The 141963-nt window shown below is 50.5% G+C and overlaps 5 protein-coding genes across 5 annotated transcripts; 3 read left to right on the plus strand and 2 right to left on the minus strand.

Annotated features, from left to right (window-relative positions):
* Positions 1-1968: 1968 nt before the first annotated feature.
* Positions 1969-29545, minus strand: PSMA5 (proteasome 20S subunit alpha 5). Its single transcript, XM_038749679.1, has 9 exons — positions 29431-29545; positions 21638-21704; positions 13935-14061; positions 11032-11099; positions 8657-8764; positions 8504-8562; positions 6134-6236; positions 4879-4965; positions 1969-2212 (listed from the first exon to the last, which is right to left on the minus strand). Exons 1-9 carry the CDS (start codon positions 29457-29459, stop codon positions 2135-2137), a joined length of 726 nt encoding a protein of 241 aa, XP_038605607.1. The 5' UTR covers positions 29460-29545; the 3' UTR covers positions 1969-2134.
* Positions 29458-81617, plus strand: SYPL2 (synaptophysin like 2). Its single transcript, XM_038748748.1, has 7 exons — positions 29458-29639; positions 54465-54582; positions 55943-56017; positions 71391-71515; positions 75232-75433; positions 76662-76853; positions 81218-81617. The coding sequence occupies exons 1-7, from the start codon at positions 29458-29460 to the stop codon at positions 81368-81370; spliced, it is 1047 nt and encodes a 348-aa protein (XP_038604676.1). The 3' UTR covers positions 81371-81617.
* Positions 81618-89052: 7435 nt separating this feature from the next.
* On the plus strand, positions 89053-106935 carry ATXN7L2 (ataxin 7 like 2). Its single transcript, XM_038749362.1, has 11 exons — positions 89053-89185; positions 96766-96834; positions 97390-97494; positions 99147-99351; positions 99850-100121; positions 100756-100838; positions 101259-101503; positions 102502-102703; positions 102981-103102; positions 103957-104764; positions 106811-106935. The coding sequence occupies exons 1-11, from the start codon at positions 89053-89055 to the stop codon at positions 106823-106825; spliced, it is 2259 nt and encodes a 752-aa protein (XP_038605290.1). The 3' UTR covers positions 106826-106935.
* A 2686-nt stretch (positions 106936-109621) lies between these two features.
* Positions 109622-113475, plus strand: LOC119930421 (cytochrome b561 domain-containing protein 1). Its single transcript, XM_038748749.1, has 3 exons — positions 109622-109844; positions 111840-111877; positions 112544-113475. The coding sequence occupies exons 1-3, from the start codon at positions 109622-109624 to the stop codon at positions 113045-113047; spliced, it is 765 nt and encodes a 254-aa protein (XP_038604677.1). The 3' UTR covers positions 113048-113475.
* Positions 113476-133209: 19734 nt separating this feature from the next.
* AMIGO1 (adhesion molecule with Ig like domain 1) lies at positions 133210-135411 on the minus strand. Its single transcript, XM_038749434.1, is given in 2 exon segments — positions 133210-134521; positions 134523-135411. Coding segments are annotated over 2 exon segments (1485 nt in total). The 5' UTR covers position 135411; the 3' UTR covers positions 133210-133924.
* Between the last annotated feature and the right edge of the window lie 6552 nt (positions 135412-141963).

Genomic DNA, 141963 nt, shown 5'->3' on the forward strand with positions numbered 1-141963 from the left:
GTCAGCTGTGTGACTTTGAGCAAGTCTCACTTCACTTCTCTGGGCCTCAGTTACCTCATCAGTAAAACATGGACTAAGACAGTGAATCCCATATAGGACATGGACTGTGTCCAACCTAATTATTTTCTATCTACCCCAGAGTTTAGTAATAATAATAATGATGGCATTTGTTAAGCGCCTGCTATGCACAAAGCACTGTTCTAAGCACTGGGGAGGATACAAGGTGATCAGGTAGTCCCATGGGGGGCTCATAATCTTAATACCCATTTTACAGATGAGGTAACTGAGGCCCAGAGAAGTCAAGTGACTTGCCCAAAGTCACACAGCTGACAAGTGGCGGAACCGGGACCTCTGACTCCCAAGCCCATGCTCTTTCCACTGAGCCATGCTGCTTCTCTTAGTACAGTGCCTGGCACATAGTTAAGTGCTTAACAAATACCACAAAAAAGGTTTTTACTGTGTGCTAGGGAAAGGACAACTCAACCTTACAAACGCTGATGTATATAGGCAGCAAGCCCAAATAAATACTGCACCTCAGAAGGAATTTCAAGGAGGGGAGGAGATGGCGAAAATGCCATCTAGAGCAGCAGCATGGCTCAGTGGAAAGAGCATGGGCTTTGGAGTCAGAGGTCATGGGTTCAAATCCCAGTTCCCCCACTTGTCAGCTGTGTGACTTTGGGCAGGTCACTTAACTTCTCTGGGCCTCAGTTACCTCATCTGTAAAATGGGGATGAAGACTGTGAGCCCCCTGTGGGACAACCTGATTACCTTGTATCTACCCCAGCGCTTAGAATGGTGCTTTGCACATAGTAAGTGATTAACAAATACCAACATTATTATTATCATTTGGAGTCAGCGGTCATGGGCTCAAATCCCAGCTCCGCCAACTGTCAGTTGTGTGACTTTGGGCAGCTCACTTAACTTCTCTGGGCCTCAGTTCCCTCATCTGTAAAATGGGGATGAGAACTGTGAGCCCCTCGTGGGACAACCTGCTTACCTTGTATCTATGCTTACCGCTTGTATCTACGCTTGTATCCAGCGCTTAGAACAGTGCTTTGCACATAGTAAGTGCTTAACAAATACCAACATTATTATTATTATTTGGAGTCAGCGGTCACGGGTTCAAATCCCGGCTCCACTAACTGTCAGCTGTGTGACTTTGGGCAAGCCACTTCACTTCTCTGGGCCTCAGTTCCCTCATCTGTAAAATGGGGATTAAGACTGTGAGCTCCCCGTGGGACCTGATCTCCTTGTAACCTCCCCAGCACTTAGAACAGTGCTTTGCACATAGTAAGCGCTTAATAAATGCCCTCATTATTATTATTATTGAATGCAGAGTTAGATCCCGCTCCAGAGAAATTCGAGGGGGGGTTGCTATGGTGCTACCACCTGTCAGCCGCATGGGGGCGCTGGGCTAGTGTGCGTTTGCTTGTGGCCAATCAATCAATCAATCGTATTTATTGAGCGCTTACTGTGTGCAGAGCACTGTACTAAGCGCTTGGGAAGTACAAGTTGGCAACATATAGAGACAGTCCCTACCCAACAGTGGGCTTACAGTCTAAAAGGGGGAGACAGAGAACAAAACCACACATACTAACAAAATAGAATAGATATGTACAAGTAAAATAGAGTAATAAATATGTAGACATATATACATATATACAGGTGCTGTGGGGAAGGGAAGGAGGTCAGATGGGGGGATGGAGAGGGGGACGAGGGGGAGAGGAAGGACGGGGCTCAGTCTGGGAAGGCCTCCTGGAGGAGGTCACCATGTGGTTGCCCTAAATTGCGAGCAGGCCCATCACAGGCCACATGGGAAGAGGGGCCGGCGGAACCTGAGAGCAGTACTAAATCTCCACTTCAGTGACAATGCAACAGCCATGCAAGTTAGCATCAGATCAGCTCCTAGTAAATGCTCCAAAACCCAGGCTGCGTTACAAGAGAACAGACCAAGCGTAACAAAACACATTTATTTTATCATCTTCTTTATTTCAGAACTGTCTTTATTTACACAGATTTGTAAAAAAAACACACGCACGGCCAGAAGCGTGTCTCCAAAGAATGGGGACTCGAAATAAAAACTGTGGGCAAATGGTCAACTCCTCTGGGAAACTCCAAGGAATCCTCTCTCCCTTCATATGTCCTTGATAACTTCTTCAAGCTCTTCCTTTGTGAACATGTGGAATTTCAAGCCAGGCTCCACGGTGGCCAGCTGGAAGGGAATCAATCAATCACTCAATGGTATTTACTGAGCACTTACTATGTGTAGAGCACTGTACTAACCTCTTGGAAGAGTACAACAGAATTAGCAGACACTTTCCCAGCCCATGTGTTTTACAATCTAACGCGGGGAGACAGACATTAATATGAATCATTTACACTGTATAATATAAAGATATGTTCATAAGTGCTCTGAGGTTGGGATGGGGCGAATATCAACTGTCCAAAGGCCACAGATCCAAGTACATATACAACACAGAAGGGAGAGTGGGCTGGGGAAAAGAGGGCTAAACTGGGGAATGGTCTCTTGGAGCATTAATAATGCTTTGAAGGTGGAAAGAGTGACAGTCTGGTGAATTTGGAGAGGGAGGGAGTTCCAGGTTACGGTGAGGACATGTGAAAGGGGTCAGCAGGGAGATTGTTGAGATTGGGGCACAGTGAGTAAACTAATGCTACAGAAGAGGATGGGAGTGTGTGGGCTGGGCTAGAGTAGCTCGGTGAGGTAGGATGGGTCGAGCCGATTGAGTGCTTTAAAGCCAGTGGTAAGAAGGGTCTGTTTGATGTGGAAGAGGGAAAGGGTTAAAAAGAGAGCTGAAGGGGAGGGGGAGGAGAGGGGCGGTCCGCTGGTCAGGGCATTGAATAGCAAGGAGGAGGACAGTGCAGCTGTTCTTTACTGTTCTTTACTGCCGGCAGGATCTATGTCCCAGGGAGGGATGCCTTTTCCAGGCTGTCATTCTTCTGCCCCGGGCTTCCCTAAAATAGCCCTCTGCCTCCAAAATAAACGTATTCATCAAATCTCCTTTGAAATGAATCCAATGCTCACTCGTCGACTGGCCTGTGGAACCCGTGGAGCCTGTCAAGCTTAAGAGTGGCCATTTTCTGGAGCAGAGGAGCCCCCCTCAATCCTTCCCCAGTGTCTCCTTTTTGGTGGGGTGAGAACAGAGGGGCTCCTGCATTTCCCTGCCCAGGCTCCAGCTACACATCACCAGAATCAGCGAACTGTACCTGCTCCTGACTCTCCTGCTTCTACCACCTTGTTCACCTCATTCCCCAGACCAAGTCAAAGGCCTCTCCACCTTCAAAGTCCTTCTACAACCCCACTCTTCCAAAAAGTCTTTCAAAACATGTCAGCCCACTTTTGGCCCTTCTGAATTCTACTTATCCTCAGCATGTTTGCATATTCCATTTGCCGTTCACCTATCTCAGCCTGTCGTTTGGGATATCCTGGTTCTCCCTCCCGTTCCCACTTCTTGTCAGTACTTTCATGCCTGCCTGTTGCCCCCAATAAACTGAAGCCCTGAGGGCAGGAAAGGGGTCTCTGGCTTCTAAGCATTTCTCTCAAATGCTTAGTACAATGCTCTGAACATACTAAGTGCTTTAATAACATTAATGATGAAATGTGACTCCACGATTCTTCTGCACAAAAACCATGATTATTATTACCAAATGTCATTGAGTCATTTCCAATTCATACCAACTCTTTGGATATATTTTCTCCAGAACATCCTATCTTTTCATAAAAAACCATACAGTTCACCAAAGCAGAAGTTACTGACCAGACCTAGAAGTAAACCCTGGGTGTAGGGCCATTATAGCTGTGGCAAGAACAGCATGGAGGAATGGAAGTGTATGTGAAGGAAGGAGGTTGGGTGGGGGGAGGAGGGAAAGGTGATAGGCAGCAGCATGGGCTAGAGAAAATAGTTTGGGTTTGGGAATCGGAGAACCTGGGTTCTAACCTCAGCCCTGCCACTTGCCTGCTGCATGACCTTGGCAAGTCACTTAACTTCTCTGTGCCTCATCTGTCTACCCCAGCGCTTAATATAGTGCCCGGCACACAGTAAGAGCTTAAAATCCGTAAATAATAGAAGCGGCAGAGCTGGGATTAGAATCCAGGTCCTCTGTCTCCCAGGCTATGCTCTTTCCCCTAGGGCATGCTGCTTCTCTAACTTTACAATCTTACGATTGTAGATGAGAGATGTACAGGCTTTATCGGGACTTTTTCCAAAGCCCAAGAGGTGACTGGGTCAGGTCTAGTACTTCCAAGGGTGTTGTGTGCATGTATATGTGTCTGGCGGGGGGAGAAGAGATCGATGGAGGGGTCTGGATTTTATCAAATGGCTGAACCAGTGGACCAAGAGACATCCTGACTCTGACCATTTACCGCAGTGAGACTCGTGTGTGTGTGTGTGCTGCTTTAAGCATGGACCACCGTCCCACACTGAAAATAGCTGCCCCAGGGAGTCATTTACGGTGGTCTCCTTATAGGCCTGAAAGGCTCTTTAGCTCTTGAATCAGGAACCCCACCCAGTAAGGCAGCCAAAGATCCCCTCTTCGGTGCTAGCCACCGGCTTTGCCGGCTGCCCAAAAGCAGCCATCCAGCTGCTTGAAGTCATCACCTGCCCCGGAACCGCCGCGTCCTAAACCAAACAGGATACCCACCCCCGCCACCAAGCCCGAGGAGGGATGTCACCCCTACGGCTGCACTAATGCAATGTACTGTTCCTCAAAAGCTCCACGAGGTTCCAGAACGGACAGAACGGTTGCCAGGTAATCGACATTTCACATTTGAAAACCAGATGGTGCAGACAGAAAAACCCCAGCCATTCAGACTGAGGAGTTCTCCTCCTGGGGTAAATAAGAGGAATCAAATCACAATACCTCAATGTTAGTTGCATTCAACTTCTCCTCCATTACTTGCTTGAGAATGATGAGAGAGGACTTGATGGCTTCTTTCAGTGTCATAGACTTAAAGAAACAGGGGGAGGAGGTTAATGCCTGTTTACTTGACAATAGCCCATCTCTCTTGCTCCACTCACAGTGCCAACGAACATTCTCATCTAAGCTCAATGGCCTGAAGGAAGAGTCCAAGGTGGCTGATTTTTTTTCTTCTGTAAGAGCATCTTAATCAATCGTATTTATTGAGTGCTTACTGTGTGCAGAGCACTGTACTAAGCGCTTGGGAAGTACAAGTTGGCAACATATAGAGACAGTCCCTACCCAACAGTGGGCTCACAGTCTAAAACCATCTTAACCATCAGTGACTTCTTGGTTTTATATTAATTTTTTTTTTTTTTTAAAACCAACTCAGCCATAGGCCTTTTCCTTCTCCTCCAGCATTCACAGTCAAATGTGTTGACACTCTGTAGGCCATAAATTCCTTGCGGGCAAGGATTGCATTTACCAACTCCATTCTGTACTTCCCAAGCACTTCATATAGTGCCCTCAAAGTAATAAGTGCTCAATAAATGCAACTGATTGATTTATACACCCTACCACCTCATCTTAAAAAACCCAACAAACTCTTCATCTCCTCTTCAAGGAGAAATGAGAAGAATGTAATGTAAATTAAGTGCCCAGAGGACTCTACATGTACCACCAGAAGGTCTGAGCAGACAGGGGGCTTACATGCACTAAGAACAAGCCAGATGAAGTCAATGTCCAAATCACATATGTCCCTGAAGAACAGAGGAAGACCAGCGAGGGATCACCCCTAGAATGTCTGCCTTCTTCTGGTGGGGAGTCTGATATGGTCAAGGTGCTACTTCCTGGCCCACAACCCCCTGAAACTTGGCAAGGGACGTCCATGACAGCAGATGCAAGCTCGTCACCTAGGACTATCTTTTGGCTACCATTTGGAGTAATAAGGCTAGTCAGCTACTTTCCCCTACTTCTCTCTTCCTTGCTCCTCCGGCTCAGACCGCCTTGTGACACACATAGCATCCTTTGGGCATTAAAGTTACGTTACATTCTCATCATTTCTTCTCGAAGATAACGTAAAGATTCTTTTAATATGAGGAGGGAGGGTGTGTACATTCTCCCACCTCAATTGTTTGTACCCATTCATGGCCAGATTTACAGCTGCTGCAGAGACAGGTGCTGTCAGCCAGAAGACACCCTGGGCAGGAGGCCGTACCTTATGATAAACCTCCTGCAAGGAGCTCTGGGCACCCTCCGAGGCAGAACCGATCGCTCGAGCATCACACTGTACAAAGGTTCCTGAAGGATCCATATGGAACCTGCCACACACAAAGGGAAGGAAATTAAAATGCACTTGACCGGGGTGGGAGGATTGTTGTGGAAATGGGGAGTGAGTCGTCCTGGAGAAGATTGAGAGCCATGAAGTGGAGGGAGAAGAGGCTTGGGAAGCAATGTGGCCTAACGGAAAGCGCAGAGGCCTAGGAAACAGAAGACCTGCGTTCTGATCCCAGCTCCACCAACTAGTTTATTCTGTGACTTTAGGCAAGTCCCTTAATTTTGCTGGGCCTCAGTTTCCTCATCTGTAAAACAGGGATTAAATACCTGTCCTCCCTTCCCTTTAGATGTGAGCCCCATGTGAAGGGGCTGTATCCTTTGATTGTACTGTTATCTACCATAGTGCTTACTAATGATGGTATTTGAGTAATGGCTTGGGGTCACAGGCTGGTAAGAGATGCTCAATGAGTGGAAGGTGTTAAAAACTCAGGGGAAAAATAACCTCAGTGGGAGGCAGCAGTGACGACACTTACTACACACACACTGGATGCAGGCACCATGCTAAGCGCTCAGGAAGTGCAAAACAAAGACATGCCATATTCCTTGCTCATATGGAGCTGATGCTCTAATGGTAGTCATTTGGTGGGGAGAAGACTAGAACTTCTCCAAAGACATATGGACACAATCAATCATATTTACTGAACATTCACTACGTGCAGTCCACTGTACTAAGCACTTCGGGGAGCACACTATAACATGATGATGATAATTTTGGTATTTGTTAAGCACCTATTAACAGCCACTGTACTGAACGCTTGGGTGGATACACGCAAATCGGGTTGGACAAAAATCCCTGATCCACATACGGCTCACAGTCTTAATCCCCATTTTACACATGAGGTAACAGGCAGAGAGAAGTGAAGTGACTTGCCCAAGGTCACACAGCAGACAAGGTGTAATTGGGATTAGAACCCAGGTACTTCTGACTCCCAAGCCTGTGCTCTATCCACTAGGCCATGCCGCTTCACATTCCTTGCCCGCAACAAGCCCACAACCTAGAGGGCTATTAAAGGGAAGCTATGCCGTGACATGACACTGAAGGTACGAACAACTTTCCAGAAGGGAAGCTTCCCGAGCACGTTTTGAAGATGATAATCAAGTTAACCCCATCAGCAGCATTACAATCACATCAGTGGCGCACTTATCAAATGCTTACTACGTGCCAAGTACTGGGGCAGACACAAGAGATGCAGATCTGACACTGTCCCTGTCCCACACGGGGCTTACAGTCTAAGAAAGATGGAGGACAGGTATTTTACATTTTGCTTTTATTTTTTTATTTTTACATTTACTTTTATTTTTCCTTTTACAGATGAGGACACTGAACCCCAAAGAAGTTAACAGACTTGCCTATGGTCACAGAGCAAGCAAGTGGTGGAATCAGGATTAGAACGCAGGTCCTCTGACTTCTGGGCCTGTGCTCTTTCCGGGGGGGGGCTCTGCTGCTTCTTAAGCATTCTAGCCTGAGGCCTCTCAAGTTCCCTCCTTCCCAAAAATACATCAAAATAGTCCCAGAGATCCTGCCAACTGCAAGAGGAGAGACCACCTCTCCTCAACCCACCCCCCTACCACGACTCCATCTGCACAGGTGTATACACGCTCCAGGGTCATTCCCTTAGCAGACCCATGGAACCTGGGAGGCCTAAAATCATTCCCAACAACCTTCTCCACTCCACATGGCCATCCCAACCAAACTCATTCTTAAATTCCGGATTCTGCCTTCAATCGATTAGGATAGTCTTCAACGGGCTCTCCTTATACCCGGCTATGGAAGTTGGAGGGTGGGGGCGGGCACGCAAGGGCAGAAAGCAAGGCAAGACAGCAAGAGAGACCAGAGCAGCAGTAGCAGTGGGAGAGCATTTGGAGGTTACCGTGCTTTCCCCAGTTCACGAAAGTTACAACTTACTACCTTATATCTACCCCGGTAGACAAATATCATTATTATTATTATATGTTAAGCATTTACTATGTTCTAGGCACTGTAATAATAATAATAATGATATTTGTTAAGCGCTTACTACATGCAAAGCACTGTTCTAAGCACTGGGGAGGTTACAAGGTGATCAGGTTGTCCCACGGGGGCTCACAGTTTTTTGGTTTTTTTTTTTTTACTAAGAGATGCAGTGGATACAAGCCCATTTGCAGGTTGGATACAGTCCCTGTCCCACAAGGGATTTGCAGTTACTTTCAGTGGCTGCCCCTTCCCACATGCAAAGGCCCCGGGAGAAGCGATCAAACACATGAGACTTACAGTTGGGGTCCTTTCTCATCGACTCCTCCAAACAGCAGTGCCACCCCAAACGGACGAGACTGAAACGAGAGGGGGGGAGGTTTAATGGGGAGGGGCCCGGGGGGGGGGGGGGGGCGGGGAGAGGCAGGGAGGTGAGCCGGACGACCCACTCACCATCGCACCCGGATCCGCATCCTCTTCGCCAAACTGCAGGGCTAAGTTGGACACGGCCTGGGTCACGCTCTCCACCGTCATCGTCTCGTTGTAGGTGAACCAGTGGTTCTACGGAAAGGACCGAGAGGGTTGCGTGAGGAAAGGTCGCAGGAACTGGGACTGTTAGTTGGGAGAAGACAAGATGGACCAAGAACGGGAGAGAGGGGAAAAAAAAGCACTTTCTAACCCTTTTCACTCAGTCAACCGATGGTATTTATTGAATGCTTACTGTGTGCAAAGTACTGAACTAAACACTTGGGAGAGTACAGTACAAGAGTTGGTAGACACGATCCTTGACCACAAGGCGCACTTAACTTCTCTAAGCCTCATCCGTAAAATGGGGATTAAGACTGTGAGCAACACGTGGAACTGGGACAGTGACAGTGTCCAACCTGATTAGCTTGTATCTACCCCAGTGCTCAGAACAGTGCTTGGCACATAGAAAGCACTTAAGTACTGTTATTAGTAGTAGTAATAATAATGACAATTATGAGCTTACAGTCTACAGGGGGGGTGCAGACATTAAAGAAGATTAGAGATGGGGGGGGGGAAAGGAGAGCAAAGAGAGGATCTGAGCCCTCCCTCTCCAGTGACATTCAGCACACAGTTGTCTGCACTGGTGCACAGGGCTGCAGTCTGATCGACAGGCCTGGAGGGTCTAATTGGGCTTGGCCGGACTGATAGACTACCGGGGGTTGTGGTCTCCTCTCCCAATGTCCAGCCCTAGGTACCTTCTGAGGCTGGCAGGGCTGGAGGCTGAAAGACCGGTGTGCTCAGCCCAGGCTCTAGGAGTTGGGTGCGAAAGCGAGCCGTACCTCTGGGGATGGATCCCACGGGGTCTCCGGGCCAATTTCTGGAGAGGAAGCGGTGGAGGGATGGGTCCGAAAAGTCTCTCCCCAGCCTGAATGCGGGTGACCCGCTCCGAGAGACCAAATCGCTAGTCGCTTGGGGTTCGAGTTGGACTTTCCAGATTAGACCAGGAAGCTCCCTGCGAGTCTGTACAAAGCCTTTCTCTGCCCAGGTTTGGGTTTTGTAGCTCAGCCACCGTGTGGGAGGGACGTATGGGCATCCGTGACTCCTCCGCAGCACATTTCACTGCCCGTCACCTAGCAGTCTGTCACCCCCAGAGCTCCGCTGATTGGCAGCGGCTCCCCATTTTGGGCTCAGCTTCTTTACTCGTGCCCTCCCGCCCCTCCGCTTAGGCGGAAACAAGAGCACAAAAGCCCTGGCTAAAGATGAAATTGGGCCACTTGCCTGAAGTCATTACTCGCCGTAAAGGAGAGCTTACTGGGAAGGCCAGCGGGGAGGAGGAAGACAATCCTCCTTTCGCCAAATTGTAATTCATTTCATTTTTAAGAATGGAATTTCTTCAGCGCTTACTAAGGGCTGACCACTGTCCTGAGAGCTGGGATGGAATCAGATGATAAAGTAAAATGGGGATTGAGACTGGGAGCCCTATGTGGGACATGGACTGTGCCCAACCCAATTATCTTATCATCTACTCTGGTACTTAGTACAGTGCCGGGCACATAGTAAGCTCTTAAATACCACAATTATTACTATTAAGTCATAGATGATGTCCAGGTCCCTTGTGGGGCTCTCAGCCTAAGGAGGACTCTGGCTGCATTCATTCACTGAATCGTATTTATTGAGCGCTTTCTGTGTGCAGAGCACTGTACTAAGCTGCAGAAACCCGGGAGGTTGGGAGTCGGGGATGACCAGACCCATTTTGTCCCGGAATGACGAGTGCCATTCCCGCTGCGTGTCCCAAGGAACCATGTCAGAGCCAGGCAAATGTCAGTCAGACCTACCAAGCTCCATTTACTGAGAGTACACCTCCTCCATGAGGCCTTCCCAGACTGAGTCCCTTTTTTCCTCTCTTCTTCCCCACCTCCTTCCCCTCCCCACAGCACTTGTATATATTTGTACATATTTATTACTCTATTTTACTTGTATATATTTACTACTCTATTTTATTAATGATGTGCATACAGCTATAATTCTATTTATTCTGATGGTTTTGACACTTGTCTTCATGTTTTTTTGTCTGTCTCCCCCTTCTAGACTGTGAGCCCGTTGTTGGGTAGGGGCCATCTCTAGATGCTGCTGACTTGTACTTCCCAAGCGCTTAGTACAGTCTTCTGCACACAGTAAGCGCTCAATAAATATGACTGAATGAATGAATGAATTAGGCCAGGCTGGGCTGCGAGTCCGGGATGTTTTTAATTGGGGTGGGGATGATGGGGAGTTCTGCTCCAACGGAGTTTCAAGATGTGCATCTCGCGCTACAGAAAGGGCCGCAGGCAGCATACTAAAGAGGAGGGCTGTCGCTTTACCTGGGTCTCCACTCTGGCTTTATCGATCAGAGTCTTGGCGTCAGCTATTAACCCACTCATGGCACAACCTGTAAGGGAGAGACACAACTGTGACCCGAAGCGGGGACGGGGTGGCGACGGGACAGGGAAGGGGTGAAATCCTCCACTGTGCCAGTCACCCTGCGGCATGCCAAGCCCCAGATCTTCCCCCATCTGGGAGAGAATGGCGGCCACTGTTTCAACAGTCCCATGCACCTCCGGGCAGATTGGAAGTGACAGGTAGTACCTTCTCGTGAAACCGTGTAGCAAATAACTGAAAAACCAAATCGGGAATTCAGTGATGATACTGCTCAGCTTTCAAGAACTTAGTTCCTGACCGGACGTGACATCGGAACACAGCTGGCAAGGCATATGGCAGCAGACGATTCTCCTCCCCACCTCCCTCCTTCCCTGGCACTCCTGAAGCCGTTTCTCATCAACAATAATACCAAGGCAAGCCATCTGCCCCACCTTTTCCCTCTTCCAACTGGCAAAACCAAACAGGAAAGGAGGGCCTGTCCCCAACTGTTCAGGAAACCCAGGAGGGGAAGCCCCGAAGCTCTCCCTGGGCCCCAGGTCCCTGTTCAAGCCAGCTTGCTCCTGTTTTTTTTTTTTTTAAATGGCATTTGTTAAGCTCTTACTATGTGTCAAACACTGTTGTACGCACTGGGGTACATACAGGGCAATCGGGTTGGACAAAGTCCCCGCCCACATGGGGTTCACAATCTAAGTATTGAATCCCCATTTCCAGTTGAGGAAACTGAAGCGCAGAGAAGTGAAGCGGAGAATGTAACATTGTCCTTGGGGCAGGATTTTTGATCAAGCTGACATAAATACACTTCTTTTTGCCTTGTAACTCAGATATTTCCCCTAGACTGTAAACTCGTGGGCAGGGGATGTGTCTGCCAACTGTGTTGTATTTTCCTAATTGCTTCGTACAGAGCTTTGCACACAGTGCTCAAATCTATTCAATCGTATTTATTGAGCGCTGTGTGCAGAGCACTGTAGTAAGCGCTTAATGTCACTGAATGACTAAGGATTACAGTGATGCGTCAGATTGAAGCATTCTTGTACATTACTTGAGGCACTTCTGTGCCTCAGTTTCCTCATCTGGGAAATGGGGATTGTCCCACTCCCTCTATGTAGACTCTGAGCCCTGTGGGATCTGATTATCTTGTATCTACCCCAGCCGCTTGGTACAGTGCTTACCACGTAGTAAGCGCTTCACAATGCTGAATCGGACTTTCCAAGCACTTAATATAGTGCTCTGCACACAGTAAGAGCTAACTGACTGAATAAATTTGCCCAAAATCACAGAGCAGACAAGTGGTGAGCCCCATATGGGACATGGACTGGTCCAACCTGATTACCTTGTACCTACCCCAGTGCTTAGTGCAGTGCCTGACACCCAGTAAGAGCTTAAATACCATTAAAAAAAAAAGTGGCAGAGAAACCAGGTCCTGACTCCTAGGCCATTGCTCTAACCACAAGGCCACACTAATCCTTGAGAAGTTGCTCCTTTCCAAACAAGAAGTCTGGGACCCCGGTCAAGAACTCCAAGCCAAAAGGGGCTGCAATCCATTGTAGATGGTGTCCTCTAGTCAACCAATCAATCAATGGTATTTATTGAGGGCTTACTGTGTATCTGTAATTTATTTACATTAATGTCTGTCTCCCCCTCTAGACGAAGCTCACTGCCGACAGCGAATGAGTCTACCAGCTCTGTTGTACTGTACTTTTCCAAGCACTTAGTATCATGCTCTGCACACATTAAGGTCAATTTAATATGACTGCAGAGCCCTATACTAAGCGCCTGGGAGACTGATGTTGGTGGTCCTGTTCTCCACCTACAAGAAGCTTACAGTCTAGCCTTCCAAAGAGAGGGAATGAGCTACTTTCCCCAGAGAGCATGGATAAGATACCCTTAGCAAGGAGTAACTGGGCAGATGGGGGAAGAGGCGAGGAGTTAAGAACTGGTCACAATCATCAGCGTGACCTTGAGGCACATGGGGCCTTTGTGGGTCCTGGTTTCCCCAACTGGAAAATGGAGGGAGTATCGAGGGTGTCATCTTTGGGGGGGGCAAATATGTTTCCGGGGTCTGAAAACCCACAGGGCACCACAGGCAAATTAGCACTCTGCTGGTGACGGTCCTTACTCAGAGACATAGCTAGAGCACCAGAAAATTGCCTCTAGGTAGCTAACTGAAATGCCAGGCTAAATATAAGTGGCACTATTCACCCCGTAATACCACCAGCTCTAGCAGCTTAGGGGAAGGGATCATGCCACCAGGGACCAAAAAAGGGCTGGGGTTTGTGGTGGGGAGGGAAACGACTCCTCTAGAAACCGCTTCTCCTCTGCTCGGCTCACGTTCTCGTGCCGTTTCTCAGTTCTAGGGGCCGAGAGAGCACCCGGGTGGCAGAGCGGGTCTCCCTGCGCTCCCGTTCCGGGCCGCCCACCTGGGAGCAGGTGGCCGCTGTCCAGGGCCAACATTATGTGCCGACGAAGACCTGGCCGCCACGGGGAGCTGGCCCCTGGCCAAGTCTTTACGCATTTCAACAGCCTTCCAGCCTGCCAGAGCTAAATTTGAGGGAGAAGGGCACTTTGGGGAGTAGGTTAAACACCCAACGAGTGTTTGCAGCTGCTGCTTCCTCCTCCTCCTGCTGCAGTTCTGCTCCGTTGGCCTGCCGCCTGGAAAACTGGTCATCGGAACCCAGGGCTTTCTGGGAGGAGAATTTCTGTCCTACTCCCGCAAGAAAGCCGGGGCTTCCCACGTGGAGCTTCCCGAGGTGGGAGGGAGCGAGGGTTTTCGGATCACGACACCTCCCCTTCCGGCCGTCTCGGAAGACTAACCCCATCTGTGAGCCGGTTTTCCTCGGTCCCTTACCTATGTGGGCGTCGATCTCGACGATCTTCTCAATGCTGCTGGGTTCCATGAGCGGGGAGGTGATCCTCTTCTCCACTGCCAAGCACACCCCCTCTGACGTCTGGATCCCGATGGCTGTGGAGCCAAGCTAAAGACGGAAACGCCCCTATTACTGCCGGCAACCCCCCCTACCCATTCACTCTGACACGGGGGGAGTTTCGCATGAATAGTTTAGGACAACAGGTGGAGGGAAAGGGAAAGGTGAGCCTCCACGAGTGCTCTGCTCCCACCTTCCTTCCGGCTGTGGCAGAAACAGGGTAACCAGCTCCCCTGAGCTAAAAGACCAACTCAGAGACCTGTAGCGAAGGAAACCACAAAGTTGCACAGGCAAAGGGATTGGGTGAGCCCCACCAAAGCCTCACCTCCCCTACCTGACATTACCTAGACCCGCTGGGTACAGGAGGAAGGTATTTTTCTCTAAAAAGACTCGCTGGCAAAAGACAGGAAAAAAACGAGACCAATGTCCAGTTTGGGGGGAAAAAGGCACGGTGGATTCTGGTTTCTGTCCAAGTGGGATTTGCAGGGCAACTTGCAAATTTATGTTCCTTTTCTGTGCTGCCACTTCAACTACGAACTGGGTAGTCTCCACCTGGGAGGCTTTTGAGAGGCACCAAGTTAGCATCCCAACAAGAGGGAAGTTCACGGAAATTTCAATCTTTGGCCGTGCATACCGGCATTTCGCTGGGGATTGATTACAATTCAGCTTGTCTGCATTTTTTAATGACAGATGAAAAATTGCTAGTTATACCCGGATCTCTGCAGTCTATTTAGAATGCTACTTCTTGAAGGTCAGCAACTCCCTTTTTTTTAATTAACACTCTACGTGCAATCAATCAGTGGTATTTACTGAGCATTTATGGTGTGAAGAGCACTGTATTAAGCGCTCGGAAGAGTCCAATACAATAGATCTGGTAAACACAAGTCCTGCCTGCAGGGAGTTTACAGTCTAGAGGAACTACAGGTTCCTAGCCAAGTTTCCAACGCCCAGGGTTCCGTTAATACCGCTATGACCCGAATGCCTGAAGCCGAATGCCTACCATCTACTCTAAAGTCATTCTCCCCTTTGGATTCAATCAATCAATCAATCAATCGTATTTATTGAGCGCTTACTATGTGCAGAGCACTGTACTAAGCGCTTGGGAAGTACAAATTGGCAACACAGAGACAGTCCCTACCCAACAGTGGGCTCACAGTCTAAAAGGGGGAGACAGAGAACAGAACCAAACATACCAACAAAATAAAATAAATAGGATAGAAATGTACAAGTAAGATAAATAAATAAATAAATAAGTAAATAGAGTAATAAATATGTACAACCATATATACATATATACAGGTGCTGTGGGGAAGGGAAGGAGGTAAGATGGGGGGATGGAGAGGGGGACGAGGGGGAGAGGAAGGAAGGGGCTCAGTCTGGGAAGGCCTCCTGGAGGAGGTGAGCTCTCAGCAGGGCCTTGAAGGGAGGAAGAGAGCTAGCTTGGCGGAAGGGCAGAGGGAGGGCATTCCAGGCCTGGGGGATGACGTGGGCCGGGGGTCGACGGCGGGAGAGGCGAGAACGAGGTACAGTGAGGAGATCAGCGGTGGAGGAGCGGAGGTTGCGGGCTGGGCAGTAGAAGGACAGAAGGGAGGTGAGGTAGGAGGGGGCGAGGTGATGGACAGCCTTGAAGCCCAGGGTGAGGAGTTTCTGCCTGATGCGCAGATTGATTGGTAGCCACTGGAGATTTTTGAGGAGGGGAGTAATATGCCCAGAGCGTTTCTGGACAAAGATAATCCGGGCAGCAGCATGAAGTATGGATTGAAGTATGGATTCCATACTTCCATGAAGTATGGATTCCAGTCTCCCTGCCACCATCACCTATGCCCTCCAGTGGCACTGCCCTTTCACCCAATTCCAGATCCCTGTCTTGCGTCACACTATTCCAGTGAGTCATCTCTACCAGGCCGCCTACTCTCTGGTCGCCTACTGGTAATTGGGTGATATCCTGGCTAATAGCTTCATGGACCCACGAGGCCAGCTGAGGTGAGTCCACCTGCCCTCCTCACGGTCCCACCCGGAGGTAAGAAGACTCCAAATTATCTGTTTCCAAGTGGCTAGGGATTTTCTCATTAGCCAGGACTGGAATCTTCTGCCTGCTGTTTCCCGCTGACTCCGGATTCCAAGCAATTGTGAAATCCCAAACTGAGGTGACTCTGGAAGCCGGGGGCCCAAGAGGTGACTTGGTGAATTGAGGACATCAGGGTGGACATGGCCTGGGGCCTCTACTGCCTGACTTTTATGGGGAAAGCACACCACCAAATCCAGTGGCGGCAACGAAGTGCCCCCAACCCTGGTGGTTCCATGGAAAGAAGTTCACCAAGGCCCGGAGCACAGGCAGCTGCCCCAACAGGCTACGGAATTAGGAGCAACAATGATAACGAATACCACAATTATATTATTCTTATGAAGTGCTTATTTTACGCCAAGCACTGTACAAAATGCTGGGCTAGATGTGAGAGTCAGGTCAGAGGAGAGAAAAGCAGTTCAGAAACCGTGGCGGTTAGAAATAAGCTCACTTGAACAGGGAGAAGGGGGATTATCCTAGGCACACAAAGGGTCTGGGAGCATAGCAAAACCCACAGTTTCACCGCAGCCTTGAGAACCAGAGCCTGGCAGTGTACAACAGTAAAAAACCCAAGTTGGGCTCAGTGAGGCAGTCAATCATATTTATTGAGCACTTACTGTGTGCGCAGCACTGTACTAAGCGCTTGGGAGAGTACAATATAACAGTAAGACAGACCCATTCCCTGCCTACAATGAGCTTACAGTCTAGAGGATGACTAAAGCGTGCAAGTCAGGGTGACGCAGAAGGGGGTGGGAGAAGAGGAAAGGAGGGCTTAGTCAGGGAAGGCCTCTTGGAGGAGGTGGGCCTTCAATAAGGCTTGGAAAGGCGGGGGCGGGGGGGGGGGCGAGTGATCATCTGTCGGATAAGAGGGAGGGTGTTTCCGGCCAGAGGTAGGATGTGGGCCAGAGACTGGCAGAAAGCTAGATGAGACCGAGATTCAGTGAGTAGGTTGGTATTAGAGGAGCAGATTGGGTGGGCTGGGCAACCGGTGGATGACAGGAGACTGACATGTCCAGCCCAGAGGCCCTATGGGAGGCAGTGAGGGAACTGTCCCCTCCCCTCTCCCCTAACTTTCTTATGTCAGACTCCTCCCCATGGCCCAGGGCCCAGTCCGGTCTTTGAAAGAGAGGTGTGGACAAACCGCCTTGCAGTGAGCTTCAGCCCTTTGACTCAGTGTCCTGTTAGTCAGGGAACCAATAGTATTTTCTTGAGCACTGACTCAGTTTTGAACACTGGAATCAGTACTCACAGAAGCAGAATCCCTTCCATGACTAAGTCTCCATTTCCCCGGACTGGCCCTCCTTTCTGCACCACCTCTGTACTTGGGTCTGAATCCCTTAAGTGCTTTGATATTCACCCCACAGCACTTATGACCTCGTTTATTCACTCAATTATATTTATTGAGCACTTACTGTGCACAGGTCACTGTATTAGGCACTTGGGAGAGTACAATATAACAATAAACAGACACATTCCCTGCCCATAACTAGAGAAGCAAGCGTGGCTCATTGGAAAGAGCATGGGCTTGGGAGTCAGGGGTCATGGGTTCTGATCCCGGCTCCGCCACTTGTCAGCTGTGTGACTTTAGGCAAGTCACTTAACTTCTCTGGGCCTCAGTTACCTCATCTGTAAAATGGAGATTAAGACTGTGAGCCCCACGTGGGACAACCTGTTCACCTTGTATCCTCCCCAGCGCTTAGAATGGTGCTTTGCACACAGTAAGCAGTTAAATGCCATCATTATTATTATTATTATTGTTAGATGGAGGGAGACAGATGTTGATACAAATAAATAAATAACAGATATCTACATAAGTGCAGTGGGGCTGGGATGGGGGAAGAACAAAGGAAGCAAGTCACGGTGATGCAGAAGGGAGTGGGACAAGAGGAAAAGGTGGGGGGGCTTGGGCAGGGACGGCCTCCTGGAGATGTGCCTTCAGTAAGGCTTTGAAGAGGGGAAGAATAACTGACTTTTGGATTAGCGGAAGGAGGGCATTTTAGGCCGGAGGTAGGATATGGTCTAGGGGTCGGCAGCACGACAGACAGTGAGAAGGTCAGCATTAGAGGAACGAAGCATACGGGCTGGGTTGTAGAAAGACAGTAGCAAGGTGAGGTACGAGGAGCAAGGTGGTGGAATGCTTTAAAGCCAACGGTGAGGAGTTTGTGTTTAATGCGGAGTTGAATGGGCAACCACTGCAGTATTTTGGGGAGCAGGGTGACATGTCCTGATCGTTTTGGTAGAAAAATGAAACAGCAGAGACAGGAGGCTGGGAGGTCACGTACATGAGCCCGTTGTTGGGTAGGAACCATCTCTATATGTTACCGACTTGTACTTCCCAAGCGCTTAGTACAGTGCTCTGCACACAGTAAGTGCTCAATAAATACGACAATGAATGAATGAATGAGTGCTACGGGCAGATGTGAGGGGTAGTAGTAGTAGTAGCAATAGTATCTATTAAGCACCTGAGTGCCTCTCTCTCTCTTCCTACGGTGTTTGTTAAGCGATTACTATGTGCCAAGCACTGTTCTAAGCGCTGGGGTAGATACAAGATTATCAGGTTGTCCCACGTGGGGCTCACAGTCTTAAATCCCCATTTTACAGATGAGGTAACAGGTACAGAGACGTGAAGTGACTTGCCCAAAGTCACACAGCTGACAAGTGGCGGAGCCGGGATTAAAACCACGACCTCTGACTCCCAAGCCCGGGCTCTTTCCACTGAGACACGCTGCTTCTCTATGAAAATCAATGGTCCCAAGTTTCTACTTGTTGAGGACATGGATGGGCAACCACTGGAGGATTTTTGAGAAGTGGGGAGACGTATGAAGAAGGCATTTTAGAAAAACAATCAGGGCAGCAGTGATGTGTGACGTGGGGAGAGAAGCAGCAGGGCGGTCAAGGGAGGCAACGGGGAGGACATGACAAGCAGAAAGAGCCCCTGTCTTTTCACTAGCTGCTGTCAGATCGATCTGCTCCTGTCGGCGACAGGATGGGGAGAAGAGAGGAGCCTGAGACACTCCAGCTGGCAATCTTCATGAACAACAATGATCATCATCATCGTCACAGTGGTATTTAAGTGCCAAGCACTACATTAAGTACTGGGATAGACACGAGATAATCCGGTAGGACACAATTCATGTCCCATGAAAACTCACAAACTAAGGGTGGGTTTGGAGGACTCACAATCTGAAGGACGGGTACTGAACCCCATTTCACAGATGATTTCACAGATGGGAAAACTGAGGCCTATAGGTTAGGTAACTTGCCCAAGGGGACAGTCTATTGATTCCCAGTCCTGTGCACCTTCTACTAGACCACGCTACTTCTCAATCAGCTCCAAGAGGTCACCTGTTTCAACCCCCTGCCTCCTCTCCTCCTTCCCTAACTTCCCTCTCAGCTCTCCTGGCTCTGATTCAATGCACAGAACTCCCCCTTCCACTGGAAGAGGCCAAAGCATGCCCCCTGCCCTGCTTCAAAACACCTAGAAACCTTTCTCCTTCAATCACTCATTTACTGAGCGCTTATTGTGTGCAGAGCCCTGTAGCAAGCACTTGGGAGAATACGGTATAACAATAACACAGACACATTCCCTGCCCACAGAGATCTTACAGTCTAGAGGCCAGGGGGGTGGGGGGACGGCGACCAGACATTATAATAGAAATCAAGTCAGGATAAGTGGCTGGTGGCAGGCAATGAATGAGAGGAAGTCAGGGAGATGCAGAAGGGGGTGGAAGAAAAGGAAAAGCGAGCATTCCCTGATCAATCCCCATCAGCCTGGTCACGCCATCACCATAGTCAGTTAGCCAATTGTATTTAACGAGCGCTCACTGCATGCAGAGCACAGCGTACCCTCCTTTAACACTCCCGTGCACACCCGTGAGCTTTTTGCTTACCCCCATCCTCTGTTCCCTCAGATATTCATTTCTGCTTAGGGCTACAACTGGAAGCAGAGCCATTTTCTCTCCAGTTCCCAGTGGGTACTCTCTTTCGGCTCGTCTCCATCAGGGCAGTCGGCTGGAACCGTGTCTCCTCCTTTCACTGTCTGGCCCTGAGGGTCCAGTTCAATGGTCTGAACCCAGTAAGGCACCCAATAAAACGTGAAGATGAGGAAGATGAGCCATGTACAGCTGAGGAGGAAGGGGATGGAAAGGAAAGCGGGCAGTTCCCTGATGGCATCAAGGGAGGAGGAGGAGGTTTGGTTTGAAAACTTCACTGCCACACATACTTAGCATCAGTGTCTTCAATTATCCCCTGTTTCAAGGATCATCAGCTTTGAAGTATGGAGTAACCAGAGGGCCAACTTTTTATTTGGAAAGTAGGAGCAAACTGGGGGTGCAACTCTGAGGGAGCATGGGGTCTACAGGTCAGGGATTCAAGAGATGGGGCTCCCAGGAGCAAACCTTCGCCCCTCGGGCCTCCATGGTCCCTGGTGGCAGCATAACCTAGTGGAAAGAGCTAACAGGCCTGGGAGCCAAAGGACCTGGGTTTGGCCACTTGCCTGCTGTCGGACCTTGGGCTTGTCACTTTGCTTTTCTGGGCCTCAGTTTCCTCATCCGCAAAATGAGGATGAAATACCTGTTCCCCCTCCTACTTGGACTATGAGCTCCATGTGGGACAGGGACTGTGTCTGACCTGATTACTTTCAAATCTGCCTCAGGGCTTAGTTCAGAATAAGCACTTAAATACCTCAGATATTATTACCACCAGCTGGCCCCAGAGTCCAGCATGCTGCAAAAGGTCCCCAGATGCTTCTGGAGCCTGGAGAGGGTGCAAAGGTGTCACATCCAGGTCCAGGGGCTCACCAGGCACCAGAGGAGCCTGGCAGAGTTGAAGGGAGCCCTTTGCTCACCCCAAATGGTGGGCGTGTAGTGTGCGCAAGAGAGAGAGAGAGCAAGAGAGAGGAGAGAGAGAGAGCATGCATCACTTCTAGTCCCAGAGTTGGGCAGGGGCTACTAAAAAGTAGAGCTGCCACCTTGGTTTCACTTCCTGACCTAAAGGGCCAGGCTGGCTAGCAACAGTGGCCATCCAGCCTACAGTGGCAACCACTGCCCAGGAGTGACAGACATCTCATCGGCAGGGCCTCAAGGAGCAACATACAACAGAGCTAAAGATTAACAAGTGAAATGTCACACCTATTAATTATACCCAACAAGAACGCCGAGGCTGAAGAGTTAAACGATGAGCTTAAGGGTCATTTGCCCCGGACTCCCAAATGAGAAGATACCCTTCTTCAAGGGCCAAGGAAGTTCCACAGGAAATCCCCAAGTTGTCCCTATCTGATGCTCACAAACTTTTGAAATGAAGGGAGAAGTGGTCATGTTTGGTGTCAAAATGGTTATGACATTTATATTTTGCTGCTCAGCCACTCTACCAAGAAATAGAATCCAAGGACGATTGTATCTCTCAAATCCATGGATACATTTACTTCTCAGAAAATGCAAAGTCCACTGATCATGCTGATTAAATCTCTCCTCTCTGCACTTCCCTCCCACACACATACACACACAAAAGTCAACAGTTTACATTACAACTGCATCTCATCAATAACGTTAACTGCTACTGTACCTTGATGGCTTCAATGGCATATTCCACTTGAAATAATCTTCCTTCAGGAGAAAAGGTGTTCACCCCCCTGCAACCAAACAACAAATGAGAACAGGGGAATGGTCAGACACCAAGAAACAAAGATCCCGCAATCAGATACCAACAAGGGTGAAATGGACCCCCTACATTAGCTAGTAAAATGGGTAGCGGGTCAGTGGGCATCATGACCATGTTCATTGTTTAGAGAAGCCGAGTGGCCCAATGGATAGAGAGCAGTCTTGGGAGTCAGAAGGACCTGAGTTCTAATCCCTGCTCTGCCTCTTGTCTGCTGTGTGACCTTTGGCAAGTCACTTCCCTTCTCTGGGCCTCAGTTACCTCATCTGTAAAATGGGGATTAAGACTGGTGACCTATGTGGGACACGGAATGTGTACAGCCCAATTACCTTGTAACTAACCTCTGCATTTAGTACAGTGCCTGGCATATACCAAGTGCTTAAAAAATACTGCAATTATTATTATTCTCTCCATCCTTCTGTAAAAGCAAAAAAAGCACTTCTGCCAAAGACAACTCCTCCAAGAGGACTTCCCCATTTAAACCCCCTCTCTCCCACCTCCCTCTCCCTTCTGCGGCACTTATGTCCTTAGACCTATACTCTTTAAGCACTTTATAATCACCCCACCCTCACTCAGCCCAATACCACTTACCTATATATCCGTAACTTTTCATATATTCACTCCTGTCTCCCTCTTTACACTATTAGCTTCTTGTGGGCATGGAATATGCTTGCCAACTCTGCTGTACTGTACACTCCCAAGCACTAAATATAGTGTTCCACACCCAGTAAGTGCTCAATAAATACCATGAAGTGGAAACTATAGTCAGCGGATAAAACGAGTCACTCTCTCAGAGGCATGGCACTATCATATTAAATCAGGTTAACAGTTTGCAATGTCCTTTTTCCTTAAAACAAAAAGAACACTTGAAACTAGTTTCACTCACTATGAGTGAATGGGAGGCAAAGGTGGGTCAAGATTTCTCAATAACTCTGGACCTGAGATCGGTTCTTAATAAACTTCCTCCTCCACTTGTCTCCTTCTGTATTTCTTCTCCTGCCTCTTACCTAGGTTGATAGAGCATCTGTGCTCATCACCTATTAACAAAGTTCTCACATCCATTCCTAAAGAAATCCCAATATGCTGCCCTAACTTAGCTCTATGTCGTTCTCCTCAGTGCTTTATAAGAGGCTTATTCCCAACATCCTGGAAAGTACTGAACTCCTTAAAGTACAAAGTGCTAAAAAAAAAAAAAATCAAAGAGGAGAGCAAGCTTTGCCAAGGCAGTGAACACAATGAACATGTAATACAATTCAAAACCTTAAGTATATTGTATAGACAAACATCCTAAGGAAACATAAGCTTCTCCTTGGCTGTGTGCCAAAGTGAAAGGGTCTCTGGAAGTCTAAAAGGTCCTAAGGCAAACCTTGCTTTCCTGAGTCAAGTATTCTTAAGAAGAAAAATAAGAATAAAAACAGTTTTATTCTTTCATTCATATTTATTGAGCGCTTACTGTATGCAGAGCACTGTACTAAGCTCTTGGAAAGTACAATTCAGCATTGTGAAGCACTTACTACATGCCAAGTACTGTACTAAGCGGTTGGGATAGGTACAAGATAATCAGGTCCCACACAGGGATCAGAGTCTACAAAGAGGGAGTGGGACAATCTTCATTTCCCAGATGAGAAAATTGAGGCACAGAAATGCCTCCAGTAATGTACAACATTACTACAATCTGACATCACTGTAATCCTTAATCAGTCAATGATACTTGAGCGCTGTGGGCAGAGCACTGCACTAAGCAATTAGGAAAATACAGCACAGTTGGTAGACACAGCCCCTGCCCACGTGCTTAAAGTGCTTAGATACAGAAACATCTAAGTTACAAGGAAAAAAGAAGTGTATTTATGTCAGCTCGGTTAAAAGGACAATATTACGTTCTTTAGTTTCCATCATAACTCAGGATGGGTTGGGGCAAAGCATCTCCTAGAATCTCATCTTTTTTGGGGACTGGGGTCCCAATGTTCACCATCTCTTCTCCATCAGATGAGGACCCACACTTCAGTGACACTCTTCACATTTCTCAGACTTCAGAGGAGTACTGGGGAAAGGGGCAGTTTAAAGTAACCTATTTCGCAAGTGGGATTTACAGGCTTCCTCCTCAATTAGGTCAGATGGCCTTGGAACTGCTAGATTGTAGACTCCACGAGGGCAGGGATCGTGCTAATTCCAGCTCCACCATTTGTCTGCTGTGTGACCTTGGGCAATCACTTAACTTCTCTGAGCCTCAGTTCCCTCATCTGTAAAATGGGGATTAAAACTGTGAGCTCCACGTGGGAAAACCTGATCACCTTGTATACCTCCCAGTGCTCAGAACAGTGCTTCACACATAGTAAGCGCTTAACAACTACCATCATTATTATTATTAATATGAGTTAAATAAACACCATTGATGGATTGGGAGGAGTCTGGGGTCTGCACAGCCTTGTGGTAAGAGCATGGGTTTGGGAGTCAGAGGACGTGGGTTCTAATCCTGGCTCCTCCGCTTGGGCTGCTTTGTGACCCTGGGGAAGTCACTTCACTTTTCTGGGCCTCAGTTACCTCATCTGTAAAATGGGGATTAAGAATGTGAAACCCAACCTGATTACCTTGTATCTACCCCAGAGCTTAGAAAAGTGCCTGGTACATAATAAGCACTTCAATACCATCACTGTTAAAAGGGAAGCAAAGAGAAATCATTATTTTGTTAATGATGTGCACATGGCTCTAATTCTATTTATTCTGATGGTTTTGACACCTGTCTGCTTTGTTTTGTAGTCCGTCTCCCCCTTCTAGACTGGAGCCTGTTGTTGGGTAGAGACCACCTCTATATGTTGCCCACTTGTACTTCCCAAGCGCCTAGTCCAGTGCTCTGAACACAGTAAGTGCTCAATAAGAGCTAAGAAGCAGCATGGCTCAGTGAAAAGAGCACAGGCTTTGGAGTCAGGTCATGGGTTCTAATCCCGGCTCTGCAACTTGTCAGCTGTGTGACTTTGGGCAAGTCACTTAATTTATCTGTGCCTCAGTTCCCTTATCTGCAAAACGGGGATTAAGACTGAGCCCCCGTGGGACAACCTGATCACCTTGAAATAATAATAATAATGGCATTTATTAAGTGCTTGCTATGTGCTTTGCACTGTTCTAAGCACTGGGAAGGTTACAAGGTGATTGGGTTGTCCCACGGGGGGGCTCACAGTCTTAAGGGAGTAAGACTGCGAGCCCCACATGGGACAAGGGACTGTATCCAACCTGATTATCTTATAACTAGACTGTGAGCCTGTTGTTGGGTAGGGACTGTCTCTATATGTTGCCAACTTGTACTTCCCAAGTGCTTAGTACAGTGCTCTGCACACAGTAAGCGCTCAATAAATACAATTAAATGAATGAAATGAGGTTACAAGGTGATCAAGTTGTCCCACATGGGGCTCACAGTCTTAATCCCCAATTTACAGATGAGGGAACTGAGGACCAGAGAAGTGAAATGACTTGCCCAAAGTCACACAGCTGACAATTGGGGGAGCCGGGGTTTGAACCCATTACCTCTGACTCCCAAGCCCGGGCTCTTTCCACTGAGCCACACTGCTTCTTTATCTCCCCCACCCTTTAACAATAATAATAATAATGATGACATTTGTTAAGCTCAATTCTAAGCGCTGGGGGAGGATACAAGGTGATCAGGCTGTCCCACGTGGGACTCACGGGTTTCATCCCCATTTTACAGATGAGGGAACTGAGGCCCAGAGAAGTGACTTGCCCAAAGTCACACAGCTGACAAGTGGCGGGGCTGGGATTAGAACCCTCGACCTCTTGACTCCCAAGCCCAGGCTCCTTCCACTGAGCCACGCTGCTGCTCCCCAGCGCTTAGGACAGTGCTTTGCACATAGTAAGCGCTTACCAAATGCCATCATTATAATTATTAGAAGGGAGAGACAGTGGGATCTCTTCCTCCCTTCAATGCCCTACTGAGAGCTCACCTCCTCCAGGAGGCCTTCCCAGACTGAGCCCCCTCCTTCCTCTCCCCCTCCTCATCCCCCTGCCTTACCTCCTTCCCCTCCCCACAGCACCTGTATATATGTATATGATAGCATTTATTAAGCGCTTAGTATGTGCAATGAACTGTTCTAAGCACTGGGAGGTTACAAGGTGATCAGGTTGTCCCACGGAGGGCTCACAGTCTTAATCCCCATTTTACAGATGAGGTAACTGAGGCCCAGAGAAGTTAAGTGACTTGCCCAAAGTCACACAGCTGGCAATTGGTGGAGCTGGGATTTGAACCTATGACCTCTGACTCCAAAGCCCGGGCTCTTTCCACTGAGCCACACTGCTACTCTTATGCTACTCATATGTATATATGTTCGTACATATTTATTACTCTACTTATTTTACTTGCACATATTTATTCTATTTATTTTGTTAATATGTTTCATTTTGTTGTCTGTCTGCCCCTTCTAGACTGTGAGCCCGCTGTTGGGTAGGGACCGTTTCTAGATGTTTATTCATTCAATCGTATTTATTGAGCGCTTACTGTGTGCAGAGCACTGTACTAAGCGCTTGGGAAGTACAAGTTGGCAACATATAGAGACGGTCCCTACCCAACAATGGGCTCACAGTCTGGAAGGGGGAGACAGACAACAAAACAAAACAAAACATACTAACCAAATAAAATAAATAGAATAAATATGTACAAGTAAACAGAGAAATAAATACATACAAACATATATACAGGTGGTGTGGGGAGGGGAAAGAGGTAAGGCGGGGAGGAGGGTGAGAGGAAGGAAAGAGCTCAGTCTGGGAAGGCTGTTGCCAACTTGTACTTCCCAAGCACCTAGTCCATTCATTCATTCAATCGCATTTATTGAGCTCTTACTGTGTGCAGAGCACTGAACTAAGCGCTTGGGAAGTACAAGTTGGCAACATAGAGAGATGGTCCCTACCCAACAGCGGGCTCACAGTCTGGAAGGGGGAGACAGACAACAAAACAAAACATATTAACCAAATAAAATAAATAAAATAAACATGTACAAGTAAAATAAAGAGTTATAAATCTGTACAAACATATATACAGGTGCTGTGGGGAGGGGAAGGAGGAAAGGCGGGGGGAAGGGGGAGAGGAAGGAGGGGGCTCAGTCTGGGAAGGCTGTTGCCAACTTGTACTTCCCAAGCGCTTAGTCCATTCATTCATTCAATCGTATTTATTGAGCGCTTACTGTGTGCAGAGCACTGGTCTAAGCGCTTGGGAAGTCCAAGTTGGCAACATAGAGAGACGGTCCCTACCCAACAGCGGGCTCACAGTCTATTTATTGAGCGCTTACTGTGTGCAGAGCACTGGACTAAGCACTTGGGAAGTACAAGTTGGCAACATCTAGAGACAGTCCCTACCCAACAGCGGGCTCACAGTCTAGAATGAGGAGACGGACAACAAAACAAAACATATTAACAAAATAAAAGGAATAGAATATGTACAAGTAAAATAGAGTAATGAATACGTACAAACATATATACAGGTGCTGTGGGATGGGGAAGGAGGAAAGGCGGGGGGAGGGGGAGAGGAAGGACGGGGCTCAGTCTGGGAAGGCTGTTGCCAACTTGTACTTCCCAAACGCTTAGTCAATTCATTCATTCGTTCATTCAATCGCACTTATTGAGCGCTTACTGTGCGCAGACTAGTGTACTAAGTGTTTGCGAAGTACAAGTTCGCAACATATAGAAACGGTCCCTACCCAGGCTCACAGTCTGGAAGGTTGAGACAGACGACAAAACATATTAACCAAATAGAATAAATATGTACAAGTAAAATAGAGTAATAAATACGTACAAACATATATACAGGTGCTGTGGGGAGGGGAAGGACGTAAGGCGGGGGGGGGGGGAGAGGAAGGAGGGGGTCAGTGTGGGAAGGCTGTTGCCAACTTGTACTTCCCAATCGCTTGGTCCATTCATTCAATCGCATTTATTGAGCGCTTACTGTGTGCAGAGCACTGTACTAAGCGCTTGGGAAGTACAAGGTGGCAACATATAGAGACGGTCCCGACCCAACAGCAGGCTCACAGTCTACAAAGGGGAGACAGACAACAAAACAAAACATACTATCTAAACAGAATGAATATGTACAAATAAAATAGAGTAATAAATACAAACACATGTACATATATACGGGGAAGGCTGTTGCCAACTTGTACTTCCCCAACGCTTAGTCAATCCATCAGTCGTATTTATTGAGCGCTTACTGTGTGCAGAGCACTGGACTAAATGCTCGGGAAGTACAAGTTGGCCACATCTAGAGACGGTCCCTACCCAACAGTGGGCTCACAGTCTAGACGGGGGAGTCTAGTCCAGTGCTCTGCACGCAGTCGGCGCTCAATCAATACGACTGAATCATCATCATCATCAATCGTATTTATTGAGCGCTTACTATGTGCAGAGCACTGTACTAAGCGCTTGGGAAGTCCAAGTTTGCGACACATAGAGACGGTCCCTACCCAACAGTGGGCTCACAGTCTAAAAGGGGGGAGGCAGAGAACAAAACCAAACATACTAACAAAATAAAATAAATAGAATAGATGTGTACAAATAAAATAAATAAATAAATAAATAATGATGGGATTTATTAAGCGCTTACTATGTGCACAGCACTGTTCTAAGCACTGGGGAGGTTACAAGGTGATCATCAGGGGGTCCCACGGAGGGGGGCTCCCAGTCTTCATCCCCATTTTGCAAATGAGGTAACTGAGGCCCAGAGAAGTGACTTGCCCGAAGTCACACTGCTGACGATTGGTGGAGTCGGGATTTGAACCCATGACCTCTGACTCCAAAGCCCGTGCCCTTTCCGCCGAGCCACGCTGCTGCTATTATGATGTACAAGTAAAATAAGAGTAATAGATGTATACAGACGTATGTACATATATATACAGGGAAGGCTGCTGCCAACTTCTAGTTCCCCGGCGCTTAGTCCAGTGCTCTGCACGTAGTAGGCGCTCAATCAATACGACTGAATGAATGAATTCATTCATTCATTCAATCGTATTTATTGAGCGCTTACTGTGTGCAGAGCGCTGTACTAAGCGCTTGGGAAGTACAAGTCGGCAACACATAGAGACGGTCCCTACCCGACAGCAGGCTCACAGTCTAGAAGGGGGAGACGGACAACAAAATAAAACATACTAACAAAATAAAATAAATAGAATAAATATGAATAGAGTAATAAATATGTACAGACATATATACATATATACAGGTACTGTGGGGAGGGGAAGCAGATCACTGTACTTAGCGCTTGGGAAAGTACAACACAACAATAAGCAGACATTTCTTGTCCACAACGAGCTTACAGCCTAGAGTGGGGAGACAGACCTCATGACAAATAAATTAATTATAGATATGTACATAAGTGCTGTGGGGTCGGGAGTGGGGAAGAACAAAAGGGAGCAAGCCCGGGAGACGGGAGACGCAGAAGAGAGTGGGAGAAAAGGAATACGAGGGCCTAATTTGGGAAGGTCTCTTGGAGATGTGCCCTCACTAAGGCTTTGAAGGGGAGGGAGAACAATTGTCTCTCCCTCCCCTTCAAATGAATGAATGAATGAATGGGGTGGGGGTCGAGGCGGCGGCGGTGACTCAGCAGGTCGCGCGGGGCCCGGCGTGCGCGTGCCCGTGCGTCCGTGCGCGTGCCCGTCCCCCGCCCTGCGGGGGGGCCCCCCGTTGTCCTCCCGTCCCGGCGCACTTACCTGTCGTACTCGGAGCGGGTGAGGAACATGGCGCGGGGCAGCACGAGGCCCGGGAACCAACGGCGCCGCCGACACCCCACCGCCCGACGACGTCCCCCCTCAGGCCGGCACCCGACGCCCCGCGCGCGGCCCGCTCCCACCGCGCAGGCGCCGCCCCGCCCCTCCTATTGGCTACTCCCGCGCCCGGAGGGCCTGATTGGGCAAGGCCGGTGACGCGCCTGGATCGCTATTGGTCGAGGGGCGAAAAGGGCGGGACCTGCGCCGTTCTTCCGGGCGGGGGGGGGGCGACGAGAAGCGGCCGGATGCTCGAGCCCCGCCCCCCTCCCCTGTTGTCAAAGGGGAGGGGGCATGATCGAGGCTCCGCGGAGGAGTCGGCGGTGACTCAGGAGCTTTCGTATTGGCGGCCGTGAGGCCACGCCCCTTTTTCCCCCGCTCTAACGCTCCCGTCTGAGGAGAAGAGCGCTAAACCGGGGGCTTTCTAGGGAAGCGGTGTATTCATTCATTCAATCGTGTTTATTGAGCGCTTACTGTGTGCAGAGCACTGTACTAAGCGCTTGGGAAGTCCAAGTTGGCCACATAGACGGTCCCTACCCAACAGCGGGCCCACAGTCTAGAAGGGGGAGACAGACAACAAAACATATTAACAAAATAAAATAGACTAGGTACAAATAAATCTATTTTGTCAATGATCAATCAATCAATCGTATTTATTGAGCGCTTACTGTGTGCAGAGCACTGTACTAAGCGCTTGGGAAGTCCAAGTTGGCCACATAGAGAGGCGGCCCCTACCCGACAGCGGGCTCACAGTCTAGAAGGGGGAGACAGACAACAAAACATATTAACAGAATAAAATAAATAGACTATGTACAAATAAATATATTTATTTTGTCAATGATCAATCAATCAGTCGTATTTATTGAGCACTTACTTTGTGCAGAGCACTGTACTAAGCGCTGGGGAAGTCCAAGTTGGCCACATAGAGAGACGGCCCCTACCTAACAGCGGGCTCGCAGTCTAGAAGGGGGAGACAGACAGCAAAACATATTAACAAAATAAAATAGACTATGTACAAATAAATCTATTTTGTCAATGATCAATCAATCAGTCGTATTTATTGAGCGCTTACTGTGTGCAGAGCACTGTACTAAGCGCTTGGGAAGTCCAAGTTGGCCACATAGAGAGGCGGCCCCTACCCGACAGCGGGCTCACAGTCTAGAAGGGGGAGACAGACAATAAAACATATTAACAGAATAAAATAAATAGACTATGTACAAATAAATATATTTATTTTGTCAATGATCAATCAATCAGTCGTATTTATTGAGCACTTACTTTGTGCAGAGCACTGTACTAAGCGCTGGGGAAGTCCAAGTTGGCCACATAGAGAGACGGCCCCTACCTAACAGCGGGCTCGCAGTCTAGAAGGGGGAGACAGACAGCAAAACATATTAACAAAATAAAATAGACTATGTACAAATAAATCTATTTTGTCAATGATCAATCAATCAGTCGTATTTATTGATCGCTTACTTTGTGCAGAGCACTGTACTAAGCGTTTGGGAAGTCCAAGTTGGCCACATAGAGAGACGGCCCCTACCCAACAGCAGGCTCACAGTCTAGAAGGGGGAGACAGACAACAAAACATATTAACAAAATAAAATAAATAGACTATGTACAAATAAATCTATTTATTTTGTCAATGGTCAATCAATCAATCGTATTTATTGAGCGCTTACTTTGTGCAGAGCACTGTACTAAGCGCTTGGGAAGTCCAAGTTGGCCACATAGAGAGACGGCCCCTACCCGACAGTGGGCTCACAGTCTAGAAGGGGGAGACAGACAATAAAACATATTAACAGAATAAAATAAATAGACTATGTACAAATAAATATATTTATTTTGTCAATGATCAATCAATCAGTCGTATTTATTGAGCACTTACTTTGTGCAGAGCACTGTACTAAGCGCTGGGGAAGTCCAAGTTGGCCACATAGAGAGACGGCCCCTACCTAACAGCGGGCTCGCAGTCTAGAAGGGGGAGACAGACAGCAAAACATATTAACAAAATAAAATAGACTATGTACAAATAAATCTATTTTGTCAATGATCAATCAATCAGTCGTATTTATTGTTCGCTTACTTTGTGCAGAGCACTGTACTAAGCGCTTGGGAAGTCCAAGTTGGCAACATAGAGAGACGGCCCCTACCCAAGAGCGGGCTCACAGTCTAGAAGGGGGAGACAGACAACAAAACATATTAACAAAATAAAATAAATAGAATAGGTACAAATAAATCTATTTATTTTGTCAATGATGTGCATCTAGCTTTACTTCTATTGATTCTGATGACTCTCATTCATTCATTCAATCGTATTAATTGAGCGCTTACTGTGTGCAGAACACTGTACTAAGCGCTTGGGAAGTCCAAGTTGGCCACATCTAGAGCCGGTCCCTACCCAACAGCGGGCTCACAGTCTAGAAGGGGGAGACAGACAACAAAACATATTAACAGAATAAAATAAATAGAATATGTACAAATAAATCTATTTATTTTGTCAATGATGGGCATCTAGCTGTACTTCTATTTATTCTGATGACTTTCATTCATTCATTCGATCGTATTTATTGAGCACTTACTGTGTGCAGAGCACTGGACTAAGCACTTGGGAAGTCCAAGTTGGCAACATCTAGAGATGGTCCCTACCCAACAGCGGGCTCACAATCTAGAAGGGGGAGACAGACAACAAAACAAAACATATTAACAAAATAAAATAAATAGAATAAATATGCACAAATAAAATAAATAAATAAATAGAGTAATAAATTCATACAAACATATACATGAAGTTCATCTTAACCTGGAATAATATTAATAATAATGATAATAATGATAAATAAAACAATAAAATTTCCAAGCGCTAAAGTTGTTACAATGCCAGTGGTATTTGTTAAGCGCTTCCTATGGGCCAGACACCATAATAATAATAATTATTATTATGGTACTTGTAAACTGCTTACTATGGGCCGGGCACTGTAATAAAATAATTATTATTAGGGTATTTATTATTATTATTATTATTATTAATAATAATAATGCTTGTACTTGTTAAGCGCTTTCTATGTGCAAAGCACTATTCTAAGTGCTGGGGTAGATACAAGGTAATCAGGTTGTCCCACGTGGGGCTCACAGTCTTCATCCCCATTTTACAGATGAGGGAACTGAGGCCCAGAGAAGTTAAGTGACTTGCCCGAAGTCACACAGCTGACAAGTGGTGGAGGCAGAATTTGAACCCACAACCTCTGACTCCAAAGCCTGTGCTTTTGCCATTGAGCCACACTGCTTCTCTAATAATAATGATGATGATAAATAAAACAATAAAAGTTCCAAGCGCTAAAGTTGATAAAATGCCGATGGTATTTGTTAAGCACTTCCCATGGGCCAGGCACTGTAATAATAATAATTATTATTATGGCATTTGTAAAGTACTTCCTATGGGCCAGGCTCTGTAATAATAATAATTATTATTATGGTATTTGTAAATCGCTTACTATGGGCCAGGCACTGTAATAATAATTATGATGATGATGATGATATTTGTAAAGCACTTACTATGGGCCAGGCACTGTAATAATAATAATTATTATTATGGTATTTGTAAGGAGTTTACTATGGGCCGGGCACTGTAATAAAAATTATTATTACTAGGGTATTTAATAATAATAATAATAATAATAATTGCATTTGTTAAGCACTTACTATGTGCAAAGCATGGTTCTAAACGCTGGAGAGGTTACAAGGTGATCAGGTTGTCCCACGGGGGGCTCACAGTCAATCCCCATTTTACAGATGAGGTAACTGAGGTACAGAGAAGTGAAGTGACTTGCCCAAAGTCACACAGCTGACAACTGGCGGAGCCGGGATTTGAATCCATGACCACTGACTCCATAGCCCGTGCTCTTTCCACTGATCCATGAAAGATAAAACAATTAACACATAACTGTGAGCCCGCTGTTGGGTAGCGACCATCTCTATATGTTGCCAACTTGTACTTCCCAAGCGCTTAGTACAGTGCTCTGCACACAGTAAGCACTCAATATATACGATTGAATGAATAAAAGCTCCAAGCGCTAGAGTTGATACAATGCCAATGGTATTTGTTAAGCGCTTACTATGGGCCAGGCACTGTAATAATATTAATAATAATAATGATAACATTGGTATTTGTTAAGCGCTTACTATGTGCCACGCACTGTTCTAAGCTCTGGGGGGATACAGGGTAATCAAGGTTGTCCAACGTGGGGCTCACAATTTTAATCACCATTTTTCAGATGAGGGAACTGAGGCCCAGAGAAGTTAAGTGACTTGCCCAAAGTCACACAGCCGAGAAGTGGCAGGGTTGGGATTAGAACCCATAACCTCTGACTCCCAAGCCCAGGCTCTTTCCCCTGAGCCACGCTGCTTCCCCAATAATAATTATTATTATGGTATTTGTAAAGCGCTTACTATGGGCCGGGCACTGTAATAATAATAATTATTATTATTATGGTATTTGTAAAGCGCTTACTATGGGCCGGGCACTGTAATAATAATAATTATTATTAGGGTATTTGTTAAGTACTTACAATGTGCCAGGCACTGTATTAAGCACTGGGGCGGATACAAGCAAATCGGGTTGGTCCCATGTGGGGCTCATCTTAATCCCCATTTTACAGGTGAGGTAATTGAGACACAGAATAATAATAATAATGATCATTATGGCATTTGTTAAGTGCTTACTATGTGCCAGGCACTGTTCTAAGCAGGGACACAGTCCCTGTCCCAAGTAAGGTTCACAGTCTTAATCCCCACTTTACAGATGAGGTAACTGAGACACCTTCTGTTCTCGATCTACACTCACTCCCTTGGTGACCTCATTCGCTCCCACGGCTTCAACTATCATCTCTACGCTGATGACACCCAGATCTCCATCTCTGCCCCTGCTCTCTCCCCCTCTCTCCAGGCTCGCATCTCCTCGTGCCTTCAGGACATCTCCATCTGGATGTCTGCCCGCAACCTAAAACTCAACATGTCCAAGACTGAACGCTTTGTCTTCCCTCCCAAACCCTGCCCTCTCCCTGACTTTCCCATCTCTGTTGACGGCACTACCATCCTTCCCGTCTCACAAGCCCGCAACCTTGGTGTCATCCTCGACTCCGCTCTCTCGTTCTCCCCTCACATCCAAGCTGTCACCAAAACCTGCCGGCCTCAGCTCCGCAACATTGCCAAGATCCGCCCTTTCCTCTCCATCCAAATGCTACCCTGCTCGTTCAGTCTCTCATCCTATCCCGTCTGGACTACTGCACCAGCCTTCTCTCTGATCTCCCATCCTCGTGTCTCTCTCCACTTCAATCCATACTTCACGCCGCTGCCCGGGTTGTCTTTGTCCAGAAACGCTCTGGGCATGTTACTCCCCTCCTCAAAAATCTCCAGTGGCTACCAATCAACCTACGCATCAGGCAGAAACTCCTCACCCTGGGCTTCAAGGCTGTCCATCACCTCGTCCCCTCCTACCTCACCTCCCTTCTCTCCTTCTCCAGCCCAGCCCGCACCCTCCGCTCCTCCGCCGCTAATCTCCTCACCGTACCTCGTTCTCGCCTGTCCCGCCATCGACCCCCGGCCCACGTCATCCCCCAGGACCTGGAATGGCCTCCATCCCCACATCCGCCAAGCTAGCTCTCTTCCTCCCTTCAGGGCCCTACTGAGAGCTCACCTCCTCCGGGAGGCCTTCCCAGACTGAGCCCCCTCCTTCCTCTCCCACTCCTTCCTCTCCCCCTCCTTCCCCTCTCCATCCCCCACCTTACCTCCTTCCCTTCCCCACAGCACCTGTATATATGTATATATATTTGCACGTATTTATTACTCCATTTATTTTACTTGTATATATTTATTCTATTTATTTTATTTTGTTAATATGTTTTGTTTTGTTCTCTGTCTCCCCCTTCTAGACTGTGAGCCCACTGTTGGGTAGGGACCATCTCTATATGTTGCCAACTTGTACTTCCCAAGCGCTTAGTACAGTGCTCTGCACACAGTAAGTGCTCAATAAATACGATTGATTGATTGATTAATAATCATGATAATTATGGCATTTGTTAGGCACTTACTATATTCCAGGCACAGTTCTAAATGCTTGGGTTGGACAAAGGCCCTGTCCCACGTAACGTTCACAGTCTTAATCCCCATTTTACAGATGAGGCATCTGAGGCCCAGAGAAGTGAAGTGACTTGCCCAAGGTCACACAGCAGGCACGTGGTTGAGGCAGGATTAGAATCCATGACCTTCTGACTCCCAAGCCCATGGTGATCCCACTAGGCCAAGCTGCTTCTCTACAAGATAATTGGGTCGGAACCAGTCCCTGTCCCACAAGGGGCTCACAGTCTAACTGGGAGGAAGAACAGGTATCGAATCCCCATTTTACAGGAGAGAAAACTGAGGTACAAAGAAGTTAAGTGCCTTGCCTAAGGTCACACAAGAGGCAGGGAACAGCATTCTACACACAGTAAGCACTCAGTAAATGCCATTGATTGAACCTCTAAACTCTAAACTCATTATGGGCAAGGAACCTGTCTGCTAATTCTTTTGGACTGTAATAGTAATAGTAATGATGTCATTTGTTAAGCGCTTACTATGTGCAAAGCACTGTTCTAAGCACTGGGGAGGTTACAAGGCGATCAGGTTGTCCCACGGGGGGCTCACGGTTTTAATCCCCACTTTACAGATGAGGTAACTGAGGCACAGAGAAGTGAAGTGACTTGCCCAAAGTCGCACAGCTGATGCTGAAGCTCTCAAAAAAATACCATGGATTGATTGGGTGATTGATTATTTGATCAATCAATCAATCAATCAATCATATTTATTGAGCGCTTACTGTGTGCAGAGCACTGTACTAAGCGCTTGGGAAGTACAAGTTGGCAACATATAAAGACAGTCCCTACCCAACAGTGGGCTCACAGTCTAAAAGGGGGAGACAGAGAACAAAACCAAACATACTAACAAAATAAAATAAATAGAAAAGATATGTACAGGTAAAATAAATAAATAAATAAATAAATAAATAGAGTAATAAATATGTACAAACATATATACATATATACAGGTGCTGTGGGGAAGGGAAGGAGGTACTGGGATTAGAAACTGCCGGTGCGCCTTGTCTATTGACCAGCCGCGAGGGTGGATTTGGCCTTTCGATCAGGCCTTGCCTACTCATTACCCAAGTAAATCGAGATCTGCTAATTATCTAGTTAATTTGATGTGTAGACAGTCCAAATCGAATCATTCAGGCTCCAAGTTATTTGGTTGGTTTTTGTTTGTTTTTTCAATGGTATTAGTTAAACATTTACTGTGTGCCAGGCACCGTACTCAGGTTGGACACAGTCCATATCCCACATGGGGCTCACAGCCTTAACCCCCATTTTACAGATGAGATCACTTAGAAGGTAACTTTGGCATTATACTCGGTTCATCTCTCTCATTCCAACCACATATTCAATCTGTCACCAAATGCTATCGGTTCAACCTTCACAACATCACTAAAATCTGCCCATTCCTCTCCATCCAAACTGTACCACATTAATCCAAGCACTTATCCTATCCGGCCTTGATTACCGCATCAGCCTCTTTGCTGATCTCCCTCCCTCCTGTCTCTCTCAACTCAATTTCATACTCCACTCCGCTGCCCGGACTATTTTTCTACAAAAACATTCAGGCCATGTTTCCCCACTCCTCAAGAACCTCCAGTGGTTGCCCAACCACCTCCTCATAATAATAATAATAATGATGGTATTTGTTAAGCGCTTACTATGTGCCAAGCACTGTTTTAAGCGCCGGGGTAGATACAAGGTAATCAGGTTGTCCCACGTGGGGCTCACAGTCTTAATCCCCATTTTACAGATGAGGTAACTGAGGCACAGAGAAATTAAGTGACTTGCCCAAAGTCACACAGATGACAAGTGGTGGGGCCAGGATTAGAACCCACGACCTCTGACATCAAACAGAAACTCCTTACAATAGGCTTTAAAGCACTCAATCATCTTAACTCTTTCTACCTTACATCCCTGATTTCCTTCTACGACCCACACTTTGTTCCTTTAATGCCCACCTCGATATCGCCCATCTCACCACCCATTTCTTGACCACATCCTGCCTTTTTCCTGGAATACCTTCACCCTTCATACCTGACAGACGATCTCTCCCCCCTCCTTCAGAGTCTTATTAAAAACACGTCTCCTCCAAGAGGCCTTCCCCAACTAAGTCCTCATTTCCCTTTCTCCCATTCCCTTCTGTGTCACCCTTGTACTTGGATTTTCACCCTTTATTCACCCTGCCTCTAGCCCCACAGCACTTATGTATATATCCATAATTTATATATATTTATATTAAAGTCTGCCTCTCCCTCTAGATTGTAAACTCACTGTGGGCAAGGAATGTATCTACCAACTCTGTTATACTGTACTCTCCTAAGCCCTTAGTACAGGGCTCTGCACACAGTAAGCGCTCAATAAATACGATTGATTGACTCCCGCTTACTGCTGCCAGACTCTGAGGCCTGGCTGGAGATCTTTTGCAGTCCTGCCAGAGTGACCGCTTGTCTCCCTGTCTATTGCTCTCCTCTCTGGCTCATTGTCTTCTACAAACCCTTCCCCCTCAAAACCCTTCCCCCTAGAATCTCTGTGCCCAGTTGGTCATCACCTTCAAAATGAATACTCCACTCGAGAGCTCCCAAAGCCACCTTCCCTGTTATGCCACAACACACCGGTTAGAAAACTCTGTCCCATCATCAATGGTGTTGAGCACTTACTGTGTGCAGAGTACTGTACTAAAGCACTTGGACTTCACCCAAACCACCCCAAATCTCTCACAGAATGTGTCTTTTTTTCTGTAGAAAAACAGCTAGCTTTGGCTCTCCTTCCTACCTTTAACTGAGAGTGGGGATGAAGGAAGATAAGGACATTGTGAATTGTAGTTGAACACACATTGTTCGGAGGAACAAGGAGAAAAGCTCGAAGGTTTTCCTCCCGTGTCCACCTATCCTGTTTAGCTCTGACCTTTTGGAATTTCTTACACAAAATAAACAAAAGCACAACAAGCAAAAAAAAAAAACCAAAAACTGGAGTTAATTTGACAAGAGGAACTTTGCTTCAAGTTCTTGAGTAAAAAGGAGCCAAATGTAGAGTAAAACGGCCGTTCAGGTCATTATATTGGGGTCAATCCTGTTTGAGCCGGCCAATGCTCATGGGTCCAAACCAATCAGAGCCGGTGAGGGTCAAGAAAGTGGTTCAGACCTGCCCTGGGTTAGACCCAATCCTGAGGACTACTGGGGTCCAGGCTGGTTCCAGAGTGCCCACTGATTCATGTTGTTTTATGGTTGGTGAGTCTAAGGGTCCAATCTGAACCAAGACCCCTCTGCCCACCCAAGGTCCTCTCTTGAAAGGCCCAAACTCCCTGGGAAGGGAAAGGAAAGAGGGGAAGGATGTGGTATTTACTTATATCAATATCTGTTTCCCCCTCTAGACTGTAAGCTCGTTGTGGGCAGGGAATGTGTCTGCTATATTGTTACATTTTACTCTCCCAAGTGCTTAGAGCAGTGCTCTGCACATAGTAAGTGCTCAATAAATACAACTGACTGATTGGTACAATGCAAACCCTACTTTGTGCTTCAACTTCTGGGAGAGACCCTGGAAATAGGTTCAGCTAGACTGTAAGCTCGTTGTGGGTTCATTCATTCATTCATTCATTCATTCAACCAACCAACCAACCATTCAATCATATTTATTGAGCACCTACTGTAATAATAATAACAATGATGGTATTTGTTAAGTACTTATTGTGTGTGAAGCACTGTTCTAAGCACTAGGGGACATACAAGGTGATCAGGTTTTCCCAGAGGGGGTTCACAGTCTTAATTCCCATTTTACAGATGAGGTGACTGAGGCACAGAAAAGCTAAGTGACTTGCCCAAAGTCACACAGCTGACAGGTGGCAGAGCCGGGATTAGAACCCACGACCGCTGACTCCCAAGCCCAGGCTTTTTCCACAGAGCCATGCTGCTTCTCTAAGACTGTGTGCAGAGCACTGTACTAAGCACTTGGGAAAGTACAATACAGCAATAAACAGTGACATTCCCTGCACACAACGAGCTTACAATCTAGTGGGGGGGGGGAGGCAGATATAAATACAAATAAATAAAATGACAGATATGTACATAAGTACTGCAGGGTTGTGGGGGGGAAGAGAAAAGGGAGTACGTCAGGGTGATGCAGAAGGGAGTGGGAGATGAGGAAAAGTGGGGCTTAGTCTGAGAAGACCTCTTGGAGGAGATGTGACCTCAATGTCTACCAACTCTGTTATATTGTTCCCTCCCAAGTGCTCAGTACACTGCTCTGCACATAGTAAGCACTCAATAAATATGATTGATCGATTGATTGCAGATTCATTTTCATGGGAGCCTGGGGGCTTCCAAGCTTGGGAGGCCCCTTTATACCATATTCAATCTTTTTGCCTGAACTATTAAACCTCCAGGCTCACAAAGGTACATACTACTTTTTATTTGTTGTAGAATAAATTATTAGTTGGAGATCATTTACAGTTTATATAGTGAGCCCCTCCTAAATGTAGGGCCCTGGGCTGCAACCTCTGAAGCCACTTGGACAATTTAACCTTTCTCTCCAAGGTTGCATTTCCAGAGTTACTGGGGGTGGCCAGAATGTGGGATCCAACTTTAATGACTTGCTTCATTTACACTCCTTTCTGAGCTATCCCCATGCAGCAACCTCCTCCCTGTGTAGAAAATAGAGCATGGGCTTGGAAGTCAGAAGGTCATAGGTTCTAATCCCTCCTGTGCCACTTGTCCGCTGTGTGACCTTGGGCAAGCCACTTAACTTTTCTATGTCTAAGTTACCTCATGGGTAAAATGGGGATTAAGACTGTGAGCCCCACATGCGACAACCTGATTACGTTGTGTCTAACTCAGCATTGAGAAAAGTGCTTGGCACATAGTAAGCGCTCAACAAATACCATAATTATTATTATTATTATTATGGAGAAGGTTCCCTAGACTGTAAACTCCTTGAGAGGAAGGATCACGGCAGTTAATTCTATTGTAGTCTCCCAAGCTTTTAGTATGGAGCAGCGTGGCTCAGTGGAAAGAACCCGGGCTTTGGAGTTGGAGGTCATGGGTTCAAATCCCTGCTCCGCCAACTGTCAGCTGTGTGACTTTGGGCAAGTCATTTAACTTCTTTGTGCCTCAGTTACCTCATCTGTAAAATGGGTATTAAAATTGTGAGGCCCTCCATTGGACAACCTGATCACCTTGCAACTTCCCCAGCGCTTAGAACAGTGCTTTGCACATAGTAAGCACTTAACAAATACCATCATTATTATTATGGGGGTCTACACTCAGTACCTATCAATAAACACAATTGATCATGACAGTGACGATAATGATAATAATGATATTTGTTACGCGCTTACTATGTGCCAAGCACTATTCTAAGCACAAGGTAATCAGGTTGGAGACAGTCCCGTTCCCACATGGGGCTCACAGTCTTAATCCCCATTTTACAGATGAGGTAACTGAGGCACAGAGAAGATAAATGACTTGCCAAAGTGACGGACCAGTGGCAGAGGCAGGACTAGAACCCATGACCGTCTGATTCCCAAGCCTGTGCTCTATCCACTACAGCTCTGTAGGCCCTTAGTTTAGTCTGCAGCCTAATTACCACTCTGCTACTACACTCTATTTGACTATCTCCCAAAGGATGTGCCTGTCTTCTTAATTCAGTTTTCTTCTTCCTTGTCCATCTTCACATCATTGGTCAGTCTCCTGCTTAGATAAGAGAGTCCAATGACAGCATTTAAACCTCTATTGCCTTTACAGATTTTGTTGTTACATTTGTGGCTTCCCTGATGCAGGCTGGTTTTCTTCAGGTTTGTCATCAGCCTATAATTCCTGGCTATTCATATTGTACTTTCCCAAGCGCTCAGTGCAATGCTTCGCACACAGCAAGCGCTTAATAAATAGGATTGAATGAACATTTCGGCGAAACGGTTTCCCACCATTTGTGTGCCTTCCTGAGCGGGGGCTTTAGGTTTCAAGGATACAGTACAACGAGGCCTCGGACGGTGCTGGAGGTCAACTGAAGCAAGAGACACCAGGCTGACACACTATGATCAAAAAAGAAGCTTCTCTTCTCAAGAAGAAGCTTCATGCTGGCCTTGAGACAAAGAAGCAGAAACAAAACCAGCCCCGGGGTCTCCAAACAACAAATATGTCTGCACAACAGTCAACCACCTTTGTGGGAACTATGAGATCAGGATTGGGTCCGTATTGACCTTTTCTGTCACGCCTAGATGAATTTCATCGTCAGTGACATCTTCTTCTACTAGGAAAGATAACTATATAGTAATAATAATGATGATGGCATTTGTTAAGCGCTTATTACATGCGAAGCACTGTTCTAAGCGCTGGGGGGATACAAGGTGATCAGGTTGTCCCACGTGGGGTTTACAGTCTTAATCCCCATTTTACAGATGAGGTAACTGAGGCTCAGAGAAGTTAAGTGACTTTCCCAAGGTCACACAGAAAACATGTGGCAGAGCTGGGATTAGAACCCATGACCTCTGACTCCCAAGCCCATGCTCTTTCCACTGAGCCACGCTGCTTCTATATATGTGCATTTACTCAAAGAAGATAATAATAATAATAATAATAATAATAATAATAATAATAATGGTATTTGTTAAGCACTTACTATGTGCAAAGCACTGTTCTAAGCATTGGGGAGGTTACAAGGTGATTAGGTTGTCCCATGGCGGGCTCACAGTTTTAATCCCCATTTTACAGATGAGGTAACTGAGGCTCAGAGAAGTTAAGTGACTTGCCGAAGGTCACACTGAAGACATGTGGCAGAGCCGGGATTAGAACCCATGACCTCTGACTCCCAAGCCCATGCTCTTTCCATTGAGCCACGCTGCTTCAATATATGTGCATTTACTCAAAGATAATAATAATAATAATAATGGTATTTGTTAAGTGCTTACCATGTGCAAAGCACTGTTCTAAGCACTGGGGAGGTTACAAGGTGATTAGGTTGTCCCATGGCGGGCTCACAGTTTTAATCCCCATTTTACAGATGAGGTAACTGAGGCTCAGGGAAGTTAAGTGACTTGCCCTAGGTCACACAGCAGACATGTGGCAGAGCCAGGATTAGAGCCCATGACCTCTGTCTCCCAAGCCCATGCTCTCTCCACTGAGCCACGCTGCGTCTATATATGTGCATTTACTCAAAGAAGATGCCACTGGTTGAAATCTATATATATCTATAGAGACATATATAGGGGGATATATATATATAATCACACGCGCTAGTTTGTCACTCATTTTTAGACATTCCATTGTAAGATCAGTTGTTGAATTAATTCTTTGCTATATTACTATTAGGAATTTTCCATCTGAATTTCCATGTCCTGTTGCTTTATTAGCCAAGTTCCTTTGGAAAAATGGGTCTATACTCCTGAGATTCATAAGGTTCAGGATGATGAAGCCCCTTTTCCTGGCATGGAGACATGAAATTTATTTCCACCATCTCAAGCGGTGGGTATTTATGATTATTAATATTAAAAGTAATAATAATAGTATTTGTTCAATACTTACTAGGTGACAAGTACAGTACTAAGTGCTGGGATAGATAAAAGATAATCAAGTCTTCACATGGGGCTCACAGTCTGAATTGGTGGGAGAACAGATGTTGGATCTCCATTTTGCAGGTGAGGGAACTGAGGTACAGAGAAGTTAAATAACTTGCCCAAAGTCACAGAGCAATTTACTATTCTATTTATTTTATTTTGCTAATATGTTTTGTTTTGTTGTCTGTCTCCCCGTTCTAGACTGAGCCCGCTGTTGGGTAGGGACCGTCTCTATATGTTGCCAGCTTGTACTTCCCAAGCGCTTAGTACAGTGCTCTGCACACAGTAAGCACTCAATAAATACGATTGAATGAATGAGTGAATGAATGGAGAAGTCCCCTGACTCCAGACCTGCACTCTTTTCACTAGGCTATGCTGCTTCCCTGTGTGTCTCTGACATGACAAAGAAAAAAGCCAAACAGTCTGCCGGTCAATGTTCACTCAAGCTCTCAAGCCCTTCCATGGCAAATCTTTCCCAGGCACCAGGAGGTACCTGCTTGTGACATTCCTGTAAAGCCCATCACATCAATCAATAGTATTTATCAAGCCTTTACTGTGTGCAGAGCACTCTACCAAGCACTTGTTGTACAATACCAGAAAGCTGGTAGACACGCTCCATGCCCACAAGGAGCTTACAAATAGAAGGGGGAATCCAGGAGCTTTCCCGTCCAGGAATTCAATGGGACTCGAGTAAATCAAACACTTAATCCATTAAAGGGGTGACATATTTCAATCTCGTCACCAAGGCACAGTAGAGAGGAGAGGTGAGCACTGTAAATAATCCAAATCAAACATTCCACTTCCCCTTGCCTGTGTAGGCCCCACCTCGATTCATTCAATCGTATTTGTTGAGCGCTTACTGTGTACCGAGCACTGTACTAAGCGCTTGATGTCTGATACTAAGGAAAACAAGACTAAAATCTTCATTTTGACACGTGAGGAGTATTATGGAATAAGCAAAACTACCACTCCTGCTCACCCCTGAAGATTCAGAGCACTCACTGACCTAAGAATCCAATCTAACTTCAAGAGGAAGGCAAGAGACTGTTATTATAAATACAGGAGGCAGAGGCAAATCATTCAGCCAGGATTGTGAATGAATGAATGACTGGGCCCCCGCCTTACCTCCTTCCTCTCCCCACAGCACCTGTATATATGTTTGTACGTATTTATTATTCTATTTTACTTGTACATACTTATTCTATTTGGTTAATATGTGTTGTTGTCTGTTTCCCCCTTCCAGACTGTGAGCCCACTGTTGGGTAGGGACCGTCTCTATATGTTGCCAACTTGTACTTCCCAAGCGCTTAGTCCAGTGCTCTGCACACAGTTAGCGCTCAATAAATATGAATGAATGAATGAATGAATGATCGTGCAGAAACCCTGCACATTTGGAAGACAAAAGGTGTTCTAATCCTGGCTCCTTGTCTGCTGTTTGTTTTTACTTTGTGCAGAGCACTGTGCTAAGCGCTTGGGAAAATACAATACAAAAGAGTTGGTTGACGTGATCCCTGCCCACAAGGAGATTATGGTCTACAGTGGGAGGCAGACATTTAAATACATTACAGATAGGGGAAATGGTAAAGTTTAAGGCTAAAGTAGGTTAAAGAAGTAAGGTATAAGGATTAAGAAGCAGTCTGGCCTAGTGGAAAGAATTTGGACCTGGAAGTCAGAGGCCCTGGGTTCTAATCCTAGCTTCACTATTTTGGGCAAATCACTTAATTTCTCTGTGCTTCAGTTCCTCCAACTGCAAAATGGGGATGCAATACCTCTTCTACTTCCTACTTGGACTGTGAGCCCCATATGGGACCTGATTATCTTGTATATTTCCTCAGCGTTTAGTATACTGCTTGACACGTAGTAAATGTTTGATGAATGCCAATATTATTATTATTGTTCTTATATACAAAAGCGCTGTGGGGCTAGGGTGAGTATCAAAGTGCTAAAAGCTCGATGTGGACAGGGAACTTTTTTTATTAACTCTGCTGCATTTTATTCTCCCAAGTACTTAGTACAGTACTCTGCCAAGTAAGTGCCCAATAAATACCACTGATTGATTGATTGATTAAGGGGTACATAGCCAAGTGCACAGGTGATACCAAGATCAGGGTGGAGGGGGGGGGGGAATGAGGTCTTAGTCAGGGAAGGCCTCTTGGAAGACATGTGATTTTAAGAAATGCTTTGCAGAAAAAAACAATAGGATTTGGTGACAAACTAAATATGGCAGGGGAAGCGGGGTTTGTGCACATGACCTTCTGAATATGGCGGTAGGGGCTGGGAGGTTAAGCTCATGATCTTCTGGAGATTTTCCCACCAAGAGCCTGTTCTCAATGGTGAGAAAGCCCATCCCATTTCCCCAAGGCCATCTCTGGGTTCACATCACTTTCTCAGTGGGAATGGATTGAACATGTCACTGCTAAGTGATTATTTACAGCATGTTAAGAGGGGAGAGGAGGCTTAAGGGAAGATGTTCAATACGTGCGCTAGACCTTTGGATTCTCAAAGGGAATTTTGAAGACGACCAAGAATCTGGCTTTCTGCCACTAGCTCCCTCTGTGACCTTGGACAAGATCCTTAATCTTGGTGTGTTTCGGTTTCCTCTACTGTAAAACGAAAGTGAAATCTCCCAAGAATACAACTAACTTCTTGACCACTGTAAAATGTGAAGTGGGAAATGTAAACTACAAGGAGAAGAATGCATGTGAGTCCATGCAGATGAAAAAAACCCTTGACAGTGCTAAGCTGAAAAGGAGGGCAACCAGTCCACAGTTCCTCAAGTACCCTGTACCACTACTGAGGGCAGGACAGTGGGCTGACTGAGCCATCTGTCTGCCTTACTCTGGCATTGCTTATATCTTATTAATTCTGCCAGTGGAAGGAGTAGAGAACTGGGAGTCAGGAGACCTGGGTTCTAATCCTAACTCTGCTACTGGGCTGCTCTGTGTGGCTTAGTGGAAAGAACGTGGGTTTGGGAGTCAGCAGCCGTGGGTTCGAATCCCGGCTCTGCCACTTGTCAGCTGTGTGACTTTGGGCAAGTCACTTAACTTTCCTGTGCCCCTGTTACCTCATCTGTAAAATGGGGACTAAGACTGTGAGCCCCACACGGGACAACCTGATAACTTTGTATCCACCCTAGTGCTTAGAACAATGCTTGGCACATAGTGAGCGCTTAACAAATGCCATCATTATTGTTATTATTATGTAAAACACCTCACTTCTCTGCTCTTCCATTTCCTCATCTGTAAAATGGGGATGAAATACCTGTTCTCCCTTTCTCTTCAATTCTGAGCCCTGTGTGGCACAGGGGCTGGGTCCAGTCTGATTATGTTGTATCCAACCTGACACTTGGCAGATAGTAAGGGGTTAATAAATACTATTATGATTCCTGGTTTGTTTGCTGCCTAATGATGTGCCACTAGCTCTTCTAGTTGTAATTCAGCTCAGTAAAGGAGAAAAGCAAGATTTGGGCATTTTGGGATTGGATGTATCTTTTAATTGTTTTAAAATGATAATAATAATGGCATTTATAATAATAAATAACAAATGATAATAATAAATAACAAATAATAACAAATGATATCTGTTAAGTGCTTACTATGTACCAGGAACTGTACTGAGCACTAGGGTAGATACAAGATAGGTTGAACTCAGTCCCTCTCCCACATAGGGTTCACAGTCTTAATCCCCATTTTACAGATGAGGGAACTGAGGCACAAAGAAGTTAAGTGACTTGCCCAAAGTCACACAGCAGATGGGGGGAGGAACCAGGATTAGAACCCTGGTTCTCTGTCTCTCAGGCCTATGTTTTTTCCACTAGGCCATGCTGTTTCCAGTTGTTTCCTTTTAGGGACAGTTTGGGGATGGTCATGGGCCCATGCCTCCCAATGACCCTGCCAGCACCCAAGGGACCACCCTGAGATAACCCAAGGCGGCAACAGCAGCACGTGAGGGAATTGGGCTGGAGAGTGGAAGGGCCCAGAAGGCTCTCTGTCAATCAAATGGACTGGCTGACCCCAGAGTCCCTGGAGTGGTTTAGTGGTGTGTGGCTCCAAACCACGGGTCTTGTCTGCCCAGAGCAATCTGGCCACCATTAGGTCTGTTTTTAGAGTTAGCCTCGTATGGGAAAATCAGGCCTTAAATGAACTTTTCAACAAATTCCACTTGCACTAAGCAAGACCCTTTCTGGTTTTTAACTGTTCAGTGACTCCAGCCCCATTTGAACGAGAGCACTGGTGTAGTTCAAAATTAATCAGTCAACCGATGGTATTTATTGAGCATTTATTCATTCATTCAATCGGATTTATTGAGTGCTTATTGTGTGTGGAGCACTGTACTAAACACTTGGGAGAGTACAACAATAAACACATTTCCTGCCCACAATGAGCTTATAGTCTAGAGGGGGAGAAAGAAACTAATATAAATAAATTACAGATATTCATTCATTCATTCAATCGTATTGAGCGCTTACTGTGTGCAGAGCACTGTACTAAGTGTTTGGGAAGTACAAGTCGGCAACATATAGCGATGGTTCCTACCCAACGGGCTTTCAGACTAGAAGGGGGAGACAGACGACAAAACAAAACATGTAGACAGGTGTCAAAACCGTCAGAATAAATAGAATTACAGCTATATGCACATAAGTGCTGTGGGGCTGGCAGTGGGGATGAATAAGGGGAGCCAGTCAGGGTGATGCAGAAGGGTGTGGAAGAAGAGAAAGGGAGGGCTTAATCAGGGAAAGCCTCTTGGAGGAGATGTGCTTTCAATAAGGCTTTGAAGTGGGAGAGAATCATTGTCTGTCGAATATGATAAAGGAGGGCATTCCAGGCCAAAGGCAAGATGGAGGCGAAAGGTCTACTTTGCATTAGAGGAGCAAAGTGTGTGGACTGGGTTGTAGTAATTGAGTAGTGAGGTGAGGTAGAAGGGGGCAAGGTGACTGAGTGTTTTAAAGCCAATGATGAGGAGTTTTTGTTTGATGAGGAGTTGGATGGGCAACCACTGGAGGTTCTTGAGGAGTGGGGAAATGTGCAAAGCACCGTACTAAACACCTGGGAGAGTACAATATCACAGAGTTCATTCATTCATTCAATCGTATTTATTGAGCACTTACTGTGTGCAGAGCACTGTACTAAGCGCATGGGAAGTACAAGTTGGCAACATAGAGAGACGGACGGTCCCTACCCAACAGCAGGCTCACAGTCTAGAAGGGGGAGACAGGCAACAAAACATATTAACAAGATAAAATAAATAGAATAGTAAATATGTACAAGTAAAATAAATAGAGTAATAGATATGTACAAGTGCTGTGAGGAGGTGAAGGAGGTAAGGCGGTGGGATAGGGAGGGGGAGGAGGGGGAAAGGAAGGAGGGGGCTCAGTCTAGGAAGGCCTCCTGGAGGAGGTGAGCTCTCAGTAAGGATTTGGAGGGAGGAAGAGAGCTAGCTTGGCAGATGTGCAGAGGGAGGGCATTCCAGGCCAGGGGGATGACGTGGGCCGGGGGTCGACGGCGGGACAAGCGAGAATGAGGCACAGTGAGGAGGTTAGCAGTAGAGGAGCGTAGGGTGCAGGCCGGGCTGTAGAAGGAAATAAGGGAGGTGAGGTAGGAGGGGGCGGTCTCACCTCCGTAACATCACCAAGATCCACCCTTTCCTCTCCATCCAAACTGCTACCCTGGTGGTTCAATCTCTCATCCTATCCCGACTGGATCACTGCACCAACCTCCTCTCTGATCTCCCATCCTCCTGTCTCTCCCCACTTCAATCTACACTTCACGCTGCTGCCCGGATCATCTTTGTGCAGAAATACTCTGGGCATGTTACTCCCCTCCTCAAAAATCTCCAGTGGCTACGAATCAACCTACGCATCAGGCAGAAACTCCTCACCCTGGGCTTCAAGGCTGTCCATCCCCTCACCCCCCTCCTACCTCACCTCCCTTCTCTCCTTCTACAGCCAAGCCCGCACCCTCCGCTCCTCTGCCGCTAACCTCCTCAATGTCCCTCGTTCTTGCCTGTCCTGCCATCGAGCCCCCGGCCCATGTCCTTCCCCTGGCCTGGAATGCCCCCAATCCCTCTGCACATCCGCCAAGCTAGCTCTCTTCCCCCCTTCAAAGCCCTACTGAGAGCTCACCTCCTCCAAGAGGCCTTCCCAGACTGAGCCCCCTCCTCCCCCCCATCACCCCCACCTTACCTACTTACCCTCCCCACAGCACCTATATATATGTTTGTACATAGTTATTACTCTATTTATTTTACTCGTACGTATTTACTATTCTATTTACTTTATTTTGTTAATATGTTTTGTTTTGTTGTCTGTCTTCCCCTTCTATACTGTGAGCCTGCTGTTGGGTAGGGACCATCTCTATATGTTGCCAACTTGTACTTCCCAAGCGCTTAGTACAGTGCTCTGCACACAGTAAACGCTCAATAAATATGATTGAATGAATGAATGAATGAATGAATGGAGAGCCTTGAAACCGAGAGTGAGGAGTTTTTGCCTGATGCGAAGGTTGATTGGTAGCCACTGGAGATTTTTGAGGAGGGGAATAATATGCCCAGAGCGTTTCTGCACAATGATGATCCAAGCAGCAGCGTGAAGTATAGACTGAAGTGGGGAGAGACAGTAGGATGGGAGATTAGAGAGGAGGCTGATGCAGTAATCTAGTCGGGATAGGATGAGAAATTGAACCAGCAGGGTAGCAGTTTGGATGGAGAGGAAAGGGTGGATCTTGGCGATGTTGCGGAGGTGAGACCGGAAGGTTTTGGTGATGGATTGGATGTCAGGGGTGAACGAGAGAGTGGAGTCGAGGATAACACCAAGGTTGCGGGCTTGTGAGATGGGAAGGATGGTAGTGCCGTCAACAGTGATGGGAAAGTCAGGGAGAGGGCAGGGTTTGGGAGAGAAGATAAGGAGTTCAGTCTTGGACATATTGAGTTTTAGATGGCGGGCAGACATCCAGATGGAGATGTCTTGAAGGCAGGAGGAGACGTGAGCCTGAAGGGAGGGAGAAAGAGCAGGGCAGAAATGTAGATTTGGGTGTCATCAGCGTAGCGATGATAGTTGAAGCCATGGGAGCGAATGAGTTCACCAAGGGAGTGAGTGTAGATAGAGAACAGAAGGGGACTGAGAACTGACCCTTGAGGAACCCCTACAGTAAGGGGATGGGAGGGGGAGGAGGAGCCCGCAAAAGAGACTGAGAATGAACGGCCGGAGAGATGAGGAGAACCAGGATAGGACGGAGTCTGTGAAGCCAAGGTTGGATAGCGTGTTGAGGAGAAGGGGGTGGTCCACAGTGTCGAAGGCAGCTGAGAGGTCGAGGAGGATTAGGATAGAGTAGGAGCCGTTGGATTTGGCAAGCAGGAGGTCAATGGTGACCTTTGAGAGGGCAGTTTCCGTGGAATGTAGGGGACGGAAGCCAGATTGGAGGGCGTTGAGGAGAGAGTTGGCCTTGAGGAATATGAGGCAGTGTGGGTAGACGACTTGTTCAAGGAGTATCACAGAGTTGGTAGGCATTGTCCCTGCACACAAGGACCTTACAGTCTAGAGGAGAGTGCTGGAGTAATAATAATAATAATAACAATAATAAGGATGGCATTTGTTGAGCACTATGTGCAAAGCACTTTTCTAATTGCTGGGAAGGATACAAGGTGATCAGGTTGTCCTACGTGGGGCTCACAGTCTTAATCCCCATTTTCCAGATGAGGTAACTGAGGCCCAGAGAAGTTAAGTGACTTGCCCAAAGTCACACAACTGACAAGTGGTTGAGCCGGGATTTGAACCCATGACCTCTGACTCCCAAGTCTGTGCTCTTTCCACTGAGCCATGCTGCCTCTCAGACTGGAATAGAGCACTGTACTCAGAGTAGATCCACTCAGAGTAGATTCCCTCAAAGTAGAGGGGATAGACTCCTTTTCTCAGAAAACGTTCCAGAAGGGTGGGTTGGAGGGGGGGAGGGGTGTGAGAGGGGCGTAGCAATCCAGGAAGGTTGGTTAGTGGAGGAGGAGAAGGGAGAGGCAGCTCCTAGTCCTCTGGGATCCCTCAGGCCTTTTCCAAACTCGAACTCGCTAAATCTCCCTAGAGCACTTTAGAAGGGTAATGGGACCCCGGATGGTTTTATCATCCAGATGAGGAACTTTCAGGGCACGGAGATAGCGATCACCGGGAGTCAGAGCCAAAGGCAGGGCTTGAACCCTGGAGCCCAAGGTCCCAGCTCAGAGCTTCTTCGAGGTACTGGGAAAGGGGACCAGGGCGGTGATGAGGATAAAGGGAGGGAGGGGGAGAGAGGGAGGGAAGGAGGGAGAGAGAGGGAAAGAAGGAGGGAGAGAGAGGGAAAGAAGGAGGGAGAGAGAGGGAGTGAAGGAGGGAGAGAAGGAGGGAGAGAGAGGGAGGGAAAGAGGGAGAGAGAGGGAGGGAGGGAAGAAGGAAGAGAGAGGGAGGAAGGGAAGGAGGAAGAGAGAGGGAGGAGATAAGGAGGGAGGGAAGGGGGATGGAAGGAGGAAGAAAGAGGGAGGGAGGGAGAGGGAGAGGGAGCGAGAAGAAGGGAGGGGAGGGGAGGAGGGAGGGAAGGAGGGAGGGAAGGAGGGAGAGAGTGGGAGAGAAAGGGGGGAGAGGAAGGGAGGGATTGAAGGACGGAGGGGGGAGAGAAAGAGGGAGGCAGAGGAAGGGAGGGAAAGAGGGAGAGAAAGGGAGGGAGAGAGAAGAGAGGGAGGGAGAGAGAAGAAGAGAGAGAGGGACAGGAAGCAGCGTGGCTAAGTGGAAAGAGCCCGGGCTTGGGAGTCAGAGATCATGGGTTCTAATTCCGCCTCCACCACTAGTCGGCTATGTGACCTTGGGCAAGTCACTTCACTTCTCTGTGCCTCAGTGACCTCATCTGTCAAATGGGGAGTAAGACTGTGAGCCCCACGTGGGACAACCTGATTACCTTGTATTTCCCCCAGCTCTTAGAACAGTGCTTTGCACTTAGTAAGCGCTTAACATGTACCATTATTATTACTTCTAGACTGTGAGCCCACTGTTGGGTAGGGACCGTCTCTATATGCTGCCAACTTGTACTTCCCAAGCGCTTAGTACAGTGCTCTGCACACAGTAAGCGCTCAATAAATACGATTGATTGATTGATTATTATTCGGAAGGGAGGGATGGAAGGACGGAGGGGGAGAACTCCTTGTCTTCCCTCCCAAACCCTGCCCTCTCCCTGACTTTCCCATCTCTGTTGACGGCACTACCATCCTTCCCGTCTCACAAGGCCGCAACCTTGGTGTCATCCTCGACTCCGCTCTCTCATTCACCCCTCACATCCAAGCCGTCACCAAAACCTGCCGGTCTCAGCACCGCAACATTGCCAAGATCCGCCCTTTCCTCTCCATCCAAACTGCCACCCTGCTCGTTCCAGCTCTCATCCTATCCCGTCTGGACCACTGTATCAGCCTTCTCTCTGATCTCCCATCCTCGTGTCTCTCCCCACTTCAATCCATACTTCATGCTGCTGCCCGGATTGTCTTTGTCCAGAAACGCTCTGGGCATGTTACTCCCCTCCTCAAAAATCTCCAGTGGCTACCAATCAATCTGCGCATCAGGCAGAAACTCCCCACCCTGGGCTTCAAGGCTGTCCATCCCCTCGCCCCTCCTACCTCACCTCCCTTCTCTCCTTCTCCAGCCCAGCCCGCACCCTCCGCTCCTCCGCCGCTGATCTCCTCACCGTACCTCTCTCTCGCCTGTCCCACCATCGACCCCCGGCCCACATCATCCCCCGGGCCTGGAATGCCCTCCCTGTGCCCATCCGCCAAGCTAGCTCTCTTCCTCCTTTCAAGGCCCTGCTGAGAGCTCACCTCCTCCAGGAGGCCTTCCCAGACTGAGCCCCTTCCTTCCTCTCCCTCTCGTCCCCCTCTCCATCCCCCCATCTTACCTCCTTCCCTTCCCCACAGCACCTGTATATATGTATATATGTTTGTACATATTTATTACTCTATTTATTTATTTTACTTGTACATATCTATTCTATTTATTTTATTTTGTTAGTATGTTTGGTTTTGTTCTGTGTCTCCCCCTTCTAGACTGTGAGCCCACTGTTGGGTAGGGACTGTCTCTATATGTTGCCAACTTGTACTTCCCAAGCGCTTAGTACAGTGCTCTTCACACAGTAAGCGCTCAATAAATACGATTGATTGATTGATTGATTGATTGAGAGAGGGAGGGAGAGAAAGGGAGGCAAGGAGAGAGAGAAAATGAGTGAAAGGGAAAGAAGGAGGGAGGAGGAGGGAGAGAGAAAAGAATAGAAAGGGAGGGAGGGAGAGGAAGGGAGGGATGAAAAGACAGAGGGGGAAAGAGAGAGGGAGGGAGAGGAAGGGAGGGAAGGAGGGAGGAAAAAAGAGAGTAAAAGGGAAAGGGAGGAGGAGGGAGAGAGAAGGAGAGAAAGGGAGGGAGGGAGAGGAAGCGAGGAAGGAGGGAGAGAGAGGGGAGAAAGGGAGACAGAAGAAGAGAGAGGGGGAGAGGAAGGGAGGGAAGGAGAGAGAGAGAGAGAGAGAGAGAGAGAAAGGGAAAGAGGGAGGAGGAGGGAGAGAGAAGGAGAGAAAGGGAGGGAAGGAGAGGAAGGGAGGGAAGGAGGGAAAGAGAAGGGAGAAAGGGAGGGAGAGAGAAGAAGAGAGAGGGAGAGGAAGGGAGGGAAGGAGGGAGAGAGAGAAAGGGAAAGAGGGAGGGAGGAGGAGGGAGGGAGAGAAGGAGAGAAAGGGAAGGAAGGGAGGAGGAGGGAGAAAGAGGAGAGAAAGGGAAGGAGAGTGAGGGATGGAAGGGCAGAGGGGGGAGAGAGAGGGAGGGAGAGGAAGGGAGGGAGAGAGGGGGAGGGAGGGAGAGAGAAAGGGATGGGGAGGAGAGCGGGGGGGGGGCACGGAGGCGAGGGAGGGAGGGGTCATGTCTCTTTAAGAAGCCCCTCGGCCGGGGTCGGGGCGGGGGTCCCGGGGGAGGCGGGAGGAGGGAGAAGGGGGTGGGGGTGGGGGCGGCGTCCTAAGTTTCCCCGGTGAGTTTGGCAGCAGTCGGAATCGTGTTGGGGGTGGGGTTGGGGGCAGGCGGCCGGAGGGAGGGAGGGAGCCGGGCGGCGGAGGAGAGGGAGGGAGGGAAGGAGGGGGCGGCGGAGAGGGAGGGAAGGAGGGGGCGGCGGAGGAGAGGGGGCAGCCCGCCCAGGACAGCGACCCCAGCCCGCCCGCCCGCCCGCCCGCACGGGCCCCGGGCCCCAGCCTGGAGACCCCACTCACCGCACCCCCGACCAACGGACGCCAAGCCCAGGCCTGCCCCCGGGCCCCCCCGGGCCTGCCCCCGGGCCCCCCAGCCCCTCCAGGCCCCCCAGCCGCTCCCAGCCGTCCAGCAGGGAGACCCTGCCCCCGGCCGGCGGCATGGCCAGCGGGGAGACCAGCGGCCGGACCGCCGACAAGGAGCCCCAGCAACAGGTAACCCCGCTCCCCACTCCCCTCGGCGCCTTTTCCGCTTTGCTGGCATTTAATCATAATAACAATAATAATGATATTTCTTAAGAATAAAGATGGCATGTGTTCGGCGCTTACTATGTGCCAAGCACTGTTCTAAGCGCTCGGATAGATACAAGGTAATCAGGTTGACCCACGTGGTGCCCACAGTCTTAATCCACATTTTATTCATTCATTCAATCGCATTTATTGAGCGCTTACTGTGTGCAGTGCACTGTACTAAGCGCTTGGGAAGTACAAGTTGGCAACATATGGAGACGGTCCCTACCCAACAACGGGCCCGGCACTTAGAACAGTGTTTGGCACGTAGTGAGCGCTTAACAAAAGCCATCATTATTTATTTATTATTTTACAGACGAGGTCACTGAGGCACAGAGAAGTGAAGTGACTTGCCCAAAGTTACGCAGCTGACAAGTGGCGGAATCGGGATTAGAACCCACGAGCTCTGACTCCCGAACCCGGGCACTTTTCACTAAGCCATGCTGCTTCTCTTAAGCGCTTACTATGTGCCAAGCACTGTTCTAAGCACTGGGGTAGGTGCAAGGTAATCAGAGTGTCCCACGTGGGGCTCACGGTCTTCATCCCCATTTGACAGATGAGGGATCTTAGGCACAGAAAAGTGAAGCGGTTTGCCCAAGGTCACACAGCAGACAAGCGGCGGAGCAGGGATTAGAATCCACGTCCTTTGACTCCCAAGCCTCTGCGTTTTTCCACCAAGTCTCGCTGTATTTGTTAAGCGGTTACTATGTGCCAAGCTCCTTCGGCCTCAGGCTCCGCTCTCCCCTCTCTCTCTTCTCTCTCTTCTCCCCCGTCTTTGGTTCCTCTCTCCCGGGCTACTCTCTTGGTGTCCCTGCCCCTCGGAGAGTCTGTCTCCTCTTCCCGAAGTTCCTTGCCTTGAAGGGGCTCTGCGTAATGGATAGAACCCGGGCCTGCCAGTCAGCAGGTCATGGGTTCTAATTCCATCTCTGCCACTCGTCTGCAGGGTGACCTTGGGCAAATCACTTCTCTGGGCCTCAGGTGCCTCATCTGTAAAATGGGGATTGAGGCTGGGAGCCCCACGTGGGGCAGGGACTGTGTCCAACCCGATTTGCTTGTACTCACTCCAGCACTTGATACAGTATCTGGCACATAGTAAGCGCTTAATAAATGCCATAATAATCATTATTATTGCCTCCTAAATCTCTGACTCCCCCCTTTCTGGGGGTTTGTTCCGCCTGGTGATCCTGCGCACCCCACTTCTGTCCGGCCTGTCTGTCGGTGCACACCTTTTCCCTCTTGCCCCTGGCCACCCCATCTGATCATGCCCCTCTGCTTGACTCCCCAGGTGGAGCAACTTCTCTTCGGGCTGCGCTGGAGGCGACTGGAGGAACCCCTGGGCTTCATCAAGGCTCTCCAGTGGGTTAGTGACTCCTAAGGCCCTGGCTATTTTGGGAGTCCATGGAGTGACGCTGCCCAAAAGCAATGTGACCCCGATGGAGAGGTGGGGGGGGGGGGGGCAGCCCCCTGCCCTGGGGGGCGAGGGGAAACTGCCACTTGCCCCGGGAGTTTCAAGACATGCTGGTGGGCGGTGACAGGTGCCCATGGCACAGGGCAGGAATGGGGCGGACTGGGGGCAGGAGGTTGCTTCCACGGACTCCGTCGCAGGACTAAGAGGGAAGAGGCATGTGGAGCCCCTGAGCCAGCCCTTCTATGTGCAAGGAGCCCAGCCAGGCAGGACCCTCTCACATTTCACTCCAGAGAGAGAGAGAGAAATAGAGTGAGGGGGGGCGGGGAGAGAGAGAGAGTGAGAGAGAGAGGCAGAGAGAGGGAGAGGCAGAGAAAGTGAAATACCTGATGGCTGCAGAGACGGGTATAACCTTTCCAAGCTCTGATCCTGCACATACCGCTCCTCCACCCAAGCCTCTGGATTGCGGGGAGAGGGTAAAAGAGGAAAGCTTAAATGCCCCGGAGCTGGAGCAGCCAGGGACCGAGAGGGCACCAGAGAGGAAAGGTGGCCCCTGGAACCTGCGGAAGAAACTCCCTGAACTTGAGGAACACCGCCAGAGGACTGATCTCTCCCCTGAAGGCTGAATGAATGAAGTGGCAGTAGCTCGAAGCCTAGAGACTCCGTGTCATTCAGTAATAATAATAATCATGATGGCATTTGTTAGGTGCTTACTAGGTGCAAAGCACTGTTCTAAGCGCTGGGGAGGATACAAGGTCATCAGATTGTCCCACGTGGGGCTCACAGTCTTCATCCCCATTTTACAGAGGAGGTAACTAAGGCACAGAGAAGTTAAGTGACCTGCCCAAAGTCACACAGCTGACAATTGGCGGAGCAGGGATTTGAACCCATGACCTCTAACTCCCAAGCCCGTCCTCTTTCCATGAGCCACGCTGAAGTACTGGCACTAGGGTTGAGGCTCCCATGTTTTTTCTACAGCTCTGCCATGGTGTGACCTGGGGAAATTGCTTAACCTCTCTGGATCACATTTTCTTTGGTGACACTTCTTGTCAGTTAATGGCATTTCTCTCTCTGAGGATCCTGAGCAATGGGGGAGACATTATTTTTCTTAAGGAATAATAATAATAGTAAGCGCTTATTATGTACCAGGCACTACACTAAGCACTACAGTAGTTACAAGATAATCGGGTTGGACCCAGTCCCTGTCCCACTTGGGGCTCACAGTCTTAATCGTCATTTTACAGATGAGGAAACTGAGGTAAAGAGAAGTTTAAGTGACTTGCCCAAAGTCACATGACAGACAAGTGGAGGAGCTGGGTTTAGGACCCAGGTCCTTCTCACTCCCAGGCCCATGCACTATCCACTAAGCCACTCAGGAATAGTCCCGGAGGCAGGGATCTGGAAGAAATGACCCTCAGGACCCTTCAAACTACACAATTCTGGGATGACCTCATTTCCTCACTGGGTTTCACATAAGCAGTCAGTGAACTCTACCCTTCTTGGGGTCCAAGGCACGCCGACCAAGTGCATCAAAACCTTGAAGTCTAATTTTGGAAGAGGTCATCTGATCCAGTCCTCTGCCTCCAGGAAGGTGAACACTTCCTGGATAGAAACATCCAAGGTAAAAGAGGTCATCAGTGGAAAAAGTCATCCTTTTCAAAATGGAAAGATCATCCAAATGAGGACAGGAAAATCCATGGAAGGGGCAAATCGGAGGCCAACAGGAAACCAAGCAGGACAAAAAGAATTTTGAAGAATGTTCTGTAAGGGAACCTATAGCTGTTAGTAAGAGATCTTTCGAATAGAACAAGAAAAAGAAATTGGCTATGGAGTCAAATACAATTGTTGCCAAATTGTACTTCCCAAGCGCTTAGTACAGTGCTCTGCACACAGAAAGCGCTCAATAAATACGATTGAATGAATGAATGAGTCAGTGGGGCTACGCCATGATCTTGAAGTAAAAGTGACAATCGGGTGGAAAGGAGTTCGCTATGGGGTCCAGTGATTTCTTTATTTAGAGAAGCAGCGTGGCTCAATGGAAAGAGCACAGGCTGTTGAGTCAGGGTTCAAATTCCGGCTCCGCCAATTGTCAGCTGGGTGACTTTGGGCAAGTCACTTCACTTCTCTGTGCCTCAGTTACCTCGTCTGTAAAATAGGGATTAATTCTGTGAGCCCCCCAGGGGACAACCTGATCACCTTGTAACCTCCACAGCGCTTAGAACAGTGCTTTGCACATAGTAAGCGCTTAATAAATGCTGTTATTATTATCATTATTATTATTATTTGGGCTTTACTGAGAAGGATGTTAGAGAAAGTCCCACATCCAAGTTGTTTTTTGTAGCAGACAGGTCAGAGGAACTGATGTTTTAGACCAAATAGATACCAAGCATTATTCAAAGAGCTGGGATAGACACAAGAGAGCAACAGAGCCTAGAAGATAGAGCACGAGCCTGGAGTCACAAGGACCTGGGTTCTAATTCTGGCTCTACCCATTGCCTGCTGTGTGACTTTGGGCAAGTCACTTCACTTCTCTCTGCCTCAGTTACCTCATCTGTAAAATGGGGATTAAGACTGTGAGACCCAGGTGGGACAGGGACTCTGTCCAACCTGATTACCTTGTATCTATCCCAGCGCTTAGAAAAGTACCTGGCACATAGTAAGTGCCTAACAAATACTGTAAAAAAGAATGATGGCTGGTTCAGATTCAGTTCCTGTCCCTCATGGGGTTCAGAGTCTAAGGGGAAAGGCAAACAGGTATTTCATTTCCATTTACATGTGAGGAAACTGAGGCTGAGAGAAATTAAGTGACTTGCCCAAGGTCACACAGCAGGCAAGTCACAGACCCAGGATTAGAACCTAGGTCCCCCGACTTCCAGGCTCATGCTCTTTCCACGAGACCATGCTGCTCAAATGAAAGCAATCACTCCAATCATCGGTGTTCTGACAGAACTTGCGGGGAGTTACAGAACTCCTGGCAAGAACATATAACTTAACATTGCAAACAGCCTCTGTGCCAGGGAGCTGGCAGATTGCCAGTGAAACCTTTCATCCGCAAGGAGTGTTCCAGAGGGGATCCTGGAGAATACAGACAGGTGGATGGATCCCCATTTTATATCTGGCAAAATATCCACAATCAAACCTGGGATCAGGGGACACTTAGAAAAGCACAACATTTTAGGGGAAAGACAAAATGGCGCCTCACTCCTTTGTCAGGATTCTTTGAAGGGGTCAATAAGCATGGGGATGAAGGGAAATCAGTGAATGAAATGTATTTAGATTTTCAAAAGCTCTTGGTACAAGCTTCAAGCCCCCAAACTTTAAAAAGAAAAAGGGAGTAATCTTGGGATTAGGGATAATGGGGTACTGACTGTCTACCCCAGTGCTTAGTACAATGCTTGGCACATAGTAAGAATTTAACAAATACCACAATTGTTCATGATTATGATTTTTATTAGAGGCCTAGCTCAGATAAGAAACAAAGGCTAAGGGTAGATGACCACTTTGGGGGATGAAGAAGTGTAAATAGGGGGTCCTCCAGAGATCCGGGCTAGCACTGCTTTTGTTCAACATTGTCATAAGTGCAACGGAAGAGGAAGCGCACAGGAAAATCTCCAAGTTTGGAAATGACAGGAAGTTCTTCCAGGTGGCAGAATTGCAGGCTTATGGAGATAGTCTGCAGGAAGCTGAGCCATTGGCCTGAAAACTGGCAGATGAATTTCATCAGGAGCCAATGCAAGATAGTATACCTTGAGAATCCCTTTGTTTGACTGGGCACTGAGCTGTCAGTCATGATGCAAGAATGCGATCCTCATCGATTGTTCTTTTAAATCAGAGTTTCCAAATGCTGAAAGGCCCAACCAAATGCCAGACCTCATTAGGGGATGCAGATTGTAAGCTCCATGAGAGCAGGGACCTTGTCTCTTAGTTCTCTTTCATGCTCTTAGTATGGTGCTTGGCCCAGTAAATGCTGTTGATGAGGTGACTGATAGAAAAAAATCAAAGGCATGGTTTTGTCATTATAAAAAGCCCTTCTATGCCTGCATCTGGAATACTGCTTTCTGTTCTGGGCCCCACATCTTAGGGAAGACACGTAAGAGCTGGAGAAGATACAAAGAAAGGCAACAGAGATGATCAAGGAGATGGAGAAGCTTCCACACAAGGGAGATTGGCAAGATTTGGGCTCTTGTCTGAAAAGATGAAGGCTGATGGAACATGATAAATCATCATCATCATAATAATAATCATGGTATTTGTTAAGTGCTTACTATGTGCCAGGCAGTGTACTAAGTGCTGGGTTGGATAGAAGCAAATTGAGTTGGACACAGTCCCTGTCTCACGTGGGGTTCACAGTCTCTATTATTATTATTATTATGGTATTTGTTAAGTGCTTACTATGGGCCAAGCACTGTTCTAAGCCTTGTGGTAGTTACAGGGTAATCAGGTTGTCCCACGTGGGGCTCACAGTTTTAATCCCCATTTTACAGATGAGGTAACTGAGGCACAGAGAAGTGAAGTGGCTTGCCCAAGGTCACACAGCAGATGAGCGGTGGAGCTGAGATTAGAACCTGTGTCCTCTGACTCCCAAGCCCCTGCTCTTTCCACTAAGCCATGCTGCTTCTCAATCCCCATTTTACAGATGAAGTAACTGAGGCACAGTAACCTTGGGCAACAGATAACCTTGGGCAAATCACTTCACTTCTCTGAGCCTCAGTTATTCCACTGTGAGACTCATGTGGGACATGGACTGTGCCCAGACTGATTATCTTGTTTCTACCCCAGCACTTACTACAGTGCCTGGCACATAGTAAGCGCTCAATAAATACCATTAAAAAAATCTTGGATTCTCTAATGGACTAAGGTTATCCCACAAGCCATGGTCCTGATGTGGGGTGACCACTTGAGTGGTTAGATTTCTTTCAGGGCAGGAGATCATTGGTGTCCCAGAAGCCAGTGAGCAGTCCCCTGGTCCTCCCTGTGGGAAGGTCCCCAACATCATCATCATCATCAATCACCAACAGGATGTATTTAGTGCCTACTAGACTGTGAGCACCCCTCTTAGGGTCACTCCTGGAGAGTTTCCAGTACTCTACCAATCTCAGCTACAGGAGGGAAAGTCAAGCAGAGGCCTACCCCTTCCATTCCTAGCTTGGGCTATGGAAGGCAATCTGCTCCAAGTCAAAATTCAACGGTGCTGGGCAGCAGTGGCATGGAAGAGAGTCGAGGGTGGAGACTCAAGTTTACTGTGCAGAAAGAGGCAATGGTAAACCACCTCTGGATTTTTACCAAGAAAACTCTATGGATACACTACCAGAACGATTGCAAATGGGGAGCGGGGCGTTCCGGGAGAGATGTGTCTGTGGTGTCACTATGGGTTAGAAACTACTCGACGGCATACGGCAAGACGAGACTGTAAGCTCATGGAAGGCAGGGAATGCGTCTGTTATATTGTTATAGTGTACTCTCCCAAGCTCCTAGTACAGTGCTCTGCACACAATAAGCGGTCAATAAATATGACTGACTGAGTACTATGTGCAGAGCACTGCATTAGTCTCTTGGGGAGCAATAGACCTCAGAGACACTCCCCTGCCGGGAGAAGCTTACAATTTAAGGCAGACAGAAATTGCCCAATGTACAATGGATAAAAGACAGAGAAAATTGAAGTAATTAAATGTGTTAATAAATAAACACATAAACACAAAAATAAATAAATAAATAAACAAACAAACAAACAAACAAATAAATAAATAAATAAATAAACAGTTATGCCCCTGGAAGCCAACCTGGCTGATGTCAAGCAGGATCAGGAAGGTAGGGCTTTGTTATAGAATGCCTCTTGGCAGAGGTAACTTTTTAGGAGCTCTTTGAAGGAGGTTGGGACATGGTTTGGAGCTGTAGGTTGGAGCCAGGAAAGTCTCAAATGAGGATCAGTAATAGGTTTGCTTGGGAGGGAAGTGTCTCAGTTCTGCTCTACGCAGGGCCAAGTGAGTGCTGCCCGAGGTAGAACCTAGGCTGTATGTCCACACTGTTAACGGAGCAAAGGGAATTATCAGGTAAATGTCAGGGCAGGAAAGAAACTGAGACCACTAGTTCATGGAATTGTCTCTCCAAGGAAAGTTCTTCGTAGGATTCCTCCTCTAGACAGTCTCTTCCTTCCTCTCCTCTTTTAATAATAATAATAATAATAATAATTATGGTATTTGTTAAGCACTTTCTATGTGCCAAGCACTGTTCTAAACACCTCCTCCTACTCCCTCCATCTCCTCCTCCTTTTCCTCCCCCTCCTCCTAGCTCACTCTCTAGCTCCTCGTCTCTCCTTTCATCTCCTTTTGTCCCTCCTTTTTTCTCCTATCCCTTCCTGTCTCTCCCTTCCCATCCTTTAATTTCTCCCTCCAGCTCTTGGTTTTCTCCTTCTTCCTGTTTTTCCTCACATCTCTTCCTGTTTCTCCTCACATCTCTTCCCATTTCTTCCTCTCTCTCTTCTTTTCTCTCCTCCAATCTCTCCATCTTTCTCCTCCTCCTCCTTCTGCGACCTTCTGACGGCCACCTGGGGTCTTTAAATGGCGATTTACACAGAATTTTGCTGGAGTAGACAATCCAGAACCCGCTCTCAGGGTCAGAGCAGTTGCTCTGAGAGTTAAAACTCATCTCCCACTTTTACGATTCTCAACTGCTCACCCTCTGTTATACAAAACTGATCCCCCTTTCCTCTCTGTCTGCCTTTGGGTTCAGTCAGCATCTTGGTCTCTGACTCTTCTGGTCCTGCAGCCAGCCTTTGAGTCTTTGCACAGATGTCATTGCAAAAGCATGAAGGAGCTAGAAGTGTCTGTGACATCAATGAAATAGAAAAATTCAAATCAGAATGAAGAACCATTTCCTGCTCAAAGAAATTGTATATGTAATTTCTGTGGAGGGTGGAGGGATTGAGATTAGGGGTTGAGGTAAGTTTTAACCAAAGTTCTTCTGACAGCGTAAACTGATTAGCTTGTATCTACCCCAGTGCTTAGAACAGTGCCTGGCACAGTAAGTGTTTAACAAAAATCATAAAAAATAATAAATTAATTGTAAAAAGCTGGTGGGGTGGAGGGAGTAAGAGAGCTCTCTCATTGGAGAGGGTCTTGTTTATCCTGGAAAATCCTCTGCTAGATTGTGGCATTTGTTAAGCACTTACTATGTGTCAGGCACTGTACTAAGCACAGTGGTGGATCCAAGCAAATTAGGTTGGACATAGTCCCTGTCCCATGTGGGGCTCACAGCCTCAATCCCCAGTTTACGGATGAGATAACTGAGGCCCGGAGAAGTAAAGGGACTTGCCCCAAGGTCACACAGCAGACAAGTGGCAGCGTCAGGATTAGAACTCATGATGTTCTGAATTCCAGGCTCTCTCCGTTATGCCATGCTGCTTCCCTTGATCATTCGCCAATCAGAGCATGGGGCATCAGGAGGCAGGGAGTGGCCTTTCCTTCCATTCTGAGAGGCTACATCTGCTGCTTCTGTACTAGCTTGGCATTGGAGGAGTGAGAAGCATGAGAAGCAGTGTAGCATAGTAGAAGGAGCCTGGGCTTGGGAGTCAGAGGACGTGGGTTCTAATCCTAGCTCCGCCACTTGCCTGCTGTATGACCTTGGGCAAGCCACTTAACTTTTCTTGCCTCAGTTACCTCATCTGTAAAATGACAAGGCTCACAGTCTTAATCCCCATTTTACAGATGAGGTAACATGAAGATTAAGACTGTGAGCCCCACGTGGGACAACCTAATTATCTTGTTTTCCCCTAAGTGCTTACAACAGTGCTTGGCGCATAGTAAGTGCTTAACAAATACCATTATTGTTATTATTATTACTAGATTGTAACCTCCATGAGGACAATCATCATATCTTCTAACTCTGATACTCACCTAAGTGCTTAGTATAGTGCTCTGCTCACAGTAAGTGCTCAATAAATACCAGTGATGGATTGATTGATCCAAACTCTCTCCACTGTGGTCTGGGGTTTAGTTTTTCCCCTTGGTTCTTCCCCACCCACGGACCCATTTGGAGATGCCAATGAGAGTGAGCTTAGTGAGTTTGGATAATAATAATAATAATAATAATAATAATAATAATAATAATGGCATTTATTAAGCGCTTAATATGTGCAAAGCACTGTTCTAAGCACTGGGGAGGTTACAAGGTGATCAGGTTGTCCCACAGGGGGCTCTCAGTCTTAATCCCCATTTTACAGATGAGGTCACTGAGGCCCAGAGAAGTTAAGTGACTTGCCCAAAGTCACACGGCTGACATTTGGCAGAGCTGGGACTTGAACCCCTGACCTCTGACTCCGAAGCCCATGCTCTTTCCACTGAGCCACGCTGCTTCCCCGGCATTCCCAAGTGATGAGCTAGGATGTGCTCATCACTGGTGTTAGGGTAGAATGGGTTGGTGTTTGAAGAACCAGTCCCCACTTTAAAGCAGCACTGGAGTCAAAGGCCCTGTGTTCTATCCCAGCACAGCCACTTACCTGTTGTGTGACCTTGGGCTCTCCCACGTACCTGCTCCGTGACCTTGGGAAAGTCAATTAATTCCTCTGTGCCTCAGTTTCCTCACCTGTAAAATGTAAATCTTCTTCCCTCCTACTTAGGCTTTGAGCCCCATGTGAGACAGAGACTGTGTCCAACCTGATAATCTTGTATTTACCCCACTGCTTAGTACAGTGCATGGCATGTAGTAAGCGCTTAATAAATATGACAATTAAAAATGCCCACTCCAGCCTGAGCCTACCAAGCCCTAGCCTAGTTGGCCTGAGCCTAATGTTCAGTCCATGTTTTCCCACTCCTCGAGACCCTCCAGTGGTGGCCCACCCACCTCTGCATCAAACAGAAACTCCTTACCATCGGCTTAAGGCATTCAATCACTTTTGCCCCCTCCTCCCTCACCTCACTGCTTTCCTTCTAGAATCCAGCCTTCACACCTCACTCCTCTAATGCCAATCTACTCACTGTACTTTGATCTCGTCTATCTTAGCACTGATCTCTTGCCTACGACCTGCCTCTGGCCTGGAATAACCTTCTTCTTCATATCTCACAGACAATTTCTCTCCCCCGCTTCAAAGTCTTAGTGAAGACACATCTCCTCCAAGAGGCCTTCCTTGACTGAGCCCTCATTTTGTCTTTACTGCGTCACCCTGATTCGCTCCCTTTATTCACCTCTCCCTCAGCCCCACAGCACTTATCATCATCAATCATATTTATTGAGCGCTTACTGTGTGCAGAGCACTGTACTAAGCACTTGGGAAGTACAAATTGGCAACATATAGAGACAGTCCCTACCCAACAGTGGGCTCACAGTCTAAAAGGAGGGGGGGGGGGGGTACTTATAAGGTATAAGGATAGGTACTTATGTACCTATCCTTAATTTATGTATTTATTTATATTAATGTCGGTCTCCCCCTCTAGACTGTGAGCTCACTGTGGGCAGGGAACGTGTCTGTCAACTCTGTTGTATTGTACTCTCCCAAATGCTTAGTATAGTGCTCTGCACCCAGTGAGTGCTCAATAACTATGATTGATTGATGATTGATTGACTGAGCCTAGTTTTAGCCCAAATCTAGTTAGCCTGAGCCTAGTTAGCCCTAGCCCAGTTAGCCTGTGCAAAAATAAACCTCAGCCCCAGCACATTATTCCATTTGGACTCCTGAGATGGGTATTTCCAATAGTAGGAAGAGGGCTACAATTGCCACTCACCTACATTTGGAATCCAGAGAGGCACTGTCACAGGCTTTTCCTCATATCTTTGAATTAGTTGCATTCGTTAACCCCAACATTAGACTGGAAGCTCCTTGCAGGCAGGGATCATGTCTTTTACCCCTATTGTACATTCCCAAGTGTTAAACACTCTGCACACAGTAGGCACTCAATACGTAGGATTGATTGATGATTGATTGACAGACAGCTGGATGTGCTAGACGTGAGGGTGGTGGGAAGGTGGATGAGGAGAGAGAGGATTTTGAGGGTCCCAGGTCCAGCTGGGATCATAGACTTCTGTTGGATGGAATGCTGAAGGAGTGTCAAATGCGCAGGGGTGAATCCAAGCATGGAGACTTGGCACTCCTAAAAAATAGTCAGGGTTCGGAGCCTCCCCTCTATCTCCAGACACTTATGAAAATATGCAGATGGGGAAGCAGTGTGGCCTAGTGAAAAGAACATGCGCCTGGGAGTTAGAGGACTTAGATTCTAATCCCAGTTCCACCACGTGCCCACTGGGTGATCTAGGACAGGTCACTTCCCTTTTCTGTCCCTCAGCTTCCTCAACTGTAAAATGGAATTGCAATACCTGTTCTTCTTCCTACTTATACTGGCAGCCCCATGTAGGACCGTGCACTTCCTGATTAACTTATATCTACCCCAGTGCTTAATGCAGTGCTTTTTTTTTTTGGTATGACATTTGTTAGGCACTTACTTTGTGCCAGGCACTGTACTAAGCCCAAGGGTAGATAGAAGCTCATTAGTCTGGACACAGTCCATGGCCTACATGAGGCTCACAGTCTTAATCCCCATTTTACACATGAGGTGACTGAGGTACAGAGAAGTTACAAAGTCTCACAGCAGATAAATGGTGGGGCTTGGATTATGACCCAGGTTCTTCTGATTTCCAGGTCCTTGCTTTATCAACTAGGACATGATGCTTAAGTACTTAACAAATATCATAGTTATTTTTATCATTATTGTGAAGTAGGTGAAGAAATTGCTGAGGGGTCAAGCCAAATCACATGGAAGGGAATGACCACCTCCCTGAACAATTGAGATTATGGTCATGCTACAGCATGGATTCATACATACTAGTTTCCCAGGACTGGGCCATAAGTGTCTGGTGCTCTCGGGCAGTAGTTGTTGTAATAATGATATTTATGTACCACCCACTGGGTTCCATACACTCTACTGAACCCTTGGAAAAGAAAAACTGAAGCACTAAATCCGGTCCTGGAATCCACCCTAGAGCTTAGCACATAGTAAGAGCTAACCAATACCACAATCATTATCAATATTATTATTATAAGGAGCTTATATTCTAATGGGGGAGGCAGACTTAAACATATTTACAAATAGAGTCATCTACTTATGCTGAAATAAATACAGAAGTATTGGAGGTGGCAATTGGATTGCTATAACTTAAGGTGTGAGGAAATCGTCAGGGAAGATTTGTTGGAGGAAGTGGGAGTTTTGGAGGACTTTGAATGTCAGGGGAGAGTTATAGTGTCAGATTGGAGGGGAAAAAGTGTGGAGGGAGTTCCAGGCTGTGAGAACAGAGTGAGTGAGGAGATGGAGGAAGGAAAACCAACAGTAAGGTACAGTTAGAAGGTTACCTCGGGAGGAACAAAAAGAGCCAGCTGGGGAGTAACAGGTTAATAATAATCATCGTGGCATTTATTAAGTACTTAATATGTGCCTAGCACTGTACTAAACACTAATAATAATAATGATGATGATGGCATTTATTAAAGCACTTACTATGTGCAAAGCACATAGATAATCACAAAGCACTTAGATAATCAGGTCAGATATACTCCCTGTCCCACATGGGGTTCACAGTCCAAATGGGAAAGAGAACAGGAATAATAATAATAATGATAATAACAATGTGTCAGGCACTGTACTAAGCTTCGGGGTAGCTACAAATTAATCAGTTTGGACACAGTCCATGTCAATCAATCAATCAATCAATCAATTGTATTTATTGAGCGCTTACTGTGTGCAGAGCACTGTATTAAGCGCTTGGGAAGTACAAGTTGGCAACATATAAAGTCCCTACCCAACAGTGGGCTCACAGTCTAAAAGGGGGAGACAGAGAACAAAACCAAACATACTAACAAAATAAAATAAATAGAATAGATATGTAAATAAATAAATAAATAGAGTAATAAATATGTACAAACATATATACATATATACAGGTGCTGTGGGGAAGGGAAGGAGGTAAGATGGGGGGGATGGAGAGGGGGACAAGGGGGAGAGGAAGGAAGGAGCTCAGTCTGGGAAGGCCTCCTGGAGGAGGTGAGCTCTCAGTAGGGCCTTGAAGGGAGGCAGAGAGCGAGCTTGGCGGATGGGCAGAGGGAGGGCATTCCAGGCCAGGGGGAGGACGTGGGCTGGGGGTCGATGGCGGGACAGGTGAGAACGAGGTATGGTGAGGAGATTAGCGGCAGAGGAGCGGAGGGTGCGGGGTGGGCTGTAGAAGGAGAGAAGGGAGGTGAGGTAGGAGGGGGAGAGGTGATGGACAGCCTTGAAGCCCAGGGTGAGGAGTTTCTGCCTGATGAGCAGATTGATTGGTAGCCACTGGAGATTTTTGAGGAATCTTTGAGGATTTTTGAGCTCCTACATGGAGCTCAGTCTTAATCCCTATTTTACAGGTGAGGAAATCAAGGCATAGAGATAATAATGGTATTTGTTAAGTACTTACTACTGTCAAGCCCTGTTTTAAGCACCGGGGTAGATGCAAAATAGTTGGGTCCCACATGGGGCTCACAGTCTTAGTAGGAGGGAGAACAGGTATTGAATTACCACTCTGCAGATGAGGGAACTGAGGCACAGAGAAATTAAGTGACTTGCCCAGGGTGACACAGCAGGTAAGTTGCAGGGCCAGGTTTAGAGACCGGGTTTTCTGGTACCCGGGCCTGTGTACTTTCCACTAGGACACTCTGCTTCAAACTGATGAGTGAGATGGGGAGAGTTGACAGGGATTGTGAATGAAAGTTCATTTCCAGGAGTCCCTTTTGCCTGAGATGATTTATTGGGGGTCCTTAAAGGCTAGGGCAGAGTAGTCCTCACAATGGCCCAGGGCTAGAGAGCAGGGGTTCTTGGCAACAATAGGCCGGCAGGACCTCAGAGAAGTTTTTGGTGTCCCCACAGTTCTGAACTTGAAGATAGTTGGTGAGACACCACCACCTATCTCCTCCTCATCCTCCTCATCCTCCTCCTCATCAGCGTGATCGTCATCATCATCCTCCTTTTCCTCCTCCTATTCCTCCTCCTTCTCATCCTCCTTGTCATTGTCATCCTCATCATCACTGTGATCCTCCTCCTCGCCCTCCTCTTTCTCATCGTCAGTGTTGCCGTCATCCTCCTCCTCCTCCTATTCCTCCTCTTTCTCATCCTCACTGTCATCATCATGGTCATCCTCCTCCTCCTCCTCCTCTTTTTGTTCTCCTCTCCTCTTCCTTTTCCTCCTCTTCCTTCTCCTTCTCCTCCTCCTTGTCCTCCTCTTACTTCTCCTCCTCCTCCTCATCATCCTACCCCTCTTCCTTCTCCTTCTCCTTCTCATCCTCCTGATCAGCTCCTTCCCAGGATTGGTTTGGAAACCGCAAAGAGGAGAATCCCAGGGCACATGGATTTTCCTGGTTATTAGTTTTTTTATGGTATTTGTTAAGCATTAACTTATACCATCAGCTAATCAGGTTGGACATAGTCCATGTCCTATTTGGGGTCCACAGTCTTAATCCCCATTTTACAGATGAGGAAATTGAGGCCCAGAGAAGTTGAATGACTTGCCCAAGTTTGCACAGTAGAAACAGCAGACATGTGGTGGAGACGGGACTAGAACCCAGGTCCTTCTGACTCCCAAGCCCATGCTCTATCCACAGGACCTCTGTGTTTCTCGGTTCAGACAAACCATCAAACAAACTTCCACACCCCAACCATGGAAACCAAAGCAAACTCCAGGAGAAGCCAGCCGAATAGGCTTCATCTCCACTTGCCCTCGCTGGAGGAGCAAAGTAGGCTAGTGGATAGAATATAGGCCTTCTAATCCTAGCTCCACCACTTGTCTGCTGTATGACCTTGAGCAAGTCACTTAAATTCTCTAGGGCTCTATTACCTCATGTGTAAAATGGGGATTAACGCTGTGAGCCCCATATGAGACATTGACTGTATCCGACCTGATTAGCTTGTATCTACCTGAGTGCTTAATACATTGTCTGGAACACAGTAAGCTTTTAACAAATATCATATTAAAAAAAAAAGAATCAACTCTCAAGTTGGGAATCCTCAGCAGTCACTGTGCTAAGGAGGGACTCTCAGTTGAAAGATGACACAGACACTGAGGAACAAGGAAGGTGGAATTCCTAGAGAGGCAGAATGCCTGTGGCTGGTCCTCAGGGAGACGGTGAAACCCACCACAGAGATGGGCCGGGGAGTAAGAACTGGGGTAATCGTGAGTGACCGGACTCTGTCTGTCTCCATGGAGGGCTCAGAGAGGATGGGTTGTTTCTGCCCCTTGTCTGCTGGGTGACCCTGGACAAGTCGCTTCATTTCTCTGTACCTCAGTTCCCTCATCTGTAAACTGGGGATTGAAATGTGAGCCCCATGAGGGACAGGGACTGTGTCCAACCCAATTTGCTTGTATCCACCCCAATGCTAATACAGTTCCTGGAACACGCTAGGTGCTTAACAAATACCACAATTATTATTATTTCTTTCTTTTCTTGGTATTTTTTAAGCGTTTACTATATACCAGGAACTGTATTAAACCCTGGGGTAGATAATAACAGCAATAATAATTGTGGTATTTGTTAAGCACTTACTATGTGCCAGGCACTGTACTACAGTGCCGGGGTGGATACAAGCAAATTTGGTTGGGCACCAACCCTGTCCCACGTGGGGCTCACAGTCTCAATCCCCATTTTATACTTGAGGGTACTGAGGCACAGAGAAGTGAAGTGAGTTGTCCAAGGTCACACAGCAGAAAAGTGGCAGAGACTGGATTAGAACTCACAACTTTCTGACTCCCAGGCCCATTAGGCCATGCTGCTTCGTCCCTATCCCACATGGGGCTCACAGTCTTAATCCTCATTTTACAGATGAGATAACAGAGGCCCAGAGAACTGGTGGTATTTAAGTGCTCACTATGTGCCAGGCACTGTACTAAGTGCTGGGGTGGATACCAGAAAATTGAGTTGGACCGAGTTCCCGTCCCATGTGGGGCTCACAGTGTCAATTCCCATTTTACAGATGAGGTAACGGAGGCACAGAAAAGTGAAGTGACTTGCCCAAGGTCACACAGCAGATAAGCGTGGAGCCAGAATTTGAACCCAGGCCCTTCTGACTCCCAGTCCCATGCTCTATCCGCTAAGCCACACTGCTTCACAGTCATGCCGTTTCCACAGTGCAGACCGTCCTCCGCATCAGTCCTGACCCCTGAGCTGTTGTGTAGCCACGGTCATCAGTGCAACAAACAGATACTCTACTGGAGGCTGCGAAGCTGGGCTCTGGTGGTCTCTGCCTGGCAAGGGAGGGGGAAACGGGGGTCCAGGGGGGTCTGGCTGGGGTCCACTGACTCTCCCGCTGGTCACTCCCTTCCCGTGCAGCTCTTTGCTATTTTCGCCTTCGGGTGCTGCGGCTCATACAGCGGGGAGACGGGGGCCACGGTCAGGTGCAACAACGATGCCAAGGATGTGAGCGCCATCCTTGTTCAGTTCGGCTATCCCTTCAGGTAAGTGGGGGCCGGGGCCTTGTTGGGGGGTCAGCAAAGGATTGAAATGGGGTTTCCCTAGGAAGATATTGTTAGGGCTGCCTCCTTTGGTTTCCCTCTCCCTGGAACTTCTCTCCCCACAGTTAGAGAGCTGTCAGGTGGAACCCCTAAGGGTAGCCATGGGAGTGAGTCCGTGCTATAAACGTCTCTGGTTGGAAGATGCTTCCTTTCTTGCTTGTCAGCTGCTGTTGAGAGGTGTGGAGGTCAGAAGGGTCCTGTGCTGGGGGACAGCAGGTTGGGGAGGTGAGAGGGAAAAGTTACTCTTTCCTCCAGCTCTTTCCCAGAGGTCATGCAAGGGGGAAGCTGTCTGCCCTGGGGGTTTCTCCCCATTGACCCTGGGCCGTGGCTTCAGCCCATGATGATGATGTTTGTTAAGCACTTACTATGTGCCAAACGCAGTTCTAAGCACTGGGGTAGATGCAAGGTTATCAGGTTATCTCACATGGGGCTCACAATCTTAGTCCCCATTTTACAGATGAGGTAACTGAGGCACAGAGAAGTTGTGACTTGCCCAAAGTCACATAGCTAAGTGGCAGAGCCAGGATTTGAACCCATGACCTCTGACTCCCAAGCTCGTGTTCCTTCCACTAAGCCTTGTTGCTTCTCTTAAACGCTGCTTTTCTTAAGCACTTACTATGTGCCAAGCACTGTTCTAAGCACTGGGGTAGATACAGTTAATCAGGTTGGACACAGTCCCTGTCCCACATGGGGCTCACACTCAATCCCCATTTTACAGATGAGGTAACAGGCCCAGAGAAGTTAAGTGACTTGTCCAAGGTCACCCAGGAGACACGTGGTGGAGCCAGGATTAGAACCCAGGTCCTTCTGACTTGTAGGCCTGTGCTTTATCCACTAAGCCATGCTACTTCCCTCTTGGCCTGCTGGTCCCCACTTCTCTGCTGGAGAGGCTTTGGGCTAGGGGCGGAGTGGGGAGAGGAGGAGCGTTGGCTACTTCCTTCTGCTAGCTGGGGCTTTTTGCATCATGGCTGGGCTTCAGGCACGACAGTCCTATTGAGACCCCTTGGTGATAACTCCTGCCCACTGGGCACACCAAGCCCTCTCTGGGAGTGTGGGGCAGGGCAAGGGTGGCACTGGAGAACTCCGTTTGAGCAGCAGCCGTTCCAGGAGCGACCTGCTTCCGTCTGATCAGAGTCCGGCTGGGAGTCCAGAGGAAACTCAGAATGGCCTAGTTCCCTGGGAGGGTCTCTGAAACGGGGTCCCACCTCACCTCCTGGGGCAGTTGCAGGGCCCAGCCCAGGGGTGGGGCGGGGGGAACCCTGCAGGCATCTTGGAACCCAGAACCTGTAGCCTGGGACAGTGAATTCTCAGGGCCCACAAACCTGCCAGTCAGTCCTTTCCCAACACTTTCCTGGTAGTAGGGAGGGAAACTCCTTGGCCTGGGCAGAGCTGGGTAGGGGAGGGGAGAAGGGGCCAGGATGAGCTTTTTGCCCCCCAGATTGCCTCTGCTGCAGCCTGCGGCATCAGCTCCTAATCAGAGCAGACTTGGAAGACATTTCCTGTTCCTTCCGCCACTGCTTTCTGCCTCCTTACTCTGGGGGCTGAGAAGAAGACTGGGCTACGGTTCTGATCAGAGGTGCCAGCTTTTCATCTTGAGTGTGTGGGCGAAAAGAGCACAGGAAATATAGGGGGAATGAGGATTGGAGAGATAGGCTTCTCAAGAGCAAACAGGCCAGAAAACCATCATTTTGGGTCTTTTCAAGCATTGTTCTAAGCGCTTGGGAGAATAAAATTTCAGTCCTATTGGGAAACTCTCTAGTCTTATCAGACACCTGGGATGAGCCAGGCTGGGAATCCAGCTCAAGAAAGCTTTGGGGATCATAACCCCATCTTCCCCAAGGAATGGGCACCTGTAGCTGGCTCATCCCAGCTTAGCGTCCTGCTCACCGACCAAGCCCCTGCCTTGACCTCAGTTGTCCTATCTGTAAAATGGAGGAAAGATACTGATCCACTTTCCAGAAGGGCAGCCAGAAGGACCTGATCACAGAGTGTAATTTCCTCAGCAGCCATAAAGTTAGGTGACCAGACATCCTGATGTAGGTGGGACAGACCCAAAATTTGGAGGAGGGAGGGCTGTCAATTCAAAGGAAAAATGGCCATCCTAGAACTCTTGCTGAGAGGACTTGGGAAGGGAGATATGTGTTGATGTGGGAGAGGAAGTTGGGAGCTGAGACAGCTGAGGGAGAAGTCACATCACTCTCCCAGTGAAGGGGAGGAGGAGGTTGAGGGGAAAGATTGGGAGGGCACCTGTGACCATCTGCAAGATCCAGGAGTCCCAGATCCAGGTTTGCGGGTCTGGAGCTCCTGGCTCTAGGTTCTGGAGTCCCAGCTCTAGGTGTGTAGGAGTGGAGCACCAGGCTCTAGATTCTGGGGTTCCAGCTCTGGGTGTGTGGGTCTGGAGTTTTTGACTAGGGGTTCCCCGGGTCCCAGATAATAATAATAATAATGATGATAATAATGGTATTTGTTAAGTGCTTACTATATGCAAAGCACTGTTCTAAGCGCTGGCGGGGGGATACAGGTGATCAAGTTGTCCCATGTGGGGCTCACAGTCTAAATCCCCATTTTACAGATGAGGTAACTGAGGCTCAGAGAAGTTAAGTGACTTGCCCAAATCACACAGTTGACAAGTGGCGGAGCTGGGATTAGAACCCATGACCTCTGATTCCCAAGCCCGGGCTCTTTCCACAGAGCCACGCTGCTTCTCAGAGCTAGGTTTGCAGGTCTGGAGCTCTTGGCTCTAGCTTTTGGGGTTCCAGCTGTGGGCATGTGGGTCTGGAGGTCCCAGCTAGGGCTTTTGGGGTCTCAACTCCAGGTATGCAAGTCCAGTGCTCTTGGCTAGGAGTTTGGGGGTCCCAGACCTCAGTGTGTAGATCTGGAACTCCTGGCTAGGGATTCCAGGATCCCAGTGTGTGCAGGTCTGAGTCTAACAAAGACAAAACTGCAAGCCAGGTGTTATGCAAGTTCTGGGCCTCCATCTTCCTCCTCTCCCATCCACTCCCTTTCCCAGGGCTCCTCCCCTCTTGCCCCTGCCCCACCCTCCCTCAGGTGACCGCACTGTTCAGCACCCTTATAATAATAATGTAATGATAGCATTTATTAAGCGCTTACTGTGTGCAAAGCACTGTTCTAAGCGCTGGGGAAGCTACAAGGTGATCAGGTTGTCCCACGGGGGGCTCACAGTCTTCATCCCCATTTTACAGATGAGGTAACTGAGGCACAGAGAAGTTAAGTGACTTGCCCAAAGTCACACAGCTGGCAGTTGGTGGAGCCGGGATTTGAACCCATGACCTCTGACTCCAAAGCCCAGGCTCTTTCCACCTTATCTTACCCCAAACTACCTTAGAAACAATCAGCCTCACTCAGATTGGAGGCTTCCCCGGGATGTGGAGAGAAAGAAGATGGGGAAAGATAACCTTCCTACTCAGATTCAGCAAACTGTGGAAAAGCTGGAGCTTCTGTTCTGAGTTTCTCCAACTTTGAGGCTTAACTCCTGACCCTTCCCCTTAATCCCAATCAAACGCTGGTCACTTTCCCCTTAGGAGAAAGGGGGTGGTGCCAGAGCCCTGGGCTGGGGGTGGGGTGGGAGAAATCCCTCCCAGCCTCCAAGTAAGCTTTAACATAGACCAGAGGTCCGTGACATCTCTCTCCCTGAGCAGGTTGCAACAGGTCGAGTATGATATGCCACTATGCGATGAAGAATCCAACACAAAGACACTGCACCTCATGGGGGACTTCTCGGCACCCGCTGAGTTCTTTGTCACCCTGGGCATCTTCTCTTTCTTCTACACTATGGCTGCCTTGGTCTTCTACCTGCGCTTCCATGGCCTCTATGCCGAGAACAAGCTCTTCCCTTTGGTGGTAAGCCCCTCTCCCTGACCCTCACCTTACATCCTTCTGGTCAGGGGCAGGGGACACGGGTCAGTCAGGGTGGCTCTGGGGACCCCCTGAGAAGACGCAGGCAGTGACGGGAATGTGCCCTTGCGCTGAGGAGGGCGGAGAGGGAATATGGTGAGAGGTCTTGGGGGCAGGAAGGTGGATGCCCTCGACCTTCTCACTGGGCTTCTGCCCTCCACCCCCCTGGCACCTCACCACGGGGTCATAGACCTCTAGGAAGGAGGTGGGCAGCTACCCTGGCTCTCCCCATCTTACCTCTCAGAGACAGAGGGTCCCTCCAGGGTCTGGCCTGGAGCAAAGGTGCCTGAAATTCATGCCGGCAGGATCAATCAATCAATCAGTGGTATTTCTAGACTGTGAGCCCGTTGTTGGGTAGGGACCGTCTCTCTATGTTGCCAACTTGTACTTCCCAGGCACTTAGTACAGTGCTCTGCACACAGTAAGCGCTCAATAAATATGATTGAATGAATGAATGAATTTGTTATGTGTTTACTATGTGCAGAGCACTGTACTGAGCACTTGGGAAAGTACAATGCAACAGAATTAGTGGACAGGTTCCCTGCTCATCATTCATTTATTCAATCGTATTTATTGAGCGCTTACTGTGTACAAAGCACTGTACTAAGCGCTTGGGAAGTACAAGTCGGCAACATATAGAGACGGTCCCTACCCAACAACGGGCTCACAGTCTAGAAGGGGGACACAGACAACAAAACAAAATATGTAGACAGGTGTCAAAATCGTCAGAGCAAATAGAATTATAGCAATATGTACATCATTAACAAAATAAATAGAATAGTAAATATGTACCAGTAAAATAAATAGAGTAATAAATCTGTACAAATATGTACAAGTGCTGTAGGGAGGGGAGGGAGGTAAGGCGGGAGGGATGGGGAGGAGGAGAGGAAAAAGGGGGCTCATCACCAGCTCACAGTCTAGAGGACTGTAGGATTATGCTGAAGACCCAGCCTTGAGCCTCCAAAACTGGAGTTCCTTCCCAGAGCAGGGAAGGGGTCTCTGAAAAGAGGCTGGGGTCTGTCCCTGTCCAGATCTGGCTGGCTCTGAGCCTACTGAGGGAGGGAGGAGGCTCAGCCTGGGGCCCCCTGGCAACAGGCCTCCCGGGATCTGGCTGGTTGGGGTTTGGGGAGGAGGAGCAGGGATCTCCCTCTCTGAGCCGTCTACCCCCTCCCAGGACTTCTGCGTGACAGTCTCCTTCACCTTCTTCTGGCTGGTGGCGGCGGCTGCCTGGGGCAAGGGCCTAACGGACGTGAAAGGGGCCACTCGGCCGTCCAGTCTGACTGCTGCCATGTCTGTGTGCCATGGGGAGGAGGCCGTTTGCAGTGCCGGGGCTACCCCTTCCATGGGGCTGGCCAACATCTCCGTGGTAAGACCTGCCCTCTCGGGTGACAGGCAGGGCAGGGTCGGGAAGGGGGACAGCAGGGAGCCAGGAGAAAGGAAAACTGGGAAGAACACACACACACACACACACACACACACACACACACACACACACATCCACTCTCTCTCTCTCTCTCTTTCTCTCTCTCTCTCTCTCTTTCTCTGAGACTGGCCTGTTCCAAAAGAAGCAGTATGACCTAGTGGCGAGAGCACTGGCTTGGGAGTCAGAGGTCACAATAATAATAATAATAATGGCATTTATTAAGCGCTTGCTATGTGCAAATCACTGTTCTAAGTGCTGGGGAGGTTACAAGGTGATCACGTTGTCCCTCGTGGGGCTCCCAGTCTTAATCCCCATTTTGCAGATGAGGTAACTGAGGCACAGAGAAGTGAAGTGACTTGCCCAAAGTCACAGAGCTGACAACTGGCGGAGCTGGGATTTGAACCCATGACCTCCGACTCCAAAGCCCGTGTTCTTTCCACTGAGCCACACTGCTTCTCATGGGTTCTAATCCCACTTACATCACTTGTCTGCTCTGTGACCTTGGTCAAGTCATTTAACTTCTCTGTGCCTCAGATACCTCATCTGTAAAATGGGGAGTAAGACAATGAGCCCCAGGTGGGACAGGGACTGTGTCCAACCCGATTATTGTGTATCTACCCCAGCACTTAGAACAGTGGTTGGCACATAGTAAATGCTTAGCAAATACCATTATTATTAATTAAGAGAAGAAAGAGGATGCTCCTTGGACCATTTGCCCACTTCCTCCCCATCAAACTGGTCCCTTCAACTGCTTCTTTTTCCTGCACGGTGAAAGTTCCCAAATCCCAGGGCCAGAAGCCAGGGGTTCCAGGACTCACAGTGCCCCAACTTTTCAGAATGTAGGTTGGTGAAATGGGTCTCCCCTGATGCTCTCTCTGTAATGGTGGCCAGCGACTCTGGATTTGTTAAACACTTACTCTATGCCAAACACTGTTCTAAGCAATGGGGAAGATTCAAGAAAATCTGGGAGGCAGCTTGGCTTAGTGGATAGATCTTGGTTCTGGGAGTCAGAAGGTCATGGGTTCTACTCCTCTGTCTGCCACTTGTCTGCTGTGTGACCTTGGGCAAGTCACTTAACCTCTCTGTGCCTCAGTTACCTCTTCTTAAAAATGAGGATTGAGACTGTGAGCCCCACGTGGGACAGGGACTGTTTCCAGCCTGATTTGCTTATATCCACTACAGTGCCTGGCACATAGTATGCACTGTCCTTCCCAAGCACTTAGTACAGTGCTGTGCACACAGTAAGCGCTCAATAAATACGATTGATTGATTAACAAATACCATAGTTATTATTATCATTATTATTAAAATCAAGTCCCACATGGGGCTTGCATTCTAAGTAGGATGATCAGAAATTGAATCCCCATTTTGCAGATGAGGGAACTGAGGCAAAGAGAAGTTAAGCGACTTGCCTAAGGCCACACAGCAGATCAGTGGCAGGGCCAAGATTAGAATCCAAGTCCTCTGACTCCCAGGCCTATCCTATTTCCAGTAGGCTTTTCTAGAGAAGCAGCATGGCTCAGTGAAAAGAGCATGGGCTTTGGAGTTAGAGGTCATGGGTTCGAATCCCGACTCCACCACATGACGGCTGTGTGATCTTGGGCAAGTCACTTAACTTCTCTGAGCCTCAGTTACCTCATCTGTAAAATGGGGATTGATTGTAAGCCCCACGTGAGGCAACTTGATCACCCTGTATCCCCCCTCAGCGCTTAGAACAGTGCTCTGCACATAGTAAGCGCTTAACAAATGACATCATTACTATTACTATTTCTAGTGATCATCCTTTCTGTGAGTGTCTCATCTGTCCTAGAGAGGATCCACGTAGACTGGGGACAGAGGGTTGGCCTGGAACGAGACCTGGGCTAGAAGGGAATGTGAGCTAATAAAAACATTGTGAGTCTGGGGATCAGAAGATTCTGTGTTCTAGTACTAGATCTGCCACTGGCTTGCCGTATCACTTAGCTTCCCTCAGCCTCAATTTCCTCACTTGTAAAAATGGGGATAATAATTCCCGGCTGGTCCTACCCCTCAGGGAATATTGTGAGGCTAGAATGAAGTGCAAAGATGCGAAAGCACTTTGGAAAAATTGAAGAGCTCCACAAATTCAAGGTGCATTGTTTTTCTTAATTTAGGGGCAGGGCCTGGAATTTGTATTAGTGGCTTTTGGGCTGAAGGACTCCATAGGGGTTCTGGTTTTCTCTGCTGACAGCAGTGCTACCTGTGAGATTAGAGATGGATGAAGAGCCAGGAGGGAGTCATTGCATTCTGGGAGTTTTTGAGTCCATGCATCCGGTTCTATATTCCATCAAACTCCCTCCCAGGAACTCTTAGGGTGCTCAGTTGGATCAATCAATCAATCAATCAATCAATCATATTTATTGAGTGCTTACTGTGTGCAGAGCACTGTACTAAGTGCTTGGGAAGTACATGTTGGCAACATATAGAGACAGTCCCTACCCAACAGTGGGCTCACAGTCTAAAAGGGGAAGACAGAGAACAAAACCAAACATACTAAGAAAATAAAATAAATAGAATAGATATGTATAAGTAAAATAAATAAATAAATAGAGTAATAAATATGTACAAACATATATACAGGTGCTGTGGGGAAGGGAAGGAGGTAAGATGGGGGGATGGAGAGGGGAACGAGGGGGAGAGGAAGGAAGGGGCTCAGTCTGGGAAGGCCTCCTGGAGGAGGTGAGCTCTCAGTAGGGCCTTGAAGGGAGGAAGAGAGCTAGCTTGGCGGATGGGCAGAGGGAGGGCATTCCAGAAAAATATGGAACGCTTCACAAATTTGCGTGTCAACCTTGCGCTGTGTGATGAACACCGAACCATGCAATCAATCAATCAATCAATCGTATTTATTGAGTGCTTACTGTGTGCAGAGCACTGTACTAAGTGCTTGGGAAGTACAAGTTGGCAACATATAGAGTCAGTCCCTACCCAACAGTGGGCTCAACATCTATCTCCTCAGCTCATCTGAAGAGCTTCCCCTCACCCCACCGCAACACACACCCCCTAGTTAGCATCCTCTTCATTGCTCTTTCATGTTGACTGGGCCAGATTCTCCCAGAAGTATGCTAGGCTCACCTAGAAGCTGTCCCGCTTCTTCAGGCTTGGAGGATTTTAGGATTAAACTGTCACTGCTTTCAGACACAGAGAGCCTAGCCAACCCCTGGATGCAGTTCATCCGTTGGGGAACCATGGATCCTTCAGTTCTGCCATGATTAGTGGATAAAGCCTGGGCTTGGGAGTCAGAAAGGCCTGGGTTCTAATTCCGACTCTGCTGTTTGTCTGCTGTGTGACCTTGGGTGAGTCACTTAACTTCTCTATGCCTCACCTCGTCTGTAAAATGGGGATTAAACATGTGAGCCCTTATGTGGGACAGGGACTGTATCCAACCTGATTTGCTTGTAACAATAATAATAATAACAATGGTTTTTGTTAAGTGCTTACTATGTACCAAGCACTGTTCTAAGCACTGAATTATGGTATTTTGTTAGGCACTTAATATGTGCCCGGGCACTGTACTAAGCACTGGGGTGAACACAAGCAAATAGGGTTGAACACAGTACCGATCCCCTGTGGGGCTCACAGTCCCAATCCCCATTTTACAGATGAGGTAACTGAGGCCCAGAGAACTGGAGTGACTTGCCCAAGGTCACACAGCAGAGAAGTGGTGGAGCTGGAATTAGAACCCATGACCACCTGATTCCCAGGCCCATGCTCTATCCACTATGCCATGCTGCTTAGTACGTGCCTGTTACATAGTAAGCGCTTAACAAACATGGCAATATTATTATTAATTTGATAAATCAGTGGTATTCATTGAGTACCCACTGGGTACGAAGCACTGAACTAAGCACTTGGGGGAGTCCGACAGAGGCAAAACACCTCTGGCCTGCCGTGGAGGAGTTCGTCGTCTGATGAAGGGGCTGCCACGTTAATGGAGAGGGACCCTCCTGGGCAGGATGATGAAGTTGAACTGGGCAGCTGCTGCTAGCCATCTGGTGGGAGAGCTGAGTCCTGGGATCACGGTGGGGAAGGGGAGGGGGGCAGAGAGAGAGTGCTGAGAAAGCAGGGCTAACCCCGTACACCCCATCTGCATAACTCACAACCCTCTATCTCGATGCTACTCATTATGGCATCCTTAACCTCTCTTTCTCTTACACACCACACACCGCCCTCCCCACCCCCCTCCCTACGTTTCCCCCTCCCAAGAGTTGCTGGCCTGGGCAGCCCGGGCTCCTTGGCCGTAACCCTGACCGCTCTTTCCTTCTCCCTCTGCTCTCCCTTTGGTTCTGCAGCTCTTTGGCTTCATCAACTTCGTCCTGTGGGCTGGGAACTGCTGGTTCGTGTTCAAGGAGACCCCGTGGCACGGCCAGGTCCAGGCCCAAGACCAGGCCCAGGCCACTGGCAAGGAGAGCGTGATCGAGATGGGGGCTGTGGAGAAGCAGTGAGAGCCCTCTACTTCTCGAACAGCCAGTGCCTCACCAACCTCCGACTGCCAGGACCGTCTTCTCCCCCTCCTCCTCCGCTCCCCGTCACGTTCCTTTCTCTTTCTCCTCCTCCTCCCCACCCCATTTTCCTCCTCCTCTTTCCCCTTCTCTTCCTTCTCCTGCTCCTCCACTCACCCCTCCTTCCTGAGCATCAGGGGCAGGGCTACCTTGCCTTCCCCCACACTGAACCCCTAGATCTCCTCTCTTCTCGGACATCTTCTACTGCTCCCCTGAGGACTAGTGACCTTCTGCAAGGTGCGGTGGGATGGGGTTAGGGCGTGGTTAGTGGGGCTAGGGGGCCATCCTCTGCTGTGCCCTAGGGTACCCTGACACTGTCCCACCTGGCCTGGAGGGATGAAGAGAGAGAGGAGGGAAGGGACGGGAGGAGACTGATGGGCCCTTCTCCGGTCCCATCGTTGTGGCCCAGATCTCCCCAGCTTGGCCATCTCTCAGAAGCTGCTGCTGGCCGGCTCCTCTGGCCAAACCGAGCACCTCCAGGAGAGGGTGGCATTCATCCCTATGCACCAAGGGTGGGTGGATGCTTCTGGGCCCCCGCCCCAGGCTTGCCCCCAGCCCCACCCAGTCTGGCAGGGAAGAGTCTGTGGAAAGGGATTGGCCCTTGCTTCGCCGCACAGGCTTCAGGCTGCTGTTTGGGGCTCTGGGGATGCAGGGAATGCTGCCCCAGGCCTGGACCGTGGCCCCAGGAAACACATTTTGGGGCGGGGGACAGGGAGGGGAGGGCAGGAGGAAACCCCATCCCATACTTCACCTGGAAACCTGAATCTTATGGGTCCCAGGGCAGAGGCTGTTGTAAGCTCAGGGCACCTGGGAGGGAGTAGTAGGGTGACGACAGGACCCTGGGCCCTGCCCTAATTCAGGACTCTGCGAGCTCAGGACCTTCTCTCTAATCCCAAGGCTGCCAACCCCAGATGGGCCCCCTTCTCTCCCCCTACTCTGTCAGAGCCCTTAGCTTGGCCAACCCAATCCTCCCCAGGTCCTTCTTCCATTCCTGGGTCAGAGTCAGGAGTCTGAGAGGGCTGCTTCCCCAGCTGGCCACCCTGGCCAACGTACTTCCTTCCCACCCCAAAAAGTGAGGTCTCTCCTGCCCTCCCTCGAGGCAGAAAAGTCCCCTCCCACCTTTCCCCTTAATAAGAGGAGTGCCTTTCCCTTAAGCTATGAGGGTGGCAACTAGTGCTCTTCGCCCTGTGCCTTTTCCTTGGGTCCTCTCCCTAGCTTTCTCAACTCTCCCATGTCCAGCAAAGACCGACGTTATTGGTGCTTCATCACTCCGGGACCTAATGTTCAGCCACAATCCAGTTTCTCTTTATTGGCCTCAGTTTCCCCTCTTCTTCCTTCTGCTTCCTCTGGCCCCTATCTCCCTCTGCCACACACAGACCTTTAACTTGCTCTGCCCAGGCCCTTTCCTCCCACTCCACTTGCAAGAACCCCGTGGCCCAGATCATGAAGATGGGCTGTCCTTTCCCAGAGCAGGCTAAGTCCCCACCGCCACTCGCTTCCCCCGGCCTCTCCACCCCTTCTTCTTAGCTTATTTAGTTACGATGGAGGCTTGAGATTCAGAGTCCTGAGGTCTGACTTTGGTCACATGACCGTGGGCAAGTCATTTCCTGTCCACCTCTGAGTATGACCTGGAGTGGATGATCTTGGTCCAGAGAGCAACCCAGGGCCCTTCAGGTGGAAGGAGGGTAGGAGCCCTGAGGGTTGCTGTGATTTTTTGCTGACTTGGGAAAGGGGCTTGGGAAGGCCTGCCCCATTCCCCCCACCCATCCCCCCCTCCCCACAGCTATACAGGGGCAAGGGAGCAGTCTCCCTGCCACTCCAGACTGAGAACACAAATGACAAGGGGCAGTTGAAGGCAGGGGGGAGGAGGGAGGGAAGCCGTTCTTTCATTTTACTTCAAGCCAGCCCCACAGGGGTTTGCGAGCAGCTTCTACTGTGACTTTGTGTGGATTCTGTGTCTGTTTTATTTATTTGAAATGTGAGGCATAAAGTGTTCAGATATAGGAAACCGTGAGCACTGGCCAAGGAAATAAGGTGGGGGCAGGGGGAAGGGACTTGACGAAAGGAAGGTCCATGGTTCCATCCAAGCACCCCACGTTCCCGTTTACCAATGCCAGCTCTGGCTGCTTTACCCAGTCCTGACAGCGGTAGAGACATTGGTCTGAAATCTCCTGGTGGGCCGGGGGGGTGGTCCTTGGCCCTGGCAAACTGGGCTCCTGCCCGGGCACTGCCCCTTGGGACCTCGATGCCACCCGTTGGCCCTGCTTCTCCTTGTCCTTTGCCTCCCTGGGGTGATGTTGCATGATGTTTTCTGGTGCTTGTTCTGACAGCTTTGAATAAACAGTGCTACGAGGGTTTGCTATGAAGGAGTGGTGGCTGGGGAGAGTCGTGGTTTTTTTCATTCCTCCTGGCGGAGAGCTCCTGGAAAGGATCAGGTGCCCTAGGGGCCCCTCCCCTGGGTCGGGCAGGGAGCCCTGGAGGGGCTCGGCTGCCTGTATCGGGTGGCACTCCCAGAACTGGGCCCTGACCTTGGGCACCCCGCCATACCCCATCTGAAAACCGCCACCTCACAGGAAGTGTCAGTCTAATTCGGGCTGCTCGGGAGGATTAGGACTCCTGGGTCCCAGTCCCACTCTGCAGATCACCATGCCTCCGTGGGGGCAACAAGTATATTTGAAGAGGATTGGAAGAGGGGGAGAAAAATCCAATTTGGGGTGCCTGAAACAGGTGAGCAGAACCAACCTAACGTGGGCATGAATTGGGCCAGGCGGGCAAGATTGACGCTTTTGTAGCCGTGTTTTGCTAGCTTCGCCTCTGAAATCGGCCCCAGGGACCCTACTTCCTGCCGGTCAAACACTGGGCATGTAAGGAAGCAGCATAATCTAGCAGAGAGACCATAGATCTGGGAGGTAGGAGACCGGGATCCTAGTCCCAGCTCATCCCACAGCCTTGCTGTGTGAACTCCAATGTCAACCTCTCCGGGCCTCAGTTTTCTCATCTGGAAAATGGGAATAGAAATACCTACCTGCTCTGACACCTACACCCCAACTGCATATTAGGTTATGAGGATAAAATGATGCAAAAGTACTTTGGCAAAATAAAAACACTCTTCCAATTCGAGGGATTGTTATCAGGTTACGATTCAGCCTTTTCTACTCAAACAATCAATCAATCGCATTTATTGAGAGTTTACAGTGTGCAGACCACTGCACTAGTTCTATTCCCTGCCCCCCAGGCTCCCAACCCGGGTCCACTGCTACCCTGAGGGGGCTCAGCCAGGGCTGTCTCCAGAGCCAGATATTGTGCCTGTGATAATGATGCAGGCAGATGCTCTGAAATTTTTCAACCTGCTCTCAGATTTGCTCCACTGAGATCCAGCCCCCAGGTTGCCTGGAAATGTGGACAAGTCAGTTTCCCTGCCCAAACCTGTTTCTCTAACTGTGTAACGGGACTAGTCTACTCGGGGGCTGGTGGGACCGGGGACTAGACTTTGAGCCCCAGATACTCTTCCTGAGACTACAATCCTGGCCCACCGGGGGTTAGACGAGGAGCCCCACCTGAAGAAAAAGGCCACAGAATGACAAGGTCAGAGGTCAGGCTGCCCAGGGCACCTCCGATTTGGTTTTCTCAGGCTGCTCTAGCAGGGTTGGTTGCGACGCCTCTGACAATAGCTGGCTAATCTGTCAATCGATGGTATTTACTGAGTGCTTACTGTGTGCAGAACGCTGCACCAAGTGCTTAGGAGAGTCCGGTACAACAGAGTTGGTAGGCATATTCCCCGACCACAGTGAGTTTACAGTCTATTGCCATTGTCCCCGAGGGTCTACAGCCTGGTAGGTTTCAAACAACTGTGGTTAGACTTGGGGCAGATCACAGAACTCCATTCTCTCTGGGCCTCTGCCCGGGACCAGAGAGGCCGACCCGGAAGCGGTGTGGCCTAGTGGAAAAAGCTTGGCCCCAACTTTGAATCCTGCTTGCCGGAAGACCTTGGGCAAATCTTTCCTATGCCTCTACTTCCTCATCTGTAAAAGGGGGATTCAATGCCTGTTCTCCCTCCCCTTTAGACTCAGTCCCATGTGGGACTGGGATCTGTGCCGTAGAAATAGTAATAATGGAACACTTATTGTGTCCAGGGCACTGTACTAAGTGCTGGGGAAGAAGACTCAGTAGGGAATTAGAAACTGTTCCTGTCCATCAGGGTGCTCACAATCTAACCTCTAGGCTGTAAACCTGCGAGAAGGAAACATGCCTACCAACTCTGTTGTACGGCACTCTCCCAAGCGCTTAGTACAGTGCTCTGTCCACAGTAGGTGTTCAATAAGTACCACTGATAGATTTATTGATCGATTAACCTGGTAGGACCCGGTTACCTCGAACCTACCTCGGGGCTTGGTACGATGCTTGGAAAATGCCTAACAAACACCACAGCAATCGAAGTCCACTCACTCCTCACGACCCCAATGGGGTTTCCCATCCACCAGCCGCCATCCATCAGTCACCGGGGCCCCCCGGAATGCGGGTGCAGGGGGGTGAGGCAGGTTGTGGTCGATTTGGGGTGCCAGACGTTTACCTCCTTTATGGGATGGGAAAGGGCTGGGGGACTGGGGGAGTATGTGTCCATCAGTGAACTGGAGGAAGGTGTCAGTGATTAAGGCCCTTCCAAGCCCCGGGCAGGGAAATGACAGCTTGGATGAGAAATCTCCGCCAGCAGAGGCTCCGGCAGCCGCCCTTCCAGGGAAGAAAGTATTCATTAGAAAAAGGAGCCAAAGTGATGGATGGCGTCAGGGCCGGGCCAGGGTTTGGGAAGAGGCTGGCAGGCAGGGTATTGATCTCGGCATACGGAGGGGGATGGGGAGGGGACCCCGCCAGACCGAGCGGCTGGCTCTGGCTCGGAGGGGCTCGTCCGTCTTCTTGACAGGTGATCTTGGCCAGCGGCCTCCCGCACCGCCCAGGTGCCCTCCAGGCCTGCCCTTCAGTCCTCCTCCTCCCAGGGTGAGGCTGGGCCAGGCCAAGAGGGGCTAGGAGAGGGAGGGCTGTGGTGGCCCTGAGACTCTTTCGACCCACAACTCCGTCGCCCCCGCCCCCCGGGGCGGTCCACGTCTCCCAAAGCAACGGCCACTGTGTCCCAGGAAAGAGGATGCCCAGATGGCTGGGGTCCAGCTGGGGGCGAGGAAAAGGGGGCTAAGCGCTGTTCTAAGCACGGGGGAGGTTACAAGGTGATCAGGTCTTTATCCCCATTTTACAGATGAGGGAACTGAGGCCCAGAGAAGTAAGGTGACTTGCCCAAAGTCACCCAGCAGACATGTGGTGGAGCCGGGATTCGAACCCATGACCTCTGACCCCAAAGCCCATGCTCTTTCCACTGAGCCACGCTGCTTAAGGGATTATGTTGCCAACTTGTACTTCCCAAGAGCTTAGTCCAGTGCTCTGCCCATGGTAAGTGCCCAATATATACGATTGAATGAATGAATGAATGAACGAATGAACACAGTAAGCACTCAATTGAGAAGCGGCGTGGCTCAGTGGGAAGAGCACGGGCTTTGGAGTCAGAGGTCATGGGTTAGAATCCCGGCTCCACATGTCTGCTGCGTGACCTTGGGCAAGTCACTTCACTTCTCTGAGCCTCAGTGACCTCACCTGTAAAATGGGGATTAAGACGGTGAGCCCCACGTGGGACAATTTGATCACCTTGTATCCCCCCCAGCACTTAGAACAGTGCTTGGCACATAGTAAGGGCTTAACAAATACCATCATTATTATTATTACTATTTGGAGTCAGAAGTCATGGGTTCGAATCCCGGCTCCGCCACATGTCTGCTGCACGACCTTGGGCAAGTCACTTCACTTCTCTGAGACTCAGTTTCCTCATCTGTAAAATGGGGATTAAGACTGTGAGCCTCCTGTGGGACAACTTTATCACCTTGTAACCTCCCCAGTGCTTAGAACAGTGCTTTGCACATAGTAAGCGCTTAATAAATGCCATTATTATTATTATTATTATTATTATTATTATTATTATCTGTAAAATGGGGATTAAGACTGTGAGCCCCACATGGGACAACTTGATCACCTTGTATCCCCCCCCAGCACTTAGAACAGTGCTTTGCACATAGTAGGGGCTTAACAAATGATGATGATGACGGCATTTATTAAGTGCTTACTATGTGCCAAGCACTGTTCTAAGCGCTGGGGAGGATACAAAGTGATTAGGCTGTCTCACGTGGGGCTCACAGACTTAATCCCCGTTTTACAGATGAGGGAACTGCGGCACAGAGAAGTCAAGTAACTTGCCCAAAGTCACACAGCCGACAAGTGGCGGAGCTGGGATTCGAACCCATGACCTCTGACTCCAAAGCCCGGGCTCTTTCCACTGAGCCACGCTGCCGTCATTATTATTATTATTAATAATAAATACGATTGAATGAATGAATGAGTGAATGAATGAATGAATGAGTGAATGAATGAGTGGATGAATGAGTGAATGAATGAGAAGCAGCGTGGCTCAGTAGGAAAGAGCCCGGGCTTTGGAGTCAGAGGTCATGGGTTCAAATTCCGGCTCCACCACTTGTCAGCTGTGTGACTTTGGGCAAGTCACTTAATAATAATAATAATGATGGTATTTATTAAGCGCTTACTATGTGCAGAGCACTGTTCTAAGCGCTGGGGATATACAAGGTGATCAAGTTGTCCCACGTGGGGCTCACAGTCTTAATCCCCATTTTACAGATGAGGTAACTGAGGCTCAGAGAAGTTAAGTGACTTGCCCAAGGTCACACAGCAGACATGTGGTGGAGTCGGGATTCGAACCCATGACCTCTGACTCCAAAGGCCGGGCTCTTTTCCACTGAGCCACGCTGCTTCTCTGCTTCACTTAAGTTCTCCGGGCCTCAGTTCCCTCATCTGTAAAATGGGGATTAAATCTGTGAGCCCCACGAGGGACAACCTGATCACCCTGTAACCTCCCCAGCGCTTAGAACAGTGCTTTGCACATAGTAAGCGCTTAATAAATACCATCATTATTATTATTATTATGAGTGAATGAATGAATGAGTGAATGAATGAATGAATGAGTGAATGAATGAGTGAGTGAATGAATGAGTGAGTGAATGAATGAGTGAGTGAATGAATGATTGAGTGAATGAATAAATGAATGAATGAGTGAGTGAATGAATGAATGAGTGAATGAATGAGTGAGTGAGTGAATGAGTGAGTGAATGAATGAGTGAATGAATGAATGAGTGAATGATTGAGTGAGTGAATGAATGAGTGAGTGAGTGAATGAATGAGTGAATGAATGAATGAGTGAATGAATGAGTGAGTGAATGAATGAATGAATGAGTGAATGAATGAATGAATGAGTGGATGAACGAATGAATGAATGAGTGGATGGATGAATGAATGAATGAATGAATGAATGAATGAAAAGCCCCCTCCCCCCCCCCCCCAGGCCAGGCTGCCGGCCGCCACAGGCCCCCGCACGGACTACATTTCCCGGCAGGCTCTGCGCCGGGCGCCTGCGCACGGGAGGGGAGGCCGGAGGGAGGGAGGGCGGGGGGAGGGGGGAGAGGAGGGGAAACGTGCCTGCCGGGAGGGGGCGCGCGCGCGGGCGCGCGTCCGCGGCGGTGATGGCGGTGCGTGAACGCGCATGGGCAGCAATGGCCGCTCTGGAGCGGCGGGTGCCGAGCCTCGATGACTTCGCGGGACAGAGCTGGAGCTCCTGGGTGGAGCGGGCCGGCCCGCCCGCCGCAGCCGCTCACGGTGAGACACCGTCAGGCCCGGGGACCCGCCGGGACCCGCCCGGCACACACCGCCCCCCGGCACACCCCCCGCCCCCCCCGCGGCCCCGGCCCCCCGCACCCCGGCCCCGGCCCCGGCCCCGGCCGGCCGCGGGCACCCGCCGGCGGGACCCGCCGTCAGCCTCCCCCGGACCCACAAACAAAGGAACCGCCGGGTCCTAGTGCCCGCACGCTACCCGCACCGCGACGGCGCAGCCGCGCCCGCGGGTCCTAGCGCCGCCCGCCAGCCCGCCCGGCACTCAGTCAGTCACTCAGTCAGTCAGTGAGCGCCGACTGTGTGCAGAGCACTGCACTAAGCGCTTGGGAAGGACAAGTCGGCCACATAGAGAGACGGCCAATCCATCAATCAGTCGTATTTATTGAGCGCTTACTGTGTGCAGAGCACTGGACTAAGCGCTTGGGAAGGACAAGTTGGCAACATAGAGAGACGGTCAATCAATCAATCGTATTTATTGAGCGCTGACTGTGTGCAGAGCACTCGACTAAGCGCTTGGGAAGGACAAGTTGGCAACGTATAGAGACGGTCAGTCAATCAATCGTATTTATTGAGCGCTGACTGTGTGCAGAGCACTGGACTAAGCACTTGGGAAGGACAAGTCGGCAACGTATAGAGACGGTCAATCAATCAATCAATCGTATTTATTGAGCGCTTACTGTGTGCAGAGCACTGGACTAAGCGCTTGGGAAGGACAAGTTGGCAACGTATAGAGACGGTCAATCAATCAATCAATCGTATTTATTGAGCGCTTACTGTGTGCAGAGCACTGGACTAAGCGCTTGGGAAGGACAAGTTGGCAACATCTAGAGACGGTCCCTACCCAACAGTCACTCAGTGAGCGCTTACTATGTGCAGAGCACTGGACTAAGCGCTTGGGAAGGACAAGTTGGCAGCATCTAGAGACGGTCAATCCATCAATCAGTCGTATTTATTGAGCGCTTACTGTGTGCTGAGCACTGGACTGAGCGCTTGGGAAGGACAAGTCGGCAACAGAGACAGTCAATCAATTGTATTTATTGAGCGCTTACTGTGTGCTGAGCACTGGACTAAGCGCTTGGGAAGGACAAGTCTGCAACATATAGAGACGGTCCCTACCTAACAGTCACTCAGTGGGCGCTTAGTATGTGCAGAGCACTGGACTAAGCGCTTGGGAAGGACAAGTTGGCAGCATCTAGAGACGGTCAATCCATCAATCAGTCGTATTTATTGAGCGCATACTGTGTGTAGAGCACTGTACTAAGCGCTTGGGAAGGACAAGTCTGCAACATATAGAGACGGTCCCTACCTAACAGTCACTCAGTGAGCGCTTACTGTGTGCAGAGCACTGGACTAAGCGCTTGGGAAGGACAAGTTGGCAACATAGAGAGACGGTCATCATCATCAATCGTGTTTATTGAGTGCTGACTGTGTGCAGAGCACTGGACTAAGCGCTTGGGAAGGACAAGTTGGCAACGGATAGAGACGGTCAATCAATCAGTCGTATTTACTGAGCTCTTACTGTGCAGAGCACTGTACTAAGCGCTTGGGAAGTACAAGTTGGCAACGTACAGAGACGGTCAATCAATCAATCGTATTGAGCGCTTACTGTGTGCAGAGCACTGGACTAAGCGCTTGGGAAGTCCAAGTTGGCAGCACATAGAGACAGTCCCTACCCAACAGCGGGCTCACAGTCTAGAAGGGGGAGACAGAGAACAAAACAAAACATATTAACAAAATAAAATAAATAGAATAGATATGTACAAGTGAAATAAATAGAGTAATAGAGTCCCTACCCTTCCTCCCTTCAAAGCCCTACTGAGAGCTCACCTCCTCCAGGAGGCCTTCCCAGACTGAGCCCCCTCCTTCCTCTCCCCCTCCCCCCGCCTTACCTCCTTCCCCTCCCCACAGCACCTGTATATATGTTTGTACACATTTATTACTCCATTTTACTTGTACATATTCTATTTATTTTATTTGGTTTATATGCTTAGTTTTGTTGTCTGTCTCCCCCTTCTAGACTGTGAGCCCGCTGTTGGGTAGGGACCGTCTCGAGATGTTGCCAACTTGTACTTCCCAAGCGCTCTGCACACAGTAAGCGCTCAATAAATGCGATTGAATGAATGAATATGTATGTACATACTTATTACTCTGTTTTACTTGTACATATTTATTCTATTTATTTAATTTTGTAGTATGTTTTGTTTTGCCATCTGTCTCCCCCTTGTAGACTGTGAGCCCGCTGTTGGGTAGGGACCGGCTCTCTATGTTGCCAACTTGTATTTCCCAAGCGCTTAGTCCAGTGCTCTGCACACAGTAAACGCTCAATAAATATGATTGAATGAATGAATGAATATGTATGTACATATTTATTTCTCTATTTTATTTGGACATATTAATTCTATTTATTTTATTTTGTTAATACGTTTTGTTTTGTTGTCTGTCTCCCCCTTCTAGACTGTGAGCCCGCTGTTGGGTAGGGGCCGTCTCTAGATGTTGCCAACTTGGACTTTCCAAGCGCTTAGTACAGTGCTCTGCACACAATAAGCGCTCCTCCCCCTCCCCATCACCCCCCGCCTTACCTCCTTCCCCTCCCCACAGCACCTGCATATATGTATATATGTTTGTACGTATTTATTACTCTATTTATTTTATTTGGACATATTTATTCTATTTATTTTATTTTGTTAATATGTTTTGTTTGGTTCTCTTTCTCCCCCTTCTAGACTGTGAGCCCACTGTTGGGTAGGGACCATCTCTAGATGTTGCCAACTTGGACTTGGACTTTACAAGCGCTTAGTACAGTGCTCTGCACACAGTAAGCGCTCCTCCCCTTTCTCCCCCTCCTCCCCCGCCCCATCCCCCCACCGCCTTACCTCCTTCCCCTCCCCACAGCACCTGTGTATATGTATATATGTTTGTACGTATTTATTATTCTATTTTATTTGGACATATTTAGTCGATTTTATCTTGTTAATATGTTTTATTTTGTTGTCTGTCTCCCCCTTCTAGACTGTGAGCCCACTGTTGGATAGGTGACCGTCCGTCTCTCTATGTTGCCAACTTGGACTTCCCAAGCGCTTAGGACAGTGCTCTGCACACAGTAAGCGCTCAATAAATACGATTGAATGAATGAATATTGAGCGCTTACTGTGTGCACAGCACTTGACTAAGTGCTTGGGAAGTACAATAATAATAATGACGGCGTTTATTAAGCGCTTTGTGCAAATAATAAGAATAATGATGGTATTTGTTAAGCGCTTACTATGTGCGAAGCTCTGTTGAAGGGAGGAAGAGAGCTAGCTTGGCGGATGTGCGGAGGGAGGGCATTCCAGGACAGGGGGAGGACGGGGGCCGGGGGTCGACAGTGGGACAGACGAGAACAAGGCTCTGCGCCTCAGTTACCTCATCTGTAAAATGGGGATTAAGACTGTGAGCCCCCTGTGGGACAACCTGATTACCTTGTATCCCCCCAGCGCTTAGAACAGTGCTTTGCACATAGTAAGCGCTTAATAAATACCATTTAAAAAAAAAGGCACGGTTGAATGAATGAATGTTCTAAGCGCTGGGTGGGGGGATACAAGGTGATCAGGTTGTCCCACGTGGGGCTCACAGTCTTTATCCCCATTTGACAGATGAGGGAACTGAAGCACAGAGAAGTTACGTGTGGCTTGCCCAAGATCCCACAGCTGACAAGTGGCTGAGCCAGGATTCGAACCCATGACCTCTGACGCCCAAGCCCGCGCCCTTTCCGTTGAGCCACACTGCTTCTTAAGGCACTGTTCTAAGCTTTGGCAAAATCATCATCATCATCAATCGTATTTATTGAGCGCTTACTGTGTGCAGAGCACTGTACTAAGCGCTTGGGAAGTACAAATTGGCAACACATAGAGACAGTCCCTACCCAACAGCGGGCTCACAGTCTAAAAGGGGACTAGTAGCCCGCCTGCCCCTGCCTCTCCTCCCGCCTTCCCTCTGCCACCCCGCACCCGTCCACGTGTTTTCCCCGCATCCTGACTCTTCTGTCTCCCCGGGCTCCTTCTGCCCCACATAATAATAATACTGTTGGTATTTGTTAAGCGCTTACTATGTGTCCAGCACTGTTCTATGTGCTGGGGTAGATACGAGGCAATTAGGTTGTCCCACATGGGGCTCACAGTCCCACTGTTGGGTAGGGACCGTCTCTATATGTTGCCAACTTGTACTTCCCAAGCGCTTAGTACAGTGCTCTGCACACAGTAAGCGCTCAATAAATACGATTGATGATGATGGTGATTTTACAGATGAGGGAACTGAGGCACAGAGAAGTTAAGTGACCTGCCCAGAGTCACGCAGCTGACAAGTGGCTTATGGTGATGGCATCTGTTAAGCCCTGAGTATGTGCCAAGCACTGTTCTAAGCACTGGGGTAGATACAGAGCAATTAGGTTGTCCCACATGGGGGCTCACAGTCTTCATCCCCATTTTACAGATGAGGGAAGTGAGGCACAGAGAAGTTGTGACTTGCCCAGAGTCACGCAGCTGACAAGCGCCTCATGATGATGGCATTTGTTAAGCGCTGACTATGTGCAAAGCACTGTTCTAAGCGCTGGGGAGGATACAGCGTGGCTCAGTGGAAACAGCATGGGCTTGGGAGTCAGAGGTCATGGGTTCAAATCGCAGCTCTGCCAATTGTCAGCTGTGTGACTTTGGGTAAGTCACTTAACTTCTCTGGGCCTCAGTTACCTCATCTGTAAAATGGCGATTAAGACCGTGAGCCCACGTGGGACAACCTGATCACCTTGTATCCTCCCCAGTGCTTAGAACAGTGCTTTGCACATAGTAAGTGCTTAACAAATGCCATCATTATTATTATTATCAGATTCTCCCACACGGGGCTCACAGTCTTCATTCCCATTTTGCAGATGAGGGAACTGAGGCCCAGAGAAGTGAAGTGACTTCATCATCATCATCATCAATCGTATTTATTGAGCGCTTACTATGTGCAGAGCACTGTACTAAGCGCTTGGGAAGTACAACTTGGCAACACATAGAGACAGTCCCTACCCAACAGTGGGCTCACAGTCTAGAAGGGGGAGACGGACAACAAAACAAAACATGTAGACAGGTGTTGAAATCGTCAGAACAAATAGACTTGCCCGAAGTCAGATAGCTGACAATTGGCGGAGCTGGGATTTGAACCCATGACCTCTGACTCCCAAGCCCGGCCGGGCTCTTTCCACTGAGCCACGCTGCTTTGCTACACATCGTGTTCCTTCCCACTTGACTCTGCCTCCCTTTCCTCCTCTTTGTCCCCATTCCTCCTCTGTCTCCTGCCCCCTCCACCACCTTCTCCCTCGCCCTACCCCATTCCCCAGCTCTGCCACCTTGCCCACCCCCTGGCAAAACTGTCCTGGCCCGAAGGCACCTTTAGCGGGGGTTGGGGGGGGACAGTTTGTCGGGGCTAAAGATGGGCCTCCATCCCTTGAGATCTTTGTCCTCGAAGTCCCAGGAAAGGACCGGGAGGTATCAAACTCTCCGGGCGATTGGTGCCCTGGAGTTAAGTTTGCAAGTGAGCTGCAGAGAAGAGGGTGCACATGGCAGGGCTCTGATGACTCTTGTTCTCCGGAGAGCCGCCTCCCTGGCTCTCTTAATAATAATAATGATGGTATTTGTTAAGCGCTTACTACGTGCGAGGCCCTGTTCTAAGCGCTGGGGGGGATACAAGGTGATCAGGTTGTCCCACAGTCTCAATCCCCATTTGACAGATGAGGGAACTGAGACACAGAGAAGTTAAGTGTCCCTCCCCTTCTTCCATCCTCTGCCCCTTGTACTTGGTGGAGTGCCAGCCTGGCTTCTCTCAAGCTGTGGGAGCCTCACTACCCGCTTCACCCCGCTCTCCAGTTTCCAGTGATTTCCAAGTCGTCATCATCATCATCAATCGTATTTATTGAGCGCTTACTGTGTGCAGAGCACTGGACTAAGCGCTTGGGAAGTACAAGTTGGCAACATATAGAGACAGTCCCTACCCAACAGTGGGCTCACCGTCTAAAAGGGGGAGAGAGTCAGCGGGCAGCAGGCCGCTCTGCCTGTGGAACTGAAGGAGCAAGCCCGATGGCTCGACCCAGTGAGCGGCCCTGGCCTGGGGAGTTGAACGCCCCATCGCCTGGGCCCAACTCAGAGCCCCACTCCCAGTCTCAAGGATCACCATGGACTGGGCGACTCACATGTCACAAAAAGCAGCGTGGCCTATTGGGAACAGCCATAGAATGGGCGTCAGAAGATCTGGGTTCTAAACCCGGCTCTGCCACTTGCCTGTTGTGTGATTTTGGGCTGGTCACTTTACCTCTGTGAGCCTCAGTGTCCTCATCTCTAAAATGGGGACAGGATACTTAATCTCCCTCCCCCTTAGACCTTGAGCCCTAGGTGAGAAGCAGTGTGGCCTAGTGGAAAGAGCCCAGGCTTCAGAGTCAGAGGACCTGGGTTCTAATCTCAGCTCCGCCACTCGTCTGCTGAGTGACTTTGGGCAAAGTCACTTCACTTCTCCGTGCCTCAGTTACCTCATCTGTAAAATGGAGATTAAGATTGTGAGCCCTATGTGGGATAGGAACTGTGTCTGACCTGATTATGTTGTATCTATGTACTCCAGCACTGGCTGGTACATAGTAAGCATTTAAAAGATACCACTCATTATGTGGGACAGGGATAGTCTGATCTGATTGCCTTGTACTTAGGCCAGTGCTTGGCACAAATGCTACAATAATAATAATTATGATTATTATTCATCCCTTTGTATCCAGTGAGGGGCCAGGGATGCCGAGAAGGCTCAGAGTTGTGTTTCTGTGGGGAAGAAATATTTTGAAATCATCCTGCCCCTCTCAGACTCCCCAGGTATCAGTCCGGAGCAGGTGGTTTGGCTCCGACTGGAACGATTAAAGTGGTTCTGGCCACAAGAACCATGGGTTTGAGGTGTTGGAAGAGCAGGCCTTGCTTTTAGTCTCTGCTCTGCGGGGCTGAGCCTTGGGGGTCCCTCCCCTGGGAGGCTGAGGGGCTTGGAGATTCGGGGAAGTGTCGGCGGTTTCTCTGCCCCTTGGCTTGACCCCCGGTTCTCTGCCCTGGCCATCACGGAGGAGCGGGGTTCGTTTCGAGACACAGGGTCCTTCCGGGCGAGCCTGGAGTGTCTTGCTGAGGAAGAGGTCAGGAGGCTGAGGCGGAGTGAAGGCCCTGCAGCCGGAGGGACCAGGAGATCAGGGAAGGATTAGGGGTAGGGAAACTGATATCAGGGAAACGAGGGGGTGGAGAGGCAGCGCCACGACCTGGACTCGAGTCCAGGTGGACACTGCTCTGCGGGCCGCTAGCTGGCCTGGAGTGGGCCGGATTCTGAAAGGCTCTGGGGTGGGGATGGGGAGGTCCCCAGACGACCGGGGAGGGGCCGGGGCTGGGCGCCGAGGCGACCGACCGGCAGGCTGGTGAAGGATGCTTCACTCAGAGACCAGGTGGCCCTCGCCCTCGGCAGGAGTCAGGCAGGGAGTGTCAGAACTGGCTCTTTGGCACGGGCGAGCCTGCTAACGAGGCTGCTGTCTCCCTCAGGGTCTGAGCTGGAGGAATGCCACAAGAACGGGAAGAAGAAGTTGGACGCCATGACCCTCATTAAGGAAGGTGGGAGCCGACAGGCATGGGGCCTGGATCCCTGGGACGCCTGGAACTTGGTGTCACTACCCCCTCCCCTTCCTTCCCCCTCCTCTCCCTTCTCTGAGGTTGCTCAGAGGTCAGCAGATTTTGGGGGGCGGGGGGCAGCCCTGAAAGGCAGGTAGGGTCGGAGCCCTCCCTGGGCTCTCTCCGGTTCCGAGGACACGACTCCTCGGAGCCTGATGGGATCTGCCGCTGTTTGTCCCTCTCCCGGGCTTGGGACCCAGAGGGGTTTACTTAGGTTGGACTGGACTGGATAGCTGGAGGGGATGGGGTGTGGGGGGGAAAGGAATGACAGCTAGGGCCCCATCTCTGAGACGTGGGCATCTGCCACTTAATCATTCAAGTCTGGAAAGGTGGGTCAAGGTGTACGGGGCCCCAGCATTGGGGACCTTTCTGACGGGGGGGCGTCTCATTCGGTGTCTCATTACTGGTATTTATTGAGCGCTTACTGTTTGCAGAGCACTGCACTAAACGTTGGGGAGGGTACAACAGAGTAACTTGCCTCAACATGACTCGTTGTAGACATGTCCATCTTTGGCCACTGCCCTGCCCACGATGAGTTCTACCTTGTTGTGTGTAACCACTGCAGCCAGGTGGTGAAGCCTCAGGCGTTCCAGAAGCACTGCGGTGAGTGGGGCAGGGGCAGTTGGAGAGGGGAATGAGGGGATGGGGGCCTGTCAGTGGAGGTGATGGAGTAGTGGGGCAGATCCTGAGGGGTGATGGGGAACATCGGGGGAGAGGTGGGAGGGAAGGGTGTGGTGATGGGAAATGACTGGGGGGGGGGGGACTTTGAGATAATAATAATGGCATTTATTAAGCGCTTACTATGTGCAAAGCACTGTTCTAAGCGCTGGGGAGCTTACAAAGCGATCAGGTTGTCCCACGGGGGGCTCACAGTCTTGATCCCCATTTTCCAGATGAGGTAACTGAGGCACAGAGAAGTTAAGTGACGTGCCGAAAGTCACACAGCTGACAATTGGCGGAGCCGGGATTTGAACCCATGACCTCCGACTCCAAAGCCCATGCTCTTTCCACTGAGCCACGGGCTTCTCAAAGATTCATTCATTCATTCAGTCGTATTTATTGAGCACCTACTGTGTGCAGAGCACTGTACTAAGCACTTGGGAAGTCCAAGTTGGCAACATATAGAGACGGTCCCTACCCAACAGCGGGCTCACAGTCTAGAAGGGGGAGACAGAGAACAAAACAAAACGTATCAACAAAATAAAATAAGTAGAATAAATATGCACAAATAAAATAGAGTAATAAATATGTACAAACATATATACATATATACAGGTGCTGTGGGGAGGGGAAGGAGGTAAGGGGGGGATGGGGAGGGGGAGGAGGGGGAGAGGAAGGAGGGGGCTCAGTCTGGGAAGGCCTCCTGGAGGAGGTGAGCTCTCAGTAGGGCTTTGAAGGGAGGAAGAGAGCTAGCTTGGCGGATGTGCGGAGGGAGGGCATTCCAGGCCAGGGGGATGACGTGGGCCGGGGGTCGACGGCGGGACAAGCGAGAACGAGGCCTAACGGTGAGGAGATTAGTGGCAGAGGAGCGGAGGGTGCGGGCTGGGCTGGAGAAGGACAGAAGGGAGGTGAGGTAGGAGGGGGCGAGGTGATGGACAGCCTTGAAGCTGAGGGTGAGGAGTTTCTGCCTGATGCGTAGGTTGATTGGTAGCCACTGGAGATTTTTGAGGAGGGGAGTAACATGCCCAGAGGGTTTCTGCACAAAGACGATCCGAGCAGCGGCGTGAAGTATGGATTGAAATGGGGAGAGACAGGAGGATGGGAGATCGGAGAGGAGGCTGATGCAGTAATCCAGACGGGATAGGATGAGAGCTTGAATGAGCAGGGTAGCGGTTTGGATGGAGAGGAAAGGGCGGATCTTGGCAATGTTGCGGAGCTGAGACCGGCAGGTTTTGGTGACGGATTGGATGTGAGGGGTGAACGAGAGAGCGGAGTCGAGGATGACACCAAGGTTGCGGCCTTGTGAGGCGGGAAGGATGGTAGTGCCATCAACAGTGATGGGAAAGTCAGGGAGAGGGCAGGGTTTGGGAGGGAAGACAAGGAGTTCAGTGGCAAGGAGGCGGGCAGGGAGCATTAGCGGAGCAGAGGAGCACTGAAGTTGGGATCAATTGGAAGACTGAGTTTGTAGCTCCTGGGCAGGAGTCACCCAGGTTTAGCTTCTCAAGCAGCAGTCGGGCAGTGGCAGTGATGGGGCCATGGCAGCAGTAGAGCTAGAGCTGCCTCTCACCTTTGTCTGTGGTCCCTTTCTGTGGCAGAGAGAAGACATGGGCCTCTCAGCAAGCTATATGCGCGGGCCCAGGCCTCAGCGGGCTCCCAGAAATGCCACCCGGTCAATGGACAGGGCCCAGCCTGTGGGAGCCAAACTCAAGTCTCATCCAGCAAATCTTCCCGGGAGAAAGCCCAGGGATCCCGGAGCCGGGCCCACCCTGCTCCTGAGAAGGCCCAGAAGGACAATCTCTGGTAAGGGCGGGTCATCGGACGGGGTTCCTCATGGGGAACCTTGGGAAGGAGTTGTGATTGAGGGGTGCGGGGGTGATGTATGAAGCCCGCTGGTTTGGTAGGGAGTGGGGGCAGGTGGAAGAAGCCCCTGCGTCTGGCAGTGGCAGAGGGAGGCTTGTAGGAGAGGTGGGTCTGGGGATGGGGGGGCGTGAGGCAGCAGAGGGTCCTGAAATTGTTCCCTGGAGAGCCAGAAGGGCACCAGGGTCAGAGACGGTGTAAGGACAGGGGGCATTCCTGGGCCAGGCCTGTACATTTCTGTGCGGGGGCACAGCTCCCACTCTTGACCCCACTCCCCTCCCTGTAGAATGGCGGGGGGGCGGGGGGCAGGGATGCCACAACTTCACTCCCAGCCGGTGGCATTTGCCATACTCTAGTCTGTCTACAGCAGGGGCCTCCCTCCACTGCCCCATTGCATCTTGCGCAATCCTCAGCCTACCTGTTTCTTCCCTCCCGCTGCAGCCTCTACGTGCCCGTGGTGAATCTGGAGAAGATTTCTAGCCTCCCCAAACCCCCGGCTGCCCCCTCTGTCTTCCTGGGCCAACCGGGCACTCCCTCCAAGGACCCCCCGGGGAAAGCCCCCGTAGCTCCCTTCTCCTCTAAGGAGCCCTTGGGGAAGGGCGGCAGCCCACCGGGTGCTGGCGAAGGTCCCAGCCCCAGGGCAGAGAGTAGCCCGGCGGAGAAGGACTCTGGTGGCAGCAGGCTGCCCCCCAAGGCCCACAAGAAGATGGCACGTAAGTGGCACCGTTTCATCCCTGCCCCCACCTTCTTTCTCAGAGCAGCAGGAGAGAGGGCGGGGTGGGTCCCTGCCAGCAAATGCCCGAGACACTTCCTGCACCCAGTTCTCACTGCAGCCCTCGGTGGCAGGGGGTTCCCCCTTTTTGTTTTGGCTGGGACCCCCACCCCACAGATCTGCTTACTAGAGCCACTGGGAGCCCCTCCAGAGTGGGAGAAGAAACCCCCAGATCTCTCCTCTTGTCACCCCCAATGGCCGCTGTTTGGTCACCCTCTCCTCCTGGGTCCGTCTGTGGGCTTGGCCAGCTCCTGACCTCCCCACGAGTGTCCAGCCTGCTCCCCAGCCTCTTGGGTGGCGTGTGGGTTGCGATCGCCATCCTGTGCAGTTCCTGGGGCTGGACCGTGGCCTCTCTCCTCCTAGCAGCTCACTGAGCAGGAAGGTGACTCCCAGGGGGCCCTTGGCACGTAGGCAGAAAGCCCCAGCTGGGGCCAGCAGCCTTCAAGGCGAAGGGGGCCCCCCTCACTCCTTCTTCCCTAGTTGTTGGGAAAAGCCAGGCTCCCACCCCTGCAGCTCCGAGCCCCGCTCCTGAGCATCTCTGTTCTCCATTCCTTCCCTTCCACCATCCACCGCAGGCAAGGAGTGTGATCTGAACCGGCAGTGTGGAGTGCTGAACCCGGAAACCAAAAAGATCTGCACCCGACTGCTGACCTGCAAGGTAGCCGGGCCGGGGGAGGCAGGGGTCGGGGGCTGGACACGGTCGGTGTCTGGCTCAAGCTAGAACAAGGTGGGACTGAACGGGGCGTAAGGGGACAGTCTCAGCCTAAGCTGGGCAGGAGGCACTGCATCGTGGGACCTGATCACCCGCCTCTTCCCTCCCTCGTAGAGAGAGGTGACTGAGGTGGGTGGGAGAGGGAGGGGCACGGGGACCGCAGAGCACTTGGGGGATGATGGCCATGCAAGGGCTCTGCTCCCCAGAGGGAGGAACGTCCAGGCTTGAGCAGCTAGCCAGACAGACAGCCGGCCAGCCGGCCGGTGTTCGCCGCAGGCCGCCCCTGCCCTGGCCTCTGCCTTCGGCCCCGCTGCCCCATCCCCGGGAGCCTGACCTTCTCCCCCTCCTCGTGGGCCCGTATTTCAGATTCACTCAGTTCATCAGCGGCGCGAGGTCCAGGGCCGAGCCAAGGACTTCGACGTGTTGGTGGCGGAGCTGAAGGCCAGTTCCCGTAAGGGGGAGTCCCCCAAGGAGAAGAGCCCCCCGGCCAAGGAGCCGGGCCCCGAGCGGCTGCCCCAGGAGCCTCTGCCCACGGCCCAGCCTGCCGTGCCACCCGTGGGCACCTTCCCCGGTCGGGTCAAGCAGCTGTATCCCTCTTGTGGCCCGCCCAGGTAACCAAGCTCAGCCTTCTACCTCCTCCCCACCAACCCCCCAGGGCTCCCCCGGCCCCGCGAACCCCAGAGGAGAAGGGCACCCGCTCTCAGCAGGAGACCCTCTGTCCTAGGGTCGCCCAGAAACTTGGGGGAGCCCTATGTCTGACTCCTCAGGTCCCAAACCCCCTCTTCCTCGGTCGCTTCCTCCATCCATTGATCTCCACAGACCTGATAGGCCAGAGAGAACCTGCCCCCTTGAAAGTTTGGGGAGAGAACTGCTCTGGCCCCTCCCCTGGTCTGGAGCCCACCCAGCCCCTTATCCGACAGACATGGTCCCTGAGGCCTCTCTGGCCTGGCTGGAGTCGGGGGTGGGGAGTCTGGAGAGTAGCCCTCTGGCCTTCCACCCGCAGCCCTCCACCCTCCTCTCCCATTTCTCTGGCTGAGCTGGGTTGGGCCGGCTCTCTCTGGCCCTCAAAACACCTCAGCCCCGGGGGCCCAAGGCTCGTTCCAGACGCCCCACTTCATCGTGGCTAGCGCGGAAGCTGGACGTCCAGGCCACCAGGGTCCCTTCTGTGGGCAGAGCCCCGAGCCGGAAACTCTGGGGCCGGGGAGGGGGGACAGAGGCCCATTCACAACCAGCTGTGGCTCTTCAGAGGAAGATGTCCAAGAGCTAGGCCGGAAGGGTGAAGGGAAGAAGAAAGGCAGAATTGAGAGTCCTCTGGGAGAGGAGAGTCAGGAGAGATTGATCTGGGAAGACATCATGAAGAAGGTGAGTTTTGAGGAGTTTGGAAAGTGGGGAGGAATGCTCTTTAGAGAAGAGAGGAGCAGAGATGGCGGGATTTGTCCAAAGTGCTAAGGCTGAGCCTGGCCTTTCCGCCCTCTTCCCCCTCTTGCCCACCTCCTCATCTCTTGATCTTCAGGGTCCCCAGTCCCCTCTTCTCAGGGCTCGCCCCACAACAACACCGCCAGTCTGGCTTCATTCTCAGCCCCGTTCCCTCACCCCTCTGTCCCAGCAGGTCCCTCCTCTCCTCCGAGAGTGAGCTAGATGATGCGGGCCCTTGTAGTGGTGACAGGGACCCGGGGCTCTTCCCCTTCCCCCTGCCCAGGGCCGGAGGCCCCATCTCCAGTGATGAGAGTGAGGAGGAGGAGCCGGTCCCCGACGACCCCCACCGCCCCCCAGACTGTCATTATGCAACCCGACCCCCAAGGCCGCAGGCGGTGAGTGCCGGGCTGAGGGCACGGTGGGTGTGTGGATGGGGCTGGGGGAGGAGGGTACTGGCCCTTTTCACCAGGGTTCAGACTCCAGCTGGGGCTCCCTGCCGCCACCCCCTCTGACCCTGCTCCCCGAGGAAGAGACCGCAGGCCCAGGAGCCCTAACTGGAGCTCGCTTGTGGGGGTGACCTTCCTCAGGAACAGGGAGCACCTGGTGGGGAAGGGGTTCCCGGGAGAAAGGGACAGGGGTCCTCACTCTGTGGCACCATCCCCGCCGCTGCAGTATTGCACCTTCGGGAGCCGGCTGGTCAGCCCGGGCTGCTACGTGTTCAACCGCCGGCTGGATCGGTTCTGCTCGGCGCTCAGCTCCATGCTGGAGCGGCACCTCAGCTCGCACATGTGGAAGTGAGTGTTGGGGGCGGGAGGGCAACTTCTCCATCAAATCCTCCCCGAGCACTCCGTGTCTCATCATCATCATCATCAATCGTATTTATTGAGCGCTTACTGTGTGCAAAGCACTGTACTAAGCGCTTGGGAAGTACAAAGTCTCCTAACCCCTACCCACCCCAGAGGCCCCAGCCTGCCAGAGCCGTGGACACTGAGGCTGAGCAGGTTCTTCTTGCTCCTCTTGGGTGGAGGGTTGAGGTGGGGGTTGTGTGAGGAGAATGGGATGGAGGAGGGCTGAGTCAAAATGAAATCCCCCCCAACCACCTCCTTCCCTCCCTCTTCCCTCCGTCCCTTCTCATTTCCAGTGTCTCCCAGCAGATGGCGGCAGAGCCAGGCTGAATAATAATAATAATTAATAATAATAATAATAATGGCATTTGTTAAGTGCTTACTATGTGCAAAGCACTGTTCTAAGCGCTAGGGAGGATACAAGGTGACCAGGTTGCCCCACGTGGGGCTCACGGTCTTCATCCCCATTTTACAGATGAGGGAACTGAGGCCCAGAGAAGTGAAGTGACTTGCCCAAAGTCACACAGCTGACAATTGGCGGAGCCGGGATTTGAACCCGTGGCCTCTGTCTCCAAAGCCCGGGCTCTTTCCACTGAAGGGACGCCCAGGGGCGTTTGGGCAGTCCCTGGACCCTACCTCCTCCCCCAAATCAATCAATCAATCATATTTATTGAGCGCTTACTGTGTGCAGAGCACTGTACTAAGCGCTCAATCAATCGTATTTATTGAGCACTTACTGTGTGCAGAGCACTGTACTAAGCGCTTGAACCCCCACCCCCTAATGGCTTCTCTGTCTCCTGCAGGAAGATCCCGCCAGCTGCCGAGCCCCCCGCCCACCCTGCCAGTTCACCCCCGGCCGTCCCTTCGAACGCCTTCCCCGGGGGCAGCTGTCCCCGCTCCTCCGGCTCGGCCCACCGGCCACCCTGCCCGCCCCCAGCCAAGGACAACTCTACCCTGCCGGCCCCCGGGTACCCAGCCGGCTCCCCCACCGTGGCGGCCGCCTGCAGCCAGGCCGAGTGCACGGGCGGAAGCCAGTCCATCACCTCCCCGCTGCCCGCCAACACACCGTCGCCCTCCTTCAGCAAGCTGCCCCCGTCCAAGGCCAGCAAGCTGCCCAGGGGGAGAGAGGGCACCGAGGCAGAGGCCCTGCCCCGCAAGCGCAAGCCTCCTCCCACCCCTGCTGACGGCCCGCCTGCCTTCAAACGGACCTGCCTCCTGGAGCCCCCTGGCAAGGGGAAGCCCACGGGCTGCCGGGCGCTGCCCCCCAAGACTAAGCCGGCACTGGGTGTGGGGCTCAATGGAGCGGTGGGGCCCCGGGTGAAGCGGGTGGGCCCCTTGGACTGTCGGGGGCCCCCACACCCGCCACCTGCGCCCGGGAGGGCCTCACAGCTGGAGAACCGGGGTGGCTCTGGGCCTCCCGCCAAGGCCCTGCAGCCCAATGGCCTCTCGGAGGAAGAGGAGGCTAAGAAGCAGAAGAACCTGGCCACCTACTGCCGGCCCCCAAAGCCCAAGCACTGCCCCGTGGGGCCCCCCGGCGACTCAGTCTGCTCCGTTCGCAGGAAGAAGCCCGGCCCAGCCCTGGGCTTTGAGGAAAAATGCACCTCACTGAAGGTACCGCTCCGCATGCTCCACTCGCTGCCCACCCGGTAGAGCCGGTGGGCAGTTGCCACGTCAGGGGGCCCCCAGCAGGGTCTGGTCATTTGAGGAGGTGGGGGGGAGAGGGGGGGTTGGGGCTTCAGGAGGAGGGCCATAGGGGGAGGGGGCTGGCAGGCCAGCAAGGCTACTCTAGGATGGGGCCTGGAGCCATCAGGGAAGAATGAAGGAGGGGCTTCTGAGCCCGGAAGGCGGCCTCGGCCACCAGCAGGGAGATACTGACATCCCTACCCCTGGCGGGGCAGAATTCCAGCCGCTGCTCCTCCTTTGTCCGTGGGCACTAGGGCCGGGGAGAGGTCTGATGTCCTCTGGGGCAGGAAGGACTCAGTTTCCAGGACAGTGGGGGCTAGGCTAGTGTCTCAAGTACTCCAGGGCCAGGAAGGGGGCTTGGCTTCCGGCTTTGGAAATCAAGGAACAATTTAGGGCTGTAATTTCCTCCTCCTCTCTCCCTCTGCCCAACCTGCCTTGGGCTCCTTTAAAATGGAAAACCAGCAGGGGCTGGAGTGGAGAGCAGAAGGCAAGAGAGGGGAAAAAGGGGTATCAGGTGGGGGCGCCTGGGCATTCCTGGACTGCCCCCCAGAAAAGAGAGGGTCCAAATTCATCATCGATTTCCTCCCTCCCCCGTAACAAGAAAAGAGCTAGGTTCTGAGAGCGGGTTTCTGCCACTCCTCCCACATCCCAGAGTAGGGTTTTTCCAGCCCCAAGCTCCCCAGCCAACCCTTGTGGTATGATCTTGGTTTGCCTCAGTTCAGGATGGACCAAAGCCAGGCAGAAACCCCCACCTCCCAGGGAAGGGTGGGTTCAGCAGGTAAGCAGGATTCAGCAGCAGGAGAATGGAGGTTTGGGGAGTTATTTTCTCTCACCTGCCCCTGGGGTATTGGGAATGTGACCGCCATAAAGCAGGGAGGGCAAAGATAGGATTTGCTGGAAGTTCCTGGGGCCCAGTGCTGACTTTCTCAGCTTGGAATCCTGGTCGAGGCTCAGGCCTTTAATGCGTCCCTGTTCTCCTCCCCCCTCCCCCAACCTCACCCCCTCAGCGAAAGGACAGCAGCGCTCATGACCTCTCAGCCTGGCCCAGCCTCGGCAGCCGGAACCCCCATGAGGGTCAGGGGACAGTGGGCCTGCCGCAGGGGTCAGCTGTGGTCCTGGCCTCCCAGAGAGCCGAGCCCTGGTCCAGGGACTTGGCAGCGCATTTGAGAGAACTGAAGTGGTCCCTGGCCTCAGGAATGTCATGGTGCAATAGGGGAGAGAGGACAGGCACATAGACTATCCACATCAGCCCGTCCATATGGGCTCAGGAATGACAGGAATGAGCTGAGGGGGAGGAGTGGGGAACAGATTGTGCTAGCAGATTGGAGAATGTAGGAGTTTAACCAGGACAAGCTTCCCGGGAGAGGTGGCCTCAGGCAGAGATGGGAAGGGAGGATGGTTGACAAAGGCAGGGAGGGTTGTCCCTGAACAAGAGAAAGTGTGTGTGTGTGTGTGTACACACATACAAGAGAGGGAGGGCGAAGTCTCCCAAATGTGGAAAGGTGATCTGGGCCCGGTGGCTTGTGTTCCCACCTTGTGTCAGGCCTCTCTGGGCCACCTCTAGGACTCTGGTGCCTTGGGACTCCACACATGCACAATGGTAACCTCGCACATGCTCAGTAATCCGTCCGCTCGACGGAGTCCAATTCCCACAAGTTCGGCATATTGGATGCTCTACTGAGCACGTGCAAGGAGAGGACCCAGAAGTCCCCACATCCTGGATGTCCAGTTGGGGCCAACCAAAAGAAAAACAGCTGTCTCAGGCCAGGTACAGGCCCCACCTTTCTCGGGCTTGGAATGGGAGGGGGACGGCGGAGGGAAGAGGGTGGGAGGCCAGGGTCTGAAATCTCAGTTTTGGGGACCCCAGCAAGAGGTGGTGAGGCCCCCTCTGGCATCTCCCCCACCCCACTCCCTTTGGCCTTTCCATCCATCCCTGATGCCTCTCTCTCTCTCTCTCCTCTCCTTTCCTTGCAGTCAAAAGCGCATTAACGAGAAAGTGCCTGCCCGCTGCGATGGAGCCGTCAGCACCTCCCTCCCCCTCCTGGATCCGGGCCCCAGGCTGCTGCCGCTTTTTATAACTTTATATTATTTTTTTTAAGAAAAAAAAAACTAGAAAAATACCTCAAGACTCTCCCTGTTCTGTTGCTGCTAAAAAAAAAAAAGTTACAAAAAAAAAAAGGAGAAAAAAAAGCCTGAAGAAAATCATTCCCCATCCTTTCCCCCACCCCGTCCCCAGGAGGCTGAGACTGCAGGGGCAGCCGGACCCGGACCCCGTTATTTATAAAGGCCCCTCTTGTTGGTTTTTGTTCTTTTTTAAAAAAACAAAACAAAACAAAAAACAAGGAACGGAGATGAAACAGCTGCTGCCTCTGTCTGCTTGTGTTCTCCCTCCAGCCAGGGGGTGCTGGGAAGGTGGCAGGGAAGGGAGGAGGGAAAGAGGTTTCTAGTCTGGGAGCCCGACTCCTTGGGGGTCTTCGTGGCCAGGGGGCCTTTGGGGCCTAACTCTGGCTGTCAGCCAGAGCCACCTGCCCTCCACCCTTCTCAGTCCCCCTCAGTTGGGTGTCCTCGGGTCTCTGGTCTGCAGAGGGCCCTGTGGCTACTCACTGGGGCTGGGAACAGAGGTACTCTTGTGCCCTCCTCCGCGCCCCCAAATCGGCCTCCGGACCCTCACCAGGGGGCAAAGGAAGAACCAACCAGGCCTGGCCCAAGCTGGAGGGCTGCCACAAGCCCTACCCGTGGAGTTTTGGCCCCGGCCTCCTCGTGTCATCATCCATTCCATCACTTCTCTCCCTCCTTGCCCCCACACCCGTCCCAGCAGCACCATAAACCACCATAAAGGTGGCTGGCAGGCAACCGTCACTGCCAGCTTTGTGCCCGGCCACTTAGCTCCCCTTTATCTTACCTCACCACCCACAATCACCCCCAAACCTCAGGCTGTCGTCACTGCCTTCTCCTTCCTGCCCCTGCCTGCTCACTGCCGGGAGCCAGGCCTTCATCTCACCCCTTAACTGCTTGGCCTAGGCTACCTGGGCAAGGCTGGGGCCACCTCCTTAGGGCAGACCCAAAACTCCGCGGGTAGGGCTTGTGGCTGCCCTCCAGCTTGGGCCAGCCCTGGTTGGTTCTTCCTTTGCCCCCTGGTGAGGGTCTTGAGGCCGATTTGGGGGTGTGGAGGAGGGCACAAGAATGTTCCCAGCCCCAGTGAGTAGCCACAGGGCCCTCTGCAGACCAGAGGTAAGCCCTTTTTGGAGGCAGTGTCTGACCTTTTCATTCATTCATTCATTCATTCATTCAATCGTATTTATTGAGTGCTTACTGTGTGCAGAGCACTGTTCTAAGCGCTTGGAAAGTACAAGTTGGCAACGTATAGAGACGGTCCCTACCCAACAGCAGGCTCACAGCCTAGAGGGGGGAGACAGATAAAACATATTAACAAAATAAATAGAATAAATGTGTGCAAGTAAAATAGAGTAATAGATATATACAAACATTTATATACAAACATATTGCCAATTTGTACTTCCCAAGCGCTTAGTACAGTGCACTGCACACAGTAAGTGCTCAATAAATACGATTGATTGATTGATTGATATACAGGTGCTGTGGGGAGGGGAAGGAGGGGGCTCAGTCTGGGTAGGCCTCCTGGAGGACCTGATTAACTTATATTTACCCTGATGTTTAGAACAGTGCTTGACACGTAGGAAGTGCCTAACAACTCTAATATTATTATTATTGTGCCCCTGGGCCAGTTCTGCTGCCAGCACTGCACCCTTTTCCCACTGCCGGGTGGAGGGAAAGGGGAGGCAGTCAGCCCACGGCGAGGGGAGGTGGGGAGGGACTACTGTGGCTCCCGATCCCGAATGGGGCCCGATCTTTGTGACTTGGGGCAAGTCCCTTCACTTCTCTGGGCCTCAGTTCCCTCATCTGTCAAATGGGGACGAAGACTGTGAGCCCCCCGTGGGACAACCTGATCACCTCGTATCCTCCCCAGCGCTTGGTGCATAGTAAGCGCTTAACAATTCATTCATTCAATCAATCGTATTTATTGTGTGCTGTGTGCAGAGCACTGTACTAAGCGCTCGGGAAGTCCAAGTTGGCAACATCTAGAGACGGTCCCTACCCAACAGTGGGCTCACAGTCTAGGAGGCGGAGACAGACAACAAAACTAAACACATAAACCAAATAGAATATGTACAAGTAAAATAGAGTGATAAATCTGTACAAACATATATACATACATACAGATGCTGTGGGGAGGGGAAGGAGGTAAGACGGGGGGGATGGGGAGGGGGCTGAGTGTGGGAAGGCCTCCTGGAGGAGGTGAGCTCTCAGTAGAGCTTTGAAAGGAGGAAGAGAGCTAGCTTGGCGGATGTGTGGAGGGAGATGCCAACATGATTTATTCATCTTTGGCCTGCATTCATTCATTCAATCGTATTTATTAAGCGCTGACTGTGTCCAGAGCACTGTACTAAGCGCTCGGGAAGTCCAAGTTGGCAACATCTAGAGCCGGTCCCTGCCCAGCAGCGGGCTCACAGTGCAGAAGGCTGTGGGAGCGGGGCTTCGTGCGTGATCTCTGGGCCGGCCCGGGGGATCGGCTCGGGCCTCTTCACCCCGGCAGGGCGGGCCGAGGAGGAGGAGGAGGAGGAGGAGGGAGGGAGGAGGAGGAGCCGGGCCGGGGTGGTCCCGCCCAGCCCAGCCCAGCCCAGAACCAGGAAGGGGCGGCGGCCCCGGCGTCCAGCCAGGGAGGATCCCTCTGTCCGTCCGTCCGTCCGTCCGTCCGTCCGCCCCATGCGGCCGCCGGCAGCCCCGGAGAGGGCCGGGCAGGGGGCCGGGCCGGGGGCCGGGCAGGGGGCCGGCCGGGGGGAGTCCGGCCGGGGGGGGTCCGGCCGGGGGGGGTCCGGCCGGGGGTCCGGGCTGTCCGGCTGGCTGCGGCGCGGGGCCGCCGGCCTGGCGCATTTGGTGGCGCTCGGCTTCACCCTCTTCCTGGCCGGCCTGTCCCGGCCCGGGACCAGTGAGTGCGGGGGGGGGGACCGGGAGAGACTGGGGTGAGGGGTGCGGGGCGCGAGGGGGGGAGGGAGGGAGGGAGGGAAGGGGAGGGAGGGAGGGAGAAGGAGGGGGGAGGAGGCGAGGAAGGGAGGGAGGAGGTGAGGGAGGGAGGGAGGAGGAGGGAGGAGTACGAGGAGGGAGGGAGGAGGTGAGGGAGGGAGGAGGAGGGGAGGGAGGGAGGAGGAGGGAAGGGAGGGAGGAGGAGGGTAAGGAAGGGAGGAGGAGGGGAGGGAGGAGGGGAGGTGAGGAAGAGGAGGAGGGAGGAGGTGAGGAAGGGAGGAAGAAGAGGGAGGAGGTGAGGAAGGGAGGAGGAGGTTAAGGGAGGAGGAGGTTAAGGGAGGAAGAGGAGGGAGGGAGGAGGTGAGGAAGGGAGGAAGAAGAGGAGGGAGGGAGGAGGTGAGGAAGGGAGGAGGAGGTTAAGGGAGGGAGGGAGGAGGTTAAGGGAGGGAGGGAGGAGGTTAAGGGAGGGAGGGAGGAGGTGAGGGAGGGAAGAGGAGGAGGAGGAGGAAGGGAGAGAGGAGGAGGAGGAGGGAGGGACGAGGAGGAGGAGGGAGGGAGGCTCAGGGACCACAGCCCCAAAAGCAGACTGGGGCTAGACCAGACTAATGAACACTGGAGTTAGAGGAGGAATCGAGACAGATTGGGGTGAACTAAGGTGAAAACAATAAGATCTGAGAGGGAGGCAGAGGACAGGATTGGTATCTGGTACTCTCCCAGGTGCTTAGTATGGTGCTTTGCACAAAGGAAGGGCTCAATAAATATGAATGATTGAATGAGTGAACCTAGGCCTTACTGTAATAAGGGATGATGATGATGATGATGATGGCATTTGTTAAGCGCTTACTATGTGCAGAGCACTGTTCTAAGCCCTGGGGGAAGTTACAAGGTGATCAAGTTGTCCCACAGGGGCCTCACAGTTTTAATCCCCATTTCACAGATGAGGTAACTGAGGCCCAGAGAAGCGAAGTGACTTGCCCAAAGTCACACAGCTGACAGTTGGCAGAGCCAGGATTTGAACCCATGATCTCTGACTCCAAAGCCCAGGCTCTTTCCACTGAGCCACGGGATGGAAACAGAGGTCGGGCCTGGACAGGAAGGGTGAGAGGAGATGGACCCGGTGGATGACATGTTTACATGTTACCTGTCTACTTTGTACTTCCCAAACGCTTAGTACAGTGCTCTGCACACAGTAAGCGCTCAATAAATACGATTGAATGAATGAATGAAGGAGTAGGAAGGAAGAGGAGGAGTGAGGTAGGCTCCAGTCCCCGGGGAGGAGCGGTGCTGGGGAGAGTGACAGGGTGAAGGGGAGGTGGTTGTGTATGGGGAGCCGAGCTAAGGGGGGCATGGAAAGTAATGCAAGGAGGAGAGGAGGTGGGCAATGAAGGGTGGAGTCGTGACAGATGCCCGCAGAGCCAGCTGCTGCTTGGTCAGACCAGGGGTGTAGCCCCTCCAAGTCGGGGGGAAGATGGAGCCAGGGTAGGAGGGGAGGTGGTGAGTCATCTGGGGTGGGAAGGGGAAAGTGGGAGGGGCCTTTGCTACCAAGTTGGGGCTGATTTGGGACTGAGGAATTTTGCATAGGATGGGTCAGGCCTACTTCAGAAAGTTCTCCTGGCCTCCCTGGGCCCCATCTGTTTCCTCCCTTTCAATCGATCGATCGATGGTATTTATGGAGCACTTACTGTGTGTAGAGCACTGTACTAAGTTCTTGGAGAGAGTATGCTGCAATAGAGTTAGTAGGCACATTCCCTTCCCACGAGGAGTTTACAGTCTCCGGGAGACAGACAGGTGGGGGCTTTCCTGAGGATGTAGTTTATGGAGCCACCTGGTACCCAACAATTCCCATCTCCCTCCCAGGCTTCAGGGTGGGCAACGGTTCTGAACTGGTTTCCTGGGCGAGGGAGGGATTGAGGGAGGGTAAAACCCCTGCCACCCTCAGCCCAGTCTCTTTGATTCCTAGGTCTCTTTTCATGGCATCCCGTGTCCATGGCTTTGGCAGTAAGTTTGACTTCTCACTAATGCTCATCTCCTGGGCAGAGGCTCCCCTCTGGGGCTGGGGCTTTCTAGGGGCTTGGAACCCCCACTCCCACCCTCACCCCATGGCTTCTGGTGGGAAGGGAAGCCTGGGTGGTGGGGGGGGGGGGGGGGTATAGGCATGTTCCTGCCTCTGAAGTTCTGAGGCCTTCCCGCCCAGCTCCTTCCTTGATTGCTGGGAGGTGGAGTCAGGTAATTTGAGGCCAGCTGGGACTGTTCCACTGTAGAGAACACAGCCCCGGGAGAAGGTGGGATTGGCATTCCCACCACCACCACCACCACCCCAGGCTTCCGTAGGTCGGGCTCGTTTCTGTGTCTACTTTTTCCGGGCCAGAGCCAAGAGAGGGTCCTATTGATCTGCATCCTAGCCTCAGGACTGCCGTGTCACTGGACCACAGCCAGCAGACAGAGAGAGGCCCTGTGGGGTGGGAAGGCAGGTGGCCGGGCCTGGGAACTTGGGGTAGCCAGTGGCTCCCTGCCTACTGGTAGAGTTTTGCTGGGGCCTCCCAGTCAGGAGCCAGCTCACAGCTCCCCTCTCTGCATTAGCCTTGGGGTGCCCGTGTATCTGGGCTCTCTCCTGTCCCTGGCTCCGGACCCACCTGGTCTCCTCCACCTGCCCTGTATTTGCAGTTCTGCCTCTGCATGACTGAAGCCATCCTGCTGTTCTCACCCGACAACTTGCCCTTCCTCTTCTGCCCCCGGAAGGCCCGGGTGTGGCTGCACTGGGCGGGCCAGACGCTGGCGATCCTGTGTGCCGCCGTGGGCCTCGGCTTCATCGTCTCCAGCAAGAACCGCAGCGAGCTGCCCCACCTGGTGTCTTGGCACAGCCTCCTGGGAACGCTGACGCTCATGGCTACCGGCGGCCAAGCCCTGTGCGGGCTGTGCCTCCGTTTCCCCAAGGTGGCCAAGATCTCCTCCGTGGCCCGCCTCAAACTCTACCACCTCACCTGCGGGTTGGTGGTTTACCTGATGGCCACGCTGACCGTCCTCCTGGGCATGTACTCGGCCTGGTTCCAAGCCCAGATCAAAGGGGCGGCCTGGTACGTGTGCTTGGCCCTGCCCCTCTACCCGGCCCTGGTTATCATGAACCAGATCACCAGTGCCTATCTACCAAAGAAGAAGATGGAGATTTGACTCTGACCAGGGCTCCTCGCTCGGGGCATGGGGTGGGGAGTTGAAAAGAAGTGCCCGGGGTCCTTCAGTGCTGCAACCGTCTGCCAGGACCGCTGGGTTCTCCGGAGAGCCCGCTGCCTCGGCCCCGGGGGAAGTGGCCTGAGTTTGGGGGCTTGGGGGCTGGAGTCAGGCTCTTGGGTCCCAGACCCTCGGTGCTACACCCAGAGGGTGGTCTTAAGAGCCGTGGTAGGGGATGACGGTTGGGCATTTGGGTGCTAATAATAGTAATTCCTGTGGTATTTGTTAAGCACCTTCTGTGTGCCTAGCACTGCGCTAAGCCCTGGGGGTCAACTCTGTTAACAGCAACTGGCTGGATGGTGTCGAGGACGGTAGAACTGGACTCAGAGACTCGGGACGTCGGTTGGGATCCTGGAGTTCTCTTTTTTCTTTTTTTTAATGGTATTTCAGTATCCCTATGTGCCCAGGCACTGCACTGAGCACTGGGGTATATGCAAGATAATCAGGTTAGATGTCTTCCACCATTCTTTCTACTAGGCCTCACTGCTTCGAGAGAGATCCAAATGTGTGGGGGGGGACCATCGGGCCATCAGCCCGAGTGACTGGAGAGAGCACCCCGGGGGTGCAGAAGGGACTCCTGGGCAAGGCAGGGACTGTCCTGGGGAGAGCTGGACAAGTTGGGTCCCCTAGACCTGCGGGCACTATGTTCACTTTAAGGAGGAAGAAGTCCAGCCACTGGAGCCCGGACTGGGCTGGGGTCGCTCTACCGATGTGGGGAATGGGTCCACCTGTGCTGAACCGATGAGACAAGTCCAAGCTATGGATGCCCCATATCAACCCTAGCCCGGTCTGGGCTGGAACTTGCAGGCTCTAGGCTTGCTGAGGTATGCTGCTTGCTTGGCAGATTCTCCGGATGCCTAATAATAATTGTCATCATGACTGTGGTAGCTGTTTAGCACTTTACTGCATGCCAAGGACTGTACTAAGTGCTAGGTTAGATACAGGATAATCAGGTCGGACAAAGTCCTTGACCCATATGGGGTTTTCAGTCCAACTGGGAGGGAGAACAGGTATTGGATCCCCATTTTACAGACGAGGAAACAGGCACAGAGAAGTGAAGTGCCTTTTTTTAAAAAAATGGTATTTGTTAAGTGTTTACAATGTGCCAGGCACTGGAGTAGATACAGGATAAACAGGTTGGACACAGTCCACATCCCGCCTGGGGCTCAGTCTTAACCCCACTTTTACAGATGAGGAAACTGAGTCACAGAGAAGCAAAGTGCGGTTTGTTTTTTTAAAATGGTATTTGTTAAGTGCTTACAATGTGCCAGGCACTGAGGTATATACAGGGTTAACAGACTGGACACAGTGCATGTCCACATGGGGCTCACGGTCTTAATCCCCATTTTACAGATGAGGTAAATGAGGCACAGAGAAGCAAAGTGCGTTTTTTTTTTTTGGAATGGTATTTAAGTGTGTGCAATATGCCAGGCACTGAAGTATATACAGGGTAAACAGACTGGACACAATGCATGTCCACATGGGGCTCCAGGTCTTAATCCCCATTTTACAGACTAGGTAACTGAGGCACAGAACAGTTAAGGGACTTGCCCAAGGTCGCACAGCGGACAAGTGGTGGAATTAGGATGAGATCCAGGACCTCTGACACCCAAACCCGTGTTTCTTCCACTAGGCCATGCTGCTTCCCAGGGTCACCCAGCAGGCCGGTGGAAGAGCTTGCGCAGAGGGATGCTTAGAACTCAATTCACCGCCCCAAATGTGGGGACTCCTGGGGCCCGGAGGAAACTTCCAGGCCAGCCCGGCCTTAGGCAGAGGGATTGCTGGAAGAGGCCGAAGGGCGTAGCCTCTATTACCTCCTTTATGTAGCTTGACCTCCTCCTCTATCCTCACCCCTTCCCTTGTTCTGCTCCACCCTCCTCTTGCCCCTTACCCTCATGCTGCTCTGGGCCCCTCTAAGGCCTTCTGGTGTGGGGGGAACCTGATGTTAGTGTCTGATGATTGGTTGAGCCTGGGGCTCTCCTGGGGTGAGGCAGATAATAATAATAATAATGGCATTTATGAAGCGCTTACTATGTGCAAAGCAGATGGCTGCCCAGCACTGTTATCACCTGAGAGAGTCCTGCAAAGCCCAGGCCCTGGAGCTTGATAGCTTGAAGTGAAACCCTCCCTTCCATTTCTCAGGCGCCACGGGTCCACGGGAATCCAGAGCCCTCAGAGGCTGTCACTTGCTGCTGCTGCTCACAAGGGCCTTAGTGTATTCTGGGACCACTGCTCATGTATCCCTGCTCATGCCTGGCCTTTCCCCTTGTCCCCAAACGAAGAATAGTAGGGAAGGGAGCCCTGCTCTAAATGAAATTACAGCTGTAGACATTAGTGCTGTGACACAGGGAGAGGGAGGAAGAGCAAAGGAAGTGAGTCAGGGTGACACGGAAGGGAGCGGGAGATGGGAAAAGTGGAACTTTATCTGGGAAGGCCTCTTGGAGGAGATGCACCTTCAGTAGGGCTTTGAGGAGGGGGAGAGTGATTATCTGGCGGGTTTGAGGAGGAAGGGTGTTCCAGGCCAGAGGTAGGACATCGGCCAGGGATAGGCAGCGAGACAGGCGAGATCAAGGCACAGGGAGAAGGAGAGAAGGGAGGTGAGGTAGAAGGGGGCAAGGTGATGGAGAGCTTTAAAGCCAATAGGAGTTTTTGTTTGATAAGGAGATAGATGGGCAGCCACTGGAGGCTTCTGAGGAGAGGGGTGACGTGCCCTGAGCGTTGTTGATCCGCAGCCCCAAGTGTGGTGGGGGTTTGTGGGGGTGACAAGCCTGAGCCTTGGCTTGGCCTATGTTATGGGCAGGGAATGTGTGTTCATTGTTATATTGTACTCTCCTAAGCACTTAGTATGATGCTCTGCACACAGTAAGTGCTCAATAACTGCGATTGAATGAACGAATGAAAGCCTAAACTGGCTCTCTGGCCAGGGCCGTACTGGGCTATCCTCTCCCCGGGCCTCTCCTTCCCTTGTCCATTCTGACCTGCCGTGGGGGTGGGGGGGACTTGGGTAGGGGGAAGCAGGGAGAAACAAGGGTCCCAGCAAGCCTAGTGACTAGAGTGCCTCTGCACTAAGCAGCCCTCACAGAGGGCCAAGGAAGCCTGGGGTGGGGGGTATCTACTGGGACTATACATTCCAGTGGAAGTCAAGGACAACTGGAAGCTGGGTAGCTGGGTGAGCAGGGCTTCGGAGTGACCAGTCCAGGAATTCTGAACTCTCCCCTTTTTGTGGCCCCATCCCTGCCTCCTTGGCACCCCACCATTGACTATTAGCAACAAGCCTTTTTTTTAATGGCATTTTTTAAGCGCTTACTATATGCAAAGCACTGTTCTAAGTGCTTTTCCTACCAGACTCCAACCATCCTGTTGTCCGTTTGGGGAGCATCTTGGTGTGGTCACCTTCTGAGGTGCCCTGTGATGGTCTGGTCACTATCCAGTCATTCAGTTGTATTTACCAAGTGCTTACAGTGTTCAGAGCACTGGACTAAGTGCTTGGGAGAGGACCATATAACCCTGTAACAGAGTTGGTAGACACATTCCTTGCCTACACTGAGTTTACAGTCTAGTGGGGGAGACAGACATTAATCTAAATAAATAAAAGATGGATATATATGCAAGAGCTGTGGGGCTGAGGGAGGGGTAAATAAAGGGAGCAAATCAGGGTGATGCAGAAGGGAATGGGAGAAGAGGAAATGAGGGCTTACTCAGGGAAGGCCGCTTGAAGGAGATGTTCAGGATTGAGGCAAGAAGGGGCATTGTTCTGGGATCTTGTACCCCAAATGCTGTGCCGGACCAGGTGAAGCCGAGAGAGCACAGGGGGCCACCGCCTGTGTCAGTGGGGGGCTCTTTCTCTTGGCTTCTTTCCTCAAGAGCCGATGACGTTGAACTTGCGAGGTCCATAGTGCCTGGTCCTTTTAACCTCATAGGGCCGGTCTGGCATCGGGGGACTTGGTCCCAGCCTCCTGTCGGGGTCTTCAGGAATTGGGCAGGCCTCCAGGGGAGCTGGGGACCAAAGTGACAGTGCCCTTGGCAAAGGTCTTGGAGTCAGGATTACCAGGGGAGGGCTGCCGGAGAGAAGTGAGGGTGAAAGAAGGAAGGGCCCCTGGTGGGAAGGGGAAATCACTGGGGTCTGGGACACAGCATGTGGGGCCATCAGAGAAGCCGAGCCTCAGGGGGACTGAGCTAGAGTGGAAAAGGTGGGGGCCAGCAGGGTGATAGATTTCCTGGCTGCTCCCACAGGAAAGGCCTCAGTCTCTTGAAGCTTAAATAATAATAATAATGATAGCATTTATTAAGCGCTTACTATGTGCGAAGCACTGTTCTAAGCGCTGGGGAGGTTACAAGGTGATCAGGTTGTCCCACGGGGGTGCTCACAGTCTTCATCCCCATTTTACAGATGAGGTAACTGAGGCGCAGAAAAGTGAAGTGACTTGCCCAACGTCACGCAGCTGACAAGTGGCGGAGCTGGGATTTGAACCCATGACCTCTGACTCCAAAGCCCAGGCTCTTTCCACTGAGCCACGCTGCTTCTCCTAATGGGGTGGGGGGGTGGGGAGCAGTGTAGGCCCACACATCTAGAGTGTCAGCAGTTGCTGCTTTGTCCCGCCTTCTCTTCACCCCAGCACATCCCTCCTCTTACTATCCTTCCCCCTTCCCTCCTACATAATAATAATAAAATAAGAAGCGCTTACTATGTGTCAAGCACTGGAGTAGATACAAACTAATCAGGTGGGACACAGTCCCTGCCCCACATGAGGCTCACAGTCTTAATCCCCATTTTACAGTTGAGTAACTGCGGCACAGAGAAGTTAAGTGACTTACCCAAAGTCGCTCAGCAGACAAGAGGAAGGGTTGGAATTAGAACCCAGGGCTTTCTGACTCTCAGGCCCCTGCTCTATCCACTGGGTCATGCTGCTTTCCTTCCCCCCAACCCTGTTCCCAATCCCCACCTAATTCCCTTTCCCTCCCTACCTCCATTCTCCCCACCGCCCCCAAGATCTGGTAGCTACAGCTGACTTCTCTCTCTCGGATAGTTTTCCAGGTTAGAGACTTTTCTGGTCCGATGTTCCCATCCTGAGTCTGTAAACTGTGGAGAGACAATAAATCCTGAGCTGGATGCGGTGTTTGTTGTTTGCTTCGGGAGGTGCAGAGGCGGGGCAGGGCGCTTGTGTGGGGAGGTGTTAATAGCAATAATAATAATGATGGTATTTGTTAAGCACTTACTAATGTGCCAAGCACTGTTCTAAGCGCTGGGGTAGATATACAGTAATGAAGTTGTCCCACATAGGGCTCACAGTCTTAATCCCCATTTTTCCTACGAGGTAACTGAGGCACAGAGAAGTGAAGTGACTTGCCCAAAGTCACACAGCTGACAAGTGACAGAAGGGGATTAGAACCCATGACCTCTGACTCCCAAGCACGTGCTCTTTCCACTAAGCCACTCTGTCCACTGAGGTCCGTTCCAGTTGTCTCCCCAGGAGGCAGTTGCTGGCTGCTGTAGAAGGAGAAGATCAATCAGTCAATCAATCAATCATATTTATTGAGCGCTTACTGTGTGCAGAGCACTGTACTAAGCACTTGGGAAGTACAAGTTGGCAACACATAGAGACGGTCCCTACCCAACAGTGGGCTCACAGGCTAGAAGGGGGAGACAGAGAACAAAACAAAACTTATTAACAAAATAAAATAAATAGAATAAATATGTACATATAAAATAAATAGAGTAATAAATACATACCAACATATATACATATATACAGGTGCTGTGGGGAAGGGAAGGAGGTAAGGCGGGGGGGAAGGAGAGGGGGAGGAAGGAGGGGGCTCAGTCTGGGCAGGCCTCCTAAAATAAAAAATCAAACAGCCGGACGGACAGACGGGCAGCAGCCAGAGTGGCAAGAGAAGGGGGAATAATAATAATAATAATAATGATGATGATGGAAGCAGGGGAACCAGCAAGGTAGGCCTGCAGCAGGTCCCTGAGCCTTTTTGGCTGCTCCTGTCTGTCTCTCTGCCCTCCTCCTCCTTTCCTTCTTTGTCCCTTCTTTTCTTCCCCAATGTGGCGGCTGTTTGGCGACCGTCCACCGGAGAGACCTGTTCGCCCAGGCAAGAGGGCCTGGTTGCCACCCCCTTCACTCCCCTTTCCTCCTGCTCCTCCTCCTTTTCCCTCTTCTCTCCTTCTCATAATAATTATATGCCAAGCACTGTTCTGAGCATTGGGGTAGATACAAGTTAATCCGGTTGGGCACAGTTCCTGTCCCACCTGGGGCTCCCACTCTTAGTCTTTGGGTAAGTCACTTCACTTCTCAGTGCCTCAGTTATCTTGTCTGAAAAATGGGGATTAAGACTGACCCCCACGTGGGACAACCTGATTACCTTGTATCTACCCCAGTGCTTAGAACAGTGCTTGGCACATAGTAAGTGCTTAACAAATACCACCATTAGGAGAAGCAGCATGGTTCAGTGGAAAGAGCACAGGTTTGAGAGTCAGGGGTTGTGGCTTCTAATCCCTGCTCCGCCACTTATCAGCTGTGTGACTGGGTAAATCACTTCACTTCTCTGTGCCTCACTTATTTCATCTGTAAAATGGCGATTACGACTGTGAGCCCCACGTGGGACAACCTATCTTGTATCTCTCCCAGTGCTTAGAATAGCGCTTGGCACATAGCACTTAACAAATACTATCATCATCATCATTAATAATAATAATAATCCCCATTTTACAGATGAGGGAACTGAGGCCCAGAGGCATTAAGTGACCTACCCCAGGTCACACAGCAAACACGTGGCAGAGCCAGGACTAGAATCCAGGTTCTTCTGACTCCCAGGGCTGTACTTTCTTAAAACTGTGAGCCTCAAGAGGGACAGAGACTGTGTCCAACTTGATTTGCTTGTATGCACCCCTGCACTTAGTACAATGCTTGCCACATAGAAAGTACTTAGCAAATACCACAATTATTTATTATTATTATCCACTGAGCCAAGATGCTTCTCCTCCTCCTCCTCTCCCCCTACCCCCAGCAGTAGCAGCTGAGCAGGCAGTCACTCTCTGGGCCAGAGTTGAGCAGCCAGCCAGGATGGCAATGTCTACCAACTATTTGAGCTGTATACCTCTTTAGAGAAGCAGCGAGGCTCAGTGGAAAGAGCCCGGGCTTTGGAGTCAGAGGTCATGGGTTCAAATCCTGACTCTGCCAATTGTCAGCTTTGTGACTTTGGGCAAGTCACCTAACTTCTCTGGGCCTCAGTTACCTCATCTGTAAAATGAGGATTAAGACTGTGAGCCCCCTGTGGGACAACCTGATCACCTTGTAACCTCCCCAGAGCTTAGAACAGTGTTTTGCACATAGTAAACGGTTAATAAATGCAATCATTATTATTATTATACCTCTTTCTCTCTCTCTCTTTTTTCTTCCTCTCTCTTTCTTTCTTCCGCTCTCTTCTTTCTTTCTTTCGCTCTCTCTTTTCTTTCTTTCGCTCTCTCTTTTCTTTCTTTCGCTCCTTTCTTTCGCTCTCTCTTCTTTCTTTCTTTCTTTCCTTCCTTCTTTCTCTCTTTCACTCTTTCTTTCACTCTCTCTCTCTTTCTTTCTTTTTCTTTCTTTCCTTCACTCTCTTTCTTTCTTTTGCTCTCTCTTTCTTTTTCTTTCTGTCTTTCACTCTTTCTTTTTTCTTTCACTCTCTCTTTCACTCTCTCTTTCTTTCTTTCTTTCTTTCACTCTCTTCCTTTCTTTTTCTTTCTTTCTATCACTCTTTCTTTCTTTCTCTTTCTTTCTTTCTTCCTTTCTTCTCTTTCTTTCTTTCTTTCTTTCTTTCTTTCTTTCTTTCTTTCTTTCTTTCTTTCTTTCTTTCTTTCTTTCTTCCTTCCTTCCTTCCTTCCTTCCTTCCTTCCTTCCTTCCTTCCTTTCTTTCTTTCTTTCTTTCTTTCTTTCTTTCTTTCTTTCTTTCTTTCTTTCTTTCTCAAAAAGAGACAATCCCTGCCCACAATGGGCTCACAGTCTAGAAGGAGGGAGACATTCATCAAAAAGGAAACACGCATCAATATTATCAATATAAATAGAATTATATACACAGCATTATTATGAATAAATAGAAAGAATATGTACATATATACACAAGTGCCCTGGGGGGATGGGGGTAGAGCAAAGGGAGTGAGTCGGGGCAATGGGGAGGGGAGGGGGAGCAGAGGAAAAGGGGGGAATTAGTCTGGGAAGGCCTCCTGGAGGAGGAGAGCCTTCAGAAGGGCTTTGAAGGGGGGGAGTGTGATTGTTTTGCGGATCTGAGGCGGGAGGGCATTCCAGTCCGGAGTTAGGACGTGGGCAAGGGGTCGATGGTGGAACAGGTGAGAACGAGGCACAGTGAGGGTAGCACCAGAGAATGGAGTGTTTGGGCTGGGATGTAGAAGGAGAGAAGGGAGGTGAGGTAAGAAGGGGCAAGGTGATGGAAAGCTATGAAGCCAATAGTGAGGAGTTTTTGCTTATTATGGAGATTGACAGGCAACCACTGAGATTTTCGAGGAGTGGGGGTGACATGCCCAGAATGTTTCTTTAGAAAGATAATCCGGGCAGCAGAGTGAAGTATAGACTGAAGTGGGGAGAGGCAGGAGGGTTGGAAGATCAGAAAGGATGCCGATGCAGTAATCCAGTCAGGATAGGACGAGTTTGAGTGCACTAATGTGGTAGCAGTTTGTATGGCAAGGAAAGAGCAGATCCTGGCGATGTTGTGAAGGTGAGAACGGCAGGTTTTGGTGATGGATTGGATATGTAGGGTGAATGAGAGTGAGTCAAGGATGATGCCAAGGTTGCGGGCTTGTGAGATGGGAAGGACAGTAGTGCACTCGCCCCCTCCGCCCCCCCCCATGCCAATTTCACCACCAAAATCCCTGTCTGTTTCCAAGACCCATTGAGGGGCTCTGTGAAGGTGGAAACCAGAAGCTGGGGTTCAGGGCCCCGGCTCATTGTCTCATTGTTGTGTTCCTGAGGCTCGGAAAAGGCAGTGCTACAGTACAAAACCAGTGCTGGGGATCTAGGCTTAAAACACCACCTTTTCATTTGCATATTAAGTTGGCAGGGTCCTTATCTCCTAAGAATGTGAATTAAATGCAAGTATGTTCAAATCCCTTGAAAAACTGTTATGGTTACGGGGATGCAAGCAGGCTTTGGTGGCCCCAGGGTAGTGGTGGGGTCACTTGCAGAGAGGCCCCAGTGCCCTGGTGGGTCCCCCCTTTCCTTGAGGCTCTCCTGCCTGGTACCTTGTGCCCTCTGTCCCCACCGGGATAACGCTGTACCCAGCGCAGCATGGAGTGAAGGCTGTCTGGACCTTCCATCCCATCCTCTTCCCTCAGTCATCCGGTCAGTCAATCGTATTTGAGTGCTTACTGCATGCAGAGTACTGTACTAAGCGCTTGGGAGAGTAAAATAGGTCCGAGTCACCTGCTTCTCCCTCCCTGCTGTAACCTCCCGGCGGCTAGTCTGGACCGCCTAGTCTGGAGCAGCTAGTCAGGAGCAGCTAGTCTCGAGCCATCTCCTTGGGAGATCTGGGTCCCTCCCAGAGCCAGCCAGCTGGCGGCTGTGCAGAGTCAATAATAACAATAATTAGCCAAGATGGTGATGCCTTTCAAAGCCAGGCTTTCAAACCTGCCAGGGCTGACTCAGTCTTCACATCCCCCCTGCCACCCCCAGCCCCCATCCCTAAAATGCTTAGACTGGGGCTAGGGGGATGGGAAGCTGAGAAAGGAAGCCAGAAGTCCCGTATGCCATTTTCCCTGGGTTACCTCTGATGAAGACCTTCAGATCTACACCTGGCCGGGGTCCCCGGCTCCACAGGGGAGGCCCACCCTTGTAAAGAGGTCCACCCAGCCGCTCCTTAGGGTGTCACACTTCACCTGCAGCTCCAGTGCCTTTCCACCGGCCCAGTTTCTCCTGACCAATTGGGCCCTCCAGCAAGCTCAGGGAGCTCTCTCTCTGAGAGCCTTGGGATGGGTCTGCCTAATTCCTCTAAACCCCACGGAGCTCTCCCTGCCTCCTCCCCTGAATCCAACTGGTATTATTACCACTCTTCCTTATCTCCCCTCTCCGGCTGAGAGCAGCCCCTTACCCCCTCCTCGTTTGGGCTTTTCTGAGCTGGACTGGCAGAAGTGGCTGCTGGTTTCCTGTCTTGATCTGACTTGCTTTCCCAGTCCTGGGCTGTGAGAAACCGAGTCCCAACCCATAGCTTCCCAAAAGCTTTTTATTGAATTTAAAAGGGGAAAAAAATCCATACAAACAGTGGCTCTGTTTGCTTCTTTTCCTTGGCATTTGTCTGGGAATAGCCAGCGATCCGCCCGGTGGGCTGGGGAGGGGGGATGGGGGCGCAGAGATGCGGGAGGAACAGCAGCCCAGAGGTCAGAGTGATCATTTTTCATCTTAATTGTTCCCCTCTTTCCTGGCTGCAGGAACGAAGCAGCCGTTGAGCAGTACTGCCCAGCTCAGCAGCCCCTGCGGGCATCTGGCGCAGAGCAGACTGCAGACAGCAGACGGGAGCGGATACTTAGCGAAACACAGAGGCAGGCTGGATCCCTATGCTGCCCTGGCCTGCAAGGCCAGTTTGGATCTGGACCAGTCCAGCAAGCCAGAGTGGGCGTGGAGGTTGCTTTGAAGCCGGGAGGATCCCTGAGAGGCGGGGGGTGGGGGTGGGGGTAGCAGGACAGCCAGCCGTAGACTGTGAGCCCACTGTTGGGTAGGGACTGTCTCTATATGTTGCCAACTTGTACTTCCCAAGCGCTTAGTACAGTGCTCTGCACACAGTAAGCACTCAATAAATACGATTGATTGAGGGGGAGAGCTGGAAGGCTTCTTCAGGCCTGGCTAACACGGGGTGGTGGTGGTGACCCATTTTCTTCAGCAGTTCAGAGGGCAGTTGAGAGGGTCTGCCTCCTGGGTTCTTTTTCTGGTACTCCTTTTATCTCTGTTTCAGGAATCTCCCAACCTGGGGGCCATAACCTGCCAAAAGGCCTGGGGGAGAGAGGGAAGGATGGGGAACAGCCCGTCTCTGTCCCCTAACCCTGCCAGCTCACATCCCCTGTTCCTGCTTGAAGTGAGCCTGAGGAGCTGACTGCCGTTTGCTCTCCGGCAAAATTCCCACGTGGCGGTTTGACCTTGGTAGCTGCTTTGCTTCACTCCCGCTCAATCTGGAGGGCACCGAGGTCTAGAGGGGAGGAAGGCCGGAGGCAGGGCCACCCGGGGGCGGCTCACTCCGGGGGCCCGGGCTTGTTCCACCAGGTGGGTGAGGGCAGGAGGGAGGAAATCGCTTCCCCTGTCACCCCGTCTTGTTTCCTGGGAAACCAGATCATCGGGGAGGACTGTGCATTGCAGAAGGGGAGAGAGGAGACCCGAGATCTGGCTGGGGAGAAGTCTGAACGAGATGAGGGTTCTTGGTTGGGGGATTCTCAGCACATCTGCTCTATTTTAAGAGGAGACGGTTGTCTGCTACAGAGGGAGGGGCAAGAGCCCAGCAGAGATCGGTAGTCCTGAGCAGCAGCGTGACCTAGGGGAAAGAGCCCAGGCCTGGGTGTCGGAGGACCTGGGTTCTAATCCTGACACTGCCACTTGTCTGCTGTGTGACCTTGACCAAGTCACTTCTCTGTGCGTGTTACCTCATCTGTAAAATGGGGATTAAAACTGTGAGGATGTGGGACGTGGGTGGTGTCCAACCTGATTAGCTTGCATCTACCTTAGCGTTTACTACAGTGTCTGGCACATAGTAAGTGCCGAACAAATACCATTTAAAAAAACCAGGCTGCAATAGCCACCAGCAGGGCCTTGGGGGTCAGCTCAGAGGTCCAGGTAATAATAATGATCATGACAATAACAATAATTGTGCTATTTGTTGAGTGCTTATTATGAACCAGGCACTGTGCCAAGCTCTCGGATAGGTACAAGATGATCAGATTGGACACAGTTCCTGTCCCACCTGGGGCTCACGGTCTTAATCCTCATTTTATAGATGAGGTAACCGAGGCACAGAGAAGTGAAGTGACTTGCCCAAGGTCATATAGCAGACAAGTAGCATGGCTCAATGGGAAGAGCACGGGCTTTGGAGTCAGGGGTCATGGGTTCAAAACCCATCTCTGCCCCTTGTCAACTGGGGAAATTAATTCATTCAACCATATTTGAGCATATATATTGAGCGCTGTGTGCAGAGCACTGTACTAAGCGCTTGGGAAGTACAAATCAGCAACATATAGAGAGAGTCTCTACCCAATAACAGGCTCATAATCTAGAAGGGGGAGACAGACAACAAAATGAAACAAAACAAGTAGACAGGTGACAATACCATCAGAATAAATAGAATTATAGCTATATACACATTAATAAGAGTAATAAATATGTACAAATATACACAAGTGCTGTGGGGAGGGGAAGGGGGTAGGGCAGAGGGAGGGAGGGAAGGGGGGCGATGGGGAGGGGAGGAGGAGAGGAAAGGAGGGGGCTCAGTCTGAGAAGGCCTCCTGGAGGAGATGAGCTCTCAGTGGGCTTTGAAGGGAGGAAGAGAACTAGTTTGGCAGATGTGTGGAGGGAAGGCATTCCAGGCCGGAGGTAGAACATGGGCCAGGGGTCAATGGAGGGACAGGTGAGAACAAGGCACAGTGAGGAGGTTAGTGGCAGAGGAGCGGTGTATGCGGGCTGGGCTGTAGAAGGAGAGAAGGGAGGTGAGGTAGGAGGGGGCAAGTGATGGAAAACTTCGAAGCTGAGCTTTGAGCTTTGAAATCCACCACTGCAAACAGGTGCCCAGCAGAGGAACCGGGTCACCTTCCCCACATTCCTCAGGAACTCCTGGAGAGAGGAATATTTGCTTCCTCCACAAACAACGGTCACAAGCTCCAGGGCTGAATACAGAACTTGCTATCCCCAGGGTCCTTCAGTACAATCAACTCCCTTGTTCCAACCAATCGATCAATCTTATTTTCTAAGTGACGAGTTAGTGGACACGACCCTTGCCTTCGAGGAGCTGACACAAACTCTCTCTCCTTTCCCATTTGTCCCTTCTCCCCTACCCAGCTGTGCTCTGCATAGCCAAGGACGCTGCCTTTCAGGGAAAGTTCATTCATTCATTCAATAGTATTTATTAAGCGCTTACTGTGTGCAGAGAACTTCACTAAGCACTTGGGAAAGTACAACGAGAAGCAGCGTGGCTTAATGGAAAGAGCCCGGGCTCGGGAGTCAGAGGTTGTGAGTTCTAATCCCGGCTCCACCACTCGTCAGCTGCATGACCTTGGGCAAGTCACTTCACCTCTCCGGACCTCAGTTACGTCATCTGTAAAATGGGGATTAAGACTGTGAGCCCCACGTGGGACAACCTGATTACCTTGTATCTACCCCAGCACTTAGAACAGTGCTTGGCACATAGTAAACGCTTAACAAATACCAACATTATTATTATTAAAGAGTGACAATCCCTGCCCACAACGAGCTCACAGTCTAGAGGGATCCAAGCGAGGTGGCATCCAGCCCAGTTTCTTGCATCGTCCATTCCTGGAGGGTGGAGACCCTGCCTTCTGGGGAAATGTCAGAGTTCAGCTGAGAAAGAAAGAAGGATCGAGCTTCAGAGACTTGGAAACAAATCGGGGGTTTGGGTGGTCCCGAAGGCAGCAGGGTACTGCCCCCGGGGCACCCAGCTGGGCTCTGCAGGGACCCGGGTCATTCTGGAAGCCTTGCTCTCGCCAGAACCTTTGGTGTTGAAGTGCCCAGGGCTCCGCGATGGCAAGGGTTGGGAAAGACACAGCTGCCAACAGCTCCAGGCTCGGGAGAGGAAGCAGGGTGTCAGGAGATATGACTCCTGAGGTCTGGTGCTGAGCCCAGACTGAGCCCCTTCCTTCCTCTCCCCCTCGTCCCCCTCTCCATCCCCCCCATCTTACCTCCTTCCCTTCCCCACAGCACCTGTATATATGTATATATGCTTGTACATATTTATTACTCTATTTATTTATTTATTTTACTTGTACATATCTATTCTATTTGATTTTGTTAGTATGTTTGGTTTTGTTCTCTGTCCCCCCTTTTAGACTGTGAGCCCACTGTTGGGTAGGGACCCGTTATCGCCGGGACTTCCCCTGCCTCCTGGCAGAAGGAGAAAGTCCAAGCCCAATTTATTTTATTTTGTTAGTATGTTTGGTTTTGTTCCCTGTCTCCCCCTTTTAGACTGTGAGCCCACTGTTGGATAGGGACTGTCTCTATATGTTGCCAGCTTGTACTTCCCAAGCGTTTAGTACAGTGCTCTGCACACAGTAAGCGCTCAATAAATACGATTGATGATGATGTTGCCAATTTGTACTTCCCAAGCGCTTAGTACAGTGCTCTGCACATAGTAAGCGCTCAATAAATACGATTGATGATGATGATGGTGCTGGCCTTCTTTCTTAGGATATACAGGCTGCTGCTCTTCTTCGTCTCCAGATGTAAACTCATCGTGGGCAGGGATATTATGCTGTTTATTGTTGTACTGTACTCTCCCAAGCGCTTAATACAGTGCTCTGCACACAGTCATCACACAATAAATACAACTGACTGACTAGAAGGACCCGTTCCTGCCATACTGATGCCCTCTGATGGCACAGCAGTACCCTGGGGCTGGTTCGCTGTGGAGACAAAAGGCCCACTTGGTAGCTGGAATCGAAATACGAGTGCCAGCCTGCCACACAGCTTCCCACTGGGGTCGAAGGTTAGCAGTGTTGGTCATACTGTGATCATAGCTAACTGCATGAGGCTGGATTTGCCAGTTCCCTGCGGCTGCCTTAGTATAGTGCCTGGCACAAAGTAAGGGCTTAACAAACGCCATAAAAAACAAAACAAAAACAAAACTGCTTTCATCCAGAAAACTCCCTTATAAACAGGATTTAGAGCCCTGCTGTGTGGTGCGTGCGTGTACACTATTGACCCTTGGTGATGCAAGGAGAGAAGATGGATTTTTGGTGAAAAGCAGATGCTAAGCCCTTGTTAACAGCCCTGCATTCTGGGAGAGGCCTTCTAAGTGAGTCCATAACTCAATCATCTCTGCAGACCCAACTGCAGGGCATAGAGTCCTTCCTGTCCAGACACTGGCCTAATGGGAAAGATCCGGCAAAATTGTCCATCTCTGGGAGCTGACACGCAGGGTGGGAAAAACCCTGTTTTGTTCTGGTTCCTAAGGACAGGAGTCAGTGAGGGGGCTCATGATCGACTCTGGAGAAAGGCCTGAGACCACAGTGAAGAGAAATAATAATAACAATAATGACGGTATTTGTTAAGCGCTTACTCTGTGCCAAGCACTGTTCTAAGCACTGGGGGGATACAAGGTGATCAGGTTGTCCCACACGGGGCTCACAGTCTTAATCCCCATTTTACAGATGAGGTCACTGAGGCACAGAGAAGACGTTAAATGGCTTGCCCAAGGTCACACAACTGACAAGTGGCGGAGCCAGGATTCAAACCCATGACCTCTGACTCCCAAGCCCGTGCTCTTTCCACCGAGCCATGCTGCTTCTATGCTGATTGCGTGTATGCGTGGTGTGTGTGTGTGTGTGATGAATAATAATAGGGCGAGTGTGTATAAAAGGTGGATTGTTGCCATGTTCTGCCTCTCTCTTCTCTCTAATGGCTGTTGCTTGGGAACTAGAGAAGCGGCCCGGGCCTGGCTCCACCACTTGTCTGCTGAGTGACCCTGGGCAAGTCACTTCACTTTTCTGGGTCTCAGCTCATCTGTAAAATGGGGAATGAGACTGTGAGCCCCACGTGGGACAGGGACGGTGTCCAACCCAATATGCTTGCATCCGCCCCAGTGCTTAGTACGGTGCCTGGCACAGAGCGAGTGTTGAACAAATACCATTATTATTAACTCAAGAATGCCTGCCTATCCAACGGAGGGCCTGCATTTTCCTAATGACGGGGCTCTCTAGTTGGCAAACCCAGCCTGCACACTTCACTCCTCTAACGTCAACTTTACTTAGAATTTGAGCCCCATATTGGACAGGGACTGCACCCAACCTGATTACCTTGTATCTACCCCGTTGCTTAGACCAGTGCTTGACACACAGTAAGTGCTTAACAAATACCAATAGTCTTACTCGCTGTAGCTCAGTCTCGTCTATCTCGCTGCCGACCTCTTGTCCACATCCTCCCTTTGGCTTGGAACTCCCTCCCCCTTCATATATGACACACCACCACTCTCCCCACCTTCCAAGCTTTATTAAAATCACATTTCCCCTATCTGCTTTCCCTTCTGCGTCACCTGTGCATTTGGATCTGTACCCTTCAAACACTCGATGGTCACCCGACCCCATCCCCACAGCAGTTACGTACAGATCCGTAACTTATTCTAAATGCCTGCCTCCCCCTCTAGACCGTAAGGCCCGGGAGTCAAAGGAACTGCGTTATAATCCTGCCTCCTCCACTTGCCTGCCCTGTGCCATTGGGTAGGTCACTCAACTTCACGATGCCTCAGTTCCCTCATCTGTGAAAAGGGATTTGAATATCTATTTTCCCTCTTACTTAGGCTGTGAATCCCACACAGGACAGGGACTCTGTTTAACCTGATGACCTGCATCTACCCCTGGGCTTAGTACAGTGTCTGGTACCTAGCAAGTGCTTAATAATAATCATAATAATAATGGTATGTGTTAAGTGCTTACTGTATGCGAAACACTGTTCTAAGCGCTGACAAAAACCACCGTCATTCTTTACAATTCTGGGCAGGGATAATGTCTACCAACGCTGTTGTATTGTAGCTCTCTGTCCCAAGGTGACCCTGGGGTACCGGCCATCTCAAGGTCAAATGCTATCTCGTGACCACCTGAGCCGGCAGGAGGAACTCGGAAGTGAGGGTGGGATACCGCTCCCACAACCAAAACTGCTAGATTGACAGCCCAAGCCGGGAATACCGAAGGTGTCCCTTCCCCCCGTGCCAATCAAATTAAGTATGGAGGAGGGGGGAGGGCAGAGATTGGATAAACTGAGGCCAGAAGCTGGAATGGCCTAGGAGCACAGGTGATAAATACCTGTCGCCTCTAAACTTAGGGGGCAGAACACTGAGACACGCAGCAGCAGGAGCGGCCCACGTGCCTTTCTCTGCCCAGAAGGCCAGATGCCCGCTCTGCGACCAGAGCCGACACACTGAGGCAAGGGCCGCGGGACGGCTGAGTGTCTCGTGGATGGGACCCAGGTGCCCCGCTACGGATGGGGATCATGAGTGGATTCCTCCCATGTAGGGAGAGCCCATTGTGACGGCTAGCCGCCCACCACGTGTGCGGGTAATGGAATGGATTCTTCCCGTGTGGGAAAGTGGATTTGTCCCGAGTGGGAAGTGCACGTGGGTGTAGAGCTCGCCGCCTCACCCACACGCGATTAACGTATGATTGTGTTCCTCCTGTTAGGGAAGCTCGAATATTGCTAATTGATTACATTCCTCCCGAAAGGGAAGTCCAATCCATTGCGCCTAAACAACTAATTCAATTCGCCTCGCGGAATAAATTTCATATAAAACTCAGTCTTTCCGTCCCCGGCCTCTCTCTCTCTCTCTCTCTCTCTTGCCTCGCCGATTACTGAACGAACCCGTCCCCGGACGACGGGTGACACTCTCCCAAGCCCTAAGTATAGTAAGTGCTCAATTATACCGCTGATTGAATGATAAACCTTACTGAAACCCATCTGTGACAGTGGGTTATCAAAATGACTCCTTCTGCCCCCCAGCCACCCTGAACCAGAGATTTCCAAGGACGTGGCAGGCTCCACCCGTCAGCTCCTACTGCCCCGGCATATCCCACGGAGTCACGCACTGTGTGGACGGTCCACCGATCATAAGTCACACCAAACAGAGACTCAAGACAGATTTATTGATCTATACCTAGGCTTCAGAGCGCAGAGAAGGTTGGTGGTTGGGGCAGCTGGGGAGTCCTGGGGGGTTCCCAGTGTGGATTACACATGTGGAAAAAGATGGAGCCTGGGGCTGGGGAGGCCCCTTCCCTTTGCAAGCAAGACTCAGAGGTGGATTGAGGATCGGAACCCGAATCACACAGAGTCCACCTGCTTAACCAGCTCGGGCCCTCATCTCCCACCCCCTTTCCGGAAACTGCGCCAACCCATCGGTTCAAACGCACCCACGAGGGTTTTACGGCCCCTACCTAATCAATCTCCAGCGCCGCCCGGGAGTCCCTGTCCTTGGCCTCCTCCTGCCCTAAAGGTTATGCTTCCCGTCGCGGGAGTCAAAGGGACGAGCAGGAAACGGAGCGCCAAAGACCCATTTCCTGTCGGGGGAGAGAGCTGATGACTTGTCAACCATCTCCCTGGCAAGCTTTCAGCCACAGAGCAGCGGGGCTCAACGGCTAAAGCGGAGGGAGATCCGGAGACTTTTTTGAGCCCTCGAGGCTGGGCCTGGGGCTCTTCCAGGAAGTGGTTTGCCAGTCTTTGGAGGACCCAGGCCAGCTGGGAAAGCCTGACGGAGACTTTCGTGGGTCTGCTTCACTTCAGAACCTCGAGCGGGGCCCCGCGGGGGTGAGGAGGGCAGGCCGATACTTTGCAGCCGGGAGAGGCCGGGAGCAGAGAAGTGACTTGCCGGCTCATCGGGTGAGTCTGGGGGTCCCGGGAGCACGCTCCCGCCGGAGGCATGTGGAGCCTGGAAGGGGCAAGCTGGGTTTAGTTCAGTTCTTACTCCGCTTTGTTGCTCTCGACTGGTGGAAACTCTGGTCTTGCTGGAGCAGCATCGGGGTACGGGGAGCAAGGGGAAGCAGTCCGCAGCAGTGTGCTCTGCCAACTCTGTCTCCCCCTCCTCCAGAGACCCCAGAGGACAATTCTCCACAAAGGCCCAATCTTGGCTCCTTCCTGAGGCTGCCTAAAGGACCCCCTGAAAACAGAGGTGTTTCAGACTGGGCTGCGTCTTCCCTCCCAACGACAGTTCACACGCAGAGGCGGCAAAATGGGTCTGACCTCCAAGGGTGGTTAGAAGAATCCCAGTTCAAGGGTGGGGGTACCAGAGGGAAATCCCGGAGGGACTTCTAGGCCTCAACCGCAGCTGGGATTGAGTGCGATGGACTGAACCTCCATGGGCAGACCCTACTGGACCTGACAATAGGTAGGGACCCGAGAAGAGAAAGAGAGAGCGAGCGAGAGCGTAGAAATCCTAGGTGTGCAGGGAAGATCAAAAACGGTCTTTCCGGAGAGTTGGAACCAGTCCCTTCCTGCAGAAATCAGTCCTCACCCTTCCTTCCAGAGGCCTAGAGAGAAGTTTAGTTGCCTTGAGAAATTGGAGAGCTCTCCCAGAAATCTTGGTCTGAGGAGAAGCATTAGAGCCTAGGAGGGTGATGGGGAGACGGGAGCAGATCTAAGGACATCAGGGAAAACGTCCCCCTCTGCCTTCCTCTCCAACTCACCGTCCTGGCCCATCTCATCACCTTCCCATGACGCTCCACTTGCTTACAACTCCAGTCACATGCTCAGAAAGGGAATAAGCCGAGACTGTGAGCCCGTTGTCGGGTAGGGACCGTCTATGCTGCCGACTTATACTTCCCAAGCGCTTAGTACAGTGCTCTGCACACAGTAAGGGCTCAATAAATACGACTGAATGAACGAACGAATGAATGAATGACTGTGCCTGACTCTCCAGAGATGAGTAGCCAGCCCAGACCCCAGACTGGAGGAGGAGGAGGGAACCTCAACAAACATGGGGGAAGAAGACCGGGCTCTCCCCACCCAGCATCTAAGCCTTTACCTCACCTAGAAGTGCCCAGCGCGGTCCACTTCCTTCCACCAGTACGTTCAGGAGAAACATTCAGAGCCCCCCTCCGCCCCTGACACCCAACCACCTGAGACAGCTATAGGCAGCGAGAGGAAACCAGGTTCGCTCAGCCCTCCGAGTACCGAGGGCTCTCCTTTCTCCGGAAGACACAATCAGTTGAGAGCTCTGTCCTCACACTCCCCATCCCGACGTGACTGGCAACAGTCCCTGGAGCCCTCAGGGTCTCAGCAGGAGACGCCCAGCCCAGAACTCCATCAGCCAGCTCTGGAGACAAGGCCCGAGGGGGCCGCTACTCCTCCACACTCCAGACATCTCAGAACTCCTGTTGGGGAGCGGAAGGAAGGTTCCGCTCTTCATCCGCCGCCACCGCCCTACCATCATCTGAAACTAAACGGGGGCTACGACGTCCCTCCTTGGTTACGGTCACCGATTCCTAGGCCACCTTACAGCCCACCTGGTCCTCGGCGGAGGGGAGGAAAGCGCGGCCCTAGGCCGAGAATGATCTCGGCGTGGCACGAATCTGCCGCTGACCCTCTCGCCCCTTATTAGACAGGCGGCTTCCCGACCCCCGCTTTGCCAGGACGGACAGCCGCCGGAAGCCCCGCCTTCTGCTACCCAGATGCGTTTTCACGGTAGACCCGCCCCAGGCCCGCGCAGGTTGGCCGAGGCACAGAAAACCGTGCCTCCCGATCTTCCTCCCCATGACCACGCTCTCTCTGGAGGGGGCTGGGACCATCTGGGCGGGAGAGGGAGAGCGCCTGGGGATCGAGCCGGCTCTGATGCGGCCGGGGACGAGCCCCATCTCTACCCCCGGGTGAACCGGTCGGGGACCGGGAGGCGTGGAACACGGGGTCGAGGATTTTGTAGCCACGTTGGAAAATCTTGCAGTATCTTCCCGGCAGCCCCGCGCTCGGCGGGGAAGGGACGGGGGCTTCTCCCCGGGGCCATTTCCCTCGTCGCCAGGGGCCGGCAACTCCCTCTGGCAGCCCCCTCCCTCCCTTCCCCTCGCCTCTCCGGCGGGGAGGGGGGCTGGCCTTCACCTCTCTCTCCAGGGGGTCTCCCCATCACACACACACACACCCCCCTCCCCCCGCCTCACACCACGATGGGCGTGTCGGAGAAGACCGAGCTGACGGAGTCCGGGTCGGACAGCTTCCGCCGGCCCTCGAGCCCTTCCGGCCCGGGCAGCGCGCCGCCGGGTTTCAGCTTGCCGTTCTGGCCCGGCCCGAGGCCCGCCGGCTCCAGGAAGGCCACGCGCCGGTCGAAGGCGCCGCCGTCCTTCCCGTCCCCGTCGCCGGGATCGTGGTTGGGGGTGGTGCTGAGCATGGAGGAGCTGAGGCTGTCCCCTCGGTGGCTGGCCGGCCCGTCCCCTCCCCGGCACCAGCAGCGGCAGGGCGTGAGGTACAGGTAGATGAGGACCAGGACGACGCTGAGGATGCAGCCCACCAGAGTGGTGTAGGCCGTGTTGAGGGTGTCGTGGGGCCTGTGCTGGGTGAAATTGTAGACGGTGACCTCCACGTACAGGGTCTCGTTGAAGGCCTCGCCCACGGCGTGGCAGGTGTAGGTGCCGCGGTCCTCGGCCCTCACGGGCTGGATCCGCAGGCTGCCGTCGGCCAGCACGGCGGCCGTGCCGTTGGCCGCCTGGCCCGGCACTCGCTCGCGGGCCGGGGTCACCCACTCCCTGGCGGCCCCCCCGCTGCCTGGCGTCGCAGCCGATGACCAGCGTGTCGCCCAGGTAGGCCTCCACGGCGCACTCCTTGAAGTCGCTGCAGTTGAGGAGGTCGGGCCCGCCCAGGCCGAGGACGCCGACGGTCCTCTTGGCGGGCGGGGCCGGGAGGGAGCAGGCCAGGTCCTCCCTGAAGTCCACCACGGAGCTGAGCTCGCGCAGCTCCCAGTGCCGGAACAGCCGGTACAGCTCGCAGTCGCAGACCAGGGGGTTGCCGTGCAGGTAGAGGCCGTTCCTCAGCCAGGCCGGGAGCAGGCCCAGCTCGGCCAGCGGCAGGCTCTTGAGGTGGTTGGCGGACAGGTCCAGCAGGCTGAGCTCGGGCGGCTTGGCCCCGTCGCGGATCAGCTCCAGCGGGAAGCGGGAGATCTGGTTGCGGCTGAGGTAGAGGCGCCGCAGGCCGGCCGCCCCGTCGAAGGCGCTGCGGTCCACCTCGGCGATGTGGTTGTCGTAGAGCAGCAGCACCTCCAGCCTGGGCAGCTGGCTGAACAGCAGCTCGTCCAGGGCCCGCAGCCGGTTGGAGGACAGGTCCAGGTGGCGCAGGCCCGGCACGGGGGCGAAGGCCTCGCCGGAGATGAAGGCCAGCCGGTTGTGGCCCAGCAGCAGCGTGTGCAGGCGGGCCAGCCGCTGGCCCGTCCAGTCGGCGCGCAGCCGGCTCAGGTTGTTGTGGCTCAGGTCCAGCAGGGCCGCGTAGCGGGGCAGGTGCGCCGGGGCCGTCAGCAGCTCCCGCTTCGAGCAGCTCAGGATGTCGCTGGCGCACAGGCAGGCCGCCGGGCAGGGCGGGGCCGGCCGGACCGCCCCCGGGGCCCCCGGCACCGACAGACACAGCCACAGCCACACCGCCCGGGGGCCCGCCATGGCGGACGCCGGCCGACGGGGGCCCGCTTCCCTCAGGCCGCGGGGGCGCGCGCGGACGGGGGAGGAGGGCGGCGGGCGCGCGCGCGCGCGTGAGTGCGCGCGCGCGCGCGCCCGCCGCCCTCCTCGTCCGCCCCCCCGCGCGCGCCCCCTGCTGGGCCGCCTCCGAGAGGCCCCTCCGCTCCCCCCGCCGACTCCCTCCCTCCCTCCCTCCCTCTCGTTCAATCCATCAATCAATCAATCAATCATCAATCGTATTTATCGGGCGCTGACTGGGCGCAGAGCGCTGGACGAAGCGCTTGGGAAGGACGACTTGGCAACAGAGAGAAACAGTCCCTACCCAACAGTGGGCTCACAGTCTCAATCAATCAATCAATCAATCAATCAATCAATCAATCAATCATATTTATCGGGCGCTGACTGTGCGCAGAGCACTGTACGAAGCGCTTGGGAAGGACAAGTTGGCACTCAATCAATCGTATTTATCGAGCGCTGACTGTGCGCAGAGCACCGGACTAAGCGCTTGGGAAGGACAAGTTGGCAACATAGAGAGACGGTCCCTACCCACCAGTGGGCTCACAGTCTCAATCAACCAGTCAATCAATGAATCAATCAATCGTATTTATCGGGCGCTGACTGTGCAGAGCACTGGACTAAGCGCTTGGGAAGGACAAGTTGGCAACATGTAGAGACAGGCCCTACCCACCAGTGGGCTCACAGTCTCAATCAATCAATCAATCAATCAATCGTATTCATAGAGCGCTGACTGGGCGCAGAGCACTGGACGAAGCGCTTGGGAAGGACAAGTTGGCAACATAGAGAGACGGTCCCTACCCACCAGTGGGCTCACAGTCTCAATCAATCAATCAATCAATCAATCATATTTATCGGGCGCTGACTGTGCGCAGAGCACTGGACTAAGCGCTTGGGAAGGACAAGTCGGCAATCAATCAATTGTATTTATCGAGCGCTGACTGTGCGCAGAGCACTGGACTAAGCGCTTGGGAAGGACAAGTTGGCAACATAGAGAGACGGTCCCTACCCACCAGTGGGCTCACAGTCTCAATCAATCAGTCAATCAATCAATCAATCGTATTTATCGGGCGCTGACTGTGCAGAGCACTGGACTAAGCGCTTGGGAAGGACAAGTTGGCAACATAGAGAGACAGTCCCTACCCGTCATCATCATCAATCGTATTTATTGAGCGCTGACTGTGCGCAGAGCACTGGGCTAAGCGCTTGGGAAGGACAAGTTGGCAACAGAGAGAGACGGTCCCTACCCACCAGTGGGCTCACAGTCTCAATCAATCAATCAATCAATCAATCAATCATATTTATCGGGCGCTGACTGTGCGCAGAGCACTGGACGAAGCGCTTGGGAAGGACAAGTTGGCAACAGAGAGAGACGGTCCCTACCCACCAGTGGGCTCACAGTCTCAATCAATCAATCAATCAATCAATCGTATTTATCGGGCGCTGACTGTGCAGAGCACTGGACTAAGCGCTTGGGAAGGACAAGTTGGCAACATAGAGAGACAGTCCCTACCCGTCATCATCATCAATCGTATTTATTGAGCGCTGACTGTGCGCAGAGCACTGGGCTAAGCGCTTGGGAAGGACAAGTTGGCAACAGAGAGAGACGGTCCCTACCCACCAGTGGGCTCACAGTCTCAATCAATCAATCAATCAATCAATCAATCATATTTATCGGGCGCTGACTGTGCGCAGAGCACTGGACGAAGCGCTTGGGAAGGACAAGTTGGCAACAGAGAGAGACGGTCCCTACCCACCAGTGGGCTCACAGTCTCAATCAATCAATCAATCAATCAATCGTATTTATCGAGCGCTGACTGTGCGCAGAGCACTGGACGAAGCGCTTGGGAAGGACAAGTTGGCAACATAGAGAGACGGCCCCTACCCACCAGTGGGCTCACAGTCTCAATCAATCAATCAATCAATCAATCGTATTCATCGGGCGCTGACTGTGCAGAGCACTGGACTAAGCGCTTGGGAAGGACAAGTTGGCAACATAGAGAGACAGTCCCTACCCAACAGTGGGCTCACAGTCTCAATCAATCAATCAATCAATCAGTCGTGTTTATCGAGCGCTGACTGGGCGCAGAGCACTGGACGAAGCGCTTGGGAAGGACAAGTTGGCAACAGAGAGAGACGGTCCCTACCCACCAGTGGGCTCACAGTCTCAATCAATCAATCAATCAGTCAATCAATCAATCAATCGTATTTATTGGGCGCTGACTGTGCAGAGCACTGGACGAAGCGCTTGGGAAGGACAAGTTGGCAACAGAGAGAGACGGTCCCTACCCACCAGTGGGCTCACAGTCTAGAAGGGGGAGACAGAGAACAAAACCAAACGTATTAACAAAATAAAATAAATAGAATAGATATGTACAATCAATCAATCAGTCGTATTTATTGAGCGCTGACTGTGCGCAGAGCACTGGACTAAGCGCTTGGGAAGGACAAGTTGGCAACATAGAGAGACGGTCCCTACCCACCAGTGGGCTCACAGTCTCAATCAATCAATCAGTCAATCAATCAATCAATCGTATTTATCAAGCGCTGACTGTGTGCAGAGCACTGGACTAAGCGCTTGGGAAGTACAAGTTGGCTATCAATCAATTGTATTTATCGAGCGCTGACTGTGTGCAGAGCACTGGACTAAGCGCTTGGGAAGGACGAGTCGGCAATCAATCAATCAATCGTATTTATTGAGCGCTGAACTGTGTGCACAGCACTGGACTAAGCGCTTGGGACGTACAAGCTGGCAACATAGAGAGACGGTCCCTACCCAACAGTGGGCTCACAGTCTAGAAGGGGGAGACAGAGAACAAAACCAAACATACTAACAAAATAAAATAAATAGAATAGATATGTACAAGTAATCAATCAATCGTATTTATTGAGCGCTTACTGTGTGCAGAGCACTGTACTAAGCGCTTGGGAAGTCCAAGTTGGCAACATATAGAGATGGTCCCTACCCAACAGTGGGCTCACAGTCTAGAAGGGGGAGACAGAGAACAAAACCAAACATATTAACAAAATAAAATAAATAGAATAGATATGTACAATCAATCAATCAATCGTATTTATTGAGCACTGACTGTGTGCAGAGCACTGGACTAAGCGCTTGGGAAGTACAAGCTGGCAACATATAGAGACGGTCCCTACCCAACAGCGGGCTCACAGTCTAGAAGGGGGAGGCAGAGAACAAAACAAAACATATTAACAGAATAAAATAAATAGAATAAATATGTACAAGTAAAATAAATAAAAAGAGCAATAAATATGTACAAACATATATACCATATATACAGGTGCTGTGGGGAGGGGAAGGAGGTAAGGCAGGGGGGCTCACAGTCTAGAAGGGGGAGACAGAGAACAAAACAAAAGATATTAACCAAATAAAATAAATAGAATAAATATGTACAAGTAAAATAAATAGAGTAATAAAGGTGTACAAACATACATACATATATACAGGTGCTGTGGGGAGGGGAAGGGAAGGAGGTAAGGGGGGGCGTTTGTTTTGTCGTCCGTCTCCCCCTTCTAGACTGTGAGCCCGCTGTTGGGTAGGGACCGTCTCTCTATGTTGCCAACTTGTCCTTCCCAAGCGCTTAGTACAGTGCTCTGCACACAGTCAGCGCTCAACAGATACGATTGATTGATTGATTGATATATGTTTTGTTTTGTTCTCTGCCTCCCCCTTCTAGACTGTGAGCCCGCTGTTGGGTAGGGACCATCTCTCTATGTTGCCAACTTGGACTTCCCAAGCGCTTAGTACAATATATGTATATATGTGTGAATGTATTTATTATTCTATTTATTTATTTTATTTGTACACATTTATTCTTATTTATTTTATTTCGTTAATGTGTTTTGTTCTGTCTCCCCCTTCTAGACTGTGAGCCCGCTGTTGGGTAGGCACCGTCTCTCTATATTGCCAACTTGTACTTCCCAAGCGCTTAGTACAATATATGCTTGTATGTATTTATTACTCTATTTATTTATTTATTTATTTTACTTGTACATATTTATTCTATTTATTTTATTTGGTTAATATGTTTTGTTTTGTTGTCTGTCTCCCCCTTCTAGACTGTGAGCCTGCTGTTGGGTAGGGACTGTCTCTCTATGTGGCCAACTTGGACTTCCCAAGTGCTTAGTACAATATATGTATATATGTGTGTACGTATTTATTACTCTATTCATTAATTTATTTTACTTGTACATATTTATTCTATTTATTTTATTTGGTTAATATGTTTTGTTTTGTTCTCTGTCTCCCCCTTCTAGACTGTGAGCCCGCTGTTGGGTAGGGACCGTCTCTCTGTGTTGCCAACTTGGACTTCCCAAGCGCTTAGTACAATATATGTTTGTACGTATTTATTACTCTATTTATTTATTTTACTTGTACATATTTATTCTATTTATTTTATTCTGTTAATATGTTTTGTTTTGTTCTCTGTCTCCCCCTTCTAGACTGTGAGCCCACTGTTGGGTAGGGACCGTCTCTCTATTGTGCCAACTTGTACTTCCCAAGCGCTTAGTACAATATATGTTTGTACGTATTTATTACTCTATTTATTTATTTTACTTGTACATATTTATTCTATTTATTTTATTTGGTTAATATGTTTTGTTTTGTTGTTATTCTATTTATTTTATTTGGTTAATATGTTTTGTTTTGTTGTCTGTCTCCCCCTTCTAGACTGTGAGCCTGCTGTTGGGGAGAGACCGTCTCTCTATGTTGCCAACTTGTACTTCCCAAGCACTTAGTACAAAATATGTATATATGTTTGCACGTATTTATTACTCTATTTATTTATTTTATTTGTACCTATTTATTCTTATTTATTTTATTTGGCTAATATGTTTTATTCTGTTCTCTGTCTCCCCCTTCTAGACTGTGAGCCGGCTGTTGGGTAGGGACCGTCTCTATATGTTGCCGACTTGTACTTCCCAAGCGCTTAGTACAGTGTTCTACACACAGTATGCGCTCAATAAATATGATTGAATGAATGAATGAACCAATGCTTTTCTCCTCCCCTTCCTTCTCTCTCCTCGCCTCCCCCAGCAGCCTGGCTTGGGAGTCGGGGGTCACAGGGTCTAATTCCGGCTCCGCCACTTGTCAGCTGGGTGACTTGGGGCGAGTCACTTCACTTCTCTGGGCCTCAGGGACCTCAGCTGGAAAATGGGGATAATAATAATAATAATAATAATGATGGTATTTGTTAAGCGCTTACTATGTGCAAAGCACTGTTCTCAGCGCTGGGTGAAGACTGAGCCCCACGTGATCACCTTGTAACTTCCTCAGCGCTTAGAACAGTGCTTTGCATATAGTAAGCGCTTAATAAATGACATCATCATATAGTAAGCGCTTAAAAATGCTATTATTATTATTATTCTCTGTGCCTCAGTGACCTCATCTGTAAAATGAGGATTAAGACTGTGAGCCCTATGTGGGACAACCTGATCACCTTGTACCCCCCCACCAGCGCTTAGAAGAGTGCTTCACATATAGTAAGTGCTTAACAAATGCAATTATTATTATTATTATTATTCTCTGTCCCTCAATGACCTCATCTGTAAAATGAGGATTAAGACTGTGAGCCCCCCGTGGGACAACCTGTTCACCTTGTAACCTCCCCAGCGCTTAGAACAGTGCTTTGCACATAGTAAGCACTTAATAAGTGCCATCATCATATAGTAAGTGCTTAACAAATGCTATTATTATTATTATTATTATTCTCTGAGCCTCAGTGACCTCATCTGTAAAATGGGGATTAAGACTGCGAGCCCCACATGGGACAAACTGATCACCTTGTACCCCACCACCAGCACTTAGGACAGTGCTTCACATATAGTAAGTGCTTAACAAATGCTATTATTATTATTATTATTATTATTATTATTCTCTATGCCTCAGTGACCTCATCTGTAAAATGGGGATTAAGACTGTGAGCCCTATGTGGGACAATGTGATCACCTTGTATCCCCCCACCAGTGCTTAGAACAGTGCTTCACGTATAGTAAGTGCTTAACAAATGCCATTACTATTATTATTATTATTATTCTCTATGCCTCAGTGACCTCATCTGTAAAATGGGGATTAAGACTGCGAGCCCCACGTGGAACAACCTGATCACCTTGTATCCTCCCCTCAGCGCTTAGAACAGTGCTTCGCATATAGTAAGTGCTTGCTTGTTCAAGCTCTCATCCTATCCCGTCTGGCCTACTGCACCAGCCTCCTCTCTGATCTCCCATCCTCGTGTCTCTCTCCACTTCAATCCATACTTCATGCTGCTGCCTGGATTATCTTTGTCCAGAAACGCTCTGGGCATATCACTCCCCTCCTCAAAAATCTCCAGTGGCTACCAATCAATCTGCGCATCAGGCAGAAACTCCTCACCCTGGGCTTCAAGGCTGTCCATCCCCTCGCCCCCTCCTACCTCACCTCCCTTCTCTCCTTCTACTGCCCAGCCCGCAACCTCCGCTTCTCCACCACTAATCTCCTCACCGTACCTCGTTCTCGCCTGTC

Source organism: Tachyglossus aculeatus, chromosome 7 (assembly GCF_015852505.1).
Source record: "Tachyglossus aculeatus isolate mTacAcu1 chromosome 7, mTacAcu1.pri, whole genome shotgun sequence".
NCBI lineage: Eukaryota > Metazoa > Chordata > Mammalia > Monotremata > Tachyglossidae > Tachyglossus > Tachyglossus aculeatus.

Bases quoted from the DNA above. Each gene is read 5' to 3' on its own strand.
- ATXN7L2 (XM_038749362.1), top strand. From the start codon at position 89,053: ATGGCGGTGCGTGAACGCGCATGGGCAGCAATGGCCGCTCTGGAGCGG. The intron at 89,186-96,765 runs GTGAGACACCGT...TGTCTCCCTCAG, and splicing joins GCCCGCCGCAGCCGCTCACG to GGTCTGAGCTGGAGGAATGC. The intron at 103,103-103,956 runs GTGAGTGTTGGG...TGTCTCCTGCAG, and splicing joins CTCAGCTCGCACATGTGGAA to GAAGATCCCGCCAGCTGCCG.
- LOC119930421 (XM_038748749.1), top strand. From the start codon at position 109,622: ATGCGGCCGCCGGCAGCCCCGGAGAGGGCCGGGCAGGGGGCCGGGCCG. The intron at 109,845-111,839 runs GTGAGTGCGGGG...TTTGATTCCTAG, and splicing joins CCTGTCCCGGCCCGGGACCA to GTCTCTTTTCATGGCATCCC. The intron at 111,878-112,543 runs GTAAGTTTGACT...CTGTATTTGCAG, and splicing joins CCGTGTCCATGGCTTTGGCA to TTCTGCCTCTGCATGACTGA.
- SYPL2 (XM_038748748.1), top strand. From the start codon at position 29,458: ATGGCGCGGGGCAGCACGAGGCCCGGGAACCAACGGCGCCGCCGACAC. The intron at 54,583-55,942 runs GTAACCCCGCTC...TTGACTCCCCAG, and splicing joins ACAAGGAGCCCCAGCAACAG to GTGGAGCAACTTCTCTTCGG. The intron at 75,434-76,661 runs GTAAGCCCCTCT...ACCCCCTCCCAG, and splicing joins ACAAGCTCTTCCCTTTGGTG to GACTTCTGCGTGACAGTCTC.
- PSMA5 (XM_038749679.1), bottom strand. From the start codon at position 29,459: ATGTTCCTCACCCGCTCCGAGTACGACAG. The intron at 8,765-11,031 runs GTAAAGCGACAG...TCCTTTCCGTAG, and splicing joins AAGCCAGAGTGGAGACCCAG to AACCACTGGTTCACCTACAA. The intron at 8,563-8,656 runs GTGAGTGGGTCG...CTCTCGTTTCAG, and splicing joins ATGCGGATCCGGGTGCGATG to TCTCGTCCGTTTGGGGTGGC.